The following is a 140,397-nucleotide window of genomic DNA, read 5'->3' on the forward strand; positions in this document are numbered from 1 at the left end:
AAATCGAATAGGTGTTTAAAAAAAATTGATAGTTTTGAAAGTCTATGGTAACATTTACTTTAATGTAAAGCAATTAACACAATAAAGGTAAAGTAACTTAACTGCCTTATTTTGAAGTGTAGCCCATGTCTTTCCACGTCTTTCCAAAAATGTTGTTCTTTCCAAATTTCCTGATTTATCTCTTGTAGAGGTCTATCTATTAGCTTACTCAAATACAAGAAAACTGTATGTATACACTGTTACTTTTGTTTTCTCTTTTAGATCTGACCTTATACTATAACATATAACGGCAACTAACCCACAACTAAGTTGCACTATGTTAACTAGGGATGAGAGCCAAAACAAAAGCAAGTGGTCGTGTAAGGAGCAGTGGTTTGGACGCAACTTGTGAATGTAAGTCATGTGACAATATGCCCTTCATCTAATCACCTCAGAATTCCTGTTGTGGAAGTTTCTGTTCTTCCATAAAAGTGAACATCACGGAGTTTGTACCATATAAACTGCTTTAAAGACTGAGTCCATTAATCCACGGTGTTAAATTGTAATATAACACAGGCCTCACAAATTCTAAGATAGATTTTCCAAATAAAAAGCTTAATTTGGTAGAAACTTTTCCAACCAAACAGCCGTTTGATAAGGAGTCTGAATCAATTAAAGTCATGAAAACTCCAACTAGATATTACTATAAACCCAGGCAAGAGGCAGCTGGGGAGAGAAATAAATATTTCCATTGGCTCTCCGGCAGCCATTCCTCTATCTGTTCATATGTAGGTCAGACTTCTCTACTTTTTTTCTTTGACTTATCACTTCTTTCTCAGTAAGTCAAAAAAAAAGGAAAGAGGGGGGAAAAAACATCTGAATCAAGACCGCCCACAGACCTTTTTCTAGACTAGTCAGACAGCTAGCTATGCATAAGTCATCTTGCCAAAATCACACAATTCAAAATTTCCACCTCGCAACACAGCTGCATTCTTGGACCAGTCACAGAGAATGTGAACAGGTTCACATCAGTGCACGATCAGTGGAAAGTATTCATAGTTGCATGTCTGAAATGGTAAATGCAAAACAAATGCATGACAAAGTGGTTTATAGACTACACTGAAATGCTACATGGCCGCAAATACCTCATCTTTACAATTACTGCAGCTGCACACATAAGTGAATGGCTTTAATGAGAGATTTGAGCAAAAAGGAAGATGAGAATAAATGTAGGCTATTGTTCATTTTTTCTAGGCCACACTCCAGCTGCTTCTTCTCCTCAGTCTCTTTGAATGCTGACCTCAAAATATGTTTACCACTCTAAGTTTTGTCTCCATTCATTCACACTGACAGTGCTGTGAGGAACTAATTACAGCCAGTAATTTTCATTTGAGAATCTAAGTGCCAGTGATTAAAGCATTGATAGATTTTTTATAATGTGTGCATTGTAAATATCATGGCAGGTTTAAGAAAAGTCATCTATAAAAATACTTTGAACAGCAAGTGAAAACCTCAAGGGTATAAAAAAAAAAAAAAAAAGAGAATGAAGCCAAAAGAGAGTCAGTGCTCATAGACTCACATTTTGTGCTCAGATTTACCACAGATATAAAAACATTTACACTTTGGTACAAATAATAGTTTTAGTCTTTTCTAGCTAACAGCTGTATTCAGGTTGCTTTATAAGTCACTTATTTAAATTCTGTTATGGAATAAAGTTATCATTCAGGTATCATTCAGGGCTAGCTTTAAGGGCTAGGCTAGGCTGATAGCCTGCTATTAGGCTATCAGCCTAGCCTAGCCTAGCCTTTTGTGTGTATATATATATATATATATATATATACATATATATATATATATACTTTTTTTGTATATTTTTTGTATATTACCATCCATCTTCTGTGTGTCCAATTCAAGGTCACAGGAGCATATCTCAGCTGTTATACAGCAAGAGGCACGGTACATCCTGGACAAGCTAGGCTAACACAGAGACAGACAAACATTCACACCTACAGCCAATTTATTGTCACATGATCTCATCTCGTTTATGTCTTTGGACTGTGGGAGGAAGCCAGAAGCCGGCGCAGGGAGAACAGAACTCCACTCAGAGAGGCCCCTTGCAGCACTAGTTAACAGGTATCCTGGGCAATGCACCCACAGAGTCCGTGGAAGCACCTTTGTGACTAAGCTTACTAGCTTGCTTAGAAGCCAGAGGCAGTTGACTAATATTCACCTTCCCTAAAAATTAAAGCAAGATGACTTTGGCTATGTCCACCTTTTTACAGTCTATTGTGAAAAGCGGACGTCTTTCACCAACCGAATGAAGACTGATATTGACATTATATATCTACAGAGTTGAGAAAAGAAAAACAAAGCATCAGTTACAACGGTAATGACTTTATTTTTGGAATAAATACACTAGTGTCAAAGACCATTACAAATGCCTGTGTAAAAAAAAAAAGATTTTTTTAAAAAAGAGTATTTACATTATTTTTTGCACAGAGCTGAATAAATGTATACATAGTATACAGTACAGCCTGTGTAAGTCATTGGTTTCTTTTGCTGTACAAAGTGCAAAAGCGGATTTAAAAACAAACAAAAAAACAGCCAACTAACATGAGACTTACCCTGTAGTCGGATGTTGGACTGGTGAATGTGACCCCTTCAAATAAAACAGAACATAATGGATTACAGGATTCCGAGTCTGTCGACAGAACAGCTTGGCTCAGGCTGTGAGGCCATAAGAAGATGGGGATCCAGGAAAACACATTCTGTCTGTGATTGTGTTATTGTTTTATTGATAATAAATTAGCTGTGCTAACTGTGCCAGACGAGCATGACTTAACAGGCTTCACGACTGGCTGAACACTATGAACTACGAATAATGTTGCTGAGGTCAAATGAAGGAAGTGATCACGAGAGAGAGGATCTCAATGCAGTCTGTGTGTATTTGCGTGTTTATAGTATCTGGCTAGGCCGCTATCTTAGGTCAGTGTTTCCTGGCCTGTGTTGTTTAGTCAGTGTGACTTCATATTCAACCTTAAATTGAAACACGATGTGTACAATGAAGGTGATCTCTGTTCATGTTTTGAAGAAATCCTGGCTACATGATAATCGTGTGTTTTGCATCTTTAACTCCTAAAACGTCGCAGTAATAGCAGTCTTGATCCACTGCAGGAGTTAACTACCAAACTGTAAATGAGTGGTGGTAGGAATAAACAGTGCCACATAAGTATTCACACAGCAATGAAAATGATATCAGTTTCATTTCAGAATCAGTTGGAAGATTTTAAAATTCCTTGTGATTCAAAAAAAAAAAAAAAAAAGATGGCCGATAAAACATGCGTGAGATATTTTGAAACTATGTTTTAGTCAAACTGTTATTCATATATGTCACTCTTGGTATAGTTGCTATTTGAAAAATGAATGGAGTCGTTTTGTAAACTACCCACAGCTTTCACTAATTTGCAGCCTGCACAGTTAAAGTATTATGACATGAAATGGGTTCCAGACTCAAAAGGTAAACTAGATTGATTTGCAAATGGACATTCTGTATCTGCTGACAGTACAAGGAATTCAACTAAATTTTATTTGACCTTCATTATCTTGTATTGCCATAAAATTTACTCCTGAATAATGCTTAAACAAAGTGGCAGTGAAAGATATCTTTCAGCATTCATCTTCCAGGTTTGAGTGTTGATATTCTTCCAAGCAGGTGTCCATCATCCTCTAACAGCCCAAGTGGAAAAATCCATGTCTGACAGATAGAAAAGATACTTGCAGATGGAATCAATTCACCCTTTTAAAACAGAAAAAAACACTTGTGTCGCTTATAGGTTTAAGTTACTAGCAAGGCGTCATGTTACAGAAGTCCAGCTCCTGTGGTTTACGAACGCCAGTGCAGTGATCTCTTGTGAGAAGATGCCCAGTTTGGCTTTGGCAGTGCAGTGGTCGTCTCTTGAAGCCCTTCCCGCAGGTTCTGGAGCACGGTGACCACTGGCCAATATACCACTCAGGACATGGCCCTTCACAAACCCTGGTGGCTGGAGGTCTGTGCGAAGAGTCACAGTTCCACCCTGGCTTCCCGTCTGGTTTCAAACACTGCACCATCCTCCTCTGGATCCCACGGCCGCAGGAAACGGAGCAATCATCCCAGCCTGTGGTAACCCACTTGTCCAGAACGGGCTCCTCCTTTTTGTAAGACATCTTTAGGGTATCTGTGTCTTTCTCCTTGACACTATCTTCATCCAGGACACTGTTTTGAGAGTTTACCCTCTCATTCTTCTTCAGAGTCTTGTCTTCCTTGACCTGACGGGCGAGGTAGAAGGAGTAGCGGATGCGAGGAGGTGTCAACTTGCCTGCACAAAGGACCTCCACCGTCAGGGCTTCTCCCAAGGGCTTCATGGCCTGTATGGTCTCGGAGAGGCCGACTGTGCCACTGTAGCGCAGCAAGCTTCCCTTTACAAAGATGTCCTTCTCGCCAGCTGACACTATGTAGTTCCCATTGAGCAGGTAATGGCCGTCACTGTTCTTCACGGCCAAGTAGTTATCATCACTGACCATTCCCTTGTAGCCTCGCTGGCGGATGTCTATATTGGCTGCACCCACTGGCAACATGACAACAAAGTTGTAGCCATGCCTGCAAGCCAAAACATTTTAGAGTCAGTGGGGGCTTGTAATAATGGAGCGAAAATGATAAAGTTATGTTGAAGTGAGTGGGGGAAAAAGAATGACCTAAGCAACGCTTTGTAGAGCCCGTCCCATGATGACATAGTGATACTCACACAGGCTTTGTGAAGAGTCCAGACACTTTCTTGCAGCCCTTGTTGTCACCTCCACAGATTCCACACTTATCAAACTTTTTAGTGGAGCCAATTTTGCTGTCACAGCCGGTCTTAATGCACTTCCCCTGGACACACACTCCCGTGGAATCTGGTGAACATGGAGTCCCATCAACAACCTTGGATGTAAAAACACACGAAGCGTTAGCTTCTGCATTCACATTGAAAAACTGTTACAAATGAGTTCACTTGTTCCTTTTATACTGGGACAATAAACTATTTGTTATATCAGGTAAACTACCTAAATGACTTCGTAAGCGTACACAGAATGTCATAGTATAGTGCATGTTTTGAGATCAGCCCTATTTCCAGTGTGTATGCAAATGTGATATAGAAAAAGTGTGCAAGGTTTTTTCATCCTTAACTATTAGCTTCAGCGCATTTTTTTAAACTAAATTCTACATAAAGCCTGCTGCCAGCAAACTTTTAAAGCTGTGAGTCAGTGGTTAAAACATCCAACTGACCTGTGCTGAGCTGATCTACGTGTCCCCTGAGTTCTCCCTATCTGCTCCTTCTCAGCTGATTTGATGGACTGAAGTGCGAACTCTGTCTCACTGCTGCAAAAGCTCACTCTACGCCCTGCTATCTGAAAAAGATAAACTGTCCTCCTCCTCCTCTTCTTCATTCTTTCCCCTGCTCTGTTCAGAGACCAGAGGCAGCTGGATGACATATATTCTCTTTGCTATCGCTGCCTCTAAAAATAAAAGGATTTTAAGTGCTAATGTATTTTGACTTTTGACTGATCGTCAATCAGATTTTCTGTCTCTCGAGTGCACCTTATTCTTACCTTTGATTCCAGGACGTTGAAGTAGCCCGTACCATTAGCCCTGCAGATGAGTTTGCACCTGTCACTGAGGGACACTCCAGAGTACTTGGGTATCCACACCACTGAGTGGCTGATACGGTTACTGCTGAATCTCTGGCCGCTACTCTCACACTGCTCTTCGCGGTATGTCTTACCTACACAGAGAAGGAAGGACGACATACAAGGTGAGAGGTGGGATTGCTCTAGCATAAATACGTAACTGGATATACTTGTCTGTGTTGAGAGATTTGTACCTGTGTCAGGGCAGCTGTTCAGGTTGCAAGAGCGGTATTTGACCCGAACTCCTTGGCAGTATTTACCCCCATTTGATGGAACTGGGTTGTTACACTCTCTTTTTGACAGCTGGACACCACCACCACATGTGCGTGAACAGGTACTGAACAGTCCCCACTTGCCCCAGCGGCCGTCCACCTGAAAATAAGAATGCATAAATAAAAATGCAAATAAATACTATTATTATTCATATCCTCATAAAGGTATGTCCTGACAGAAAGAACTGCTTGAATCTTACCTTCAAGTTGTGAAACTGCTTGTCAGTGCAGACCCCTCGGTCGCAGACCTGTCCGTCCCCACACTGAGTGCCATCTGCCCAGGGAAAGTGCCGAGTCATACACACTAAATGTCCGCTGGACTTTCCAGTGCACCACAAACGACTGCATGGCGGCTGCATGAAGGGACAAGGCTTAGAGCCTTCACCGAAGGCGAGCTCACACTGGCGTTCGAGCTTGTAGGATGATCCTGGCAGCGTGTCAGGTAGGACTAGCGGTTTCTGAGGCTGGTCGAGCAAACAATCACCTAAGAAGAGGGAGATTCAATAAGCCACACAACGACGCAGTATGACCTTCTTCTTCTGTGGAGACTTTATGACACACAGGTATAAAAGATGCAACCAAAATACACAAATGCACAAAAAACACAATGAAAAACAATGTGTTTATGCGTATTCTCAAATATTTATATGGTCCTCTTCATTAAATGTGTGCTTTTTCGGCATGTTGTGTTGTGGTGGGTGGGATTGTGGGTGGGCACAGGAAGCAGTCATTGGCCTTGTGATTTGGCCTTTGATGCAGTATATGCAATGTATGCCACACACACAGAAACATGCATGAGCACACCACACACAGTCATCCCCACCCCAGTCCCTTCCTCAAACTCCCCCTAAAAACCCACAAGCCTCTCCTCTTATTTTCCATCCCAGCCTTGTTGCATGACTTGCAGTTAGACTAGAATATTGATTAAAAGGATATGAAGCTAGATAGTGCTGCAAAAGTCAAAGGCATCAAAAGCTACAAATACATACCTTTCTGGGAACAGACTAATATTAGGAAGAGTTTGGCAAGTAGGTGCAAAATGGAATCACGAAAGGCCAACATGAGTGGATGAAAAAGGTTTCCAGGAGAAGTTTTTTTTATCCCTCAGAAACATGCAGAACTTCGCACTCTTATGGGGAATTTTCACATACAAACACATTAATCTGCGCTTGGAAAAACTGGGTTCCCCCACTTGAACTGTTTAGTATGCCATTCATGTTGTGGTGAATTCGCAGCACATTATAAGCGAACTGCAGTGCGGTGGTAACAGTCCCACAGATGTAGCAGAAAAACACACTGATTATCAGATAAGGCAATGCTGTACAAACAAATCACTCTACGCCAAATAAGCTCAACCTCATCTCTTCCTTCCTAGTCTCTCTCCATAGAGCAATCATGGAAACAATAGCTGGTGGTGTGTGTGTGTGTGTTTAAACAGGTTACAAATAGGTCTGGACACAGCGCTGAATGAAAATTACCACAAGCATGTGGCAACATGCTTTTTCCACCCCACTGCTTTTTGAAGTTTAGATTTATGACAGATGGCCAGGAGAAACCAGGTTACGATGCTGTCACAGAAATCACTCCCTGATATTCCTCTAAACTAGTACTTTTGTCCACAGATTATTTCCAAAATGAATAGAGAGAAGCAACAAACAAAAAATGTCTATTTGGAGTAAACCTGCATGGGAAACATTGTGCAGATACACTTAGTGGTCCAAACCGCTGTGGTGACTCTCCCCAGACAAAAAGGCCTGTAATTTGGGACAGATGTGGGGGCAGTTTTAAAATAAAAGTTTAGAATTGCTCCAAGGCCAAGTGCTGTGGTCTGTCCTGTTTGGCAAACAATCTGCATCCAAATGAATGAATTTCTTCTTGGCTATTGCAAGCCTGTTTTTTTAAGAGAGGTTTGGCAGATGTGAGAAATCAAGCATAGGTGGATATTGAAATGAATCCATTCTCTCGCTTGCATTTATCCAAAAAATGATTTCAGTAATGTTTGGAATCAGGGCTTGCTCTTCAAAAACAAAAGCATGGTTGTCATTTGAACAAAACACAGCTGTGAACAGACAGCACCGTGTGACCAACACAGTGAGGACAATGCCTTGCTATATGTTTGTAAGTCATTACTGCTTCAAGATTGTTTACAACTATCTATCCAACTCTGGCTTTCGACCTTTTCAAGCATGCTATGAGGCTGCTTTCAGGCTGGAAACACTGAGGTCAGAGGTCAAGAGTACTCACCATGCCCACCGTCCAGAAATTCAGTGATGATTGCGGCACTGCAGGGGGACCAGGGGCTGGTACGGTTGATCTGAATAAGTGTGGGTGACATCATGTGGTTCTCCTGCATTTTTCCGAACAGGTTCTCACAGGATCTCACATTGTCATGTGGCATGTTGAACACATGCCCTGTGGAGAGGGAGTGAGATCTCAGATGTCTTTCATGAGTGCACAGACTGTGATTATGCATATACACTTTCAGGGACACTGAGATATTAATGTGGACTGAGTGAAGGATGACGTCGACGGAGCATACCGAGCTCATGAGCAGTGGTGAAAGCTGAAGGAAGGCCGTCGTCTTCGATTACAGAGCAGCTCCTCTTGGGGTCGCACATGGTGCCAACATCTGCCATGCCAAGTGTGTCACAGGTGGAGGCGCCGCAGAGGTCCTGGATGAAAAAAGACATTAGCATGATTACATCTGAAACAATGACAGCTAAAGGCAAAGTCAAACATGGGCTTGTATCCATCCTTCCTCTTAACCAAAGTCTGAATCACAATGGTGCTCAAGGCTAGCCAAGCTAAGTTTGTCTCTCTATGACACAGAGACACAAAGAGAGTTACAATATTTGTCTTCATTTATCGTTTTAGTCACTTCTGGGTAGTGGGTACTATTTATAAATTTACCGCTGACATATTAACACCCTTTTCATTGAGTTAAAAACTCATTAACATACTTTAGCTGCCTATTTTACAAAACAAGGAGTAAGTGTTGTTTAAGGTCAACATATTTGTGTTTTTAGCTGCTTTTTTGGCAACTTTGTTCGGTACACTAGAAAAAAACATGATGCCCAAAATGCTGACCTTAACTAATTGAATTACATGTAGTTTTTCCATGTGATTTTGCTACATAAGTAAAATGTAAAACATTTAATTTAATGGACTCTGATCAAATGGAAGCACATTTTTCGTAATGATTAATTATTTCAATAGGTAAACTTTTTATTTTATATATTTCAGTTTCATTTTATTCAAAATTATTGCTTCATGATTGTAATTGTGTCACTTGTTATTGGTCTTTGATGTGTGATACTGAGAAACAAAATGGGCTGCAGCGGATTAACGGTAAATCAAAGTGGTAACAACTGTGTGCCAAACATTTAAACAGCACAGCGGCCTAAGACTCTCCACTTTGTTTTGATAATGGCATTTGATGTATTTTTAATAATAATGGATTGGATTTATATAGCGCTTTTCAAGGCACCCAAAGCGCTTTACAAGATAACATAAAATCCAGTTGTAGCTAAATTAGACAATGATTTCTGTCGATGATCACAGAATGGCTCCCACTGAGTTATTTGCAGTGTTATGGGAAAGTGTGACAAAGCTAAATAAAGGTTATTCACACAAGATGGCTCAAGAGTTGGCAGTTTGTCTTGTAATCGGAAGGTTGCCGGTTTGAGTCCCGGCTCCAATAGCCTTGGTCGTTGTGTCCTTGGGCAAGACACTTCACCTGTTGCCTACTGGTGGTGGTCAGAGGAGAGGGTCTGGTGGTGCCAGTGTCCGGCAGCCTCGCCTCTGTCAGTGCGCCCCAGGGCAGCTGTGGCTACAATGTAGCTTGCCATCACCAGTGTGTGAATGGGTGAATGACTGAAAGTAGTGTAAAGCGCTTTGGGGTCCATAGGGACTAAGTAAAGCGCTATACAAATACAGGCCATTTACCAAGACATTTATTTTCAAGTGATCAGCGTGACCTCAGACAGTTTGGGTTATGAATCTGTTATTGGTCTGCATTTTTCTTTCTCAGAGATTGGAGTTTGTTTGAAACTGGACTGCAGCTTATCCTCATTCTTGCCCTGTCTGGCTTTTTTGTGGTGATGTCACCTTGTTCCCAGACGTCGACAATTAATTTGTCTGAGTGCGATGCTATTAGGCCGGTTGAAATCATGTCCAGTTTATGAAAGTACAATTATTAAATTATCCTTTATGTTGTCTTGATGTCATCGCAGCAAGATCTTCGTTTAAGAAATTGGGAAATTATTCAGTCGTGTCAAGCACTGCTTTCCACCACCCAGTCTTTAAATCTTTTTAGTGGGAAACAGTGTTTAGAGCACACCTTCTCCTATGAGGTAATTTAAATAACCCCAACCATAACATTTCCATGCCAGAGCAGAGTTTCCAGATGACCTATTTCTCTACCACAGGTTTTAAAATCCAGTCTTAGCGAGTATGCATTTGGAGCTGAACCTCCTAATCACAGGACAACTTCGGCAGTAACCGCTGCAAAGAACCACCCATCTGCCTGTTCCCTAAACAGCACTGTCCCTACATACCCCAAAACACAGAAAACCAGTGGTGGTCAGCTATTACAGATAAAACACCAGCTGAGTCTCCTGCAGCCCCTGCAATCCTCAGCCGTGCTTAATGTAACCATTAAACACGGGGCCAAGTGAAGACCTCGAGTGCTATGACAAATCATTCCTAGAATAAACCACAAAACCACAATTGTACACCAGTGCAAATTTAATCCAGATGTCCTCATGTGCTTGGAGGACATCTGAAAGTTTGGGCCATTTCAGTAAAAAAAAATAGAAGAACTGCAAGATGAACAGGGGAGAAGAAACACCCAAGTCAATGAGTTTGTTGTTTGCTATGACCTACTTCCCACATCTGTCATCTGTCTTTGCAATTTTGGTGTTCCTGCGAATTAACAAAAAAGAATAGAAAAACAATACTTACCTCAGCGGACTAAAATTCCCATTTTGTTTTGTGTACAGATTTTATTGCTTTTAAATCCTGTCCAGCCTGTTACCTGTTTGTGCTTTGGAAACAATATTCAAAAAGCTTTGAAAAAGGTGCATCTCAGAGTTTTATAGGTCTGATGCAGTATCCTGGATCGAGTTTATGACATCTGGACATTCTTTGGTGAGCTCTTTTCTTTCTCAGCCCATTATCTATCATGTAAGAAAAGGCTGTGAGCTAAAGTACAGTCACCTCCTCTCTCCCCGGGGGAACTTGCATTCTAGCAGATTTATGGTCAGATTTTATCTTTTGGCTGCTCTCCTACAATAAACATTCTGTGCAACTTAGCGCACTTTGCGGCATTCTTTGCACAAAAATCACGCTGACTATACTGTTTCGGGACAACCGCAGTTGCCTCCGGACAACACAGAGTTGGTCTTCATAAAACCTACAAAATTACACAATGGGCTGGTGTTAAGTGGAGAATGAATGGGCTTTGAAATATCTGTTAAAAACTGTAGTAAACAAAAGAAAATACAACTCACTAATTGGACAGATTTAAAGTCATTGTGTCATGATGTAGCAGAATTGTTAGCAGACATGTCAGCAGAATCCTTGAGTTTAAGAGGGGAGACGGTTTAGGCCTAAACTGAGAAGAAAATAAAAAAGGAAAAAATATATGTCAATCTAATTGCAGTGAACAAAGCCTGACAGGTTTAACTGCAATCTCATGATCAGTAAAGGCCTCTCATGCAGTACACCGGACCTTGAAATATTTAGAGCTTGTTAGGCACATGTTTGCAAACCCCACTATTTTATTTATTGCTTCAGGAAACAGTGATTGTGCTAATAGATTCAATATGAAACTGACTGTAAAAGGTCAGTGAAGGCCTGTATCCTCTAGATTCCTGGTGTTGAGCATGAGTTTGATTGGGTGGTACTGTAAAGAAAGTTTTATGCACCACAAGCCACTGTTTAGACTTTTCATTTGTACACTATGTTAGCATTCGCTCATAAACTCCATGTTTTGTTTTGTGTACACTTTATATGTGATATTACACCAGGAATCTGTTGTTCAACACACAATGGTTAGAGGTGAGATTTCTTTGTTCAACCTGCTGTGTTAAAAGGAGGCTTTTTTCTGAATCCCTGCACTTGTTACACCTCACTAAACCTTTGATTGCTTGATGCCTGTCTTTTTGCTTTATATAGTAAATTACATCCTTGTGACTCTCCAAGCTGACTTGGGTCGTGTCAAGTGGCTGCAGAGTTTATAACATCAGCTTTAAACTGATGTTTAAAGCTGAATGTTACATTCTTGTAACATTCTTGTTTTTGGAACACTTTTATGGAAAATGCTGAACATCTTAAGCCGTCGATATCTATTCAGCTAGGACATACTGTAAAAACTTGTGCAGAACCACCGTGGCAAAAGAAATGGAGGAGGAAGCATGTGACAGACTTAAGAATTGCCAGGGAAAGATGCAGTCCAGCTGCTGATGTGGAGGAGTTTGTTTCAACATAAAGCGAACAGGTGAGTCAAAAACATGCAGGCATGTAACTCTGACATCCACAAAGGACCCCACCGCCACCACCCTCAGTCCCTCCATCCCATCCCTTCAGGGGCCTGTTTAATGAGGAGCAGGCAGCTGCAGCAGAATGGGAACAGCTGAGAAAAATAACACATCCACACAGTACATCCCCAAGGGCACTGACGCTCATTATATTCAGTAAATTTGCAGGTATAACAAGCAATAGTTCACTTATCATTATGTGCTACTAAGGCTGACAGAATAGTACTATGTTACCATTGGCTCTTTTAACTCTGATAGCACAGGTTTTAAGACGACTTTGTGACTGCAAGCTAAAAACTTTCACTGTAACTAAATCAGTCGGGCTGACTTGTCAGCTTTATTGCAAGTTTTCACAGTGGTAATGGAAGCGCATACATCACACTGACCAATGAATGTGAGCAATGACTTCATCTCTGACCTTGTGTCATCTTGCAAATATTTGGGAGTGCAGGGAGAAGTCAGAGGTGGTTTGCAAGTCTATAAAACTGCCCTCTAAGGATCTATGACGAGCAATCAAGTCTGGTGCTCTGTTCAGCTCTGTGTGACCCAGCCTTGGTGTCAAAGCTGTGATGCTATTGGTGGACTGCCTGCATGCTCCCTGAGTTCACGAGAGGCGGAGAGTGTTTTCAGAGCAAATCAAAAACGCGTCAACTGGAGTTTTACTTATCACAAAGTTATAAGAGTACATTGCACATTTTCCTTCTCAAGATCAGAGGTTGCTTTACAGTATGTCACTCATTAAGGTGACACAATGCATGTGCGAAAAACAAACATTTACGTTTTCTGTGCGTAATTGCGCTTACAGTACATATCCCGCTCTGGTTTTACCCCAAACATGTGTAACATGAACGATACTAAAAGTTTTCTTTACCTGTCTGGTGAAAAGAATAGCTGTGTCCCAGTACTCGGGATGCTTGTCGTTGTTTTTGTTCATCTTTTTTTGCCAAGTGCAAAAGTTCCGCAGCGTCATGGCTGCGTTCCCGGACACCTTGGGTCCTTTGTCCTCCTCGGATATAATCATGATCTTCACAACTGTAATGCTGATGGAGTTGAGGATGCTGGGATGCTTGTACAGCTTCGCTGCCACTGCCATCAGTGTCAAGAGGTAGTGCTTTAAGTCATCTCCGTGGAATTTCGCCATGGACTCGTCCGCCACAACAAGCGTCTCCACGTATCTGGGGATTGAGGCGAACCTTTTGGCTCTCCCCATCCTCTTCAGCATCGTTTCTGTCACATTGCTGTGGTCCGCCAGTCGCTTGTATTTCTCCAAGGACTGCGCAGCCTGGAGGCTTATGTCGCTGTCCACTGCGCACCTGGAGGTAGAGCTGGGCTTCAGGTTGTTGCTGGCTCTGCGCCGGACGATGTGAGCGCTCTCTGCGCTTCTGGTGTCATTTTGTACCGGGCTGATAAAATATTCCCAGCCGTGGAAGCCAAATGCACCTTGCACACCTTTGCAGAGACTGAGAGCGGCATAAGAATACTGATCAGCGTTCACATATCCAGAATAAAAACACCGGGTCAGGTCAGTGGTGACATCGGTATCGGAGAGCCACAGTGCGCCCTGGTTAGAGATGGAAGGGGCAATGAAATTAGAGTCTCGCTGTAAATCGATCACTAATTCCTGCTTGAAAGCTTTAATCTTTAGGACATATTTTCTATTAAGGAAATCCACGTCGTTATCAGAATCCGTCCTTTCATCACTATTCATTCTAATCGGGAAGCAAAGTTCACTCTCCATGCAACGAGCGAGCTTTAAGAGTGAGACCACAAAGTAAAGGAGAAAAGTTGATCTGATAAACATGACGATGTTTGCATTAATCAAAGATTGCAATGACCAACGGGGGGGGAAAAGAAAGAAAATCAGAATGATGAAGAATCTACAAGCTCAGTGGCGGCGGCGAGAGGATCGGGATGAAGAGCATAATCCAAAGCGCTAAAACAGTGCAGGTCGTACAAGTCCACTCAGAGAAAACTCCTCCTGGTCATTCTCCACGTGTGTACTCAGTCGACTGCTGCCTTGTGTGGAGCTTATGCATTTGGTCATGTGTAAAAATATGGAAACACAACCTTTCTTTGCTGGGGGGAAGTCTTTCGAGGCGCTCATTGGATGAGCTTCAGCCTTTTCTTCTTCTTCTTCTTCTTCTTCTTCTTTCTTTTCTTTGCCGCCTCTTAAAACTCATCAAACAAGCCAATCAATAAGTCACAACGTACAAAATATGATGAATTAGCAGATCTTGCACTTTACACTCAGACTACTGCACATAATCCACTACTCCATCAAATCTTTAGCTTTTGGTCACATGGAGTGAATAAGAATCTTTAATGCCACATGCATATTCAGCAGAAATCCCTGCACTTCATTTGTAGTTCATAACGCGAATAAGAGCTACAAGTACTGCATGTTTAACGGAACACCGGACAACGGGCAGCAGGAAAATAACAGGCATGATTAAATAAGGGGTGACACAAGCCACTATCATACTGCAGCTGAAGTTCCTCGGAGGAAGATTATAAGTTGTAAGGATTCAGCATCACTTTTTCTCCATGTTGTGATTAGGTCCGTTTCTGAGAGAATCACATACGACATCTTGTGGACAGAATAATAATAATTCTATAGCAGGGGTCCGAGGGTATTCTTTTAAGACTGCCAGAAAATGTTAGAAAGTAACTACTCTAATTATTTTTACTCAGCTACAGCCTAATTTGATCTAATTTTACTTCTATACAGGTGGATGGGGCTGTTGCTAAATGATACTTCTTTATTATTTCTTTACGGATTAAAATCTTATTTGCAAAAAGCATCAGCATTTGAATTAAAGTTGTTATGTGAGACATATTTTGTACTATTATACATTTTAAATGCATTATACATACCTTACGGAGCTCTAATATTAACAGTGCAGCTAAAGTTAATGTAATTCAGTTTTGTTAGTCAAACATAGATAAAAGAAATAAAGCTGAAATTAAAACACATATTTAACAGCTTAAATATCATTAATAGTTTTGTGTGTTGTCGTGTAAAAGTCTGTGGAAATCTTCATCTCATCCGTCTGTAGTAGTAAATATGATGATTGTGACTTTATGTGGTCTACTACTAGCTTTGCATCCACAGACAGACTTGGGCCACTTCCCTCAACCATAAGGATTTTTTAATATATTTATAATAATTTGTGGTATAAAATTTCTAATATGGCCCCAACGGGGTGAAAAATAGTAGTAATGTTCTAGGGAAGTTGACTCTGGGAGTTATATCATTTTATTTAACGTTTAGCTTTGTTTGCGACGTGGTTGCTATGAACGCAGCTGCCGTTGCTAGACTGAGGACCCCTGCTTTTAAGTTGTCCACACAGAAGCCGGTCTTGATTTTGGCATTCTATCGTTAAAAACAGTTGAAAACCACGTTTGCTGTCAAAATAAGCGGAAAAAAGTCGCATATTTGAATACTGAGTGTATGCAAACGACTTATCGCACTTTGTTATATGTTCTGCGTCACTTTTTTGAATTGGCAGCTAAACTGGCAAGCGTCTGTGCTATTCGTTGACACCCTGCACACCGAAAAAAATAACACTACTGAAGAGTAACCTCTGCTACCCGTCATAAGTTGTGAGTTTTAAAGTTAAAAAGTAAAACATTTTACATCCAAGCGTCTATTGTAACAAGAGCAATAATTTACCAATGGTCACAGTTTGAAAGTTACGGGGATTTTTTGGCTCTAACGGAACCAGCTGCCGCCGAAATGAACTCGTATCACGTTTTGTCGCTGGTGGGAGAGGGCTCATTTGGACGGGTTTACAAGGGAAGGAGAAAGGGTAGTGGCATGGTAAGCATCTACAGCAGCACAGTTTAGTTTCCTGTTTGTTTAACGACACTGCTTCACATCGTCTCTTCATCTTTGTCCCATGAGGTGGTGGCTCTTAAATTCATGCCAAAGCTGGGTCGCTCGGAAAACCAGCTACAAAGTCTCAAAAGGGAAATTGAAATTATGAGGGACCTTCGGCATCCCAATATTGTCCAGCTCTTTGACAGTTTTGAGACTGAAACTGAGGTATTCTCCCATTTTCTCAAAACTCTCAAATAAGTTGCTGTCAACTAATTATCTTTACATAATCCCATGATCATTATAACCCCCTATATATGTTAATGACAGGTTGTGATTGTCACTGAGTACGCAGAGGGCCAGCTGTTCCAGATCCTTGAGGATGATGGGAACTTACCAGAGAGCCAGGTTTTCACTGTTTTTACACAATTGAACCAGATGTGAAGCTTTATTTAATGTTACGTTATTAAACTAGTCTTCCCTTCTTTCAAGGTCCGTGCGATTGCCTGCCAGCTGGTCTCTGCTCTGTACTATTTACATTCCCATCGCATTCTTCACCGTGACATGAAACCCCAAAACATCCTGCTAGAAAAAAGCGGTGTGGTGAAGCTCTGCGACTTTGGGTATGTTGATAGTTGTAAAGAAAAACGTTTCAATCGTTTCTAAAAGAATAAATGACATGATGCAATCTTGCTGTAGGTTTGCCAGAGCAATGAGCGTCTCCACCTTAGTGCTGACTTCTATCAAGGGAACGCCGCTGTACATGTCCCCTGAGCTGGTGGAGGAGAAACCATATGACCACACTGCTGATCTGTGGTCTTTGGGATGCATCCTTTATGAACTCCACACGGGGGCGCCTCCGTTCTACACCAACTCCATCTTCAAGCTAGTGCAGCTCATTGTGAAAGACCAAGTGAAATGGCCAGACACCATGAGCAGCACTTGCACGGTACAGTAAAGCTACACTTTACTCACCTTGTGTTACATTTATGTTGAAGCCAACATCTTCAATATATTCTAACAATGCTAGCTTGAAAATTTTAAGCCTGTAAAAGATTATGTTGCAATTATAAGTCCCTTGAAGGGTTTATTGGAGACAAATCTTACACAAATTGTTTCCTAATGCAAAGTCTTCTATATTATTACTATCCAATGATTTCTTTGCAGAGCTTCCTGAAAGGCTTGTTGACCAAAGACCCCCAGAAACGGTTGTCATGGCCAGACCTCTTGTACCATCCCTTTGTTGCTGATGGTGTTCTAGGTGATTCTTAAAACTCCTGATTTTAGTAGAAAGCTTTCAAATGTTAATGACACATTCTCATGTCTGACATTCATGATTTTATTCCCATGTGATGTGTTTGCAGTTTTGCCAGCCACAAATGTGTCCAGGCCCTTGACAGTCACACCCAGCCCTGACATGCTGGCGTTGAAACTCCAGCAAGTGGCAGAGAAGACTGTACCAGCTTCTGCAGAAAGCAGATTGTTGCGAAAGGTCAGGGAACAAACAGAAAACTGTAGTAAGAGGAAACCACCAGGAAAGGACAGTGCCAAAGTAAGTAATCAGTAATTATGATTATTTTATTATTTGTAAACGTTTGTATGGTGAGATCAGCGGAGGGCCCTAAACCTGTTTTGTGTGCACTGACAGAAAAATAAGGATGAAAGGGAAAATGGTGCGATGGCAGCAGCAATGTCCCCTAGAGTGTGCAACCCCATGCCCTCTTGTGGCGATGTTTCTGTTACCTCAGGTCAGCTGGATATGATGGGTGCTAATCAAAGCCTCGGACCGAAGATTCAAGCTAGCTCAACATCAAAGCACAGGTGTTAATGAAGGTTCAAAGTAACGATGAGTTATGCTATCATAAACAAATGTGTTTATAGTTCCTTTCTCTACAGGGGTCAGATAAGCATAGACTACGAACGGGAATTTCCCTGTATAGATATCGGGCCGCGACTTGTGCGGAGATGCAGGGAGGAAAGCCACACCTCACAGCGATTGCAGGTCAGAGACAGCTGCCTTTTCCACTCATTAGAAATTATTTACATATTATCTGTCAGTAGAGGATCTGCTTTGATAACACGCACAAAAAAAACTTGCTTTCTTAAATTAATATATTAATATATACCTGACACTGAGTCATTTCTTGTTCTTTCAGAATGTAAACAACAAAGAATACTGGGAGAATCTGGCCCAGCTGTCCGATCCAAGCAGACAAACGAGAGAGATATTAGATTACAGCATAATTATATCTCAAATTAAATCAAAGATCCAGGCATTTAAAGCTCAGGTAATGTTTCAGCATTTCACTCGGCGTGAATTTTTTCTTCTTCAAAAGAGTTTTGCATCTACTCCTTTTTTTCTTTGTTTGGGCAGCTAAAAGGGGGCGTGGTAAAAGAAGTTCAGCAGATTCAGCAACCAATGAGGGTTCTACATAATCTGCTTGTGATTGCTGAGGTTGAGAAGTTGAACGACGTCGGTCGTGAACTTGGGCTACCCCGTGTCCTCTTTGGCCTGATCCATGAAGCTGTAGAAAGCTCAGATTTCATTAAGGTTGCTACCCTGGATTGAAACAGTGTTTCACAATGAACTGATCCTGCAACAATGTTTCTCACTTCTACTTTGGTACTTTGTCAGCATCAGCAGAGTATCCCCGTCCTTCAAGAAATGATCACAGTGGTCCTGGTCTACTGGGAGAAGAACTGTGCCTGGGTGGAACAGGAACAAAGGTTTGATGAGTCTTTTTTTCCCTCGCTGAAACTGACTTTGTTCATTTGTGAAATACTCAGTGCATACACACGAGATTCCAACTACAGCAGCTCACCATCTGCTTCTCACGCTTTAGCCTGGAAGAGTTCACAGAGTCCTTCAAAACAATTCTTAGTCAACCAAATCTCAGTCGTCTGGTCGTGAGTACCCACTGACATATTTCAACAGCATCAACCATGTTCAGCATGGTTTACATATAATATCCTGTGTCTGTACCTTTTTGATATGCATTCAGCTGGTCTGTTGTGTGAAACGCTCGATTATCTGTCTTTTAGCCTCTGGCTGCTTGTGTTTTGTCTCTCTTCACACAACACAATGTTGATGTCAAAGTTGATGTGGAGCATCTAGCATCCTTGCTGAAAACTCTGGTCTTGGACCCATGTGAGGTACTGAGCTCATGTAAACCTGGCAGTAATATGAAAGCTTGAAGGGATCTGAAAATGTGTGAACCATTTATTTTTCTACATTATCAGCCCCACATTTCTCCACCCTCCGGTTGGGGACTCTGTGATGGCCTGCTGTCTTTGTTCCTAGATGCACTTAATGAGGTCAGACTGCAGATGAAGTTTGGTTAAACATGTATTAGTACAGATATTAGCAACGTATCTGTACTAAATGTCTGTGCTTTCTTGTTTAAACAGCATGAGAATGGCCCTTTGCCCTCGGGTTTAAATGAAGTTTTCTTTCTGAATCTGTGGAAAAAGATCGGTGCTTCCCTAAGAAGTGCAACATCAGACTCTGACTTCTGTTCAGCAAATGGTAATTGTACTCATCCTGTGAAACCCACGATGTCTGAAAACACTTCTAATGAAAAAGCAAACCTTGCTTCTTTGTGTGTGTCTGTTACAGGACTGTATTTCTTTCTCTCTGCTTTACTGTTTGCCTTCTGCAAGGATGCATATTCGTGCATTCCTCTGTTTTGTGATGTTGGATCAGAATGTGTGTACGCTCTTGGCCGCCTGCTGGGCACCGAGTGGTTAGTGTTGAGATGTCTTAATTAAACGAAATAATTTGTATTACAAGTCAGCTACAATGCCTGGAGCTAACAATAGCATCTTTTATACCCTACAGTCTTCATTTGTTTGCCAAGGGCAATCCTGGGAGGCCCAGGGTGGATCTGAGTCACAACACTTTATCCACACTGAGCTGCCACTTGTTATGTTTTCCATTCGCCCTGGACCTGCCTCCACGCACCATGTCCACAGTTCTCCAGTTGTACGACAGCTGTGGTATTGTTACAAGCCTCCTGCAGGTTAGGGCCTTATTTTGCTCCAATAAAGACCTCGCCGACAAACATAATTCTCTGATGCAACACAGGATAACTCTTGCACTAGTTTTGTGTCTGGCATGCAGTACTGTACACCTGGATGTGTCTGTACTTTTTTAAGAGCACTGTGTTGTTGTTTGTTGTTGCCTGTTTGATGTATGACGAGTTGTCTGTGTGATTTTATTTTTTATTATTTTTTTTTTTGTGCTTTGGCAGGTAATTCAAACCCTTCCTCTTCATCTACTGGAGCTGCCTCTCTCCCTTCTGAGCCGCTTGCTCCTGTGTGATCCCCCCCACTCAATTGACCACCTCACAAAAGCAGCTTCTTGCTTTTTCTTGCCATCCTGGGACGATCAGCTCCCTGCCTCCAGCCGTCAGAGTCCTCCAACCAGAACTGCCTGCTCTCTGCTCCCCGAACTCCTGCAGCTGGAAATTCTGTGGGAAGCTGCTGTGGAGCTCCTCACTCTATTGTCTGGGATAGCCCGTTGTCCCTCCTGCCCACTGCAACTTTATGTAGAAACCTCAGTGCTGCAGCATGCACTGGCTCACTCGTATGAGCAGATCAGGGCTGCCACGTGTAGATTTTTAGGAAATTTGGATCCATTCAGGCCTCTCACACAACACACCCTAAAACCTGACATTTTCAAAGCCATGATAAACTGCCTTAATGATTCCTGCATGCCTGTCCGGCAGGTTGCTTGCCGGTCAGTTGGGAACTGGTTGGGCTATATTGCAGCTGGGCTGCATATGGACAGACCCAGTGAAAAGGGGATACGGTGCATAGAAAAGCAACAAAATAAACAGACGCACTCAGATATTGAGGCAGCAAGTGATTTGGAAACATTAAGAGAGCAGAGAATGGAGGAGGAAGAAAGAAGGTGGACACATGAAGCCAGGAGGACAGTGGCCATGCTGGTAACTCTAATCTATGATCCTGATGCCCTCACACGTCGTCACTGCTGCGCCGCCCTGGGAAACCTGCTAAATGTTGATGGAGCCATATCCTTGTTGCTGGAGGAAAATGTGCCCGGCTTACTTCTAAGAACTGCATGCACAGATTACCACAGTGCAGTGAGAGAAGCTGCCATAGGATCTTTATACCTGTACAGCCAGCAGGATGCCATGCGTCAGGTAACGAGCAGGTCACAGCATCGCACATGCTCACATTACAATAAAACAATCTCTGTTTGGAGAATTTGGTGCTTTTGAAATAGTTAATTTTTACTTTTTAATTAGAAAAGCAGAAAACAGTTCACACCTCCTGGTATTGAATATAAAGCTGTGCTCTTACGCCCAGAGCTTGTTCTGTCCTTTAGATAAATTTTGTTCACTGTTTAATCTCTCACAAGTCAGTAACACACTTTGAAACACACATTTATTGATTTATTTAGATTATTGCTCTTCTTTTGCATTCATTCAAAGGTCCTGATGTCTCTTGATGCCAGTAAGAAGCTTGTTCGGGCTTCACAACATGCTCCTCCACAGTGTGACTATCAGCGGCTCATTGGACAGCTGACTGCACCAGAAAAGTCAACAGCTTAAAAACCTGCTCCCTGTTTAACTTTACAGCAACATATTTGTCTGAAGCCATGTGTTAGTGAACGACCGAGTCCCCGTTTATGAATCAAAATAAAACTGTTTTACTGTTTAACGTCTCAGTTTGTGACAGCAAGCTGTTCTAATTTCACGAGAAAAAGGAAACGATGTAACTTCGTAAAAATCACGGTAGGTTTTCTTTTTCATCGATAAAATTGTCATAACAATAATTCAGTCTGTATAAAAGTGGCGAATGAGGAGTTTCATTCATTTCTGAGTTATGAGTATTTGTGCTGGCACCGCAGCGTGCTGTCGATTTTTGGAAAGCTTTTGTTTAGGTGTAGCGAATATTATTGATGGATTTTAAAGGCGACATTTTTCCATATGCAGATCAACATGTGAATTTAGAGGCATTCGCATTTCAAAGCCCTTCGAGGTCTTCTAGAAGTCTGTGAATTTGGGCTAAATAAAGTAGAAAACAACGAAGCCGAATTTCCGAGGATTGGACGTCGAAAGCGTTTTAATGTGGTTTTATGTTAAATGTTGTATCGACTAAACCAGAAGAGATCGATACCCATGAAAGTTTTCAGTCCTCTCTGTATAACCGTCTGTCAGCTGTCTGCTCAGCGGGGCAGGGTGAGAAAAGCGCTTGTCAGTGTCTGTCGGGCCCTGACCGGGCTTTACTTTGATTTCCCTTTAAAAAATAAAAATAAAATGAAAACCCCGCAGATTTATTAAATCCAAAAACCAAGGACTTATTTTCACGCTCAGGCCGCAGATTGTACTTCGGATAACGCAGACAAAAAATAAAAATAAATCCCAGTAAAAGCACCAAAAAGAAAAAGCACAGCGGGCCAAGTTGATGATACACTTTATTTTTTTTAAAAGCAAAAAGATTGACATCAGACGAAGTTAATTTGTATCTATGATAAAATTACGTTAAAAACACAACGCGCTAAATGTGCTGTTAGTACACACTTTTGGTTTAACCATCGGGATTGATAGTGCACCGCAGGGGGCTAAAAAAAAAAAAAGAAGCACCAATTAAACCCCATAAATAATTACGATAGTTTCGCTGTTATATTCAAGATTGTCTTAAAATAAATATGCATAGAAAAAAAAACTATCCTTGGTATAAGCATGGAGCAAATGACAGTAACAATGATTATTTGCTTATATGAAAAAAAGAATTGAGACCTCTTACACCAAAGCTAAAGCTGCGAAAGCTTTAAGAAACAACAAAATTAGGATTTTTTCCCCCAATAATTTTATAGAAAGAAAAGGTTAACACACTCCACTCCCTGAACATACAAAAGTTGTTACAAATTAGTGCAGATCAGCCAGAGGCCTATAAAACTTATTGCTTTAACAAGCAGTTTAGAGAGAGAATTATTTCTGAAACCCTAAATTTTCTATTCCAGAGAGTACATTTATGCAAAGGCATGCAGAGGAAGGCTGTTAGAATGATACTAGTTACAATATTTGTACACATTGGGAAATAAAGAAAAAAACAACAGTTTTATATGAGGAAAACCTGCAAGCTTCAAGTCTGTAATCTCCTCCCATGATTATCTACTGATGTTTGTAGAACTGGCGGATTAACGTGTATCCTGAGCTGCAAAACAGATTGTACATTTTGCAAAATGCGAGGGAAGAATATCTTACTGCCACCACATGATAAAATGTTACACATTTAAAAATAATATGAAAAAAAAAACGTTTTGGTCACAGAATGCATAATGCAGACATTATTTGAAGCCATTGCTAAAAGAAAGATAGCAAAGGTTATATTTGTTACATTTAAAGGGATGAAAATTAAACAAATGTAAATACAGAAGACAAAGTAATGTTTCCAACAAAGCTGGCTAAAATACTCTAAACATACAAATAAAATAATTCTGTTATTGACTGAAATAAACTGGAAGCAAATCAAATGTTTTACAGAAAAACAAACAACAAAATACACAATAAAGTTTCACGACTCTTTTGTACGTTAGCCGCTCTTTCTGCAATTGTAAAAGTCAAAGGATATTCAAGGTCAGTTCTAATAATTTTAGTATTAATGCCAATTACAGTTTTTGCTGTTGCATAAACGCAGTTGATTTGAAATATTTGTCCACACTGAAATGTCAACACCCAATAACGTGATCCAGCGACTGAGCATGAAAATAATTAAAAAAGAAAGAAAAAAAACCCTCAAACAAACATGAGTTTCTATTGCTGACATCAATTTTAATGTAAGGCTATTACAAATATAAAACCTGCATAATGAGTTACATTACTTCTGAAATTACCTTATTTCAATAGTAGATTCACGAAGTGCGAGAGCTATTGAAAATGATTGTCATCTTAAAGCATTGCTATGCCACAGTGCTGGCTCAAGTGATTCGAGTACGAAAGCGATGGAAGAATTGGATAGTGTTGATTTAAAATGTAAAAAATATTTCATATTAGCAAAGCATGCTTTTAACCCCTCGCTACAGAAAAAAAAAGAAAAAAATTAACATTTGATTCAGGACAAACTTAAAGACAGAAAGAGCTGCTGATTCTCCCTGTTACGCTCTCTCTAAGTGTACTCGCAGAAGCTTGGTGTTACGCTGTTGTGTCCTGCTTAAGCCTTTGGCTACGGGCCTTGTAAACTTCAATCAGCAGGTCTTTAACGTACTGGATTTCACGTTCTACGGACTCTGCTTTGTCCCGGAGCTCCCGGTTCCTCCCTTCAAGGCAGTGCAGTTGTTCCTCCAAAGAATCGAGCTCCGCCCTTTTTCGCTGGCGATACCTGCATCGACCAAAAACGAAGACTCTGTGAAAATGTAAACTCGTAAAATTTTGATAACATTGACATTTCATCGAGAAGAATCTCACCTGTGAGCGGCAGTTTTGTTCTGATCTCTTTTCTTTTGTTTGCGCTCCCCGCCTTCGCCTGGAATGATGTCCACTTCGTATTTCATTGCACAGTGGTCTTCCTTCAGCCGACATGCTTGTCTGTGCCCCGAAGATTCCAGGTTCAAACTATCCCTAGCCATTAAAAGACACTCTGGGCCCTGATCCTCAAGGAAATTACAGTGTAGATCATGCTGAGCTATCTGTAGACTCTCTGATTTCACCTGCTCGTTGATGTTGCCCAAGAAGCTATGGTAGGCCTCAGACTGTGCTGTTGTTGGAAGATAACAACCTTCACTGCTCTCGGCTTTCCAAGAAACGGTGGCTTTTGTCACCTCCACACTTGTTTTGATACTGTTCAGCACATCGCTGTTACCAGCACCTCCGCTGACTTCCCTCATGCTATACATCAACAGATCCTCTTTCTTATGGGGGACCTCCAGTGATCCACCAAAGCCAAATCCACCACCAACAATCTTCCCACCACCTATCACATCTTGAGTGAAACAGCAATTTTTCTCTTCTTTTGGTATAACGGCACATCGTCTGAGCTCAACCGCACTACCCAAGCAGTAGCTTTTCCCTACCACCTGGTCGTCCTCTACACAGCCATAATTACCTGTAAGGGTCACAGCTGAGTTACCTGAGTTACTTCCTTTGGAACTCAACAAACTGCTGTCATAGCCTTCGCTGAACCTCGAACCATCAGGAACTCTTTTCCTACCACACCCACTGGGTCGACTGCAGCTATATGGGGCGTGTCTTGGAATTTTGGAGCGCCCAATGGGCCCGCCACAGATGCTGAGCAGGTCCAGTTCTCCGGTTGCCAAGGTAACAAGAAGTGGGCTGGATTCCGATTGGTTGGATGTAGCGTATGATGCGTATGGCAGCTGAGTGAATGGCGGAGGACCCGCAGGCAGTGGACCCCTGTCGCATTTTCCCAGCCTCGGCCCTTTCTCGGGCAGTGGCTCAGACAGGAAGTAGTCCTCTAGTTGGGCGAGTTCCTCTTGCAGCAGAGAGGTCATGACCTCCAAGTCAGAGGGCACCTGGATATCATTCTGAAGGGGTGAAGGGGGAAGGGAGGCATTAGTAGAGGAGGGAGGGGAAGGAGGGTTTGGGAGGTACGAGGAGAAATCCACTTCTTCCGTCATCCAGTCAGTGTTACCATCACCTATTGAGGAGGGGGGAAAAATTGCATCGGTTACAAGATGTTTGTCGGAAGGAAATAATGCTGCTAAAAAAAATAAAATAAAAAAATAACGTTCATGCAAAAAAAAAAAAATCCATCAGTGCACGAAGCAGTTTCCCAAAATAACAATCAGATTTATAATAATAATAATAAAGGCAAATCAGATTTGGGGGGTTTTGCCAATAAAGTTGCAGCGTTTTAATATAACAGACGTAGCTAGTTTATTACTTACTGCTCAAGAAGGACGAATGTGCTGCAGTGCCGAGCCCACCTGAAATGAGGAAAAATATAAAAAAGCGTACACGCTGCAACTCACCAATTAAGTGCTGACTCTCCTCTGACACCTCCCCCCTGCACCCCTGTGATTGGCTGTGGTTAGCCTGTGGGTGAGAGAGAGCGAGGGGGTCTGCCGGGCAGACACGAAGAGTCTTCCAAACAGGCGCTGATGTTGCCATCATTTTGTCTGTTGGTGCTTTGATTCAGTCCAAGTCCAAGCATATGCTGAGAGCAAGCAGGGTCTGAGAGATGGGCCACAGTGAGCAGGTCTGGGTGAGCATAATGAAACCTAGAGGGTAAGCAGAAAGAAAAAAAGGGGGATCAGATATATCTGAGAAAGATACGGCGTACTCAGTCGACTAATGGGGATCATCAGATGGGAGTCTGTCTGTGCTGCCCTCTGCAAGTTTCTCTGTATGGTTTTAATGAGAGGCAACAAAGAAAAAATCACTTTCTGGTCCTCACTTAACTCATTTTCACACAAATACACTTTTTCATCTTTTAAACAGAAAGGCTTTACAGTAAATACCAAATACTGAAAAGCAGAAAAGTACATTATTCCCAAAACCAAGCCTCAGATGTGACACAGTGGGTGATAGAAAAGTGGGAGCAGTGTCCTGTGGGCTTTAATCTGGCTCAAAGCAAAATTAACCTGACGTCCTCAAAACACGTGGGACCCAGTGACGCTGTCAAGGGCCCAACTGTTGACAAGAAGCACCACAAGAGCTACCTCTACTCTGTAGGTGAGCTGCCCTGCTGGTCAAAGAGGATTAATGCTGATGAGCTGCTTCCAATCGCATGTTCCTTTTAAAATTAATTACCAATTCTTTTTTTAATCACTTAAACAGATTGGACTCGATTACAGCAATGAGAGCTAAATTAAACATTGAAAGATTAAACGCTGGAAGTGACAGACGTGATGTATCTCCAGTTAGTGCACAGACTGAAGGCAATACATTTAGAGTAGAGGAAAAATCAATAAAAATCAAACTAAAACTGACCACAAAGCAACCACAATCAGTCAAACTCCATGAGTGATCGTAGTTTAAAAAAAAAATAAAAAAGAAGAAAAAAGATGTTTGAATTTGTCAAAAAGGTTCATTTAAAGCGACGAAACCAAACAAGATGTAGCCACTTTACACCAAAATGATAACAACAACAGCAACAACAAAACAGCTCTATGTACAGCCAGTAGAGAGACTTTCACTTACTCCATTCTTGCAGAAAAAATTGTAGAGCACTTGGGGGTGCGTTGCTAAAGCAAAGCACGACGACTTTTCGGGTCCAACAACTTAGCAAAAGATTAAAGAGCCATATTTCAGCTCGGAATATCCTAGACAAGGCAAACAGAGAGAGGTGCTGCTTTGTTGTGGTCGACCTGTAAACTGAGGAGCCGCTTAATTGTGACAAAGCATCACTTCATTCACACCTAGCAACCGACTGCGTCACCGGGGTAAACCAGGCTCCTCCGCGCGTGCAGATCCCTCCGCCCCCTCCCTCCGCGGCTCACCCAAGGACGTCCCACACTCTCGCTGCCCACACTTTTATAAAAGTATTGAGCTACTTTTTTGTTGTTGTTTCTGTAAAAGTAACACAGCTGCTCATTCAGGTGAGTAATACTATTATTTATAGTAATAAATATATAGATAATAAATATACTAATAAAAAAGAAAATACTAAATTCAAACTGTGCAATTCAAGATACAAGTAACAACTGGTTTAGGGAATCTGAAAAGTAGCCTTTTAGCTAGACATTGTGCTAATTTTTAAGCTCTAAAGGGTATAACCTCGTCTTTAAATTAAATAACGAAGTGAGAGGATTTGGTTTACGCGAACGCGATCTTTCGAGAAAACTACAGCTCAGACACTGTACTTTACAATAAGGCGTGCCGCTGTTTTGTTTAAAGCGCTATATGGCTCATAACACACTTTGTTGTTTAGAAGAAGTCTGTTGCATCTCCGTTGCATCAGTGGTCCACGAACAGTACCATTGGCTGCACGGGCTCAGACTGTCGTTCTGTGATTGGCTCAAAACGGCTACTTCTGAAATATGATTGGTCGGTGGTAGGCAAGGCAAAGCACCACCGTGTTGTCATCTTTCTCTCTCCCTCTGTCTGCAGTGCAGACTGTGCACATGTTTCATGTCAACAAACCGGGCGTGGAGGTCGGTGCTGCAGTTTTTGAAAGCAGAGAATATCGTTGACACTTTGTGATACAGTTTAAACAAACTCAGACACTGATACAGCATTCAGCTTGTAATGACTGAATCTGGCCGATTATGTCGCGATAACTAATGAACATGCAGCATATATCATTTATTACATAATTTAAATTAGAAAGTACTTAGAATTACATAATTGCTAATCACCGTTGTGGATGTAATGTCTCTGTTTTATTCGTTTATTTTAATTTAGCTTGCAACTACTCTATTGTGATTATGTCTCATTTCACTTTTATTTTGTTGACTTGTTCATTTGTCTACCCAAAGCTTCCCAGGTGCAAAATTACACTAAGTCAGTGAATAATGGAAGATAAATTATTCATCCCTTGTGGTTGGCTGTCAGCCTAATGAACTTTGCGAATCCTTATTTTTGTGACTAATTTGGTGAGACACAGCTGGTGGAACTAAATGAAGTTACTGGTAATGACTGTCAATTACATTTATGTTAGGAATAAAGCTTTGTTTTCCTCCTTTCAGCAAATCCCGAAGCTGAGCAAGTGTGCTGTTCTCCTGTTGCTATAGTAATAGCGGACACTGCCCCCTATTTTAGACTTGTTGTCTGGTTGCTGTTGCCATGGGATTTGCATCTCTCTCTTTTTCCCTTTCTCTCTCTCTCTCTCTCCCCCTACTGTTTTCCTTTTACCTCACATTTGTTTTGGCACTCCTAACAACCCAGCCATTCTCCATCCTATTTGCTGAGTTGCATTTCTGTTACTCTATCATTTTACCAAAACCAACAGGTTTATTTCCAGCTTTGCTGAATTAATAAATTGATTTGGCACTATGATTTAGCCTCTAATAGATTTGTCCACAGAGAAGCATGTCTGTGCATTGAGTGAACATCTGAAAGTCGAATCGATCGCACAGAATCACATTATCCAGGATGGCTCCAGGGGAAGTTGTTTTCACACCAAGTTAAACATGTTCTTTGAAAAAGACCAGATGAAATTGAATTTGAGTGAAATGTCCCAAGTCTAATATACGCTGTCCGTCTGTGTCGATCTGATGCCTTTAAAAGGATGGCCCTGTTACAGCGGTGCTATTCAGCAAAACGCCCACCATGTGGTTGTTACCATAGGAGTGGAGCTCTGAGAGATTTGTAGAAAGGCAGCCTGATGCAATCGAGATAAATGTGGTCGTAATGGAGACCAGATTGAGATACTAGTAGCTGGTGAAGTTGGCAGGTCTCCCGGGAAAATCGCTGACTGCTCTCTCTGTCTGTATTAATTGGTCCACTGAGGGATTCCTGTTTGCGCATCATGAGAGAAATCTAAGGTGCTCCTTATGACAGCATGGCTGGATTTCCCTGCAGTCTCCACTATTAAGTACAGTTTCCTCTGTCACTATTTAGGAAGACATGTAAAATGTGTTATTTGCGCAGCAAAACACCTTCATGTCTCCCCCTCCTTCCTCTGGAAAATCTTAACAAGCTCAGTATCCATTTGCAAAAACTGGAATAGATAAACTTTCCGACTTGTTAAAACAACACAGGAAAACGAGCCAAAGTAAACAACTCTGGATCAAACTAGACTTCAGATACTCTTGAAATATTTATTGTCGGTTTTTCTATAGCGGGAGTTGGAAGTCCATCACTCGATACCCAAATTCATTGTCTGAATATTGTGGATGAGCAGAGAAGTCAGAAAAGTCAATGCTGCATGCCAAGTGCATGTATGGCATGTTAGTAAGGGTTACACCATCATTTCATCATCATCTCTCTCAGAATTTATTGTCCTCAACTTTTGCCCCTCTTTGAACATACGAAGAAAACATGGAATTCAGTTACGACTTGTGAATGGAAGCCTCTCAGAGGGGATTTGTGGACGTTTCTGTGTGTGTTCAGCCTGCTGATCACTTGAATTTGTTTTTCGGTTTGCCGTGAAAACATGTAATCAAGTCTCAGGAAAGTGACAAGCATAATATAATTTTTCATTCACGGATGTTTAAAGCAACTTCATTTGCATTCAGCTGTGACAGATAGGAACCAGTCAGTCATAGGGTTCTGTTTATTTGCTATTCCTCAAGGACTTCGTGGTATATTAGAGGTGTTTGATGTAAAGAACTCACTACAGCATCTGCTTTGTCTTCCTGTGGGATCTCACAGCTTTTAGTAGATCACTCATACCTAACTCCAACTCCTGAAAGTATGTTGAATGAAGCCATGCGTGGCATACAGTGTAAGGTCTGTAAAAGAAAACAGTGCTACAATAACAGCAGGACAACAAAGAAAGTAAACGAATTGTTGCATATCACAGCTTTTTATTCATACTTATTGTCCGTGCATCACTTGTGTTCTCCAGAATTTCAGCTCTTTAAGCAAATGGGTCCCAAGTGGTTCCTCTGTGTCATTTACAGCACTCAGGCTGTGTGATGCTGCGCTGCAGAAACATTCAAACCCCCTGAGGCTCAGCGTCTGTCACCTATGAGTTTTACACAGCCGATAACCATCCAGGCCATATGCTTCGTGCTCATGAAAAAACTTAAACTGTTCACTCATCAGAGCTTAAGTTAACTCGTGCTGAACTTTGAATTCTAATTGTTAGTTTGGTAAGGCATGTTAACACTAGTTTACAATGTTATCTTCCATTGTTTGACTGTTTGTCATGGGGTCTCTGCTTTCTGCGAAGTCACTTTATTTAACAGTATATTTGCAAGCAAACAGTCCTTTACTTTGATGTGGAGCATAAGACTAAGTGTTAAGTGTTAAGCAACATAAAGACAAAAGAAATGCATCCACTCACTGACCACTTTATTAGATGTACTTTACTAGTTGGAACCCCCATTTTTTAAAATTCTTTGTTTCGATTCAACAAGGTGCTGCAAACATATTGACATGACAGCATCACACAGTTTAGCAGTTTTAAGGCTGCACAACCACGATGTTATTCTTCACGTCCCAAAGACGCTCTACTGAACTGAGATCTGGTGGCTGTGAAGGCCATTTGCGTACAGTGAACTCATTTTCATGTCCAAGAAACCAGTTTGAGGTTATTTGAGATTTTTCATGGTGTTTTTTCCCATTCAAAGCATCCATCAGAAGATGCGTATGCTGTGGTCCCAAAAGAATGGCTATGGTCAGCAGCAATACTCTAGTAAGCTGTCGAGTTTAACTCATGCTTACTTGGTACTAAGTTGTCCAAAGTGTGCTTTTACCTCATTGCAACACTACAGGTAGCCTAAACTGTTGAAACAGGACATAATGGATCCATGCTAACACATTGTCTACACCAAATTATGACCCTACCCTCTAAATGTGGCAGCAGAAATGTCTGATTTTGTCAAAATCCAAATTGTAGCTTCAGTTTTCTGACTGACATCTGCTGCGGTCCCATTTGCTTCAAGGTTTGGCATGTTCATTCAGAGATATTCCTCTGCACATCTCAGTTGTAACAAGTGGTTATTTGAGTGATTCTTGTCTTTCTATTAGCTTGAAGCAGTCAGATTGTGCTCCTCTGCCTTCTTGCTTCAACCAGCCATTTTTACCCAGAGAACTGAGGCTCACTGCATGTTTTCTCATTTTCAGATGATTCTCTGTAAACCCTAGAGATGGTTAGAGAGATGTTGGAAAATTCCAGTAAATCAGCAGTTTCTGAAATGCTGATACCAGCCCATCAGGCATCAATAATCATACCACGGTCAAAGTCACCTAAATCACATTTTTTCCTCATTGTGATAGTCAGCTGGAACTTCAGCAGGTCGTCTCGGTCATGTCGACATGCCTAAATGCACTGATTTGCATGTAATTGGCTGGTTAAATATGTGGGTTAACATTTAGTTGAGCAAATGAACCTTTAAAGAAAAACAAGTGACCAGCGAGTTTAATTCTGCATCTAAAAATCGGAGCAGCAGCATATTTAATTTATGTCATGTTCCAGGTATGTGCTGATATTTTCCTGTTGATGAAGAGTGATGTAATAGCTTGACTTTCTAAAAAGAATTTTTTTCATACCTGCAATAGCACTAAAGAGCCTGTTTTAAGGTAGTGAAAATACTACTAGAGGTGCAGAACATTTCAAATTAAATTAAATTATTCTTGAAACACCGCTACATTGTATCCAACTTAAACCTGTCAGCTGACCTTAATACAGGAAGTTATGTCACGCAAAGTTTAACTTATTCAGTTTTTCTTACTCACTGCTTAATGGTCATTTTCATCAGTAATATTTCTAAACATTGTTAAAAGTGGTTAAGATGCTGATATTTTTTGGCATAATTTAACCGTAACTGTTACAACATGACCAGTTTTTATGGTTTCTTCATTCTGTTTCTACAGTTTCTTCAGTTTTTTCTATTTTTTTTCTGCTTTTCTTCATACGATTCTTTCACATCATTATATATCACTTCTTTCTCTTTTTTTTTTTTTTTACCTTATGCATGTCTTTATTCCTTTATTGTACTTTGTCACATTTGGCTTGTAACTCCTGATTTTTCCTCAGCATTTCTTGAAGTGCACGCTTTTTATGTGTTTCCATCATCACTTCTCTTTATGCATGTCACCATTTCTCAGAACCTAAACTGTATATCGGTCCATATTTTCTCCAGGTGTTCCTTCTCCTCCTCTGTTTCAGTGTTTTTGTCTTTTGCTTTGTTATAAAATACTCACAGTTCTGTATTTTTCCTCTCGTAGTCTTGGAGAATACTCTGCATTTCTCTCTGTGTTTCTTCCTGTTGTTCCCTCTCTTTCTTTTTTCTGCATTTCAGTGTTACTTTGTAGTGCTTCATCAAACATTACTTGCAACCCTTCTTCTTTTTTTCCCCATGTCTTGGAGCTTACACTGCAGTATTCGGTGTATTTCCTCCTGTTGTTCCTTCTCTTTGTGCATTTCTGTATTCTTTGCAGTGCATTTTTTCAAGCTCCCTCTCTCACCCGCTCCCTTTTTACTGTCTGAGTGTGTCGATTCACTTTTCCCGTTGAGCTTGGCTGGCACACCTGCTTTCAATCAGCAGTTACCTGTGCATAAAAGAACCAGCTCTTCATCAACTCATCACCAGCTTGTTACAGCCTTCAGTACAATAGCTAGTCTAGCTCTAGGAAGTCTTGTTGACTATTTTCTCCATCTGCTTTGGATCCCCTCTGGTATTCTCGTCTGCATTCCCTTGTTCAAGGGAACAAACAGTCTCTGTGAAAAGAAAACCTGTCTGCAAGAAAACTCATTTGTGGACACTCGCCTACCTGCCCACTCAAACCTCTTATGTAATAAAACTAGTGAGGCTGGTACCTCTCTGAATGCTTGCTTATGGGTCCAAAAACCTTACCAGTTATGACAGTTATGATAAACGGAACCAAAATCTATGTGTCCGTTATGGTGGGAGACGTGTAATGTCTGTTAAATAGGGAAATTCTGATTGAAAGTTGTGGCCACTGTTTTAAAGGAGGGAATGTGGATGAGACTAGATGACCTTCAGCAAATATTTCCTTTAGGGCCTCTGTGGTGTCTCCGAAGTGCAGACACATGACTCATCAGACTAAGCAAGTTTTTTTTGGTTTTTTTTTTACTTCTGTTGTCCAATTTTGATGAGCCTGTGTGAACTATAGCTTCACTTTCCAGTTCTTAGCTGACAGAAGTGGCACATAGCGTGGTCTTCTGCTGCTAAAACCCATCTGCCTAATTAGTGGTTATTTAAGATACCGTTGCCTAGGGCTGTTCGATATAACGATATATATCGGATGACGATATAAAGACATCTATTGTTTCATTTTACGCTATCGTTTGTTTCGTGGTGTCGCAAAATAAACTGTTTACGGCAATATTTTTTCATCATTCTGATGGTCACTGTAGTGGCTATATTAATTTCTTAAAGTTCTCTCTTTCTCTTATATTTAATATAACCACACTACGGACGGACAAGTGCCTGTTTTTATGCGTTGTCGTTAGCAACAAGACGGTAACACCATCGCGTGTCCGCTTGTTTATGTTCCACACAAACCTTTCACAATAAAGCTCAAGATCCTGTTGAGACTTTTCAAAATAACTTGAATCACGTGAAACAGCAGATTATTTACGGATGAGAAGTAAAAAAAGAGCCGCCAGATGCTAAAAAATAAACCTTAGACTTAAACGTTAGAACAGGCTTTTCCCCGCAGCACGCCGTGTAATAAATACTCACTCAATACTCAATACTCAAAATGTGTAGTTTCATGCATCTGTTAAAACACTCGACTCCAGCTACATGACGCGCAGCTGGAAACACTTCACGCAAGTCGAGCTGCCCGAGATTCACAGAATTTACAGAAAATGTTACATTTTTGTGATTTATATCGTTATCGGGACGATGGAATTCTTATAACGGGATATGAGATTTTGGTCATATCGCACAGCCCTACCGTTGCCTTCCTTTCAGATTGAAGCAACCTGGCTATTTTCCTCTGACATCACCTTTCTTCCTCATTCTGATGCTCACTTTAAACTTAAAGCTCTCATGACCATGTCTAAAAGTTTTAATGGATTTAGATGTTGCCATGTGATTGGTTCATCAGATATGTGGGTTAGCAAGCAATTGAAAAGGGTTACCTATGGGTGTATATACAGTTTCTTTTATATCTCAGATTATCAAAAAATCAATGCACATGTAAAGTGTGATTTTATTTAGTTATCAGAACACAAAGAATTATTACCCCACAGTGGGGGTGCCGTTGTAGTGTGTCTCTGTTTTTGTTGTCCTCATTAGGTCAACATTGGCGCGTTTCCCCTCTGGATATTTTTTACACATTGTGCTGTGTGTGCTGTGAAATCTGGAGAGAGAGAAAAAAACAACAACAATGTAATCGAATGCTTTGTATCTATTGTGTAGCCTGTTTTTGAATTAATAACTGTCGGTTTACATCCCCTTCAAAGAAAGCGAAGATGATTTGTTCAAAGCAGTAAACACTGTGAGTGCAACTTTCGCCAGTGTATCAGATGCATTTAGTGAAGGATGCTTTCATGTGTGATGTCTGAGCCTGCGTGTGTGCAGAGGGGGGAGTGTGTTAGGGGTTGGGCAGGAGATTTTTCACTTTAATCTCCTAAATTAATCCGAACTCACATGTGGATATGAAAACTTATAAATTACAAATGCCTGCGCTGAAGTGTTGTGAAGGATGTGAGAGTGGAGATCTTTGACAGGAGATGCTAAAAAACCTTCCCCCTGAGCTGACAGATGTTTTCATTTCGTCAGATATTTTCGGTTGTCTTGAGACGAGGCTAATATCTCCTATTAATATTGACAAAATCGTGTAAGACCTTTGCTAATTCACAGCGTCGACGCTCTCATTTGTGTGATAAAGGCCTTGGGAAAAAGACCAGTGTGAGCGGGAGAGTGTGGGGAAATCACCCCCTGGTTCATTAATATTTCACCAACAATAAGGCTGGGTGTCACTCTTGCTCGTCACCACGGTAATGAGCGAGCGCTGCCCTCTTAAAGATCTGTTTATTATTCAGCTGGGCACAGCAGAGACTCAGAAGTACTGAATGGCACGATGTGTGAAAATCTCTCCCAAGGTCAGCCAAATGCAAATGGTGTGAATGATATTAGTGAAGCAGCAGCAGTTATTAGTAGGAATCATTGGCTGCATTAAACTGAGGGTGCTCATTTCAGTCGACATCGCTGCACACAACATGTTTTTCACTTCAGACCAAGAAATTAAGAATTAACATTTCAAGTGCTGAATCGAATCAGTACCTGTCAGCAGCAAGGTGTGTTTCCCTGATTACCTGCACATCTGCTGGTCCCTGGAGTCAATTAATCATACCGCCCTGTCACAGGTTAATAGTAATCTGCACTTGCACCTTTAGAAAATTTGAACACGAGAAGATCCGCTGTGTGGATGTGAGGAATTTTTACTCTTAAGCGCCCACTTTGTGGGAACTTCATGAACATGGTTTTACAGTACGTGATTTGAAATTTCTTAATATTGAATCATGCATGTAAAGTCGCATGTAATTTCCCTTCATGTTTTTTTTCCTTTTTTCATTTCCATGTCTCCCACCTAGTGCAAAGTGAGCGATATAATTAATTACGCTGCCCCAAAAATACAAACACAAAAAATACGGCTTCAGTGTTTCTTTTGTACTTGATCAGAGTTAACGAGCCAATTTAACTCATTAAACCACCTGATTGTTCTCATGTAAATAGACCCGTTGTAACGTTTTAAAAATGAACACCTTTGTGAATGTAAGCAACAAATTGGGGCGTGCGGGTTTTATTTATAGAAAGCTGGTAATTAACTTGTGTGGGAGACACGCTAATTAAGGAAGAAGTGCTAACTGAATGCATCCAGTTTAGGCAATTTGTCAGCAGCGTAGTGCTTTATGAGGCAGAAAGCAACAAAAGATACATCATATAGTTTTGTTTATTACACGTAGTTTTACAATCCTGTTATATAATTTATGATTCTTATTAAAATCATATTATTAGAATTTAACTTGACATAGGGTATTTATGTAAAATACAGACATATTAAAGCTGTGTTATTAGCCTAAATGAGAAGCTCCTGGAACAATACATAAAGTGGTATTAACACTTGTGTAACAAAAAAAGAACAAATCTTGCACAGCATTACAAGTATTTGGCACCAGATAATATGCGTCTCAATAATATATTTCAGAGTAGCTGCTTGTAAGTTGTTTTTACTGTATAGTTGTTGTTTTTTAATACTGAGAGGCTATTTTGTAATATGAGAAAAGTTAACAAAGGGAAAAAGTACAAATGTATCAAAAAGGTTAGAGTGATAAAACTGCATGCATAGATCGGCTTCAAAGGTGTAAACAGGTTGAGCTTATATAAAGTAAGAATAAAGTATCGTATTGTAAATATTAACAGTACATTTGGTACTCGAATGTGATTGATGTTGCTGAGAAGTCCCTCGTGAATCTACTGGCAGGCTACTCAAAGTGTTTTTTTTCTTCTACTCACACAGCTAGGTGAAAGATAAATACAACTCTCATAATCACTGAAATGCACCCTTGTCATGAGTGAGCCCTCATCTGCTCAAAGGCATCTGGCCCAAGGTTATTCATCCCTTTAAAAGTCCATCCGTTACACGCTGTCAAGCTGTTTGATTCCAGTCCCGGCTGCGGCAGGGAGCAGCTCAGGTTGGCTCGCAGGTGTCTGGGTGCTCGCTCGGTTTCCGACATCAACCAGATCGCTCACCCAGTGGTCCCTCAGCTCATGAACTGCGTATAGCCCTCTGCACCCGTTACTATGACATCCATCCAGATCCTCATGGCCTCAGGGGACGGGGCCACCATATAGTAAAGCCGGTCGTGAGTTTTCACGCAGAAGGTCAAAGATGGAGTGGGGCTCTGTGAAATCAAAGAGGAGGGGGTTTTTATCGAGCAAAAACTGAAAGCTGCACCTGTTGCTTTTTCCAGACGTTTTTCAGAACAACAAAAAATATAAAAGTGAGTTAAAACAATTAAACCAAACTCTGGCTGTAGTCTGTTTCAAACAAAAAGTAAACTAAAAGAAAAACAACCTGAGCATGGTGAACTTTTTGTGGGAGAAGTTGAAATAATGACAGAATGACAAAAATATTCCAGTCTTATCTGAACCTTTAGATCCCCTGAAATTTTTAAAAGGCAGATATTTGTTATATCTGCCTTTTGAAAAGTAAGTTATACAGAAATGTTGCTTTATACTAAAGTTGCAGTCTCTTTTTTAAAGGCAGTATTGCTTGTTAAAATAATGTAACATAATGTAAAGTAATGTATCTAATTTAAAATCTGTACTTAAAAATGATGGCTGCGATTTTAAAAAACACGCCATATAAAGCGTTGTTCTGGAGTTTAGCGCATCACACACAAATCCACCTTTCATGAATTTATACTTGATTATCATGCATGCAAAATATTATAGAGTAGTCAATGAAATTCTGAATTGTAAGTAATGGACAAAGGAGTGTTTACCTTAGTGGCGCTGCGTAGGTGATCGTAATAAACCTCTTCAATCGCCTGAAAGTAAATGAGCCCTTTCAGCTTGGTCTCATGCTTGTCTGAGAGAGAGAAAAGGAAAATAAATATATTAAAAGACATTACATTACATCTTGTACTGATGCAAGACCTCTGCCAGCCCAAGCGCCTTACGGCAGAATCAGCCAAGGATACATCGGTGATAATATGAATGGACCGATTGCGTTTATTCTCACCTGAAGACGAGGGCAGACATTCAGTGACAAAATACATTTCACATTTTAATATGTGGTCTATTTTTCATGTTTTAGCCATTCAATCCTAATATAGGAAAGACTAAATATAAATAAAATGAATAAGTGGGGTGAGTGTGAGTCCCAGCAGAAACACGGATGGCTGAAGGATCAAGGAGCATAAAAGCTAAATGATATAGCAACTCATTCAAGCTAAGACTGAACTGTAAAAAAAAAAAAAACTACACTAGTGTGACTTTAAGACTGTCTTCGCTCTAAAACGCAGATATTAATCTGTTGGTAATTTATATTTAAGTTTAACATAGTTTCAGAATGGAGCCCGAAACTGAGAGTTTGTAGCTGTTGCTGATTTTATAAAATTACATAAAACCATAATACACCATAAATACAAAAGTATGGGAAATTCACAGTGTAGATGTACATGTTGATTCCTTGAGTCCTTGGGTTTTATGTGCATGTTTCTCCTTTTTGTTATTATGACGTTTTTGGTACATTTTTCCATCTTTCTTTTTAACAATCACTTGACTTAATAGAACTTAATTCAAAGGCTCAAAGCAATTTATTAGTAAAAGCCAGATATTTTTTAAAGTGTGGGGTTTGTTTGTTGCATTGGATCACCTTACACAGAAATGATGCCCTTTTCTCTTATCTTAGATCATCTCTACTTAGCTAATAACTTAAATCTAGATGGAGAAACCAGGCAAAAATGAGGAAAAAGGTGTTTAATTTTTTTTTCCCAGCAACACATAATCCATGAATAGGTATGAGCAGCGCCGTATCAGAGTAAAAGTTAATTAAAAGTGGGAGTCTGTTTCAAGCTATGCCTGAAGTCTTTACCATCCTATTAATTTGACTTGTTTTCTTCAGTTGTACTTTCTGGATTGTCTCTGTGTTTTCCTTTTTTTTCCCCTCCTGGCGAGGTTAAGAATTTTTATAAATCTTAAAAGGAAAGTCTCTTTTGAATACTACATTCGATCCTTCTGTTCAACATTTCCCTTGAAGCAGGTCAGACCTTCTGTCCAGTCCTTTGGATTTGTGTTCTGTACCCACAGGATGGCTTTAAGCGTTTTAAAATCACTAAGTGAAACCTGCATATGAAGCTCATCAGATACAGTCGGCACGTTGATGGTTTTTTCTAGTTTGGGGCTAAACTATTCGCCGTTGAGTGTGAAGGAGTTCTTCAAATAAAATCTGCTAAAAGAGTTTCTGGATTCCAGTCTTGTTCAAATAAACAGTGGTCTATTTCATTCAGTCTCTTTCATGCAAACTGGAGTGCCCAACTGAGAACCAAACATCCACCAACAATTAAAAGCAGTCTTTTGAAATGCGTCCGGCACTTCTTCTTGCTTTTCCTTTTCCATAAAGTCAAATCTGCTTAGTAATGAGATAAATGTTTTTGAAATGTGAGTTTCGTTTTATTAGTCACGAACAAGCCAGGAGCTAGCCTCCTCCCCAAGAAAAACACATCCAGAGAAAGTATTGCATCTTATTTCATCACCGTCATCACCATCATCTTCGTCAGGAGTGAGGGGGTGAAAAGGCTAGGCAAGTGAGTGGGGAGAGCGAGAGGAGCAAAGAGAACGGGGGTAATGAAAACACACTCGGGTTCTATTTTGAACTTGACTGTAAAATAATGGCTCAAAAACGCTTGTGAATTATTCAGAAAACGAACTGTTCTCAATTCGAATTCAGAGGGCAGTCTGATAGACGCCAATTACAAACTGGCTTCAGTTTCAACGCACAGGAACGAGGCGAAGAACTCCACTTAGGAGCGGCTTTAATTAGCAGTCGCTTGCAGGTGAATCAACACAGAAGTGTTTGGGACACTTTTACACTCATGTGTGCTTCTCAGAGGAGCCTCTGCACTGCTGTGGGGTGAATTGGATAAATCAGGTCAGGGTCTGGTGTACAGTAAGGAACCTTTCTACCAAATAAGGAACAGAGGGGTAGTTTGATCACTTAATGCTGAAAGTTTTTTCCGTGAATGAGGCTAGAGGCTAACTTGACACAATGTGATCCTTCTGCAGAGACATAGAGTCATCCTGTTAGTCCTTCATGCTGTGAAGTTTTGTTGGTGATGAAAGCACTGAGTAGTGTTTAACGGAGCTCAGCGGGAGCAAGAAGAAAGGGTGGATGAAAGTTTTTCACTTTAGTTGCTCTTGAAGTGCCATGTGAAGATACTGAAGTGGACTTTGAAAGACAAAGTGCGATTTGATTGGACAGATCCTACAAGCACGCTGTGTCTGCAATTTTAAAAGAAACTGAAAAACTGGAGTCAACAAAAATGTTTTTTAAAAAACAAAGTGATGAATAATGGTGCTGTGATCCACTCAGGAGTGACTCCATGCCGTTTTCAAACCTCTAAAACATCTTTTAAAACATCCTGCCAGTTGTAAAAAGAAGCTTAAAAAAGTCATGAATAAACATGTTAATTGTAACAGTGCATATCAGTGAGGACTGCCTCACGTGTCTCTGTTTCTGTTTTCCATCTTATATGGACAGCAAGACAACTGGAAGACAGTATGAGTGAACAAAAAATCTACCATTGCATGACCAGAAATCATCTTTAAGGGCAGGAATTTAATCAGAAAGTATAAAGCTTAAGAGGGTACGCAGTGACTAGACTGTATCATTGTACCATTATCATGCCAGTACAGCCATTATATATTTTTTAATGGTTTCATGAGTTTGATGGCATACTGAAAGCTGTGTTTTCTATCTCTGTCAGTCACTTTTTTATGTGATGCAATGTCTTGGTGTGTCCCTTTTTATTTCTGCTCTAATGAAGAGCTTGTAAGTTTTAAAATAGTCTTTAACTATACCTCCCCTTTGTGCACTTTTTTCAGTGTTTTTTTTTCTCTGAGCAGTTTTTTATCTTTAAAAGTACCTCGAGGGCGCCTGCGTTCACTGCGTGTGTGAAACTGAACGAGCGCACTTGAAGAAAAGCTTCATTATAAATTGGATAGCTGAATTCACACTTAATGGGGCACTAGATCACAGGACAGATGAGCTTCAAAAGTCCACTTTGCCAACTCTGAGCTGGAAATACCGGTGTACTTTAATGCTATAATATACTGCAACACAAAGAGATATTAGTTTTCAAACATTTCTGTGATTTTTAAAATCATATCTAGAGAGTGATGATGGTTTCGTCTGACTCTTTATCTTGAATACATGTGCTCTGTTCGCAGACCTCTCGTGCAAAAGACTTAAATAACTGAGGCTCGGCTTTCTTGTGATGTTATTCAATAATTAAATAAAATAAAATTAACCATTGTTTGAGGGAAAACCTCTCCTCGTTCAGTCCTCACCCACGTAATAACAGAAGTTCCTCTTGAGACGGTCAAAAACGAACCAGCGTTTCTTCCAGGATTTGATTTTGCCGCCCATCTTCACCAAGTGGCCCTTGCACATTTTTTCAGTGAGGATGACAAAGGGGCAGGTGTCTATGTTGTGGCCGCATGACTCCACATGGGCACGCAGGTCAAACTCCTCCTTGCGGTTCGGCAGGTAGCGCGTCATTGGACGGGCCTGTAAAGAAAACCCAGACACTGCGTCAGTGCTGCTTTTTAAAATTCTGGAAATAATCAGCAGAATTGCTTTCTGTGACCCAAGACTTCATGAGATAACTGGAAGATTTTCTTTCAAAGCTGTGAGGAAACAAGATCCTACTTTTTGAATACACGTGCTTACTGGTAATTTGCTTACTAATCAATATTTTAGTAACTTATTTTTACTCAATGATCACCTCTCATATGGACTATTGTTTGACGTCCTGGTCACTTGCTTGTCCAACAACACTTAAAACTATTGAAAACATTTATAAAAGAAGTTTAAAACTACTTGACAAAAAACCGACTTCCCACCACCACTGTCATGTGTTAAAAAAACATAAATTACTGAACTTCAATAACTTAGTGAAACTTAAAAGAGTGAGTTTAATATATAAAGTCTTACACTCCCTTGCTCCACCACCACTAAAGCAGTTCATTAGGCATAAAGAAAGCTCAGACAGGACCACTCGAGCTTCAATCCGAGGAGACTTGTTTATACCCCACAGACGGACAGCATTTGGGCAGAACGTCCTCTCTGTCAAGGGAGGCCATCTGTGGAACAGTCTTCCTCAACCCATTAGAGAATGCTCTACACTCAATTTGTTTAAGGCAAAGGTTAAAAACTGGTTATGGACAAATCAAGTGTGTGATCATGTATGAGTTGTATAGTTTTAATGCTTTATTTGGGAACAGAATGGTGTGTATGTGTAAGTTTGGTGATGGAGTTTTTATTATGAATGAATAATGACTTTTTATGAATTATTATGTCTATTTTTTATGCTTAAGGACAACAGCTGGAAATTAGTCCTTGGCTATAATCTGGTATGTTTACATTCATGTAATTTTTTTTTACATTTATGTTCATTAACATGCACTGTCTTAAATAAATAAATAAACTAGTAATATTAAGAGTGAAGCTATACTACATTTTTGTTGTTCCTGAATTCAGATCAAACTAAACGTCATTGTGAATTAAACCTGCAGCTTATCTGATTTTTATAACCACAATCCTAAAACAATACAGTGTGATATTAAATACTGTTATCATTAAAGGTCTTTTGGAAGGGAACTTGTTTAATTCCAAGTGAAGATTTGTGTGTGGAAATTTGTGATATTGGGTTTTATAAATAAATCAAACTTAAATGTGTTCAGACACATAGTTGGCTCTTTGCACATCCAGAAGACTCAAGGCAACATTAGCATTCATTTGGCACCATGATCGTCCGCCTGGCAAATCCACTACTTACTTTTTTTTTTTAGCTGTCTACCAACTCCTAAAGAAATATCTGGCTGCTTAGCTGCTAAATCGCCCACTGGATGGATGCTACCATTGTCTGACAGTAACATTTTGCACTGAGGAAGAAGTGTACAGTCTGAAACAGCTGTTTCATGCATGCAAATTTGATGCTGATAGGCAGGCTGGGTGATAACTGTTTGTAGTTTGGCTTTTAATCGGTTTTTCTTTTAAAAATAGTCATTACAGGAGCTAGATCAAAGCCTGCAGCTCACAACAGCCTGATCTTGATGTGTTTCTCATCGAGTCTGCTGTGACGGACGCCGATAAACACTGATAATCAGCCGGGATTAAAGCTTGAATTATGTGTATATCATTCTCACACCACCTCCAATAATAACTTTCCCTCTGTTCTTCCACTCTCTCTCTCTCCACCCTCCCCTCCATTGTTTCCCCTGTCTCTCCCTTCCTTGACAATCTTTGATCTTCATATATACCCAGCCTCTCTTTAGTGTCTCGTCTCTCATCCTTTCCCCCAAGTCTCCTAACCCCTCCTCTCCTCCCCTCTCGTCTCCTCTCCTCTCTTTTCTTCCCGCCGCCCGTCTCCTCCTTCTGTTCCACTGACCTGGGAGAACTGCTTCTCTCTCATCTTCACCTCCTCCTCCACCAGCCTCTGCCTGTGGGCCGTCTCGTCCTGAAGCCTCCTCTCGGCCTCCTCTCGCCTCCTCCGCTCCTCCTCTAACATCTGCCGCCGAGCCTGCACCTCCCTCTCCTGGGAGCGTCGGGGCAGGAGAAAGAGACGCAGATGGAGAGAAGAGAAGAAAAAATAATGGGGAAAAGGGAGACGGGGAGAATATGTTAATGGTAGGCAAATATTGCAATACAAAGAAAATGACTGTCAGAAGATGCTCGTGAGAATTCAAGTCCCAATCCAGGGTTTTGTAAAATATATCCCTTAAGTCTGTGTATGGAAAAGTAAGCTTTGCTGATGTAAAATGATCCTTTGCAGTTTTCAGAAACTTATATATGGGTCTACTTTGTTTCCACATGAGGAAATAATACAAAGGTAAACACAATAATTACAACTTCATTTCACCACATCTGAAGTTCACCGATCACTTTGATCACTTTGTACAGGCAGGTTTTTATCTGCTGAGCGAGAGCCACACGAGAGGTTTTGCAATAGCTCAAAGTTGGAATGTGTTGACTCTCAGTGGAACTGGAATATTTGGCGATTGCAGTCATTTATTTATTTTACAAAATCTGTGATCAGTGATATCATAAGAACTGTACTTTTTTTTTTTAAACTATTTTAATTTAGTGTAAGATGCGATTCTTTTTTTGATAAAATGTGTCAGAGCTGACTGTGTAATTATTTTGCATCAACGTCGTTTTGATTATTCAGGATTATATTGTGATATTCAGAATTTTGGTATGGCTTTAATGACTGATCGCAAAGGCTGCAGTTTACTATCCGCCTCCTCCAGCCTGCAGCTGGTAGGAAGTGACTCCAGAGAAAAATTTCTCCTGATATATTGTGTTTGTGTGTAATAGGCAAAGGGAACATGGCTTGTAGTGTAAACAGCATTAGAAAAATCTTCATATAAATGTAGTCATTTTATCCATACAGCACTGGACTGACTCCAGCTATAACCAGGAATTATTATGTTTCCCTGGCTGCAAAGTCATGTTTCAATAGTTGTCACAAACACTAATTACTGTTACTTTCATACTGCAGATAGATTACATGCTCATAGCTAAAAATAGCATAAATACACTTCACTTGTGCAGTGTTTATTATGCCAGAGAGGAGGTGATTGCTTCAGGTCTGTCAGCTGAAACAAGGGCTGCAAATACTGATACTGTTGTCATTAATTTCATCAGCTGCAAATTATTTTCTTATCAATTAATCATTTTGTTTACGCAGTAATTGAACATAATAACATTTTTTTTTAAACTGATGTAATTTCCAGCAGCTAAGAAGACAGACACTGATTTTTTTGTTTTTGTTTTTGAGCAACAGTGTAAGCAAGATTATTGGAGCTATAAAGACAACTAAACTAAAAAAAAACTGGGTGTATGGGAAAACTAACAATCTTGTTTAATAAAAAAAAAAAAACTAGACCGTTAGACAGTAAAAACAGTACAACTGAATTGAAAAAAAATTATCTGGAAACAAAAAATATATAAACAATATAAAAATGTAAAAACTATAATAACTCCCGCATATGTGATTTAAGGATTTTTAGTTTTAAAAAATGGCAAAAACAGCTGATTATTTAAACCAATATTACCTACGATTAATGGATGTGACTGTTTGTTCCAGCTTTTGAAATAAAGAGGATTCCGATGTTCAGCCATGTTAAAAATGGAGCCTTTTTTTTTATGTCAGAACTAAAAGTTGGGAACTCACTCTGTTCTCAATCAGTCTGGCTTTCTCCTGCTGCGCTTCCTTCAGCATCTTTTCCATCTCTTCTATCCTCTGGGCCTCTAAGCCACAGGCGCTACAAGACACAGAATAAAGGAGCATTTGATGACAAAAAGCAAAAAGCAAACAGACATGCGTGGAAACAAACACTGGAAACAGCAGGAGAGCCAGACACAGTCATTAACATCAGTAAACTTCACAAAATAACTGGAAACTAGAGCTGGCTGGTATAGCAACAGTCAGTGTACCTAGGAGACACGTGAGCAGGCGTGTAAGAAAACATGTTGTCACGGGAACAAAGCAGCAGTGACCCTTCTCCTGAGAGACAGGGCAGACTTGAGTGTTCCCATGGAAACAGAGCCAGCCTCTCACCTTTCTGGGGTACAGGCGGAGTTGCCGGTGGAGACGCTGGTCTCCATGCTGTCTGAGCTTTCCAGACTCAGGGTGTCATACGCCTGGTTGCCACTGGGTGGCAGCTGGTGATGCAAGATGGCGTGATGGACTGTGGGAGATGTATCTGTACAGGCAGAGAGGACACAGAGTAAAGTGTGACAGACTTACACCACCCTCTACTGCTGGTGACAGGTCATTGCTACTTTTAGATGAAAATCGCATCCAGACAGCAAGGACACAGAAAAACACAGCCCCACCATAAACTGTAGTCAAAGATGGACATAGCAACTGTGACATCACCTACTGGTTTGTGAAGAGCTGTTCTGAAGCAATTTAAACGTTATGGCCTTCATCAGTTTTCTCTAATTGTTTGTTTTATTTAGAGAAAAATCAAAATGCCTGTATGAGAAGGTGTAATTCTAGGTTATCAGTTAGCACATTAAGGCGCGTACAAACAATTTATGGGCGCCCGCAAAACAATAAGGGAGTTTTTACACCTTCATGGTTAATTGCTTTGCAACCTTTGGATGTACCTTGCTGCATCCCGGAATACAGCAAACGTGGCTACGGGATGTTTTGTAGCTCAGAATTGCAGTGCACACCTTGTAGTCTTTATCATGCCAGTGGACACACAAGCTGAGACTATGCATGGACTGATGGACTCTGTTACCTATGCTCGGCAAAGCCAACTGCCTCCTGGAGTCCATCTCCAGTGGGTTTGACATCTCTCTCAGCGCTAAGTGCAACCCCTAAGAAACACATAAAAAGGATCAGGTGGAGTAGACTTTACAGTTTACTGATTACAGTTCAGCTGTGTGAAACTGACCTTTGTGGAAGCATTTTTCTCCTGTGTAGCACCACTGGAGTGTGGCAACAACGTGGTGCTTCTGTTTGATGAAACCTGTCCAACTTCACCTTCTGATTTGGACTTTGACAGCTGAGAAAGGAAAAACCGCTTACTCGATAAGTTCATAAATATAGAATGCTTTGATTTCAGTTTAGCATTTTGTGACCTGCAGTTGAACAAGATGTTGATTTTCATGGTGTACTTTGTGTTTTGTGTTGTGACTCATTAAATTAAATATATAAATGTTTTGTTCTGTCCCATCCTAATTTAGCTCATATGTTGTCTGAAAGCATTGATTGTTACCTTAACCCTTTTCCCCACTAGAGGGCTTTCTAGTCTTAAATATATGAACAGTGGCGTAACTAATGACATCTGTATTGCTTTAGTGCCCTTTAGCAAGACTCTAAAAGGTGCCCGGAGAGCTTAAGTGAATTTACCTGCCCGTGTCTGCGTGTGGCAAAAGACTTTGCAGGCAGTGGTGGAGGGCATGGCTGAGGCTCTCCAGCTGCCATGATTTCCTGGTACCAGCGCTCAAGATTAAGAGGAGGCAATGCATTCCTGCTCAGCTCAGGTTGGCTCTGCGGTGATGTAAAGCGTTCAGGCAAAGGAAAAAGGGAGCAGCAGAGCAACAGCATCATTAACAGAAGCATCAGGCAGGTAGAAAAGACTACCGGCTAGTCCTTGTGATAATATCAAGCTAGGACAGAAACGAAGATCACAGCAATTCGGTGGATGGCTGCAAATGAACAAACCTGTGCAGAGAGAAAGGAGGAAGGACCACGTGCAGTTGTGTGGCATGAGAAGGTGGATTCAGAGGAGGCGAGTTGGAATGCTGGCATAGAGGAGGAGGAAGAGGAGGGATCGACTCGCTGCATCCCAAAGATCTGACTTAACTGACTGACTGTGATGTACTCCTTTACACAGACATAGAAGCATGACATAGACACAAAACAAATCGGAACATGAGCAGAGAGCAGAAGGTGAGGAAAGACATCTGGAGGTAATGTTAGTATACTTTGCTTGGTTTTAGTACTATGACATATCAGAGAAACATATCAGAGTGTTGCAAAGAGCAGAAAAGAGATCTACCTCAGTTGGCAAAGCTGGAGTTACAGTGAGGGAGAGGCAGTGGAGAGCAGCAGGAGAGGAAGAGTGAGGCTGCAGAGAAGCATTTCCATACATCCTATAGACATCAGACATCCTGAGGTACTCCTGCATCGACAGCCACAGCAGAAGAAGGCTGAAGGAGCGGCACTCGCTTAATTCAAAAGACTCACAAAGCAAACCCGACGATGTTTCAACACACTCCACTACCCCACTGTCTGTGAAATGAATGTCTAACATTCATACAGTTTAACCACCAAAGCTCGTCTTGCAAGCCTCAAACAATCACAGGGCAGATGTAGAGAAAGGCAGAAAGTTGACCTACTGACAAACACACTGCAAGCTCGCTGCTGTTTGTCAGTAAACGCTACCACACACCGTCATGCCCATTTTTTTAAATTGCAGAAACACAAGAGTTAGGATCTGTTAGGCTCTCTCGAGATTTACCTCTTGTAGCCTGACAGGATATAGCTCGGGGGAGGGGATGTGAGAGGATGAGGAGGAGAAGGAGGCAGAGGAGGGACAGGGACTATGAGGAGAACCATCCACATAAATAAGGTCGGGCTCGCTGATGTGAAGCAATTCCTGTTTAAAAAGTTGACCTGAGTAAAAAGAAGTTCCACTTTGCAGTAATTTTCCTCCAGCTCAGACACCACTGGTGGTTGTGACGTGATGCTTCGCATGTACCTGCTCACCTCTTTCATGCTGCCACCGGGCTTTGGAAAGTTTCTCCCTCCTGTCAGCGTGTGGTATTTCTTCTCCAGGGCGCACAGCATGTCTTGTTCCTGAAAGCCAGAACCAACATGGATATTCAGGTGTTGCGTAGCAAGTTATAATTGCATGTTTGAATCACCATATGATGTGTACGCAATGCACTTTAGAGTAGGTTATTGAACAGTGACAGGCTAACCTTTTGTAACAGATGCAAAGTCACTGTCCTGTCCTTTGCCAACCTTTCACAGTCTTGAGATGCCTGTAACCCCAGCTGCTTTACCTGAGCTTCCAGAGCAGCCATCTTTTCCTGCAAATCAACACAACTAGTTTCTTCTTCTGGAGGTCAGCTTCTACACAAAAACTGTGCATGTTTTCTGCCATGTATCCCCACCTTTCTCTTGGCCACGCTGCAGTGATACTCGGCTCGCTCTTGGAGCAGTTGTGAGCTCTGAGCTTCCTTCTTCTCCTCTAGACGGCTCTCCTCTTCCAGCTGGCAGAACTCCAGCTCCTCAAACTGCTTGGTCCCAGACTCCAGAGCTTCAGCTTTCTGTGCACAAACAGAGAACTTATTGAAATCTGTGAAATGCTATTAAAGGGTGAGGCTGGTCATATCCTATGTAGTTTTTTTGTTAATAAAATGACAATGAAAAGACCAAAAAAAAACAATAACTATGTATTCACAACTTGGCACATGTTACTCCCTTGAGTGACACATTTCTTTTTATTTTCAACATGTTTGTTTATTTGCCAATGCATTATCTGGCAGCAATCCAGTGCATGTAAAAGATGAATGTAGCTTCTGGTCTAAACCTGCAATATTTCCAAAAACCAGCAGGAGGTGACTTCTCTAACTGCAAAAACAAACAAACTTCATGTAAAGTATATCTATCGGAAACTACCCTTCTGCTCACATGATCCATAACCTCAGTAAACACTTCACTTAAGTATTTATGGTCTCAATCACCAGGTAAATACAAAATATAACAACACAGCCCCAATTAGATTAAGAAAGGACAATGTATGCTTTAGGTGAGCTGCTTTGTGGTAAACAATTCTCTAATGTATCAGCATGCAGTGTGTTTTTGTTTCACAGCGAGCTACCTCCTTTACGCCTGCTTTCAAAAATCTAAGATAGGACCACCTAAAACTCCTAAGCAGAGGTTTCAGAAACAGGAATTTATAAAGGAATCAGTGTTACCTGTAGATTAGGTGCATCTGTTAAATACAGTTTAAGGAATAAACTGCCGCAAATCAATCAGCAGCTGAAAATATTCACTGACCACCACTTGCTAAAGAAACATAGCACAGAAACGGTCTTTGCCCCTTTAACCTTTTCTATTTGCTTATTTAATACTGTACTTAATAAGGCCTACTTTTGTGTAAGTAATGGTTCTTTCTGTCGATGTTCCTGGAAAGTCATTTTCTAGTTGACCATACAGGAGAAAACATGTAGCATAGTTTTTATGGACATGGACTATTAAACCACATTCTTCAAAAACCTGACTGTATTTTAAATCCTGCTGATACTTCCACACATAACTTTGCACATACCCACACACAATGCCATATTGGTTAGCTAAATTAAGGCTAAAGTTAGCAATGTTAGTACTAGCAGCCTTCTTTTCTTGCAGGATAGCAACTAAACATTGTTGCTGTCCAATAGAAGGGGCTGCTGGCTCACTAAAGGTTGCCTGGGCTACTGAGGGCTCCCAGCATAACGTCTCAGATGTAAGTGAACAGTTTAAACAACTTACAACTCGTTAGCTGACTAGCATGTGTAGCAAGGTTGGGGAGTTTTCTTTGAGTATAACAACCTGCTTTTTTTTTAGTCTTTTCATTGAATTCAAAGTGGCACAGGCAAGGCGACACACTGGAGTTGAAATTGGGTTTGAGTGAAAATTACTCAAGGTTTTCGAACTCATTTTCTACTAGAAGGCAAGCACATTTTAGAGCAAAGCTGTTAATAATATTAATATTTATTACTAATTGAGACTGACATTGTCAAGCATCCAGAATGAGGGAATGGCAGCGAATAAGCAGCAGACTAAAACCTGCTGAATGAGATTCCTTTTGTGCACTGACGATTACAGGTAACATTAACATGATAAACCTGGTGTATTTGATGAAGCACAAGAGAAAATGAGGAAATGCACAGACTTATGAGTAGTTCTGAGTGCTTCAAGACAGAGTCAGTGTCGCTTCTGTGCAGTATTGCAGTATTCTGTATATTATAACTCACTATTGCCAGCCTGTGGGCTGCGTGAGAACACTGACCCTGCTGAGCTGCTCCTGTAACTGTTCCCTTAGAGACAAGGGGCACTTATCAAACTGCCTCTTCAGCTCATTGTACTCATTCCTCTGCTTTTCCAGGGCCTTCCGCTCAGCCGACACATTAGCCCTCCCCTAAAAACACACAGAAATACACACACACACACATACGTGCACACAGTTATGCCCACATTCAGACACACGTACAACACCAAGGAGAAAAATAAAATCACGGGTAACTCAAATTCATGCAGTCAGGCTTGGAGGCTAACTGGTAATCAAGGCAAGTTAGAGAAGATTTAGAGGAACCAGAGGTTAGGCCAAGCAGAGGTGTTATGCATTTAAGATGTTTAGAGCATTTGGTAAAATGTAATTATTAAATATAATTAAAAGAGCTTCTGCATATCTCATAAGCACTTTTGATCACATTCGGCAAGACTTCAAGTTGTTCTTTTACTCTGTGTTTTTTAAACAGATGTGTGCATGTGTCTCTTGTGTTTTCGACATAAGCAGTGCAAGTCAGTGTATCTAGAATATTTGCATATTCATGATGAATGAGTGAGATTCACGTGTTCAGATGCGGAGGTTCAAGAACATGTTATTCACGTGCAGTTTGTACATGTAAAATCAACGCCTACTGGATTTACGCCCACCTTGTCCTTCTCTTTCTGGGTGGCCTTGTCCAGCTGGTTGAGTTTGAGCTGTAGCTGAGAGATTATTTCATTTTCAGCCTCCACCTGCTCCTGCTCTGCCCGCCGCTCTGCCTGCAGCAGGGCTTGCTCCATCTCCACCTACAGACAAATATGGAGTCAGAGTCTGCAAGTTAAACAAATACTATAAAGAGCTTCTGCTCCTCTTGCTGCATTGGTGAGTTGATCTAAGAGCACGCAAGCTAAAAGGTGAAATATTTCATTAATGGTTATTAACGTCAGTGTACATGTGTGCCTGCTGACCTCATGTTTGGTCTCTTGCAGCTGCTGCTCCAGCTCACTGACTCTGTGTTTCAAATCATCAACCCTGGCCAGGATCCTGTTCCTCTCCTCCTCCAGGTAAATCTCCTCCTGTCCAGCTAACAGCTCTTCACACTGAGTGCAGATTTACATATTAATAAAAATAACACAATTCAGATCAGCCACATCATTTAACACTAGGATGTGTATTTTACCTCTTGGTGCGTGCTCTCTGTGCTGCTAGACTCCTCTCTCTGGATTTCCTCGTCATTCTCTCTCACCCTCTGGTTTCGGCCGTCTCCCGGGAGAGCCATCCCCCCTCCCGAGTCTGAACAAAGTCCTCTACCAGCACCCAGCAGACCACTCTTCACCAGCTCCACAGAGCCGTCCTCATGATTATACTCTGCGCACAAATTCAGGATGGTCTCCAGTCTCTGTCGCTCCTTTAGAAGACATGCAAAATGTAAGCACGGCTGATATTAGAGATCACTGTATAGATTCGTGTCCTTGAGTGACATTGTCCCATTTAGGCAGCTGTCCCTCTGCCGCTGGCATGGGACAACAGTAACCCGATAGCAGCAGGGCTGAAGCTGATGCAGACTGTCTCTCGGGAGGGGGCTTCTTGGTCAAACCTGTCTGAGCTGCTTGAGTTGTTTATGAAAACACAGTCTGCTGTAACTAAGAAATCCCAAAAATGCAAGATCTGTGTGTGCTGGATGAATGTATTGCGGTAGATGTTGCACTTTTTTACAAACTTATTTTTTGCCTACTGCATCATCTCACATGGTTTGAACTTGTGGCCCAGTGTTGTCTCTCATTACAGCAGACAATAGCATGTTTGCTTTAATACTAAAATGATGTGGAGTATGTAATCATCATTCCAGCGAGGAGTCTGGCAATACGAGGTACAATTGTACCCAATGTGCTTCTTCCTGTACTCTGCTTTTGTCTGCTACATAAAAAAAAATCAGCCAGTTAAAACCACCAGCTCTGTTGTTGCAAGATTTACCCCTCAGACTGTCTGAGGGGAAAAAGCCGTACTATGAAAACTATGAAATGACATTTTAGATTAGGAAAAGGGGCTAAATATATAGATATAAAGTCAACGTAAACCATAAAATGGTTTAATAGATTGTAACGCTAATTATTTAAAGCTATATGTTATTACATTTTTAATACAAGTGAGCATAGTAAAGCAGGTTTTAAGTTGATGATTCAACATTAATTCTTACTTAGTTTCACCCTTAGTTTGCACCAGTAGGCACAATACAAATTATTTTAATACCTCTGAGATGTTGTCTCATGGAGCACAGTTATTCTGAAAAATATGTATTTACATAAATATCTTAGATTTTCAGATCTCCAGATGCTGGAGAATCTAGATTTTCATTAACTTCATTAACAAGCGACCAGTTTCTCCACTTCACCACAGTGTCTGCTTCACCTAAAGGTTAATGCATTTCATTATAAAGAAAAAATGGGGAGTGCCCACATTTCATAAACCCGAAGAAAACTTAGCATATGCACTTTATAACAACATTTCCACACACATATTAGTAAATGAGGGCCACTGTCAGAAGCCATGCTTGTTGGTTGTTTTTTATAATTGTAATATTTTATAATATTTTGTCCAATAATTGTCCATGAGGTAATTTTTGCAATGATCTCCACTCCTGGGAGGATTGGCAAGTGTCTTGAATGTTTTTACACTAGTGAATAATCTTCCTCACTGTAGAACGATGGATTTAAGATTGAACGAGTGTGTACTTTTCTGTTCCACGTGACTGTATGAGTTGTTACTATAACCAACGAAGCAAATGCATGAATTTCATGTCTTATAAAGGAAACTTTCTCAATTAACTCCAGCTCTCTCTCAAAAATACCCTGTGGCCACTTCTCAGTGGAAGTGGTGCTAAAATTAAATTCTCTATTGCATTACTTCCTCTCTGACAATGCCCTTTGCTTTTCCTGAGAGATAACCTGCAGAATAGGGTTTTAAAGTGCAGGCAATATTATAACTATAGGTGGGTTCTGCATCTGTGCCAACTGTGCCAAGAGTGTGGCTTGCCAAATATAGGAATGTATTTTACTGAGAGGATATCCTCCTTTTGTCTGTCCCAGCAGGTCTGCAATTTGTGTGTTTGAGGGTTTAATACAAGATTATGATACTAAAAAACAAGAACGTATTAAAGGCCCTGAAAATGTTTCTCTACATGCCAGTGGGGTTTGTTAGCGCCATTCTACTAAAGAACCAAGGCTGTGTGGTAAAAACGAGAGGGCAGGAGAGAATCACTGCTCCAGCTGACACTGGGAGAGAGCTGGATTATCGCAGGGCTGACACACAAAGACAGACAACCATTCTTGCTTAAACAAGTTATAAATCTACCTAACAGACAATAAACCAGGGCACGTGGACAAAACCCATGCAGTTACAGATACTGAGGGAAACGAGAGAAAAATAACAGGCAGGTCTGAGCCCAGGACTGGCTTTGAAGCGAGATTGCTAAACACCACATGGCAACACAGATCAAAGCCCCCGGAAAATTAATGTAAAAAGAAAAAGAAAAAAACTTCTAGAAACTGCTAAAGCTCATAATTTAACTTTTCATTCTTAGTAGGACCCAGGTTTACACTTAAGGCACTTTTCCAGCCTTTCTGCCAAATTAAGTCAAAAAAATCTTTTTAACCTCTGATCAGAGTCCGGCTATCCCACACTGGCCTTCATGCAAATAAGCTAATGAGCCAAACCTCTACATAATTATTATCTGACTTTACAATAATTAGTTAATATTACAGTTGGCTATTAAAATGGTCACAAAGTGGTTGGTCGAGTCAGAACATATGATTTCTATATGTGTGCTATTACTCAGTAAAGTTTCATAAAGCTTCTGCATAGGAAGGTGTTTGACAAAACAGCAAATGATATTGCTTTTAGCTTGTGAAAAACTAAAGTCAAATACTGGAATTAAATTAAAATATATATACACATAGATATAGATTTTCCACTTATGTAAAGTCCTCTTATTTCTGTCTTTTCATCTGCTTTCTCGGCCCTTTTCTTACTCTTTCTTCATGCCTGTCAAGCCCGGCATTGCCATATTACACTTGCACTTAAGAACAATAACAAAAATGAACAAGAGGAGCCTAAAGAGAGTATATAGTGCTCATTTTGGAAAAGCAAATATATTTGACACAATAGTGAATTCAGATCCCGATTTTGATTCCAAGAGCTGCCAGACAAGACAGGCTTATAAAGAAATAAATTCAAATATAGATCACAAGGAAAAAAAACTAATCAGCACACGCTTAGTCCAAGAAATATCTGTTCTTTAACTTCTTGGGTAGTAGGCAACGTTGTCTACACATGACACTGCAGGTGACTCAACACAATTCTAGAGTCGCTCAAGTAGTAACTATTTTATTTGTTACCAGAAACCCTTTGGGTCCTTAAATAGAGTGCGGACATGAAGGCCAGGCAGCGACCAGCCGCTGAGGTGGGCGCTTCAGCTGTCACTAAGCCGGCAGGATGAGGTGGGGCTGATGTATGGGGGTTGGGTAGGGGGAGGTGTGTGTGAGGAGTAGACTGAAGATGGATTACAAGTATACGATCTGTGATCGAGTGTGGGTACAAATAGGAAAGAGCCTTGAGTCGAGCGCAGATAGCTTTGAAAGTAAAAGCAGCTCATTCTCTTGGTAAATAACCAGCCCGACCCTCCGCTCTGGACCCCAACACTTCTGGAAGAATGTTCACTCCGTGTCACTCGGGCCACATGGGCTGACCATTCCAGTAATGCTCAGAGGAGATGAGCTGCTGGAAGTATGCAACAGGATTTAGAGAAGACATGAAAGCAGACATGGAGTCTGCTATGCCAGCAGTGCCTCTTCTACTTAACTGTGTTTATGCCCTTTATAGTCATACACTTTGTTATCCCTGTAGTCTTAGTCTTCATTCATAGTCCTGTGTTGTTTTTATTGCTGTGTATGAAGCTAAAGATCTCTGTTCATAGTGTGGAAAATAAACCAAATACTTTTATTTCCTTTCTACAATCAAACAAGATTCAAACACTGCTAAAAAGAGATTGAACACTGCACTTATACTTGTTTCCACAACTGCAAACCAGTATTGATGTTCACTTACCAGTTTCTCCATTTCCTGCTCACGCAGCCTCTCCTCTCTCTGCCAGCGATGGTATTCAAGCAGCTCGTCCTCATTGTCGCTGATCTCAGAGATGCTGTTTTTACGTTCCCGAGTGTATGGTTTTGGAAGATTTGGGTCCTTGCCGGATGATCCCTTGGCAGTCGGAAAAGAAGTCTTTCTTACGCTATGAGGGCTAGCGACAGGAGACAAGCCAGATGCAGAGCCTAAGCTTGAGACCATGGCATTTCCTGGCGCAGGCCTTGACTGCCTGCTTCCCTGCTCCTTCTCCAGCCCAGGGAGTGGTGATGGACTCTGGGCATACAGTGCCCGCATGACTTCTGCTTTTGAAGGAGTCGTGAGTTTGCGGTTGCCCTGGGGGCTCTCTAGGATGGGGTTAGCAGTGAAGCCCTGTGAGGGAAGGGGCAGAGCCGAACCCTGCGATCCTGAGGTCCCTCTGCCGGGCACCCTCAGGGCGGTGGACCCAGACGAGTCTGGAGTAATGACCCTTTGAGATATGTCTACATGGGAAAGAGACTGAACCTGCTCTCGCAAGGGGCTCTGGGATCTCTTCTGTAGGGTGGAACCCCTTAATTGAGGGCTTGACGGAGTCTTTGGGTAAAACTTGATGGATGATGGTTTGTGGCTTTGGCTTAAGTTTTCTGCGCTCTGTCCTGACCCCCTGATATGTTGTGTGGGGCATGATGTTGCCTCTGCCCTTGCGTTCCTCAGAGGCTTTGGACTCTCCTGGGCCTTTTGACTTCCACTGGTACCACTTGCAGCCACAGAGAGTGAGGGCCGTGGATGCGGGACAGGGGTGTGATTGGTATGAGGTAACCGGGCAGGTGTTTTGCTGTCAAGGTTATGGCCCAGGAAGCTGCTGCTGTTCTCATAAATTGAGACATCTATTTTGGAGTTGCTAGTTCCATTGAGCATGTCCGGGGGAATGGGATGTTTACCAATCCCCGGTGATGATGAAGTCTTGAGCACCAAAGAGTCCTGCAAGGTTTTTGCCATACTGTTAATTTTGGAGTCATGGTTCCCATTCAGAGCCTTATGGGGGTCTGCAGGAGGAAGACAGAAACACTTGTGCATGAGCATTCCTGCTGAATAAAGGGAGAAGACAGTTGAGCAAACACATAAACACTCAGTGTGACATCTTTGTCCTTTTGACCTCCACCATGCCTCAGGACGGCTGCAGGACACAGAGGGTCAGTCCACACAAGGAAAAACACACCCCGCCTGCGCATGTTGTTGCACACGCACATTCATACATAGTGACTTAATAGTGATAAATGTCTTGGAGCCCATAGGTTCCTGTATGAACCAGTGGTCGGGATGCTCCTTCGCTGTGCTGCAATCCTAAAGGGATCCAAAGCAGCTAAATATACATCGACAGCCATGTACCTCATTCAGAGCAGATGAAATCAGGGTTTGGTCAGGAAAGAGTGAACACAGTGGGCAGGGTGTGGCGGCTCTTACTGTTCAGGCACTGACAGCCAGAGCAGTAAGGTCAGAGGAGAATAGATTCTAAATATCACCTAGAGCACAGGGCAGCAGTTACAGTAGGCGGTGGGCCAGAGTAGCATAACATAACACAAATGTAAGTGTAACAGCTGACATATTAAAAGCAAGAAAAGATTACAGCAATCTTTTTGTGCAACGAGGTCACACACTGAGCGAGAATCACAGATTTAAGTGGAGTAGATCACAATGTAGGCCACAGATAATTAGCTCTGAACAAGCTATTTCTGCATCCTGTCAAAGATAATAATATTTCAGTCAAACGTCAAGACTAGCAGGGCTGAAAATGTTTGACTTTTTCGCTTTTGCAACAAGTATCTCAGTCAGATTTTGTTTACTGCTTAAAATCTCACTAACAAGGATCTAAGCCTTGATCTGTGGGTATTTTAAAAAGGCAAGCACCTAAAGTTTGATGTCTGAATGTCATTCTACCCAGACATCCGGCCTCTTAATCACTTTAAACTAAACAGTGTCAAATTGTAAGGCACCTATTCAACATTAACAGGAACTGATTGACTTTTACAGCAGGAAATTATGACTCCAAAGTGGTTTGTGTGCCCAAAGCATTTGCTCTGCCCAGAATAGCTGCTGAGCAAACTGTGCAACCCTCGTACACACAGTTGTTGCAACAAGATTATATTAGGATCACAGGAAATGTTGGAATGGTGTTTGCATTTAATAATCATTAAAATGGGATCTTTACCAGATGGAGTTTTTGTGGCGCTCAGCCCGCGGGTCCCCTCTGGTAGCATGCTCTTCATCCTCTGAGCCTCTTCGGGATGGTTGAAACGGAAAAAGGCCGACTGACCGAAGCACAGCATGCACCCTGCCAGGAGAGGCGGCCATGGACATACAAAACTTTATTTGCTGTCCACTTAGAAGAGTCAACATCATTCATATCACAATAAATCTACAGCAATAAAACTGGACTGTTGTTAATCTATGTATTTTTTCCAAACATTATAATTTAATTTAGATCTTACAACTTTATACTTTTTACAGACTACTGCATGTGTCCTACAGTATGCAGACCAATTCATGCTTTCCTTTGTCAGTAATCGGTGCACTGGAAGGTGAGTGAGGTGTGATTGCAAACCACCAGATGAGGTGGTAAAATAAGGATTTCTTTGTTTTTTGATGATGAAATGCCGAGTTTGAACCTCCTAAACAAAGTTTTGACTTGTTAACTAACATGAGCTGACTAGTTCAACTTACATGTAATTAACCGGTAAGTGAAATCAGCTCCTCATCAGTAGCTTGCATTTCTGGAGTCTTTCAAGAATCCCTGTACTGATATTCCACACGAAGTTTAACATGTAGCTGATCCTTTAGAGTCCATAGACCCGCATCATTGTTCCTTATGATGTATAAACAAAGCCATTTCCTCCATTTACGAGTACTCGTCTTTTTCAGTTGTCCTTTGAATGAAGCAAAGCCTGAAGTATTCTTGTTCAGCAGCTGCTGCCTCCACACATACCGGCTTCAAATGACATTTTGGTATAGCTGCTGGCTTGGATCTTATAGAGAGGGGACTGAGGGGGGTGGGACTGTAATGTCTTTTTTTTTTATAGCAACTATGCATGTTACCGGAAGGGCTTGGAATTGTTTTGTCATCATGACGCCTGGCAGTGTTTTTATCAACGTAGCCTTAATTTAGACATTCGGATACTCAACATTTTATTTTCTATTGCGGCTCTGCAAAAGCAACTGTTTGCCCTACTCAATCTGTCACTATCAGGTTTATATTTTGTATTTTGGTAAAACTGGTAAACAGGGTAAAGAGCAGTTATTTTAGTTACTTAAGCCTGTGACGGTGCTACCTTGAGTAAGCCGATAAGGTTTGGTGAGGCGAACGCCATCTGCTGAGCACTGGTTTCCACATGGGTACAAGGTGATGTTGCCTGCCTGGTTTTCAATGTAGCAATGCTTAGCTGCGATGCCGGGGCCCTGCAGGGGGATATCTGTCCCCTCACTGCCCAGCGTGGTTTTCCCTGCAACAAGAAAGAAAAACATCTGTCAATAATTTTGGAGAGTCATGTGGTTCGAAATACATTAGTAAAACATTTTTAGACCTGCAGTTCAAAGCCAGTGATGATGTGAGTTGAGTCACAAATGGAACCAGCTTATGAACTCATGTTAAATAACAGGTGTAGGTCTCAGGAGGTGTGTTTAGCCTGACAGATAACAGGGATCTCATCAGTGGAAATTAATACACCCATCTGCTGACCCTGGTGTGTTGTTCTTAGGTTATCAGTTACATTTTGTCTGTAGGTACAGTAAATATAGCCTGACACAAACACATACTATATTTATATTTTAGCACAGAGGAAATGGAACACACACACACACACAAATCCCCTCTTTTCTCTGGGGTGCCACAGCCTCTCCTCTCTCTCCTGTGAAATGTTAAGGCTCGGGGGAAGACAGAGACAAATGGTGCAAGGAAATCACAGGCAGCATTTGTAAGTGTGCCTCAGTACAAGTAACAACAACACGCTCAGAAGTTAGTGTGTCATCAGTCACTGTCACTTCATTACTCTTGACATTCTGTGCTGCTTACTTATTAAAGAACAATTGCCTCACGTTTGGCAATTCCACTTAAGGAAGTGTCAGTAAAATACAGTAGACTCCACTTATGATTATAATTCTCCAGTTGAGACCCTAACTGTCAACCAAACACACAGATATATTCTCAAAACCACACACACACACACACACACACACACATAAGGGTTGTGACCTTCCAGCAGTGGTAGTAAAGTGATGGCTGTGCTCAGGCGTCCACTTCCCAGGCTGACCAGGTGGGGGCGCTCTGCCTGGACTTTGAGGGATTTGCCTGTTTCAATCAAGTCGAGCGGAGTGCTCTGTTAAAATAATAAAACATCATCAGAGTTATTTTTACACAGCATAAGGATCTGTTTAAGACAATAGTAGTGGGTAATATTTGGATCTGTATGCATGAAGTAAACAGCGTGTCACAACATAACATATAGCATGCAATTAAGCCTGAGTTGGATTGTACTACAGGCCTCACCCAGTAATGTGGCTTTTTTTTCTCTCCCATGAATAAGATTTACAGATGGACAAATTCTTATGTGTTGTACATGGCATTAGTTCAATAGTCAGCTACATTTTGTGATGCTGGAAATAAATCCGTGCACAACCCAGATGTCTGTCTGCAGCTGGGAGACACTGGGATCATTTTAATAGGATAATGACTGATTTTATTTGGCAAAGTCAGACGTATTTGTTAAAAAATAAAGAGTTAAAAATAAAGAGTTGTAGAAAGAAAGTCAGAAAAGTTAGAGCAAAAGCACACTTACATTACTACACTTATAGTCTTGTGCTATAAAACCAGATATGCTTGCTCTGAAAGCTTGCACTAATGGATGTGAAGCTGATATTACTGCTATGCTCCTGCTTTTAAACGCGTAAACCTCTCAGTAATGGTGAATAAAGCTGACTTACAACAGATGCTGCTAGTAAAAAGAGTTACAATTTAACTTAACATCCAACTATAAATAGTCAGTGGCACCACAGGAAGAAATGCCTCACCTGCAAGACCTGGTGCGTTTGTCGCCCATGCTCCACTTTATTCCTGCTCATGCGGTCCATGTCGGCTGGACTGGCAGAGTTATCCGACTCATGAAGGTCCTGAAGCGCAGAGACAGAGTGGCAGGGCATGAATGGGAGCGCTGGGAATACTGCTACTACAGTTGTACTACAATGAGAACAGTGCTTTCCATAGAAACCCTTCTGTCCCAGTTATAAGCCCATGTGACCAAACCGTTGTACAGAGTAATTGTTTCTTCAGAACTAAACACAGAGCAATCCATCAAGAAAGCTGCTATTGATTTATGCCTCAGCCTTTAAAAAAAAAAAACGTTCGAGAATGAGAGCAACAAACACAACAATAGCAACCACAGATTTTATGTGAGATGTGCTTTGGATACATAGCAGAAGGTTTGAGCTGGCTCTGCAGGTGCTTTACTCATCAGGGGTCAGATGACTGCTTCGTCTGGCTGTGGTGAGTCACCGTGATCTTACAAACAAACAGTCCAATCTGTCTGCAGAAACATGTTGCAGATTAGAGCCGGCTGTCTGCTCGTCTTCCTCCAGTCAGACAGGAGAGCTACAACAAGCCATGAGGACTAGACATGGCTCAAACAAACACGCACAAACACATAGGCAGCCCGGATGACTCACTCATATTTCCACTAAAAGCTCCCATCCGCATCTTTCACTATCACTTGTTTTGCATTCTGGGCATCTAAGCAAAGCTAGAGTAGACGCAACTACCTTACTATCTAATGTCTGTTGTGTCTACCCGAGGATGAAGAGCTGCTGTGTGTCGTGCTTGACTCTTGGTTTTACATTTCAAAGTAGAGCTCAACGCCGCCAGTGCCACTGTGCTTGAATGATTCGGTTTAAACTCTGTGACATGTCTTGCGGTGTTTGTTATAGTGCACAGAAGACACGTCATTCCCACAGACACTTTTTTAAGGGCCTGAGCTCTTTGTCGGCCTATGTTGTCATCACTGATTAATTAAAAAACATTTAAATATCCAGCGTGCTCCAAGTTTAGCTCACGGCGTTTTTACACAACAGGGCGTTCAGTCTGCGTCTGATGTCACTCCAGGCAAGGCTGCTGGGTGAAACCGCATACGTCTGACAATCGCGTCCAGTGTGCGAATCTCAGAGGACCCAGTGACACGAAGAACAGACCGTCCCCTCTATTCGTCACTGACACAGGACCCCTCGCGCCTCTGCTGTCAGCCCCACTGCCTGTCAACACTGGGCCTCTTTGAGCCACGCAGTCAGACACAAGACAGGAGAGTGGGCAGGCTAATGTGCCTCTGTCTGCCTCACTCACACACACACACACACACAAACACATATGCTCCTGCTCCGAAAAGCCTCAGTGATTTAACGTACACACCCAGGCAGAGGAACAGTTTTAATGCTTGCGAATGCAGGCCCTCGCATAGTAACCTGTCATTATGGAGGCAGTTATGCCCTTCAGAGCTGCCACAAGCTTCTGAAAATAGATACTTGCCTGCCACACAGACTGGGCTGCCACTTTTAAAGAGAAATGACTTTGGTTTAGAGTGAACAATGAAAAATCAGAGGAATACACAGAAAATCTAACAGCTGGAATGATCAATAAAAAACATGAAATAAAATAGAGTTATATTACAAAGAGAAGATATTAGCACAACAGTGCTGGTGAAAACAGCCAAGTGTTTACTTACTTCACTGACAGACAGGCAGCTTTTACCATCTCTTTACTCTTGCTAAGTCCAGACAAAAGCTGGGTCCATGGGTTTGCCTGACAGTTGCTAGCACATAGAGCAGTGTCCACATTATTGTGTATGTCTAGCTCCTTGCTTTTTTCATTCACTCACTGAGTTCCTCTGCTATTTCCCTCCTCCCAACCCCTTCTCCTGCCCATCCCGGTGCAGAATTACATCAGATTACAGTTACAAACAGTAGAGGGAGAACCAGGCACTGCCCTCCAAAACATACTCCCAATTCCTCCATATTGATTGCTTCTCCTTTTTTTGGCAATTATGAGTAAATAACTTCACCCGAACATGCAGTTTCAGAACACTCCAGAATTAGCTCTGCACAGAGTTCACATCCTGCTGAGAGAATGGTTGAAATGTTCAGGCTCTCAACAAGCTTTCCATTAAATGAAAGTTCAAATGGACCGCACCGCCCAATCACACAAGGCAGGGCTGTCTCCTTAAAAGTGTCTATGGGTTAAGCAGGTGTTAACAGTCTGACCCATGCAGGAAATAACATAAAGTGTAGGAGGCGGTGATGGAAAAGACCTTGTGTCCTCTGACTTCCTGCTCTGAGCTCTGGACCGCTGATGCAACGAACTCCAAAAGAAGTGTTTCCACTCTGGAAAACTGTCGAACAACACTTTATGATAACGCTAACTAAATGGACGACGGTGGATTACAATGCTTCCACTGTGTAATGATGGAGCAGAGCGATATGAAAGGTCCACAGGAAGTGAGTGAACACATGTGAGCATCTTTTCAGACGTCCCACAGGAACTATTTGGCTTACAGACAAACACAGAGAGAGTAGAAGAGAGTGGGAGAAAGCCTCCACTATTGATCTCTCAAGGCTTTTCCCATGGTCGGCGGCCAGAGAGTAGAGGGAGGAAGTGAGACGGATGATGACTCACTGAGGAGAATGAAAACAAACAAACAGAGGCAGCTTAGTAACCCGATGGACTGAAGACTGCAGAGGTCTGCAGATAAGGTTTGTGTTTTGAGTCCTCAGCGATCATGTGGAGGCTACAGCTGAGGGGGTAAAGTTTACTGAATGACCTTTAAATGGTGATTACAATGGAAATCCCCATATAGCTGTCCATCCATGTGAACAAGCAGATGGAAGTGATTTTTAAATACAATGCAGTCTTTATTATTTAACGAAATGGAACATCTGAAAGATAAATGGTGAATGCAGTTATCTAGTGGGCCAAGGAGTTTCCACATATCTTTCTTTAACAGAATAGATAGCTGCTTACTTACTTATATAGATAGGTACCCAAGTAGATATCAATATATTACTTTAATCAAGGAGCACTACCATGAAGATAATCTAAGGAGCTTGGAAAGAATAAACCTTTCACCTCTCATCTGAGAGGCTTCTTCAGTTCTGCAGTTGCCATGACGATAGCAATAATTATTAAAACATAGACTAAAGACCATCCATCCATTTGCTTCCAGTTATCCAATTCGGGATTGCAGGAGCCTATCCCAGCTGCCATGGTGCATCAGGTGGGGTTGACCCTGCACAGGTATGTCACATGGCTAAGAAAGAGAGACAATCAACCATTCACACCTATGGCCGATTGACAATGAGTAGTTAACCTAACCTTACTAACAGCATGTCACTGAACTATGTAAGGCAGGGGAAAAACATTGCTAACCACTGTGCCACCATGCTGCCCAGTACCACAGTGTAATTCTCATAGAGGAAAGTATATAAATGAAGTCAGACAAAGCAGGTAAAGTGGAGTTGGTGGGGAGGTGGGTTGCAAAGTAGCTTGCAGATGCACAAAAGTCCAGGCAGGCAAAGCAAGTTGAAGATGAACTTTTCAGTCTTTCTGAACTGTCTGCAGTGATATCTCAGCCTGGCTGTGAGCACTCTGGGATGATAATAATAAAAGTCCAAAACAAGCTATGCTGTGAGTGTGTGATTTCCCACAGATACTGAACTGCTTGTCTGGTAGGAGGTTTGGATCAGTCAGCTTGTGAACCCTGCAGTTACACACTGTGAAACAGATGTCTGCAGGTCTCTGCAGGATGACATTAGGCTGCAGGTGGAAACAGTGAAGATGGCAGCAATTATGCAAGTGGGGGCTCAGGCAGTCAACACTCATGCAGGCTGTGTAGGAAGCTTGATGAGAAGCAGCTTCCACATAACGCAGATTTCATTGCCTTAAATTGAGGGTCTCACTCTTTACTTCCTCTCAGACCAAGCATAAATCCTACCCCTTCCCTTAACACTGACAGGACAAAACAAAACATTTCCTTTTAGACAAACCTTAACCTAAATGTAACCTGTAATTATTCTGATGCCACATGTTGAGGGGTTGGCGAGGCTCAGCTCAGGACAGGAAATACTATCCAGAAGGAGGCGGTGATCGTGGAGCGATCACAGAACATCTGCAGCCCAAATTGTTTGTAGAGTTATGGGAAACACCGGGTCTCATTTTTGGAATAATATCAGAACATTGCTGCTGTACAGCAATAATGCACACACACAAGAATGCCATTCAAACCTCCTGATTGGCTAAATTGAAACAAATCCAGTCACACTGAGAAAAAACAGTACCAGCTCAAATCATGTGATTAGTCAAATGATGCTCAGAAAAGGCACAAAGCCAAACGAACTAGTGAACAACAGAAAATTAGAGACATTACCACAAAAGAGTTTGAGTTGCCCACAAAACCAATGGACTGTCTTCACGCGTGACATCTGTCCACTTGTCTTCTTCAGCTTTTTTAGTATGTCTGTATGGACTCATCAGATACTTATTTACATGTAAACAAGCAAAGTTCCCTCATAGCAAGAAAGCTATACTCACTCAGGCACAGTTGCACCTCACTGGCATGTCGGAGAAATACCTCACCATACTGTTATTTCACCAAAGACAGCCTGAGAACTCTCTCCCTCTCTCTCTCTCACACACACACACACTAAAGTGTCCATTCAGAGCCACCTGGGTTTGGCTCCTATTTTTCTCCCTGTCAGATGACTTTCACCTGCTCATGCCTCCCAGTTAAATCAAAAGCCTGCCTTTAAAGATAATGCAAAGATGCGTAACCTGCCGCAAAACCCTGGTGATGCCCTTCTGTCTTCCACACACACATACAAACACTCAAATAAATATTTTTGTTTTCCCATACCCAAGTTCGAAAGGAACATCTCCTCTTCTGCAGTATGATTCAGTCCAAAGATTAAAAACACAAGACGAGGCATCCTCCCAAGCTTTCATGTGAAAAGTCTTCCAGTTCTTTTCTCGAGCATCTTCGCTGCTGTTGAGTAACGTTCAAAGTGAATGTTTCGGTGCGTCTGAACATCATTGTAGCAGATCCAACCCCCCTCTTTCCAGCCCTCTTTTTTTTTTCTCTTCCCACTCATCATTCCTCTTTCCCTTCATTAAGCAGGTCCTTCTGTGTCCATGTATAACTTTGTTTCTCACAGATTTGTTGTTTATACCAAGATTTTCTCATGTTCAGACAAATATAGTTGTTTATTTCACAGCAGCTTGAGTACATCTAAACTCTATTACTTTTCAGATGCTGTATAAACAAAGATTACCCATGAACTTGGAAAAACCCTTCTTTTCAGTCTAGATATTTGCTTTTGTTCCAGTCACAGCTTCACCAAACTGTAATTAACATACGAGGTGTTTTGTGGATAATGAAAATCAAAACTTCAAAACTTGCAGAAGGAAAGCCAACAAATTCCATGAAACGACCAAAATGACTGTTTTACCAGAGATCTTTTTTTTTTTTGCCACAAACAGCTGAAAAGAGCATCACCAGTAAATTTAGAGACTGTGAAAATGTCAACTCAGAAAATTATAGTTATAACAGCCAGTGGACACCGGGGTTTTTCCTTCTGAGCTGGAATTTTTAGCCTGGATGTTGGTGTTGGACACGTTGTCAAGCCCGAGTAATTGGTTCAGCCTGTCCTGGGCTCGGCTCAAACTTGGTGCGTCATGCTGCTTTTGCCGCTATAAAGCACTCAAAGCAGACTGAAATATGTCCTGTGGAAAGGTTACGGGTGAGTTTAGCTGCACACGACTGAGGTTTAATGAGAAAATACGTAATCCATCCCCACCTCTGATATAAAACAACCAATCATTTTATCAGTTATGGATCCCACAAAAGGATTAATTATGTATTATAGCTGGGCGTATACTAATGACACTTTAAAATAGTGCTTTGCTGTGTTTTTTCAGATGTCGTACTATTTTATGTAACAGTTGAAATCCTTTCTTTCCTCCGTGTTATGAAATGGCTTATGGTGCACATCTGTCAGCACAGACAGTGATCTGTCTTCAATAGTTGTTAAATAAAAACACATATGGGCAACAATCACAGTTTATGCCACAAGTCATTTTGTGAACTTTTTCAAACATCACATGGTGACCCCTGGTGGCAGCATTTGGGAATTACACTCCAGATGTCATGTTTCCACTGACTCCTTTAAAGTTTGGCGTAATTTCTGCCAAATGCTTTTTTTCATTGATGGGGAATTAAAGGTATTTTGAGCACTTTGAAAAGCAGAATGAACAACTGTCTGTTAGCAGGTGTCTTGTTGTGATGCACTATTTGAGACATCTTCAATCAATGCTCATAAAGGCTTATGATCTATGGCAAAGATGTCAAACTCATTCTGCAAGCCAACTTTTGTTCCAAAGAAATTTTTGAGTTTAACTACACATTTAATCCCTAAGATATCTTTATATGAGGGGGAAACTGGCTGATTTCAATAGTATGACTTGGTTTTTCTACATGATAAAGAAATGCTGCTGTAGCAACTTAATGAATTCTTGTACTTAAATTGTTAGAAATGTTAGAAAAAAAAAAAAAAACGTGTAAAACTGCAGGAAAAGTCCCCGACTGTCCTGTAAATACAAAACAAAAAAGTGTTGTTAATTCACAGAAAATGTCTCTTTTTTTGTTTTGTTTTTTAAACTGTGGATTGTAAAACTGAAATTTCTATAGTAGATAGTGTAAAACGTATGAAAACACAGTTAAAAGTACTAAATTTTCACCCTTCTTCACATTTTCCAAAGCTGTCCAGTGAGTCGGACTGGAGTCTGCTGGGTCAGTTCTGGCCCCGGGCCTCATGTCTGTCACCCCTGATCTATGTGGAGATAATTTACTGCCTAACATCTAATTATTCTGTGCTTCGGAATAATGAAATATATCACTCAAATTATTTCTCAGTGGTACGGCTGCTGCACAGGAGCTGTGCATACTGGGTCAGACGTCACTGTGCTGGTAAACTGCAGCTGCCGGTTTCTTCACATGTAACGAGGAAACACCTGGAGCTTTAAGGAGAATGAGCCGTTGGCATGTTTTTCAAGCTTTAACCACACTTTGAACAAACAAACATATTATTCAGGTCGCTCATACGCAAAGATAAAGGTGGAAGCAAATACAAAACAAATGGTAAAACACCCCACCTTAACTCTAGAAATGGGTTACTAGAGCTCCAATTTCTCAGGCATATACCCAAGGAACACTAATGCAGGATAAAAAGAGCATGTATGCAAATAATCTTCCCCTCCTGATGGGTCCGTTTCACTTTACAGTGATATTACTTATTACTCCAAAAATATGGTCATTGATTGAGGCTGTTAGGTCTGTTGGTCATTGTGGTGCAGGAAACCCTTCAAAATGGATACAAATTTAAAACTGCTCTGTGCATATGAACACTTTTGAGAGCTGAAACTCAGATTAGGGTGAGTTATTTGTAGCATGTTATGCTTTAGATGGAAATACGCAATACATATAATACAATATGCCTACACAGATCATTATTTCAGCCACAAATGCATACTAAAGAGCCCTTTCTGCCAAACCAAAAGTAATTTGTAATCAGTCACCACAAAAGCTGCTCAGTCATGCTACTAATAAGGTGAAATGCAACCGGTGTTTCAGGCTCTGGCCCATGTACCTGCAGTAAATGTTGATAAGTGGAGGCCATTTTTGTTTTCCTTTTTTGTTGTTAACCGCCGGTCATGAAACAAAGCCCTGGTAAATGAATAGTGTTATATTACAACTCTCGAGCTCACGGTATAATCAGTGGGGTTAGAGACCACCAGTCTGATAAATTCAGCTCAACCGGCCAGGCTAGCAGCTCTCCAAAACTAGCAAGTAGCATCGATTAGCCTGAAATCAGCAGAATACATCAGTGCTTACAAAACAGACTTTTTATTAAATAAAAATCATGCGAAAGGGGATGCAAGACAGCAATAATCAGGAAAAGTTGCTCTTTCAATTAGGAGTGGGTGGCCCTTAAAAGGACCGTTGGATGTTAAGAGTTATTAGCTAGCAAGCTAATACTCCTGTGACTGAGAGGAGGCCTTCTTTCCCGCTTTGCCGGAGCTCGGTGCAGACTGGCCGGTCTTCTTGGGCAGCAGGACGGCCTGGATGTTGGGCAGGACGCCTCCCTGTGCGATGGTCACGCCACCGAGGAGTTTGTTCAGCTCCTCGTCGTTGCGTACAGCTAGCTGGAGGTGGCGAGGGATGATACGAGTCTTCTTGTTGTCTCTGGCAGCATTGCCGGCCAACTCCAGGATCTCAGCGGTGAGGTACTCCAGGACGGCGGCCAGGTAAACTGGGGCCCCGGCGCCAACTCTCTCTGCGTAGTTTCCCTTGCGGAGAAGACGGTGGACACGGCCGACGGGGAACTGCAGACCGGCGCGAGAGCTGCGGGTCTTAGCCTTGGCACGTGCCTTTGCTCCAGTTTTACCTCTTCCAGACATCGTTGGTTATTTAAATAGTTCTTCGGAATCGAACCACAGCAGTCGTTGGTTTGCTAGTGATGAAGAAGAAATCGCAGCCTCTATATAAACCTCACGCTTTGTCCCGCCCTAACCTGCCATTGGGTTTTGGAATAAAAGTGCTGTTATCTGATTGGCCCTGAGAGAAACGTCGTGAGAGAAAATTAATTACTATTGGTGGATCTCTCCTGGTTTGTAAACAATCACGATGGAGCCTAAAAGGAAGACGCACGGTCGATTGGCTGTTACTGTTACTGCTTTCTGTCAGTGGGTCAAAAGTAAAAAAGGAGGAGCCAGAAAGCCAATCGACTATCTTCCCTCCAACTTTAAATTTTTTGGCGCGCAGACCAGCTCTGCGGTAAAAGTTAAATGGAACATTTAACCCCCTGATGTGTGTGTATTGGAAGCCAAGCTTCGTACGCGCTGACCAGTGCAAAAACCTGGACGAAGTATGACCACGTGGCAAATAACATCGAAGATCTGTGTGCCAAAATGATTAAACTTTACACCAAAATATAAAGCTGTTTTTAACTAATAATTTAACTGAAGTTAAAAAATACAACATTATTGTGTACCAACAGGAAATGTTTCTAGATTTACTCATTGGTCAAATGTTCCCACCCGTCCATGCATGTAATAGTTATACATACACATTTATTTCGACTAGTGTGTCTACATAAGTGAGTTTCAAGTAGACCTTTTTGTATTCCAATTGTAATACCTATTCAGAATTCCTTAAATATTTCCCCTAACAAGAATCTTATTAATAAATAAATACATCTAATACTAAACAAAAGCCAAATATTTTTAACAAGAAAAACTAAACTGAAAACCAAACCGCTTCAAAAAGAATCTACCCTTGAAAGAATAAAATGCTGTAAAGGGGCTCTCATCTTATGACCATTGGTATGGAGAGGCCTGCAAGACTTTGGAAAACTACAGGACACCATCCCCCACTGCATCCAAACAAAGACCTATTGACCTGAGTGCCTTCTACTGCAGGTCTGAGAGGAAATGTGCTCTTCTCAAACTTAACAACAGCAGTCCCCATCTTTATCATCCTCAGATATTTAAACTAAGAACAGGTTTAATAGCCATACAGTATGTGAGTGCCTTACTCTGCACTATGTGTCCCGTGTATAGTTTGGTTTATATGCCATGCACGTATCTGGTCAGACCTTTTTTTAGCTAATCATAGCTGGAACCACATTTCTTTTGTGCACTTTTTCAAGTAAATTTGATTTTGATGAAAACATATAACTGAGAGCCAGCAAGCAGCATTAGCAGACTAAGCAATTACTTGGGGCCCCCACGCTAGCAGGCAACCCCCCCACCCACCAAGACTGCATGAAATGTCACACAAGACAGGCTAATCGATGTATATTTTGTGTGTGTGAAATATCAATAGTAATTGTAGAAGTGAAAGTTACATATTGTTACTAATATATTAGAAGATTGGTGCCTTAATGCCATTGGTTTAATCATTTTCACTGTAAGAGCTGGGTAAGATACTAAAACCCAAGTTGTTCTCCGATGTATTCACATGTGTCTCCAAAAGTTTAAATTCTGTTCATCTGGACGTAGCGTTTTCAGTGGGAGAAACATGGCAGGGGTGTCAAACTCAAATACACAGTGGGCCAAAATTCAAAACTGGAACAAAGTCGCGGGCTAACATTAATATTTATTGAAAAAAAAATCTTCCTCCAGATTTAAGAGTGAATCTTTTCTTATGGACTCAAATAAGTTTTGCTGGAAAACTGAATATGGAACAAGCAAAGCTTAATACTAAACAATATATATATTAGCTGTATAATACCAGTAGGCCAGCTCTAATAGTAATTTGGTATGGCTTCGCGGGCCAAATTTGGCAGAGTTTGACACCTATGTTATAAACAGTACATCTGCATAATGACTGAAACCAGGACACTGAGGGAACAATGGGCTGTGAGGTCAGTTCCTTCATCATTATTATGCAAATTCTCATGACCATTGATCAACAACCACTGATTAAAGCCCACTGATCAATGGCCATGGTTACCATTCACAAAGAGTTGGGGATAACACAGGTATGTCTACTAGGAGGCTGAAGGGTAGCACTATATATTTATAAACAATCAAAAACAACAATTTATTTCCAATTTGTATGGAATTTATTTCTGTAAACATGGTGTTTTAGGTCGGATTAAAGGACTGATGTGATGGTAAGGTGTCCGCTGCTCTGCTTTGAATATTGGTAGGCTTTTTTTTTTTTTTTTTTTTTAATTTTCACAAGAATTGCTACTTCCCCTAGAGTTTTGGCCACCCCAGCAATCAGAAGATTCCCTATGAGCAAGCATTTAGCGACAGTGGGAAGGAAAAACTCCCTTTAAAAAGGAAGAAACCTTCGACAGAACCAGGCTCAGGAAGGGACAGTCATCTGCCGCGACTGGTTGGGGCAGGGGGAGTGAAAATTTTAAAAAAAAAAAAGCCAAAGTGATAATTATTGGAGCAGCTTAATTAATATTTCCAGTGTAATTTGCTGTTAATATCCTTTTCCAACCCCAGTTTGTGTTTTTATCACTTTTGTCCAGGGTGGAAGATGCCGTGCTGGAGATTGACTCTGTATGGTTTTTCAGTGTTGATACTTGGGAACCTGATGGAGAGGCCAGGGTTGAAAAAGGGATGCCGGAGAACCTGAGAGAGTGTTATCTGCTGGTGTGCATCCAAGGCCAACATCTCTTTAATTAGGCTGACAAATAAGCGTTGGCCATCTTCTGGTCCTCATCTAAACAGCATTATTTGTTCGAGGTCATCCAGACGTGTCAGTTTTATGTATCTTGTCTCCAAAGATTCATATCCTGTCTCGTATTTAAATTGTTGGGCGGTCTTAAATGTCCAGCGTTGTTGGTTGTAGTTGTCTTTTGTGAAATAGTCTTCTGTGTACACGCCAGGATCGAGAACATGATCTGGCGGCTGACCCTGAGTCTCTATGATGAATTTCAAAACATCATAATATTTTTTTCCAGGGTAGAGTGGCACCCCTGTAACAAGCTCAACAGCCACCAGCCCCAGAGACCACATGTCACTTGCTTCGTTATAAGGAAGGCCAAGCATAACTTCAGGTGCACTACAACCAACTGTCCGGTCACCAGGCATCACTGCAGACGCAGGACATGCGAGGCCAAAGTCTATAAGTCTGACTTTGACTGGAGACTCATGGCGGTTTACAACCATGATGTTTCCAGGTTTGAGGTCAGCGTGCACTATTCCCACAGAACCCAGGTGGGACAGAGCATTTGTGAGCTGACCTAAAATTGGCCTGACTTCGCTTATGGGGAGACGCCGATTATTCGGGTCCCGTATGTAGTCCCACAGGCATTGGTCTAGGAGTTCAAATTTCAGGCAAACACGCTCTCTGTCAAGGAAAAAGCCGTTCCATTGAACAATGTTGGCGGCATCTGGATCCAACCTTCTCAGCTGCTCCAGGATGAAAATTTCCAGTTTTGCCTGTTGCAGAATATCAGGGTCGTTCTTGTTCACCTTAATAGCCACAGCTCGGTTGGTTTTGGTATCACGGCATTTGGCTACAATACCAAAGCCCCCTTCTCCGAGGAAAGCCTCTACCTTGTAGTGGTTTCCCAAAATGCTCCCTTCAACTATTTCAAGCTCATCTGAGCTGAAGGATGGGCTGGCTGACGTGTGGACGAATACTTGCTGAGAAAATTCAACCGAGTTTTGAAAACTGCAGTTGATTTTCTCTGATTTCTTGCATTTCAAGTTTGAAGGGTGCTGAAAGACCACAGGGTTTTGTGGTCTTTCAGCACTCATGTCAATGCAAGGGGAACTCTTAGGGTTGAAAAAGGGATGCCAGAGAACCTCCAACGGTGTTATGCGCTGGTTTGCATCCAAGGCCAACATCTGTTTAATTAAGCTTACAAACAAACGTTGGCCATTTTCAGGTCCTCTTCTAAACATCATTTTAGAAGACAAAATCAACAATGACTTATGGCAGGGGTGTCAAACTCAAATACACAGTGGGCCAAAATTCAAAACTGGAACAAAGTCGCGGGCTAACATTAATATTTATTGGAAAAAAAAATCTTCCTCCAGATATAAGAATGAATCTTTTCTTATGGACTCAAATAAGTTTTGCTGGAAAACTGAATATGGAACAAGCAAAGCTTAATACTAAACAATATATATATTAGCTGTATAATACCAGTAGGCCAGCTCTAGTAGTAATTTGGTATGGCTTCGCGGGCCAAACGTAATTAGGCTGCGGGCCAGAGTTTGACACCTATGTTATAAACAGTACATCTGCATAATGACTGAAACCAGCCCACTGAAGGAACAATGGGCTGTGAGGTCAGTTCCTTCATCATTATTATGCAAATTCTCATGACCATTGATCAACAACCACTGATTAAAGCCCACTGATCAATGGCCATGGTTACCATTCACAGAGAGTTGGGGAATGGCTGCAATTATAGCATTATACGGTGGTGAAAGATGTACCATTAGGCCCCTCAATTCAGAGATGGTCTTTCTCTGTTCACGTAAATGGCCTCCTTGACTCCCCGCTCAAACCAGCGCTCCTTCCTGTCCAGGATGGTTACGTCCTCATCATTGAAAGAGGGTCCACTGGCCTGTAGGTGTAAATAGACTGCAGAGTCCTGGCCTGACCAGGTAGCTCTTCCGTGTTGTGCCATCCACTTCGCCAGAGGTTGTTTGGCAATCTTCCTGGCACTTAACAGCGTACACTATGTTACTCTCTACACTATGTCGGGGAACCCGATCCTTGGGGTGGACCAATTTTTGCGCCTTCACAGACCTGCAAGTGCATCATAAAAAGGAACCTTTTATGGGTTATTGAAAATACAATGAACGGACGGACTCAGGTACAAAGATGATGCTTAAAAAATAATTTATTTGCAATAAATTAAATATTTAAAATATAACAGAAGTCATCAATTTTGCAGCCACTTTTTGTTTCACAATACAGCCACAAATCTTTATTCATAACGTTTGCTTTATGTGCCTTTAGACGGTGAAGAGGCTTTGTTCTCTTCTTCAGCATTTCAAAATCCTTTTATTAAAAAAAATTATAATTTCAAAAAACAACCATTTATTAAGTTTGGTTTTTCTGAAGTCTCATAGTTAATGCAGTCAGTTAAAAGATTATTTTCATGTTTTCAGACAAGACTCAATTGGCCCTAAAACCTATGTACAACTTCACATACTGGATGTATTTGCCTTCAAAGTATGCAAATGCTTTCTTAAAACCTGTGGCTGCTAGTAGATTTCATTAAAACCCTGAGTACCGTATTTCAACTCTAACCCACACCGAGTCCTCTTGCTTTGCCTGAGCGCAGCATTAGTGAACACTGAGACACACCAATCTCCTTTTTTAAATATAAACTGCAGAAATATTTTAGCGTGACGTACATATATCTAAAAAATATTACATTATCATAACAATCCCAAATGTTCACACAGGAAATGCTTTGCTATATTAGTTCATTATTAGGAACTAATCACATGGCAGCATTCTCTGCAAACGATTTCACCCGCAACCCTTTTGAGGCATTTAACACAACATGTCCTGCACAGTAATGACAGCTGTTACAACAATGAATTCTGTAGAAGCACGAGAAGAGGCGAGCACGCCTGATCGCGTTGCTGTTTTCCCCCGACAGAAGACTGCGAGACTTTCAAAAGTCTAAAAATCACCTTCTGGCTTGATAAATAAGGTGGCTGGTTAGATTTTCAAAAGCAAAGTGAAGATATGATACTCCAGAGAAAGCACCTTTGTCAAAGTAAAAGTACAATATGATCTTTTCAGGTTTTTATATAAGATACAACATTTAACATTATTCTAAAACCAATGTCGAAGCAATCATGGATGGACATTATAGCTAGATCAAGACATTTTTTTTAAACTTACTTAAACTATGTGTTGAAAATTACATTTGTATGGAAAACACACCTTAATGTCTCTATATTATAGTGTAATGCAGCTATGATGATTAGTTGTAGGGGGTTCAAATAAATAGCACTTGTTTAATGAGTCCAACATATTAATAAATTACACTTTAACAACCAGCACATTTTTACATCTGCTGTTAAAAACAATAAAAAGTCAAAAGTGCAACCAAGAGCATAGTGGCATTTTACATCATCAAAATGTTTTGGAGCGTTTTCACCACCAGTGCCAGTCCAACAATCCCAGAAGCGTGGAACATTTCTTTGTAGCTATTCCCGTCTCCTCCACCGAGCAGCAGATTTCTCCTCAAATTTAACAACAATTCAGAGTCAGCGATGTGATTAAATGAGACTTCTGTCCTGAAAGTGCAATCATTTCTATCCAGAGGGGAGCCCTCCCAGAGGTATCCTCCTTTAAAGCTGTGCAGTTGACAACCCACCTGGGGCGCTCAGCCTGTCAAAGACCGTGCTGAAGTGTAGCGATAACAGAGAACGCTCTCAGGATGACTCGTGTCCATGTCTGCTGGCCTCGAGAATTAGTTATCCAGTGCGCTTGCTCCTCCGTTGGCGGCCTTGCCTTTTGATTTGCCAGAAGAGCGGAAGGAGAAACGTTTGATGAGGCGCCGGGAGAAGCTGCCAGACTTTTTACGGCTGATGTTTGGTGCGGCGGTGAAGTTATTGCCCAAGTTGGAGATGTCTTCGTGAGACTGGCTGAGGCAGGACTCTTTCTCTCGATGTCTTCTGCGGAAAAGCAGCTTCGTCCCGCTCTGCAAAAAGCCCACTGCAGGAAACACATCGTGGAGTTACTTCTAGTTTCACAAATGATTTCAATTATTTCACAACATACATGACAAACAATCCATGCATTTTTGCGACAGGCTGCTGATAACAAAGTGCCTGAAGACATCATCTAAAACTGGCTCTCTAAGTTCTCTGTCATGTGTAGACACAGCACTGACAAGAGTTTGGAGCCTTTTTTTGCTTGAGCAAAACATAGGTCAGTGTAACGTAGCTTACCAAACTAAAAGAAAAAAAACATTCCTCTGAAAACAGTCAAGAACTGGACTGAAAATGAGTGAAGAAGCAGAAAACGTCCAAAGAAAACTTTGAAAGACCTTCAGAAAGGTCGCATAACTATTGTTAAAAAGCACTTTGAAAATAAAGTCTGGCTCCTTGGAAGCAAAATATAAAGAAATGAGGGGTGGCTTAGTTTACTTATTACTGCTTCTCCCACTCCTCTGCCTCACCATTCAAATTTAATTATATTGCATGAAAAAAATAAATTAAATTACAAACAAACACATGTTAGTTTGGCTTTGTAGATGCTGAAGTATGGCCTCTAGGGGGCAGCAGAGGAACTGACTGTGGTAAATCTGTGAATTGAACCTCAAGTCCTGATGTTACCTAAGGCTATGAAATATTTGTTTGCATATAAAATACACTGTGCCGTTATTAATATAAAAAAAACAGTTAGACATGAAAATTAAATCTAAAAGCAAAACGTCTTTGAGACTGAAAAAAAATGTAAACCTGCTCATGAAATTCTGCTCTAATGACAAAACAAGAAACATATTTGAATAATTTACAGAATATTTCAATAGCTGAATAATGTTTTTACAGTTACGCTTTTCTGCGAGACGTTACTGAGAACTGGACCTCTGATTCTTTACAGCACAGACGGCCTGCGTTACCTTTATGGTCCTTGAGACTGCGGGTTTCCAAGGCACCAGTGGAGCCAGTATCTGATTCCACATCGTCCACAGAAGGACGCTCTGATACGTCAGAGGGCGTGGTTTCATCTGGGTCATGGTGACGCCCTGACCCGTAATGGTTGCCGTGCATGGCTGCGTCCATGGCTGCAGCGTAGCCACTTGATAATGCACAGTTATCTTCAGAGAGTGGAACCTGAAGCAGAGAAATAGATGTCACTACTGAAATTACACGCTATTACCCCGTATATGACGATTAAATTCAAATATACACGATTATCAGCACACTTTCTTTTAGTGAGGTTGTCGAGCGCTCCTGACACGTTTTCAAAGATTCTCGGGCAAAAATCAGGTCAGAAGATTCTCATTCTTCTGTAAAGTGGTCCAGTGGGGGGGCTGTGGACTAAATTTAGATCACACTCATTCTGCCTGGCTCCTGGTTGTATTTTACAGTAGATTCCCAGTAGCAGTCGCAGCAGTTATTAAGGCTTACAGCTAATTTAATATAAAGACTGAAGGTTGGACTATTTCCTATCAATCATTATACAGGTAACTGATAACCACAAAATAGCCAAAGTTTTCAAATCAAACTCAAAGCACGTGTCTAGAAAGACGCCGTTTTCACTCTCTGACCTTTGACACGCCCGAGATGATTAGCGTGCTCCTTTTCGTCGGTGTCTTCCGTGCTGCTCTGGACGCAGACTCTGTCAGCTGCCGTATGGCGGTTTCTGCAACAGGATCCAGGCCATTAGAGAGGCGGCTGCTCTCTGAGCAACAAAAAACACAAATATGTAAATCAGCACTATACTAGCAGACCACCATGTACTATTTTTATTAAAATATATTGCTGAATTAACTGCTGTTGCACTACATATAAGTTTGTGCTTATCTTTTATCTGTTTTGTGTCAGCGATTAGCTTCCCGCTGCACCAAAAACAGCACGTAACTCCAGCCCGTGTGCGAGTTATGTGATGCTTTTGAAAAGGATTACCTGCACGGAGCGCACGATGCGTACTCAGAGTGCATTCCTCTCGACTCGTGTTACTCTGCTGCGTATTGCTTATCCTACTTTGCATCTGTTATGTAAAACAAATCTGGTTTTCAGGGTAGAACTCACTGCTCGCGTTGGGGCTGCTGCTGCTTCTGCTATCAGGCAGGACGGTGGGTTTCTTCTCATTCACCTCCACTTTAGACGGAGAACGCAACGGGGAGTCACCTGAAAGGGAACGCTGCTATTTCATTTCTTATTATTGACACTACTAAAAAAAAAACTCATCAGGCACCTGCCCTGCCTGGTTTGGTGACATGCTTTGCTTTGTCAAACGCACCTGGACTGCGATCGAGTTTAAGTCGGGACTGGACCGTCGTGACGGTGGTGACAATGGTTCCGTCTGGCATGATGGTTCGGTCCACGTCAACTTTCTTGGTGGGGGTGAGAGAGGAGCGAAGTAGCAGAGCTTTGTGGGCACTGCTAGGCTCCTCTGTTTCTTGGTACAACAGCTGGAAGAGGAAAAAAAACAAAAACAAAAAGTGTACAAGCTGGAGGTTTCTTCCTGTTAAAAGGGAGTTCTTCCTTCCCACTGTCACATAGTGCTTGCTCAAAAACGACTGCCTGATTGTTGGTCTTACATAAAGCACCTTAGTCCGACTGTTGTTGTGCTTTGGCTCTATATATAAATTGGAAATTAAGTTATTAAGAAATGACAGAATTTGCCAAATGAAATGTTACTCCACAGAGACAAAGCACGTTTATTCTCATTTTCTCTCTCTTTAAAGACAATGTGGACTAGAAGAAAGCCAAAAAAAGAGCAACAAGTTGGCTGCTGGAAAGTCTACAAGAGATCTGACACAGCGATTATAAGAATGACAATGGATTTTGTATCAGCTGTTACACAACACTGCCTCTTTTGTTGGGAATCTTTGATAAAGTCCAGATCTAGATAATAAACCGTAACGCAACCTTCGTTCTGCGTCAAAGCACAAGTAAGAATTTCAAACACTCCCTACACTCTTACAGAAATCTAACTCGTCTGGTCACTCACCTCAGCGGTGATGACAGCGTTTGGCGTTGAGTCTTGGCCGGACCTCATGGACAATACGTGCTGCCCAGTGGGAACTTTACCCTGGATGTCCAAAGCAATGGAGGCGTGACCCGGCAGGAATTCTAATCATATTTAAACACAAAAAGAATATAAACAAATTGTACAAAAAGCAAAAAGGTCTTTCCTTTTACTGTAGTTCTGAGGCCAAAAAAAACGAGCCTCTCCAGACATCACAAAATGCTAACAAAGACAGTGAGTCTGCCAATACTGCATTTTCAGCACTGATGACTCTGCTTAAGCTGTAATATGTTCCTGCTGATCAGCTTTCTGAGCAGCAGCCAGTAGTAAATTGCTATTGAACTATGCCTTACGTTCCCGTTTGCCACTCCGCTCCAGAAGTCTCACTCTCAGCTCTTTGGTTTCTGGGCCCAGCTCCCTTCAAACACAGGAAACAAATGAGTTAGCATTACAGTGAAACTCCATTATCCAAGTATTATTATTTCAATTAAATACGTTTCTTTCTACAGCCATTACTTCTCTGGAACATTAATATTAATACAAATATTTTAACTACTTGATTGTGACTGTGACATTATGGGCTCAAGAAATTCTGATGTTGCTAAATCTGAATTGGAGAATTAAAATAAAAGATCCCCAAAACTGTTGCAACTTTAGGGAGTTTAGAAGAAAGTATTGTGGTCTTGTAGGACTCACAGCTAGAAGCTTTAATGTTGACCTGTTATGCTTTACCTTGTTTTCTGTGCTATGGAGTGAGTCCCCTCGTCCTCAAGACCTGTGCCCCCCAGCTGAGTGGAGTCTTTCATAAACTGTTTATGCTGAGTCTGAGTCTGCAGAGGGTCCCAGTGATGTGGAAGACATCATGCCTCGTCCCTGTACCAAAGACGCCACGTCCCAGTGGCCCCCAGGATTACAGGCCCGTGGCACTGACCTCCCACATCATGAAGACCCTGGAAAGGCTCATCCTGGACCAGCTGCGACCCATTGTAAGACCACATCTGGATCCCCTTCAGTTCGCTTATCAGCCTCGTCTCGGAACTGAGGACGCCATCATCTACCTGCTCAATCGTGTCTACACCCATCTGGACCAGCCGGCGAGCACTGTGAGGGTCATGTTTTTTGACTTTTCCAGTGCTTTCAACACCATCAGGCCGACCCTCCTGGGTGATAAGTTAGCAGCGATGCAGGTGGATGCTTCTCTGGTGTCCTGGATTGTTGATTACCTGACAGGAAGACCACAATATGTACGTCTCCCACAGTGTGTGTCTGACAAGGTGATCAGCAACACAGGGGCACCACAGGGGACTGTCCTCTCCCCCTTCCTCTTCACCCTCTACACCACAGACTTCAGCCACTGCACAGAGACCTGCCATCTTCAGAAGTTTTCTGATGACTCTGCGGTGGTTGGATGCATCAGCAGGGATGATGAGACAGAGTACCGGGCTGTGGTCGACTCCTTTGTCACGTGGTGTGAGCAGAATCATCTGCAGCGCAACGTGGCAAAGACCAAGGAACTGATCGTGGACTTCAGGAAGACCAGGAAACACTTGACCCCTGTTTCAATCCAGGGGGTCAGTGTTGACATCGTGGAGGACTATAAATACCTTGGAGTTCACATTGACAATAAACTGGACTGGGCTAAAAACACCACAGCACTTTACAGGAAGGGCCAGAGTCGTCTCTATTTTTTGAGGCGACTGAGGTCCTTCAACATCTGCCAGAAAATGCTGAGGATTTTCTATGAGTCTGTTGTGGCCAGTGCGATCCTCTATGCTGTTGCATGCTGGGGGAGCAGGCTGAGGGTCGCAGATGCCAACAGACTTAATAAACTAATCCGTAAGGCCAGTAATGTTGTGGGGATGGAGCTTGACACCCTCAAGGTGGTGTCGGAGAGGCGGATGCTGTCCAAGATAAAGACAATGTTGGATAACACCTCCCACCCACTCCATGACATGCTGGTCAGTCACAGGAGCACGTTCAGTGAGAGACTGAGATTACCGAAAAGCACCACTGAACGACACAGGTGTCACAGAGGTGGAGGCTCATGTTAAACCTGACCAAAAGTTTCATAATGAGGTCTAGTCTTCAGACCAGGCTTAACACCCAGTTTCAGACATTTCTTTCTACTCTTGGATTTGTGAGAAAGAGCTCTGGCTGTGAGCACAGCAGCTCCACCACCTGCTGTTCAGACCTTCTGGTTGTAAGGGGCAGCCAATCAGAAGAGAGGAGGATTATTTTAAACTGTGAATCATGCAAAGCTGCTCTAGCAAAGCGCAGGAATAAAATGAGGGCTGCAATTGAGGCCAATAGGTGACCTGCAAATGCATCACAATCATTACACCCTGAATCTAACATGAATCTGCTTTCTAACACGGCAGCTTACAGAGTAATATCTTCACTCCATTCCAGTGCAGCATTGGCACTGCTGGGCACAGGCAGGAAGCGGGTTGTTCTCTCTGTAGACGGTTGGTCCAGGCTCACGACACAGCACAGCTCCCCTGATTTAGACCACTGACCTGCAAAACACACAATGACGCAGTGAGACTTCGGTAATCAGCAGGAAGCTGTGCGGAAATGATCTGACGCTGGGGGAAAATATCTGACCTTTACTTAAGGTCGCCCTGAGCTGCCGGAGGAGTAGTCGTCTCACCAAGACACTCTGGGATACAGAGTTCAATCCCACTGAGAGACTGTCCATGGGGGCCTGGGAGTGTGCAGAAAGGGGGGGGTGGAGAGCTCAACAGTGAAACAGCTTTAAGCACTTCATCTATTTTATTATATAATCTATACACCTTTTAGTTAATTTGTCTCATTAAAGGCAGTAAATTTCTCACCAAAGGACTGGACGTCCTGAGATTGAGGACCATGGCTGGCTGAGTGCTGAACAGAGTATCTTCTATCAGACCCTTAATTGTGTCTATGTCTGCTTCACCTTCAGTGCACTGTGAAGAAAAAAGTACACTTATTACTCAGTGATGGTTAACCAACACCCGCTGAACCGAACTAACTACAGCCACAAATTGAGGGTTTATTTATTTCATCTCAATTCTTACAGGATCCCAAAGGAAAAAAATTACTGCAGCTTTAATCTGAGAGCATTTTCACCTCTGGGGGGCTGAACCAGCCTTGATATTTCACCCACGCTGGGCTTGCTACGCCATATAAAGCAGGCTTTTTATATCCCCGTATGGTGGATGTCATTAGTCAACACAATGTCTTGTGCTAAGTATTTGTTTCCTTTTTATTTTATTAACGTTGTTACTTCCTCAGACAAATGGCATTTAATGGCATGCCCATTTATATAACAATATTAAAGGACGGCACTTCCTTCGTGACTAATCTTGGGTTTAATGGGATGGAAAGTCACTTGCATGCAAAACAGCGCATGCTGATTTACGAAGAAGACAAATTAGCTACGGGAAATTTTTTAATGTGCGTTTCCTTTTTTAATAACACACGCATGCTTTTAATTTGAAAAATGTGACGGTCACTGACAGCAGTGACATCAAATTAGTGCCATTAGCGGTAAGCGTTCCCACCCGTCTCTGCAGCTTGCATGGAGACACGGTCAGAGAAAACGACGGCTTCTTGGAAAGACTCCAGGATATCAGCAGCCCCTCATCCTCCACCTCCTCCAGGCACGCCACAACCTGATGGAGGTAGACGGAGCAGGGGGGGGGGCAGGGACGGTAAGAAAATAGTAACAGGCAGTTATAACAATAGATATTCTCTGTGCAGCAAATTGTCATTAATAAATAATTGTCTTACATTAAAATGCATCAGGTAACAGAAAAACATTTCACATTTAATGACCACTGCAATGAGGGCACAGATGACATGCGACTGTCTGTGTAAATTTTCACATTTGAATAACAATGCAAATCACGCTCTGACATTTGTTTTTTTAGAGGTCTGGTCTCCTGTGTACAAATTGCTAAAATCCAGGTGCAGTGCTTCAGGTACCTTTGCCACCACAGGTGCTATAGTGATCTGATAGGTGTCCATGGAAATGGCAACTGGCGACTGCTGGGTGACCGTCACGGGTAACGTGACCCTGTCTACTGAACAATTACAGTGCAAAATCTGCAAAAGAAAAAGAGAGGAGGACAAATACTCATGCATACATACACTCAAAATGCACTGCTCCTGATGTCACAGGTATAAGCAAAGATTACTAACCATTCGGTTTGCTGACTGGTCAGTGCAGCTCACGCTTTCTATTGCAGAGGCAGCACTTATCTGGAGGCTGCTGTCAAAAGTGATCTGAATGGAGCTCTGGCAGAGACAGAGGAAGAGAAAAATGTCCCAAACATTACACACGAGAAAGAGAAAAGAGACTTGGAGATGACAAAAGATGTAACAGTGCAGGGATACAGCCTTTAATGCAGCTGACTAGCAGCTGGGTATGTGGAACTTGCTTTATGGATCTTTGATCATATCATAAAGTAAAACGCTAATTAATCCTGGTATTTAATGCATTTAAACAGTATCTGCTCGCATAGCTCTTCCTAGATACACTCACATAAGACAGTGACTGTGTCGTTCACATGTTGCTCATCCAATGCAGTCTTTAAAAAGTAAGAACTACTGTTTGTTCCTGTTTGTACACTTCCCTGTTAAAGCAACCGCACTGTCTTTGCAGAAGCCCAAATGTTCCTTATAGCTGTAGTAACCACGACGATTACTATGCGATCGTTTTCTTGTGTTTAAATTCCAAAGTGCAAGTGAAAAGACTGATAGTAGAATTCACATGTATCTATAGTTACTCTCCTAAGTGCTATATGGCTAAAAAAAGGCAGTGCTGAACAAATGCATGCAAATGCATTATTGAATTTACAGTTCATGGCAGACCACAATTGTGATTTAAGCCCAGGCAGCTCCGTGGATTAGTGGGCTCAGATGAAAAATGTCCGAAAATACTGACAAAAAAACCAACACATGTAGTGGTAATTGTGTTAATAATACATTTATATAATCCTTTTTTGTAATCCTTCAGAAGTTGGGAGATTTCATGCTCCTGGCTGCTGAGAAAACCCCATGTCTCAGACCTCGTAGCAGCATCTATTTATCAAGTCGGTGCTTACTCGAGCTTACAGCCGGGCACGTTTTCCTGTGTGGAGGACAGCCCTAACAAGAGGAAGAAGTAACTCGGTTTTAAGAAAAGATTCAGCAGAATCACACGGGCACGGCGGTGACCTACTATCACTATGTGTGCGTGTGTGCCAGAAGATCTGTTTTACTGGACAGCTTTAACTGAGAAGCGCGAGAAAACAAAATCCCCTATTGTCACAGCATATGTTCCACTAGGTCCAAGTCCAATCTGTATCAAACACAACAGCGGAGGCGGGGCAGAGGTGGGAGGATGATATAACAAAGTTTGTGGTGTGCGTGCGAGTGTGTGTCTGTGTGTGTGTCACTTATTGCAGCCAGAAGGGCAGGAAGCCAAGTGCTATGCCGCAAGCTTACGTAGGTTCCCCTGGACTAACACTGCAGTCACATGACTGCAGCGTACAACCGGCTGTGTTTACTTCAGTTGGCTGGAGCCTCTAAAACTGCTCAGTCACCCAACTGTTCATTTGGATTAAAGTGCAGAGCAAATGTGATATATCAGATTGAGAAATACAGCTTAAACCCTGTCTGTGTTGCTGCAGGCGGACACATTAGCATCTTTGCCGTGGAACTAAACGGAGTCATCCAGCAGAAATTATTACGAGGAAGGCACAGCAAAGTCCATTTTTGTAGACTGCTTTTACAACATTTTGCTTGTATTAGATGGCTTCTGGTGTAATTATAGAGTAAATATAAGAAGACAGGCAACAAAGCCGCCTGGAGTGAAATGAGGACATCACACTTTGATCGCCACCAGAAAACAAAAAAGACACCCTTGAATCCAGAGTCAGATTTCTGGCGAGTCAAACTGCACTTACAGCACAGATTTGTGTTTGTGTGCATCAAACTTGCTAATCCGTGTTGAAAGGAAACTGACAAATTTCTTTTTTTTTTCTTTTCCAAATGACTCCAGTAAACATGGCAGCAAAATATTGCCAGCATGTGTCAATCACTCATCATTCATAGGGAAAAGAAGGCTGGCTCGCTCCAGCTTTGTTCATGATTTCGGTTAAAAATCATTTTCTACTCTTATCTTTTTTCCAGCACTATCCTTTTTTGGGTTTGTTGTAAGATGCACCTGAAAAATTATTATGGGAAAATATTCAGCCATTATCGTTTACTGTATTTTAGCAAGTTAATAGAATATCTAATTAGCAGTAGGTTTATGGTTTCTCTTCCTTCCAGGGAGTTTACACCCATTGGCTTTATAAGGAGCCATCTGCTGCACTGTGGTGTTTTGTATCCTCCTTGGCAGAGGCTACAGACCTCATTTTGTCATGGAGAGAGCAGTGCTAGTAGCATGGCCGCTGATTTGTCCTTGTGATCCACCGCTGCTCAACAGAGTGTATGTGAGGGGTATTTCTGGGTAGAGACAGTTCCTGAGGACATCCATAGTGTCACTTCAGGTTTGTCAGCGTCCCCCCCTTTGGGTCTAACTGGCTGAACGCCTCTGAAAAGCATGTGGGTCAACCAGAAATACACTCCCCCATGGCTTCTGATGACCCTCATTTTCCTTCCCTATATTTTATGTTATCTGAGCTTCCTGCTATAACAAGGTGCACGATTGGAAAATTACAATGTTCATGCACAGGAAAAAACATACATGAAAATTATTATTGATGTAATTACTCAAAATGGCAAAATAACAGACAGGGTCTGTGTGAGGGCAATGTCAACAAACTGAATGCGTACATGCTGCCATACTAAAAACAGCCAGAGGGCTACACCTTGGACAGCTCTCCGTCCAGCCCTATGATGGACCATGATGGACACGGAGAGACAGACAACCGTTAGCTCTACAAATGGAACTATATCTACTGTCTCTACTTCTTCTATCAATAATGCAGCTAAAATTAGCATTTTTTGTATAGACAGTATAAAAGATGGATGGAGCCACTGTGACTTTACCCACTGCTTGCTATGAAGCCTCGATCTGAGTAGTTTCTTCTATTGCCACCTTAGTGATGTGAAATTGGATGTGACAGGTTATGGGTGTATCTGACTGAGAAACAAAGGAAACTGTAAGTCCATTAGCTAATTAGCTGAAGCTGATCCTAGATAATTGTTCTTTCTAAATGTTAGAATTGAACTGAATTTACAAAATGGACTTCATGTTCTATTTAACATACCTGAAACGAGCCACTAAGCTGAGGTTTTTACTGACATAATAGAGCAAGCAGGCACACCTAGAAGTCTTAGCAACCAGAGGAGTCGCTCCCTGTTGGCCATTAAAAAGACCATCGTTTTTTTTATATTGTCTACTATTTTTTTCTACAGATTTATTGCTTCATTATCCCACAAGCTATAAATCTGGAAGTGGGAGTACAAAGAGAGGGAGTTCTTGAAGTTTCTCCTAAAACCAAATGGCTAGCATGTGAGATTAACAATGCAATGCTCAGACCGTACAAATCCAAGAACTACACCTCAGACTCTACAGGCATCAGGTAGCATGTTAAATGTTAAAAGTTCATGACAGTACAGCTAGAAAAAGTCTGAACCAGTGTGTTTGGAACTTGTTTGGAAGGGTTACCAGGAGAATGTCTCTCCTATTTAAAAAGAACATGGCAGCTTAGCTTTGCAAAGCCGCATTTGAACAAACCACAAGATTTCGTGAACTTTGGATGAGACGTTTGCTCAAAATGCACCGCCACATTTGGAAAACGCCTAATGCAGCATATCAGCACAAACTCCTCATACCAACTGCCGAGCACGGTGATGGAGGGGTAATGATATGGGAAAAAAGAAAATTACCAAGTCGAAGTCCAGACCTCAAATCGATTCAATCTAAAGAAAGCTGTGCATAAACAAATGCCTGGAAACCTTGATGGACTGAAGCAGTTGTACAAAGTCGGCCAAAATTCCTCAAGAGTGATGTGAGAGAGTGATAATGATTAAAAAAAACGAGTGCTGCAAGTTATTCCTGCTATAGACTCTTTTAGAAACTACTGAATCAGGGAGTGTTCTTAGCTTTTTACATGACTGCACCGAGTCCCATTAAAGGTTTTTTTTCTAAAGTATACCTAAGAATTGTAAAAAGTTACAGTGAATCTGGAAAGACAGTAGTGCCTTAAGTATCCAGTAATCCATCTTCACTTCAGAATTTGTTCAGGTACTATTAAATTTACATGTTGGATATTAGCTGAGCCTATTTAAATGCTGAGTCATAGCCTCAGAAAGAAGTTGGCGTAATAGTAGAGTTTGGCTGTTCAAATAAAACTGGCTGGTGAAGATGGAGCTCATCATTAGCTCTGACTAAAGGATGAAAAGGTTGGTTTCCTGCACTATGGTATCAAATCAGCGCTGAGTGTTTAATGTCCCCTGTTGTTAAGAAGGAACCTACTTGAGAATAATCACAGGGCATTAATCATCTACCAGCAGCTCTCAGAGGGAGAAGAAGTGAACTGTGTCCTCAAGCTATTCACCAGACTCTTTATAATTGCAGATTGTGAATATACAGGGAGCTTCCTTCCCTGCAGATGTACGCTCGTTTTGTCCTCCCCTACCACTCAGTAATGATGGCTTGACAGCATGTGTCAGCTGCACACACAGGCTGCTGATGCCTTATGATCTGCACGTCTGGGGCGGCCGACCAGTCCAGTCCTTCAAGACTCCTCTACAAACTAATTCAGCCAGAGAGACATCTGAGTAGCTCCATATCGAGTCATTTCTTCTGAGGCAAGATTATATCCAGAGGCTCACGCTGTAAATACTTCAACAGACAGGACATTTTTGCTGGGTAAACAACTGAGAACTGAGTCTGCATAATGGGAATACGCCCCAAAGCTACAGGAAGAGACCAAAAACACAGACATGCTGCTGCCGATGTTTAAATTAAACCATGCTACGCAATTCATGTCAGATCAGACGTAGTTATAGTCGGTGTTAGAAGTAAGCATTCGAGATTATTGTGCAGAATGTAAAAATCACTAGAATCTGACATCAGAGATGACGTACTTCTGTTAACATCGCAGCAATGAGCTGTAATGAAGCCTTGGGGCCCTCGCTGGACTACAAGGACAGACGAAGCGTGAGAAGGGGGTGGGGTGGAGCTGGTGGTAACAAGTATTAGTTACTGAGACAAGAGGTAGACTCTGTGTATCTTCGAAACCGTGAAGAAGAATGAAGCACGGCTGGTGCTCCACCTGTTTACCCTGGGTTTGCAATCGTCTTCTCTAATCTATATCAGATACTGTGTAGGACACAGAAAATCAAACCTCATGGCTTTAAGTATCTGCAAAAGAAAAATGCCTAGCTTCTTTCTCTCCTCACACAACGGTCTATTTGGGTAGTATAAGCATTCTGAGCTGTGCCGTTCTGCAGCACAAATGTACTTTCAAGTCATATTACATTTAAATAAGTCCTCATTAGCTGCCTCAATATCCTGCAATCTCACTACAAAGGGATGAGGCATTTGTTGCAGTTTATGTAACAAGCCCAAACCCCGGTGTCAGTACTCAGCCCTCTGAATCTTTTTGTGTGTGTGTGTCTCATCATGCTGTTTCAAATGCTGGACATCAGGGTCAGGGTTGGGTCTGCCCTCTGGAATGTTTTGCTACAAGGACAGAGCACTGTGACAACACTGAAAATGAGCGAAACAGCAAAAGGATTCCTGGCCTTACATCACTCCCCGCTGTAGTCAACAATATATCGACAAGCACGCCCGAGTCAGCCGTCCGGGATGAGGGATGTTCAAAACTGCACAGTCGCATCGCTGACACGTAGGAAGCTATCAGGGGAAAAAAGACCCTAAGACACTTTTTGTTTCAGTGATCTCTTTTCAATGTGGCATCAAACCAAAAACCTGCATCTAAAATATCAACTTTCGCAATCGAGAGCAGCAAAGTCTTAAAAACTTTATGTGGTAAGGTCACAATAGAAGGCTAGATCACACTGCCTGTCATTTCAACTATTTTACTTCATAATTTGAGTATAAAACCAGTTTTTCCTGTATTAAGCTGAGGCACATTCTCAAACTTGTTGTTTCCTGACTTCAAGTGAGGTACACAACAGAGCCACCAGCTCATAGCTGTGTGTGTGAGTGGCAAACAGGGGTTTAGTCCTGGTTAGGTAATGTAAATAAAATTCATACACTGTATGAAAAAAATTAATGTAACCACCAGGTCTGAAAATAAAGCTACGGAAATGACTTAAGCTTTGATTCTTTGACTCTCAAAAAGACGTTCAGCTGTATAGAAGCTATAAGACAGTGACCTTATTCCTCACTCATTTAACTTTGTGAGGTTGTTTGTTAACTTCGAGTCTTCAAAGTCTATAATCAGGCTCCAAAGAAACAACAGGATGACATCCAAATGCCAGTTTATGTATGATGGTCCACCTCTTTTATACACTTCGTGATAAAATACAACAGGAAGGAAGTTTTATGATAAATGAAAGAAATATTGTTAATCTGGTCATTTTTAACAGATGAAATGGGACCATCAGTGCTAACTGGGGCTTATCTCCACAGGAATTTTTGGGGACTGTTAGTACATATATATTAAAATAATTATTGGGAAAGAATAAATCATAAAAATACAACTTGCAGACTGGCAGGAGGTTTGATGAACCCTTTCTGTTGCTCCAACTTGACCTTGCATGCTCAGTCAGCTTGCCTTTATTTGGATAAATTTCAGCATAGTAATTATTTAAAGACCTCTGTCACCATCAATCTTAAGTGCCGGAAAAGTACTTAGGTTAATGCTATAAAGGATTTGCGTACTAATCCCCACGATGACACTGAAGCACCACTTCCCTGGTGCTGTGTTCCTCCGGGGAAGCTCATGTTTTGCCCGATGTAGAAACACAATCATGCACGTCCGAGGAGAATATGAGTCTTTGGGACTGTAATATATGTTCACGTGTCTGTTTTCAGAGCGGCCACAGAAACCTGCCTGGCAGGTGGCAGAGCCTCGCTGTATGCGAGAAGCAAAGAATGCGAGGCGACAAGTTTCTTGCCACTTAATGCTTGCCGTATCGCCGCGGCTCCTTACAGCAGGTTTTTCCAGTCTGGTTTTTACGTGGGAGGTGAACATAATACAGCTAAGACGCACTTAACTGGCTAATAGAACACGATACTACTTAATAATGAACAATTGAATAGTGTCACATCCAACGCACCTGTTGTTGATGGTAAAAAGGACACTATGGAGACCGAAGCATGTGCCCTTTAAGCTTCAAGACAAAGACTGCTTCTTAGATTACATCCTGTGGGTTTATCTTTGAAACAAGGCACACTGGTGATTTGGTACTTAAGAGTAATGTTCAAAGGTTCATTAAGAAACTAACATTGATTTGCATATGGCCCAGACACATTTAGAGCAACAGCTTGCTGTGTTTGCAGACAGCATGACTAGCAGATATTTTATTGTGATGAATGAACTCGGGAAGCTCTGGTTCACACACTCGGCTCACAAACTAAACACCCCATGGACAAACACACACAGCCAGCTCGTCTCTGTGTCCTCCAACATTGACTTGCTTGCCCAGTGTTATAAAATCACCTCCCAGTGAACTTCAGACACTTTATTCACCCTTTTTCTGCACCTTTCTAGTCTAACTCAAAGTCCCTTCACTGTGGTCTGAAAGCATTTCATAAGTTGGTACAGGGGTCACAGACCGCACACACACAGTTCATGTGACTATAAATGAGCTATGAGCAATTACAGCCAGGTGACGGTGCTTTTTATCTTTGAATTATTGTAAAATCATAAAACTTTTTATGAAGGTAAATACAGCACGCTCAGCACCTGGAAACTGCCACTAAAGGCTCACCCAAGGTTCACTTCAGCGTTTGAGTGTCTTAGTAAATGAGAGTGTCAAAGGTCAAAGCAGATCAGCAGATCATAGTGAGATAACTCGGCTGACAGCAATATAGTGAAGAAAAACGATCCACTACAGCACAGGGACCTCTGACTATCAGCACAAAACGGGTTTATATGAAAGCAGGTATCGAAAGCTCAACAGACTTACTCCTGCATACAAAACATGTACAAAGTGCAGAGAAGATACACTTTTCTGCCACTTTATTAGATACACATTTTGCCTTTAGAGCTGCCCAAATTCTGTGTAGCATGGATTCCACAAGTGGCTGGAAACATTCCTCAGAGATTTTGGTCCATGTTGACATGATAGCAGTTGATGCAGATTTATCCGCTGCTCATCCATGATGTGACTCTCCCACTGCATCTCAAGAGCGCTCTGTTGGCTTGAGATCTGGTGACCGTGGAGGTCATTCGAGTACTTTCGAGTTTATTGTCGTGTTCAAGAGATCCGATTGAGATGTTCTGAGCTTTGTGACATAGTGCATTATCCTGGAAGCAACCATCATCAACAATACTTAAATGGGCTGTGGCATTAAAATGATTTTCAGTTGGTACTAAGGGGCTCAAAGGGTGCTAAGACAATATCCCATTCATACAGTGGAGGATGGATTTTCATGTTGCGACCCTACCATCCAAATTTTGTAGCTGAAATTGAGACTCATCAGACCAGAGCCTATATAATCTGTAGCCTCAGATTCCTGTTCTTAGCTGACAGGAGTGGCCTGGTGTGGTCTTCTGCTGCTGTAACCCAGAGATGCTCTTCTGCACACCTTGGTTGTTACAAGTTGCTATTTGCATTATTGCTACTCCTCTATCAGCTTGAAGCAGTCTGACCATTTTCCTCTGACCTCAGGCATCAAAAAGGCATTTTTACCTTCAGCAACCACTCAGATTGCTCAGGTTGAACTTCAACAGGCTGTCTTCATCATATCTGCATGCCGAAATGCTGCCATTTAATTGGCTAACAAGATAATAAGATATAGCTGAGCAGGTGTACCTAATAAAGTGACTGTGAGTGTACCTCCAATTCAAAGAAACGCAAGGCAAGCAGTCTTCAAAGCTCTGTGCTCTCATTTAGATGTTTAGATTCTTATCTGTCACATAATGCCATTAATGACCTGAAACAGATGGTGAGGCCCTGATCCCAACTCATGGGGTCAGTCTGGGGTCACAAGAAAAGGTGCCTGAAATACTCGGTTATGAAAACAGGTCATCTTTTAAAGAAAACCAAATACTTGCATTGTAATAATTTTAATGGTATTATTTCTGAATAAATGCTCTCCTATGGAAGATGTTTACTCTGGACATCTGCAGATGAGCTCTCAATCAACAAAGGTTAGGTGACCCTCACGAATCAGAAAACAAGTGCTGTTTGTTGCAGATGTGCAATGCATGTGATTGATCTTGTCTGACCCCTTTAAACTCCCCGCCAACTCATCTCTCGATAAACACACACGGTTTTAAAAGTGGGGGGTGTAGAGGAGCCACCTCCATCTGACTTTGATTCACACAGATGAAAGAACGACTTAAAGGGAGAAAGACCTTTAGGGACACTGGACACAAAGTGGCAGGCTGTCTCCAGTGCTGAACCCACTGAATCAAACATTGATGCGTTACGCTGCGTTCTAACTGATGGCCAAGGTTACGAGCTGAAGGGAGGGTGACACAGCCATTCTTTTCATTCTGCCTCTTTCCCGATTTGATCAAACACACATCTACTTCTTCCCATGAGGGTATAAGACTATTTTTATGAGGTGTGGGTGTTACTGTGGCTGTGCTGACTGCTCTTGCGTCTCCACTCTTTTGTGCATTAAATCAGAGCTGTTACGCAAGGCTCTGCCCCCCATCCTCTTACCGATTAGACACTCCAACTCCCACACCTCCACCTCCTCTGCCTACACACACACTTCCAGCTGCACATGAGCACACCGACTGTATCAGCTCCTGCTTAACTATTTATGCCTCCACTTAATGGAGTAACCTCTTGTGCACACACACTGGCATCATGTTTAATCAGCTCTCTTGTTAAATATGATGTATTAAAAGCTTAAAGATTTCAACTCACCCCATGCCTGCAAGCTTGCTCGTTCAGAGCCTTGACCCAGGTCCTCTGAAACAGCTCCCTGAAGGACTTGAAGGAGAACAGAGAGGTCAACAAGCCTTTAACCCCGGCCTCAGATGTGGGTCGTCCATCCCGGCCGGAGCGGAGTTTCAGCAGGAAGCCCCACAAAGCTCCGGCCAAGCTCTTATTGGCGTGCTGCCTCCAGGCTGGGTCTCGGCTGTGTCGCTTTGCTGCCTTCCTGGCTCTCCACAACCGCAACACAGTCAGCGAGTACTGGAACAACCATCCCAGCACGATGACCAAAGAGGCGAGGAAGAGACCCACCAGGCACAGCCAGCTCAACTCCCGGAGCTCCATCACCGCCTCCAGCAGCCTCTCATATCATCAGCTCCAGATGGAAATAACAGGACTGTGAGTGGTGAGCAGATCAGCTGCTTTCAGCCTGCGAGTGGCAGCAAACAGACGATCGCGTTGATTAATGGAGAATTTACGCGTTATAACTGGGGTATTTCCCCAGAACGCGAGGACACCGTGGTTATAACGACAAGAACCAATTTTCTTTTTTTTTTTAGGTCAAAATAAAAATTTGTATTAAATTAAATTAAAGATTAGGCTGTATATTAAAAAAAAAAAACCTACTGCGTTTGCGCCATGCATGTATATAAAACATGTATATGATATCCAATAATAATATACAGAAAAGTCACATAACGTAGCTTCATACCAAGCTGAAGTTTAAGCGGTCCGAGCTGCAGGCTGCAGGTAATCGAAAACAAATGAAGCCGTGTTCATGGCGATATGGAGCGCTTCCAACAACAACTGTGTCTGTCCCATCTTCGAGCGCTTAGCGATGCTTCAGTGTGTTTGTTGTCATCTGTCGATCCCAACACAAGCCTCCAGCTCTCCGCCTGTGCGATACGGGCTCCGGCGCATTTAAAATCTCCGCTGGTCTCAGCTCCTTCCTCCGCAACCCCTCCACGGCGACGATTTAACAAACAACAGCATCGGCAGACAGGTGGCGCTGCAGGGGACCGACTCATCAAAAAAACGGAAGCTGGTCGGACCTTTCAAAATAAAAGGAGGACACAAAACGGCGTTTGTGTGTGGAGGTTTTTTTTTTTTTTTTAATAAATGTTTAATGTTTCAAGCACGAATACAAATATGGCAATTACTGTCAAAAGACGCAATCAATTGCCAGAGAGAACAGTGATTACTATAACAATGTAAACATGCAAAATAAAAGACTGCTACACAGATGCAAGCACACCAACAGTATGTGATATTAAATTAAATATCACACTGGGAAGAGAGAAAAAAACAAGGGGAGATACATTTTATCTCAGATATCCAAATCAGTGGGAAGGTGCTTTAAAATATCACACGGTTTTGTGGTTTATTACCTTAAAGTAATTTTAAAGGTTTAATATATCATTTCAGTTCATGTAAGAAAATAACAATTTTGGCAATTTTGTAATCCTACTTTTATGTATGAAAACTTTGGCTATGTACAAAATAACATTACAACACAGTTTGTCATTCTTACCTTGTCAAATCAAACCAGATGCTGTACTGTGGGGATTGAGGAAATCTTTGGTTTCATCCATTTCTCAACATTAAGCAAGAATTTCTGTTTGCGCAAAATGAGCACATGTTCTCATTAATACTGAATCATACTCTAAGTAATTCTTTATAAGGATAGATGTCATTCATTATCTAAAAATATGTTGTCAATTGAATGTAGAACTGTGCCATACTTATTTACTTGGCATCGATCTGCTACCAAGTAAACACAGGGCCAGTCTCGCTGATACCAATACTAATACTTCTAACCTATAAAGGCAGATTAGGGAGAGTAGTGTGTCATGACTTATGGGGCGAATCAGCATTAATTTGCAAATTCTGAACCCATTGTAATTAGCACTAAATCACAATTAGTTAATACAACAAAACACACCTTTCAAATTCTTATATAGTGTTTGTTTTTGGAGACCAGGAATATAAATGTGCCTGTCGCTTTAAAAGACAGCCTTTGTTCTTTATATGTGCTATAGGCAATAAATAAAATAGATGTGACAGTCAACACAAAAAATGCTCAGGCATTTTTCATAGTGCATGTTTGCTTTTTGTGACTTTCATCAGCTAAATACAAAATCAGGTTCTGTGTTTCTAAATAATCAGTTACCAAGTCATTGAAGGGCAAAATGTCTTTGTGTTTACTGTATGCTGTTCTCACATGGCGAAGACTCATATGCACCATATGTCAGTCTACGTCCCTACCCTTACCTATGGCCTCTGGTGAACCTTGTCCACTCCAGTGGCCTTGCCACAGGAAGTTGTTTAACTGCCTCAGTTGCCTTGCCCCGTTGATGGACGAGTCGTCCCGCTCGTACCTGGACTCTGCTTCCACTGAAGAAGTGTCAGTGGGATTAAGGAGCTCCTCAAGTATTTCTTCCACCACCAAATAATAGAGTCGCCTGACAGTTTGCTAGAATCTCTTCGAGGCAGTCTGAAAGTCTTTTTCCATGACCTCTCTAAACTCCCCCCAAACCCGGGTTTTTGCTTCAGCCACTGCCCAATTCGCATTCTGCCTGGCCTGTCGGTACTTATCAGCTGCCTCTGAAGTCCCACAGGCTAACCAAGCCAGTTAGCCTGTGGGACTTCAGAGGCCTGATGGTTCCCTTCACCTCCAGTGTCCACCATCTGGTTCAGGGGTTACCACCACGACAAGCACCAACCACCTTGCGGCCAGAGCTCAGTGCACAACTTTCACCAATGGAGGTGCTGAACATGATCCATTCAGACTCAATGTCCCCAGTCTCCCTCGGAACGTTGTCAAAGCTCTCCTGGGACCTCTGCCGGGTGTTGGCAGCGCACCCACACTATATGTTTTGGCGCCCCAGGTCTGTCCAGCATCTTCCCCCGCCACCTGATCCAACTCATAACCAGGTGGTGATCAGTTACCAACTCACACCTCCCTTCACCTGAGTGTCCAGAACATATGACTGCAGATCTGATGATACAATTACAAAATTCATCATTGACCTGCAGTTTAGGGTGTCCTGGTGCCATGTGCACTTATGGACATGGTGTTTGTTAAGTCCAGTAACAGAACAGGGCTTCAGATCTGGCAGGCTGTTACATCCAATTATGCCCCGCCAGGTCTCACTGTCATTGCTCACATGAGCATTGTCTCCCACTAAGAGGATGGCGTGCCCAGGTGGAGCATTCTCAAGCGCCTCACCCATGTACTCCAAGAAAGCTGGGTACTCTAAACTGTCATTCGGCACAAAAGCGCAGATGACAGTCAGGACCTGTTCCCTGATCTGAAGGTGCAGTGAACAAACACTCTCATCCACCAGGGTAAAGCTCCAATATACAGGCAGCAAGCCAAGTGGATACTAGTAATGACTATGTGTTGTTTCTATATATACTTCACTACTAAAGACATTTTGTATTGTGTCGAATCTCATCTGAATCTCACAGTTCGTCAGAACAGTTTTTAGCTCATTTGTCATTCAGAGCTACAGATCTCTCACTTCCCTTAATGCTACTTTATCTCAATGGCTTTGGTGCAGTTCTCATATCAGGAAAGTCATTCTCACACCTCACCTTTTTACTGTAATCAGATCACTTAAAACATTTTTCAAATTGTAACACTAATTAACCCTTCAGAACTGCTTTAAGTCTTCATGATGCAGGTTTAACAAGGTGCTGGAAACATTTCTCTGAGATTTTGCTTCATATTGAAATAATAGCACCACACAGTTGCTGCAGGTTTGTCATTCGCTCATCCAGATTTCCCTTAAAATGTCCTTTACTGGACTGAAATCCAGACTGTGAAGACCAGCCCATCTGGTACCAACAACCAGTTTCAGTCACCTTTCTTCCACTATTCTAATGCTCAGTTTGAACTTCAATAGGCTGTCTTCGTGATGTCTACATCGGGGACTCTTCACCATCTTCAAGCAACTTAAAGAAGTCCAGACACTTTTATTTTCAAGCTCCTTAGACTACAATGACCTGGATGGCTGAGAACCTTCACAGACATCTACATGTTTAAATGCTTTGAGCTGCTGACATGTGATTGGATAATTAGATGTTTGGATTAGCAAGCACTTGAACATGCATACATAAAAAGTGGCTGCTGAAGGTGTGTAGCATGACTTTACTGGAGTATACAGCAGTTGGTTCTATGTTCTCAGATTTTCTTTGTCTCTTTTCTGATAGGAAAGAGACAGTACCAATTCACTTTTCTCAATTAAGGCCATTTAAAGTTTCAAATTAATTCTTCACTTTATATATATATATATATATATATATATATATGAAATCAATTTTCAGTATTGATTAAAGATATGATATGATGAGATAAGTCCCTCACTTGGGAAGGTTTTACTATTATAATATCAAAATGAATAGAGAAGAAATAAATATATGCAACATAACCTATAGCCTACAACAATATTACTAAACAGCAACAGAAGAAAAATATACATTATACAAAAGAGAGAAAGCATTTGTTTTGTCAACAGGTGGCAGAATTTTATCATAAAAATGACGTATGTGCGAAAAATTATGTACCGAAGAAGAAGATTTCACTTCCGCGTCAATACAGATGTCGGAAGTCAAAGTTGGTATTTTCTGTATACTTTATACAATAAGAGTATACAGAAATCTCTCAAAAACTTATCAAAATTTCAGATATTCTGTAAATAATGCAAACATTGAAACTTACACACAATAGGTATTTTATTCTATTGAAAGCTCATTTTAGAGTTAAAAACGGGTTCGAGAGAGAGACGTTATGGGCCAATAACGTTTTATTTTGAAAACCTCAATCGGAAGTCCCATCTCGTTGTATGTCGTTTGACTTAACGGTTGAACTAATGTCAGACGTGGAGTTTAGACAGCCAGGCAATGCAGAGCTAATAAAATTTACAAGTCGTAATGACAGATGGTATGGATTACCACTGTGACTCGAGGACTTATAGACTTGTGGATTTTTTTTGACCGTGGAATTACAGAGACGCCTTTTGTTCTGAAATGATGGCTTGATATGTTTCTCGTACCTCGGTGATCACAGTCAGAGCCAATCCGTCGCCCGCCCGCAGGGAAGCGGCGTCACAATAGCTACAAACGTGATTTCGATCTGGCAGAAACCAATTCGCCAAAAAGCCCGAAATAATGTCACCCATACCCGTCCTTCCGCTGGTCATCAACTGCTTCATGTCTGTGCTCGGCTGCTTGGCCACACTGAAACTCATTCCGGCTTTCAAAGATCATTTCATATCAGCCAGATTATACGGAGTGGATCTAAACAAAACATCCAAAAAGGAAGTGTGAGTCGTTTCCCTGTCTGTCCTTTTAGCTACACGGCTTTCAGCTTAAATGACATATTCAGTAAAATATGATAATAAATTGTTTTCCTTTTCACTCCCCTTTCTTTACAGTCCAGAGTCTCAAGGAGTCATCAGTGGGACTGTCTTCCTCATCATCCTTTTCTGTTTCATCCCAGTGCCTTTCCTCAGCTGCTTCGTTGGAGATCAGTGCATGGGCTTCCCACATGATGAGGTGAGTACACTGATGTGCAATGACCCCGTGTTTCTTTCCAGTCTGAACCTCACGTCTGACCTTTGTGTGCGTTGTTTTTGCCAGTTTGTACAGCTCATCGGTGCACTTCTGGCCATCTGTTGCATGATCTTCCTTGGTTTTGCCGATGATGTGCTCAACCTCCGGTGGAGACACAAGCTCTTGCTTCCCACCATGGCTTCCTTGCCACTGCTCATGGTCTATTTTACCAACTTTGGCAACACTGTCATAGTGGTCCCCAAGCCCTTCAGAGCACTGCTCGGACTACACTTGGATTTGGGTGAGTTGTGTGGTTGTCCGCTGTTCTTTGTCTGGATTCACTGCTTTGAAGTCTTCCTTTAAATGGTGTTTCGTCATTTCTTCTGCAGGCATCCTGTACTATGTCTACATGGGAATGCTTGCTGTATTCTGCACAAACGCCATCAACATCCTAGCAGGCATCAACGGGATCGAATCAGGCCAAGCTCTGTTTATCTCGGGCTCCATCATCATATTTAACCTTCTGGAGCTCAGCGGTATGCGTTTTCATTTCCCGTCACACGTGTGCAGAAGCTGGACATATTTTGTGTAACATGTGGTTCTTTGCGCTTTCTTCTTATTATTAGGAGATTACCGCGATGACCACGTTTTCTCCCTCTACTTCATGATACCGTTCTTCTTCACCACATTAGCGCTTATGTACCACAACTGGTAAGATAAGTCTACCGAACTCGGGAAAGTTAACATATATTTTCTGCAATCAAAAACAAAGAGCTATATGTGCAAGTCCCCCTCTAGCATGGTGATTGTAATCTGTTTTGTCACAGGTACCCTTCATCTGTGTTTGTGGGAGATACTTTCTGCTACTTTGCTGGGATGACCTTTGCTGTAGTCGGCATCCTGGGACACTTCAGCAAAACAATGCTGCTGTTCTTCATTCCTCAAGTGGTTAACTTTGTCTACTCCGTACCACAGCTGTTTCACATAATCCCCTGTCCCAGGCACCGGCTCCCGAGGTGACTGCCTGATTATGAACATCATTTATATACGATTATACCCTGTTGATATGTGTATTGCTCAACTTTTTCTTTCTTCCAATGCTCCTTCTAACTAAAGGTTGAACCCAGAAAATGGCAAGCTGGGGATGAGCTACTCTAAATTCAAAACAAAGGACCTCTCTAAGTTAGGCCACCTCATTTTGACGGTAAAGCTTTTCTTTTGCGTATTCTCTGTTTGAGTATTCCCATGCTTTAATAGAAATTCTCCTAAACTAAGCTGTAAATCATGTCAGCTGCTGGTCTTGTCCCATCACAACTCAAAGAGGAAAGCACCAAATCCAGACTTTTGATAAGATGAAATGAGGAAATCTTTATGAATATAATTATCTAATTGCTTTGGGCAATGAAGCTGATTGTTTCTGCTCCAATTGCCTCGCGCTGTCAGCGTCCGTTATTAAAACCCAGACGCATTATTTGGTTGTGACGCAGAACACATTTTCTCATACACTGTATGACAGAGTCCCGTAAAATACTCACTGCACTGACTGCTTCCATAAAAAAAATAACAGGGTAAATAGCAGCCAGGTGCTGCTGATCAAATGCGCTTGATTAATTGTTCATCATCAAGTGTGAGCGCCTCTATAAAAGCAGACGTGTTGGCAGTTTGCTGGTGTGAAGCATTCAGATGCTTGTTAACAAAACGCCAATGAGAGAAAGATATAAGCATTAATGGCAGAGAAGCAATTGTTGCTGCCCGTCAGTCTGAGATGGGCTATAAAGTCTGTCTGTTCTGTTGCATGACCCAAATGATCCCAAGAACAGCAGCAAATCTAACCTAGAAAAAAAAAGATAAAGCAACAAGCAATAAGAGTGGGCCAGAATTCTTCTACATTAATGTGACTGACTGATAAAGCCATACAGAAAACAATTAAAAGTAGTTCTACGATGTAATGAATCACAGGGAGTATTTAGTTTTTCACAGCACTGCATACAGGTTGTACCGCACATCGCAGCACACCTAGATTTGGCACATAATAATTATGCCCATGGGACAGGTTACATGCAACATAAAAAAATGACAATGAACCATATGTATCAACCTGAAAATCAGATTAATTAATCCAATACATTAATTTGCTTAATTAAAAAAATTGGAGAAGTTGATAATAACTCACAAGTTTGGATATCATGTATAAACGCGCACACACACACACAGCTGAGGCAGACCACTAGCATGCGTCGGGCTGTGTTTACTGGCTGATAACAATAAAACCTTTAATCCTCAACAGGTGGCAGAGTTATTAAAGCTGCTCGAGGTGCGCAGAGGCCATGAGGGGGATGGTGATTTTATTGAGTGCAACAACATGACCTTAATAAACCTGGTGCTGAAAGTACTCGGACCCGTCCACGAGAGAACTCTCACAGTCATCATGCTTGTCATACAGGTATAACAGAGCACCTGCAGTATCCACATATGCCTGAATATTGTCAGCCATAAAATGTTTGACTCGCCTCTCATTTCTGCGTCTCACTCAGGTGATGGGCAGCGCAGTGGCTTTTGGGATCCGTTATCATCTCGTCCGTCTCTTCTATGACGTCTAGATTACCGGGACTGAGGACGGAGTGCTGACTGAGGAAAATATGATACTGCTGTGGAACTATTTTACAGGCTCACTGTTCATTTGCCTTTTAATAGTTTCCACTACCTCACTGACATTTTTCATGTTCAGACTCTTTCTGCAGTAAAGACCCAGAGCAAGAGTTAAAGCTTTATTTAACTTCACCACAACATTTTCATATATATGTACAAGCAGAACGGCTAATGGTTTGATGCCAACAGTAGCGCTCTCCTGGGATTCAGTCATTACAGTCAGGGAAATGTAACTGGGTCTTAATCACCCCACGTGTTCACCCTGAAAGTATATTTTTATACTTGGTTTTTAAAAAGAAAGTCTGTCAAGTTTTGATCTTCGGTGTAGCAGACATCGCTGACTTGCAAACGTAGAAATCCTCTAAAAACTGGTCAAATATTCACATGTTCACATACTGCTTTAACCTGCTGTTGAGAGAAAATGTGCCTACTTACACTTTAATGCAGTTATGGTAGGAATATTAAACTCATTTAGTGCTTCTTGGTTGTTTCTTTTCCCTCTCAACAAAAGTCGCAACAACAAAATGATTGTTGTGAAGAACAGCAGTAAAATATCAAAGGAGTGTAGTCATCAATAAAGTGTGAGGAGATGATTAAATAGAGGTCATGAAGTCACATGACCACGTCCTGATTGTGGAAAAAGCACATCCCGATTAAAGATAACTGATCGTCTTTGCTTTTCTTTCATCAAATGTATAGCCGTGTTGTTTAGGACTGAGCATCATCCCAACGGTTTCAGAAAGAGCATCAACGTGAAGTCAACTGGCACTGGACTTTTTTATTTAGGAATGTAATTACAAGTGCAAAACTGTTTACTGAGATTGAAGGCACAGATTATCAAATAAAAACGGGAAAAATGATGATGTAAGATTGTGTTGTATTAATACTTGGGAGAAAGTGTGCTAAATTATAGTGCTTAAAGTGCTTCCGTTATAGTTCAGAAATGGGACAAAGTCACAGTTTGTGTGGTTTTACCTCTCTCATGCTGAATTGTAACACAAGCAATCAATATACAATTGAAGTGCAGACATTTTACCAAAAATTTAGCATTACCTGTTTACCCATTGTATACAAATAGCTGAAAGGGAGGACATGCAGAAGGTTGGTGAGACAGAGAAGAGTGTTAGGGTTAGATTGAGGCAGGTGATCCGCTGTGGCGACGCCTAACGGGAACAGGTTGTGGGTTGTTTGACATGGAAGACCCAAAGAGTCACTCACCTCAAAACAGAACATTTTGTGCTTTGTTAATGAATTGTGCAATGAAATGTGCTCTAGTAAAATCTTTTACCAAATACTTTTTCATAATCTTTAGTTAGACATCACTAAACTTATGATTAAAGCACAAAATACTTTGATTTTGATGTGTGGAATTCTTGTTTTCCATAATTGTAAGCGTGTAGTAAGGTGATATTTTTGCCTTTAAAATGTACACAGTGTCCAGTAGTATAAAATAAAATGATAGGAGCATAAATGACTAATAAATGTCAATAAAAATGAAGATTTATTGTAAATATCTTCCCAAGACCGTTTCAATTGTTAACTGTAAATACAAAAAGGGATTTTGAGTAGGAACTATTTAACTAAACTTTGTTTCAAGGGGAACGTCGGTGTTGTTGCACAGCCCGCGTTTGTGGACGGAAAAAGAACAGGTCCGATGAATACGAGCTCTCTTTTAACGCTGTCGTGAAGCTTATAACAATTTATTCTTTTAGCTTATTAAACAGTTCTCTGCTGGTGTTTCAGCAACACTGTGGAGACTGTTTAATGTAAGCTAGCAGCTTAGTTGCTGGGCGGTCAGGTGATGGTCAAACAGCGTTTGCGACTTCGGTCCTGGAGCGAAACGTTTGACATTTAGTCCAGTTGTGACTCGGAGAGATGCCTCCTAACAAGCGAATGCAGAAGAAAGCACTCAAGCTGGAGTGTGAGTGGGGTTCATGCCAGGAATCATTTAATCGGATGGAAAACTTTTGCAAGCATGTGGAGGGTCATCTAAGTGCTTTGGAAGAGGAGGAGGAGGAAGAAGAAACAGAGGGTGAGGTGAAACGCAGCTTCGTGTACGTGTGGCACCTCCATAGCTGAGGTGTTTGTTTTGGAGATGTAGCGTGAGGAGCTGGACAGGAACGTGTTTTAATGATTTGGTTCAATAGGCCTTAACCAGTGTGGCCTCACTTACTGCACGTCTAGACCACCACTAGAAATGACGAGAGCTTTTACCCATCAGCTGCTTATTCATAACATTTGGCCACTAGATATTGAATTGGATTAATTTACTTAACTTTGCTGACATCCAAAGTCCTGATGATAAACAAGGCATTCAGATAGATAAGTCATACTGATCCTTTGCCCAAAGTGATGATTCCTCCTAATCTAGTCTCTTTTACTTTTTGTGCAAAGGGGAGAGAAGCTGTCTGTGGAGAGACTGTGGTTTTTGCTCCGTGGAGGGATCTGAAGAGTTGCGGCGACACGTGTTCTTTCACTGTTATCACACTAAACTAAAGCAGCTGGGTCAGCAGGTTCTCAGTGCCCATCCAAAAATCGGCAACTGCTCCATCGCCTACCACAATCGCAACATCATCCCTGAAATCCCAGATAATTTTGTCTGCCTTTGGGAGGAATGTGAAGTAAGTTTGCTGTATCTGCTGCTGGTGAAAGACGAGAGTAGCAGATACATTGAGCATTGATGGAGCTTTCCCAAATCTTATGCTGCCAGTTCTATAGACACTAATGCTACTTCATAACGTGAGAGGTCTAGGGTTTTGAACCGAAGCCTGAAAACAAGCTGGCTAGTCTCTCCACTGTTCACTCCAGAGAACATGACATCCATGTTTTCCAAAAAGAATTGCAAATGTTAATTCGTCTGACATCAGAAAAGGTCTCCGCTTTGCTTCACTTGATTATAAATGAGGTTTGGCCCAGAGAAGACGGCAGTGTTTTGGATTATGTTCATAAATGGCTTTTTCTTTGCATGACAAAGCTTTAACCTGCTTTTGTGGATAGCACTGTGAACTGTGTTCAGATCTCTGTTAGTGTTCCTGAACCCAGTATTTCTGAGTTTGTAAATGATCTGTGTAGTAGAGTCAAACTAATAATACATGTGGCTCTGTAACTCTCTTAATGCACATCTGTTAAAGCAACCACCGTATGAAAACCCTGAGTGGTTTTATCGCCATGTGGAAATGCACAGCCTGTGCATAGAGATACCTACAGGAGACTGTGAAATCCCGATACGCTGTGGATGGAAAGGTACGCTTACAGTGTTTGTTGTTGTTTTTTTCAACTGTAAATGTTAAGTGAAGATTGTACAGCTGTACATTTTCAGTGTCGAGCTGAGGATTTCAGACTTTTGAATCCAGGTTTTGTGCCTGTCATTTTCAGACTGTGAAGCGACTGCTAAAGGCCGTCCTAAGCTGCGAGAGCACCTGCGCAGCCACACTCAGGAAAAGGTGGTGGCATGTCCCGGCTGTGGGGGGATGTATGCCAACAATACAAAGCTGTTTGACCACATCATACGACAGAGCGCCATGGAAGGTAGATTCTGTCAGATTTATGAAATTAAGCTTAGTAATGTTAAAAAAACCTTTAATAATCGAACAATCTGTGTCGTGTCACATAGGTCAGAGGTTCCAGTGCTCACACTGCTCCAAACGTTTTGCAACAGAAAGACTTCTGAGGGACCACATGAGGACCCACGGTCAGTTATGCTTCATTGTGCTTTTTTTTTTTTTTACACATGAGCTTATGCCATGATGAGGTGTCCATCCATACACAATTCACAAAAAATGATACTCCTGGAGTATGAAGCAAATCTGTTCCATACTCTTGGAGGTGAAACTTTCACACATTGTTCATCTACCAGGTCTTCACTCAGATTGTGTTTAAGACTAAGACTTTATTTCTGCATGTCACACATTACAATAACCCGGGAATTGTGATGGACTGTGAGCCAGATGAGTTAATCAGCATCTTTCTGGATCTTTTCTGCTTCATAGTGAGAGCATCCAGTTTTAAAATGAAGCATTTCACAACTATTTCTTGGCTTGACGCAACCAAAAATAAAAATAGTCCTTCACAGTGTCTATTTTTGATCTGCTGAGCATGTGATGCACTTTGTTGTGAGTGAGTGAAGAAATCCTGTTGCCAACAAACAACTCTGTAGTCTTAATATAGACAAATTTAATTTCCCCACTGCTTTATTGGGACAGTGAGCCACTACAAATGCCCATTATGTGACATGACGTGCCCGTCGCCCTCTTCACTGCGCAACCATATCAAGTTCCGCCACAGCAACGAGAAGCCATACAGCTGTGACTACTGCGAGTACAGGTACCCTAACCCCTGAAACTTCACCAATTTAAGGATTAAGTTATTAAACAGACAATGACATTTGCTCCCACCGTTTTTTTTTTTTAAAAACCTCACAGCTGTAAGAATCTGGTCGACTTGCGCAAACATCTGGACACCCACAGCAGCGAGTCAGCCTTCCACTGTGACGTCCCTGGCTGTGGCTTTACATCTCGAGCCGCTTGCACCATGAAGATTCACCACAAAAGAGAGCACGAGGTGATGTTTGGAGTGTTTGTTTAAACTTGCGTTCAAGTAGGGATTTTTGATGTTTTCATTGATGATTGTGTTTTATTTCCATAACCAGGGGAGTTTTGTAGCTCGCTACAAGTGCCATGTGTGCGGCCAGTGTTTCACTAGGGGCAACAACCTAACTGTCCATCTGCACAAAAAGCACCAATTTAAGTGGCCGTCCGGACACCCCAGGTTCAGGTGAGTGTTGCAGTGAAGCAGCTGCAGTAATAGCTATTGCAACGCTTGAAGTCTTTATTCGCTCTTGACAGGTACAAGGAGCACGAGGATGGTTTCTTGCGTCTGCAGCTGATTCGCTACGAGAGCGTGGAGCTGACCGAGCAGTTGATGCGAGAAAGACAAAACAGGCAAGCGGAGGAGGACGGCGGCAGCGAGCCGACGGAAGGTCAGGAGTTGCAGGAAGGAGCAGCTCCTGCAGAGGTGCAGGTGGAATTGAAAGGGGTGCTGCTGGAAGAGCAGAGGATCGACGAGCCAGGCTCGACTGTCGGCGCTGAGGAAGGCGGACAGGAAGAGGGCATGCTGTATGTCCTCACTGGAGGACTGTCACAGGCAGGAGAGGAGTCTGTAATGCTGCAGCTCCAGGATGCTGCTCAGCAACAGGAGATGGAGGTGCTGTGACTTGATGCACATCCTGAGCAGGCACAAAGTACCCAGTCACACTCTTCTTGGAATTCATGAACTTCTACAAAAACCTGGCTTGGATTTGAACAGAAAGCGAACTGCTTTACTTAAATTATAACATCTGAATTAAGGAACACGTACTGTTATGATTCATGTTGAATATAAGCCTATATTAGGCAAGTAAACTGTATTTTATGTGTTTATTTGCTAATGTGTAGCATCTTAATTTTAAACTGTTTTCAGTTAGATGTTCGTGTCTCATGCTGTAAAATCTGTCGAGACAGTTGAAGGCTAATGTTGCACTGCCTGCTGGGTTCTCAATCAATCAAATTCAGAGATACATCAGCTGAAACCTTTAAAGGTTAAGAACATGAGTCACGGGACGTCGTGTTGTCATTAATATTCAACAAAATCTGGATTAAAGCTAAGAGGGCTCACTTTATCATCTCGCAGAGTGTGTACCTTTCCCAGTTAAACTTGAATAAACACGTGAAACCTTTTTGTCTATTTTTTTTTTATGTTTTGTAATATTTTTTTAAGAGTGAACTTTTTTCTTTATGTATTACATACATTCATCATCTGTTTTGGCTCCACCTGCTAAATCTAATTGCACTCCTGCAGCTCTGTTACTGATCTACACGGCTGTATAATTGACATCTCAATCATCTAAAATGTCTTGACTGAACTCAACTGAGCTGTAAATCTAAACGTTGTCTCTGTAGTATTGTTAACGTCCACATTCACCACCCACATCATTAGTTACACCTTGTTGGTACCAGTTTGGACCCCCTTCTGCCTGCACAGCTGCCTTAATTATTTGTCGCTTAGATTCCACAAGGTGCTCGAAACATCTCTCTGAGAGTTTGACATGATAGCATCACACAGGCATCGCACATCCGTGATGTGAATCTCCCGTCCTGCCACATCTCAAAAGAGTTCTATTGGATTGAGATCTGGTGACTTAAGGGCATGTTCAAGAAACCAGTTTGAGATGACTTAAGCTTTGTGACATGATGCGTTACAATGGAAATCCAGGCTCATCAGACCAGGCGTTGCTTTTTCAGTCTTTTGTTATTCAATTTTGGTGAGCCTGTGAAATTTTAGCTTGCTTTTCTTGTTTTTAGGAGACAGGAGTGGCGCTCAGAGTGCGGTCTTCTGCTGCTGCAGCCCATCTGCTTCATGGATGGTCAAGTTGTACATTCAGAGATACTCTTTTGCATACCTTGGTTATAATAAAGTTACATTTTCAGCCAGAGAAATACTGTTCTCTGGATATTTTCTCTTTCAAACCATTTTCTGTAAACTCTAAAAAGGGTTGAACTCATACCAGCCCGTCTGGCACCAACAACCATGCTATGTTCAAAGTCGCTTAAATCATCTTTCTTTCCTTTGTTTGAACTTCAGCAGGTTGTTTTCAAGCAACAAGGCCAACATTAGGTTTGTTTTCTGCTTTTCTCATACAAGAAAGACAAAAAACCCCAGAAAACAATTACAATTTTTCATGCTGACCAAAACAAAGTTCTATATTTCTCTCAATATATTCTATATAATTATATATATTTCATATATTTTAGTTAATCCACCTAATGTGAATGATGCGCATTGGATAAAGCGTCTGTGTTTAAGGTACAAGTACCTCTGTTATCCATCACTCGTCTCATCAATTTGGAGACGGTCGTTCTTTCATCCCTCTTCTGCTTTAAACCTATAAAAACCTTTGATCAGGTGTCAAAATCGTGACACAGCTTTGCCCAAGTGGAGTCCCAGGATGATAAACAGTGCACAGCATTAGCTGTTTGTAGAAGATTAGGCAGCACACAGAGCTTAGTTGAAGCGTTACTTAAACTCTCTCTCGCTGCTTCCTCTTCCTCCAGTGAGTGAACTCTGTTCTCCTGGGACTGATTCTAATGGCTTCATAGTCTAGTGATGGCGTAGTATAATGCTTCTACTTGGTTCCTGGGTGCACCTAAAACATTTTTTTTAGAAAAACTACTTCATCAGGAGATGGGAACTGTGAGATTTTACATACTGCTGCTCCTGTTGTTGTTTGGGTCCATCCACAGAGGGATATCTCAGTTTCCTGAGTGGAATGGAGAGCTGGAAGGTAGTGGTAAGATCTCCTTTTCTGACACCGTAATGCTATTCTTCACTAACTTTCTGGTTACTAAGTCATGGCATACATGAATGTTTGTCCAATCCTTGCGTATTAAGAAGCCAATGATTTAGTATTTTTCTTCTTCAGGTGAGATAGAATGGATTTCCCAGCCGAATTTCATAGATGACACATACTGGTCTGGGTCAGCCCCGCTTTGTTTAGGAGGTTGTAAAGCGCGGCACCGGGAGCTGAGGAGAGATCGCTGTGGAGACTCTAGCTGCTGCTGGCTCGGCTACAAATCCTTGTGCAGAGGTAAGACACAGAATCAGAGCGAAGAAACAAAAGGTCACTTGTTAAAAATACCTTCGTCTTGTGCTTTGTATTTCCTGCATTTCCTTTTCTCTGTGTGTCAGTGAACTGTGGAAGGCCAGATGTGGACTACAATGGAGCAGTGTATGGTAATGACTGGTGGGTGGGATCTGTGGTGAGGTACACCTGCCGCTCAGGATTCAGGCTTATTGGAAACTCTACCAGATCATGTCAGCCTAATGGCCTCTGGACTCCAAAACCTATCTGCCTACGTGAGTCCACACAAACCGCAACAAAACAACAACAACAATAGGTTTTCTGACCCAGTATCAACATTTACGCTCTTTGACCTGCCTTTTAGGAATGTGTAAGCAGGGGCAGATTGAAATCAGCGAGCATGAACTGAGTGGGACATGCAACTCCACCTGCGTGGGTAAGAGCTACTTCGGCCCCCCCAAACGAGGCTGCACTCAGATAGACAACTGCAGGAAGAAGGAGACCGGCTGGAAACGGTTCTTTGCACAATGTGTCCCTTGCATTTGTGACTGCGCTTTCTCGTGTGGTGAGTTGCTTCCACCTCCACATTGTCAGGACAAATGCAAAGCAGAATGAGCATGCTGCGGTGCTGTCTGTGTACAAATACATTTGAATATTGCTCTACACATGAATTTGCCATCCTTCTTTCAGGAATGATATCTGCTTTGTTTTTTTTTGTTTTGTTTTTTTCAAGTGTCTGCAGGCTAAAACACAGAGATGCTTACAGTGTAACAAGGCTGCAGACAAAGAGGCGACACAGACCGCTGTAGACCAAAGAGTCACGCTGCATTTCTGCTGCTTCATCCAATTTTAAGAACAAATCTGGGTGTTTAAGGACAATAATTTAATCTCTCCGGCACACACTCCAAGCCTGCCTGCCTGCTTTCTGTATGTAAAGGATTACATGGCAAGAACAAATCCTTCTGGCACGCCAGTGTTAAGTCACTCTTTAGGATGCAAAGTGGCGAGAGGGTCAGAAAACAAAAGGGAGGACAAATTTAGTGAAAGGCGCCTGAGAGGTTTAGATTAGATTCAAGTTCAGCAATTATTTGAAATAGAAAGCGACTTTGGCTGATTTTAAACCCCATTTTTGGGCTTTTCAACATTATTTCCTGTCCAGATATATATATATATATATATATCACATACTATATTTAGCTTGGATGTCTGCAAACACATGCACATGTTTACTTTCCTCAGATAAGGACGGGAATCAGAGAAACAAGGAAAGAGGGAAGTGAAGTCAAAGAGATTGGCATCTTGCGTCTCCTCTCAGCCCATCTGTCGTGGAAGGAGCTGAGACCTTAATCTTGTTATAAGATGTTTGTTCAGGGGTCAGAGTTAACAGAGAGAGTGGTGTAGAACTGTTAACAGCATTTATACTTTAGGTGTCATGCTGTGTGTACTTTTATTTTCAAGTTATTTATTGAGAAATGTATATCACAAGCCAATTGTATGAATGTGAAATGAATTAAAAACTACTCATGTCTTTGAAATCAAAGGTTTAACATTTAAAGCGATGATTTCTGAGCCATGCAGACCTGAAGCAGAGCTTTACAGATGGCACTAATATTATTCTGATTGGATTATATTATCAGTCATCCCCCGTGTCCATCATCCCATCGCTCCTCACAAAACAACTACTGAGCATTAGGCTTCCAGGCAGGCCTGTGACACTTGATATAGTTCCAAATTAAAAAATGGTAAGAAGTAGTGTGGAGAAAGCAAGTCACTAATCAAAGATTTTCAAAAGATATATGACAAAATATTTAATAAGTTTTGACCTCTGCTCCCATTTAATGGCTTATATGTTTTATATATTTTAAAATCACATTAAAAGACTTCAGAATTTTTTTCCTCTGTCTTTTTTTTTACTCAACTAAAATCGATTTCATTTTGAAACCGAAAAACAGACTCAAAATGTGTTTTTTTTTTCTCCTTTCACTGCCTTTAATAAGCGACATTACAGGTTAAACCACTAGATGTCGCTGTTTTGTCACAAAGTGCATCACAAGTGTGAGATTTAGGACTGATTCCCTTCCACATGTGATCCTGAGGAGTTACTGCTCAGCATGCATCACTGTTGAGGACTCCAGGTGGTGTACCTCAAGACGATGTGCTCATCCGCTTTGGGCATGTAGCAGCCGATCCCTGTACGGCGTTTAGATGACAAACACTGATATTTACACACATACAGCCTGACAGAGCATTATAACAGAAACAGCAGCTAATAGAAATAACAATGGGGCGTAGCATCCTTTCTCTAAAAGACAAAAAAACATGCTTTAATAGATAAATCACTATTAATGTGTAGTACCACCACCTTCTCCTTCTATAAAAGATAAACACGCACAAATGTTGTCAGAGCAGATAATTTTACAATAGCTGTAGGAGGCAGTAATTGAAAAAGACAACCCAATCTCCTGTCTCATTATGGCTCATTAAGTCGTCCTCAGATATGCTGAAGTGAAGCTCTGGGGATGACACTCACCCACATCCAGTCTGTTGAATTCTCCAGAGCTTTCAGACAGGATCTCCCAGTATGTCTTCTCATCCTTATTTCCAGCCACTCCATTCACACTCTCCAAGAACAGGCCAAAGTTTGGGTCCTCCTTCACTGTGAACCTGGCAACACAAACAGTCAGGGCTTTAAGAGCAGAAATGGGTCACCCTCAGCTTAAATATGTAAGAGAATCCTTTTTAGCAAAAAGCATGATAGACAGTTATATTAAAGGGGATGTCATGGGTGGACTTACTTAAAGTCGTGCTGTGCATCGTGCAGTCTCCTCAGAGCTCCCAGCAGCACACCTCCCTTTACTACACTGCTGGAGTAGGACTTGAGAGGCTCGTTAGACTGCTCGTTCTCCACAGACAGTTTGATAGAGAGGGATCCTGATCGTGCACGCAAAGCAATTCACATGTGATACAATTTATGATGCACTTCTACAAAAGATCAAAGCTTCTGTAAAATTTACCTTCATCTTTGTCTGTAAGAGCGCCACGTGTCAGCAGGAGGAAAAAGCCCACAGAGAGCAGAGCTGATGTCCTTAGTGCCATGTCGAGCGATCTTCTATCTCAGATGTGTGTCTAACACCACATCACCTCACTACTTATAGCATGCCTAACCCACATTTGTAAGCAAACTCCAGTCCCAGAAAGTCACGAGGCACTCTCACATACCTTTGTTGAGGTTAAACATTCACATTCACATCCTGAAACTTAAAACTAACACAGAAGTGCTTTTATGTGACAATCAATGATGGTTAATGTGTGCTTTATAAATACAGAAACACTGTTATCTCGGAGGTTACACTAGATGATTCATGATCTGTCCTGTGGCTGTGGGTTTTTCTTTCAGATGGGTGGGAGAATATCTCTTTCCCTAAAGACAAATATTATGTTACGCAAACAAATTTGTCTTTTTTCTTTTTTTTAATCTTGACAATAGAATAATAAATGTAAGTGAACTAAATGTGACCCAAGTCTTATCAGACGAACCTGGTTATGGGGACACAAAACATCAATATAGAACTAAAAACGGCAGGTTCACCTTTATTTTGTGAACTGACTTATCCCCCATCACACCAAGGATGATCTACAGAGAATTCAATTAAAAGAACCAAAGTTTAAACCTGCTGATTTAGGTCTAAACCTTACCGTCTGAAAAAATCAATCTGGTCCCTCCTCTTAGCAAAATGAGTCTGGCTGAGAAAGAGGCTGGTTTGCTGAAATTGCTCGTCTGGCCACCAGAGAGTGAGAGCTCGTTTTAAGTTAGTCTGATTAAGAGGCAGGTGCGATTGGCTAAAAATGGTTTTGATTTCCTCTCAGGGGTGATGTAAGGCATGTAGGGCCCGCTTGAACGCGAGTAACCCCGTCTGTTTTACCGAAAATAACCCGGGCACTGCAGCATCAGCACCAGGCAGCTGCGCAGGTGCGGCCTTTAAAGAGACAGAGGGGCCTCATGTTTACAGCGATGGAGCCAGACTTTATCATATGTATCAGCATTGGATGTATACACTTAGCACATCTATGCATATACAGGCTGTATATTGTACGTTACCCCAGCAAGAGACAGCCCCAAATAACCACAGAACAGAAATCAGCACAAAAACATGTTTAAATTGCGGTCACAGAGGCCAATTTAATCAAGAAGGCTCTAGCAGTCACAGCGATATGAATATATTCAATTAACTGTTTATGAGTTCCCAGTTTAAGTTCAGTGTCCCAGCTTTAAATCCCCCCAGTATTCTTAAAATGTTTCGGAAATGTGCTTATTATCGATCAGCCCTGCTGTCGATTATTGTTCACAGGTTTTATTTCCAATTCATTAAAAAAACACCAGGTCGGGATGACGATTTGATCTGTCAAAAAAAACAAAACACTGTTTCCTCCACTAGCATCTTGCCAGCAACGCCCTGCATCCCAGACCGGCATGCGCACCACACAGACGCACTAACCGGCGAGAGGATAACGGCGGCTGCTCTGTCGGGCTGCAGCTGATGCTGCTGAAGCATCTGCAGCGCTGTTTGCTTGGTTTAGTGTGTGTGTCTGTGTGTGTGATTCCAGATGTCACCGACTGAGGATTGGCGTCCACACCGCTGCAGGGGATGTGTGTGAGTACAGGCCGTTTGGATGCGAGTTCGGGACGGACGGATTTCATGAAAGGAACAATCTCAGCGAGGGAAAACATGACAGTCTTCCCGCTCCCCTGACGATTCTCCGGGATGCAGTCATAGTCTGAGGCCGGACATGATCTTAATCTCAGGGATTGCTGTAGTTGATGCGGGATGATGTGCGCCGCACCCCGAGTGATATTGATAAGGGGAACACAGCTCGGTCCTTCACTGCCCCGCTGATTTTTGCTTGACTGTGGCTTGTAGTGATCATCTTCATTTATTTATTTTTATTATTTATTATTTATTTTTTGATTTTTTTTGCTGGGCTGGGACTATTTGGGAGACCTTCTGATGTGGAAGGACTGGGCTGTTTTGCCTGAAGGGATCAACTGAGCACTGTTGCTCTCACCCGGAGGGAAACCAGGGCTGAGCTGCTCACCTGGTCATTTCAACACAAGTATGTGAAATGTTTTGCGTGTATGCGCGTGCATGTGCAATGAAACACACTGCATATTTAGAAATGACCGGTGAAGCCACTTTTACTGCAAGGATGTCCTCAGATCATACTAATGTATGACTCATCTACTTAAAAAAGTCACTTCTGCTAAATACTGTATCTGGCTTTCACCCTTTTACTGTTAACAGGTGCTTTTTTGGAGAGATGTGAGCATCCCTCACCACCAATGGCAAGTCTCTGCAGGGCGCAGAATCAGTGCATATTGCACTGCTATACATTATAGTGATAACCATATTTCATCCCCCTGTATAGGAGACTTCTTCTATGGCTGTCTGAGCTCATGTGTCCTGTCTTTAGGGCCGCACATGGTGAAACACTGAGGCCTTCCTCTGACTGAGAGGCCATTAAAGTCTGTCAGGGTTTTACAACGCTTATATGCAGGCTTGTAATGGAAAGTCACTAATGGGAGGATGATCAATAGAAGCCTTGGTCAATCTTCATCACTGGCCCTCCTTTATCTGAGGATATTTTATTACACATACAGTAGGTCATCAGTGGCAGACACTGACTCAGAGTACTACTGCAAGCACTGCAAGGCTTGCATGACAGCAGCAGACGTTTGTAGCCTTTACAGTTTGGATTTGCAAATACGCATCCCACAAATGTTTTCTGATATACTTTTACATCCATCCCAAATTTCAGTAGTATATGTGATCTGATTGGTGTCGTGTAATAATCGTCAGTGGTACCTGCAATGATCACACTTGGACATGGCTAAGTGGATGATCTGGCGTGGTTTGTGTATGTGTATATTGCATGCATTGCAATATCCTGTTTATTTGTATCTGTCCACAATGGCTAAAACTGTCCTAAAGACATAATCATATTATTATTATTATTATTATTATTATTACTGTTATTATATTATTATTATGGTCATTTCAGACTTGCATAACTAGGTTTTTCTTTTTCAAAATTATTTGGATGTAATTTTGTAATTTTATGCATTAGTTTTGTTCTCTTAAAATTAGACACATACAAGACTTTTATATTATAAGAAAGATGATTATAAATAGTATAAATAGTATGTAAATAGTATGAGCTTGTTAAATATACATACCGACCCACTAAGTCAGAGCAATCTGTGAACATACAGATAGTAGTCTCCACATTACTATGAAGGACATGCCAGTAAGCAAGTTCCACAATTTTGGACAATATCACACAAAATTTGATATAAGCCTGCTGCTTAAACACAGACATTATTGATCAAATGCATCTATACCATTTTTTCACCAATGCACCAATATGTTTGGTGTAACATGAATCAAGTAAATTTCATTTGCCCAGATTCCAATTTAAGTTTTTGTACTTATGTAATAACATTACATGTGATCAAGTTACTTAGAGTCAGGACTTTGGGCATACATCATTCACTCACACAATAGTACTTTAATATGTTTATGTTGATGTGTAACATCCACGTAGTTCATTTAAAGGTTCTTAATAAAAAACTCATACTGGTCAAAACCAGGCCACTCAATTAATTCCTTAAGCTGTCTGAATTAGGCCCGTTATCCCCCGAGTTAATTAAACTTAGTTCTAATAGTAATTTATGTGTGTCAAAACCTATTGACTTTCATTAATGATTAATGAAATAACTGTGTTATAATTTTGTTTACACTTCCAACAGGCTGCTTTGACTCGGGGTGAATTTGTGTGAATCAGCAGAACTGCAAGTGTGCTGCAGGACTGAAACCAGATCCCAGCTCCTCACGCTCTGAATCTCATTCCCTTAAAACAGCCAGTCCATAGAATAAACTGTAATCAGATCATGTCCGGCACCTAGTTTTAGGATGATGTCTCCAGTTAAACTAAAACCATTCCTGGAACACACCCTTACGCACTCACCTCTGCTGAGGCTACAAAAGTCTATCAGTTTGTTCACTATGTAGAAATACTTCAAATGAATTAGAGCTGCTGCGTGCATAGTGCCGTTTACCGGCTAAAGTTTGAATTAATCTGGTTTATTATGGTGTCTTTTATTTCTAACTACATCTAGCACGTGACACAAAAACTATCTCTGTCAGCTATACTTTGTGATTAACGAACCTTGCTTTGGTTCATTTATCAGGGGAGCTACACTTCATAACCTGTATAAAACCAGAGATACGAGACGCCATTGCTTTTGAAGCAGAGACTGACACGTCTCCCTCTCTCCCTCCCCTGCAGCCTTTCAGCATGGCTGAGAAGACGATCGAGCAGGGCTCGGTCAGCATCCCCATGGAGGAGACCAAACTTCATGGCGGAGCGCCTCAGGAGGCGCCGCTGCTCACCCACCTGAAGAAAGTGGAGAACCACATCACTGAGGCCCAGCGCTTCTCCCACCTCCCACGCCGCTCCGCTGTGGACCTGGAGTTCAATGAGCTTTCGTACACCATCCGGGAGGGTCCGTGGTGGAGGAGGAGAGGTACGGGCAACGCTTAATTCACACAGTAACCATGATGGATGAGCAAGCAAACATTACCAATGGCGATCAATACGAGGAGGCCTTTAAAAGCCTTTGTGACATTTAAGAAAAACAATTTTTTCTTGTTGTTGTTATTTTCTGTTACCTTTCTCCATTATTCTGCCACATATATCCCAGCCCACTACACACACACACACTCACACTCACAGACCTCCACCATGTTGTAGCAGCCAGTGTGCCTGCAAGCTTTGCTGCGCTCAGCACAGTTTAGACATAGTAAATAATTTACACTTGCAGGTTGGCACGCTGCTTGCGTCTCTTTTGTGGCGATGGCGAGTCAAGCCCATGATTGAGCTGTTGAGCTTGAGCTTGTGAAATACAAACAGCGCTTAAACTCAACGCCCTCGTTGCTGATGAGCCTCCGGCCTTCAGTCGACTCGTCAAATAAACCACCCTCCGCAAACTGTTCGGTTTAGCTACTTTTTTTAATGCTCTATATGCTCAAAAGGATGGGGGAATGTGAGGATAAAGGGTGCTTCAGAGGAATCCTTTATTTACACTAGGCACATGTTACCCTAGGAAAGCCTCTACATGATGCATTGCAGGTTGTGCTATTTTCAGTCTTGTGTAATATTGATGCGCATTATGAAAGCCTGGCAGAAGAGTATTGTGAAACCTGAATTCGTGGAGAGTATCAACAAGGAGCGAAGAGGAACAGCGAGGGTACCTCTAGCTTGGATCAATAATCCAGCGTTGCTTTGTCCATTGAAGCCCATGTTTTTTGGAGGCTAGTTTATTAAAATCAGCCCCTGGTTTGCTTCTGTTTTCTCATCGGGGTGCCTGCCTCAGCTCATCAGCCTGATGATGTGTGAACAGAAAGTGTTTCTCCATCAGCTTTTGCAAATTAAGTGGCTCCATTCATAAAGAGGTTCTCCTTGTCATTTTACCCTCTGTCCAAACTCGCTGAACCTCCGATCACGCCTCATACTGGGCCCATCCTGCCCATTTTTTTAACCAGCAAGCCACACCTAACTTTCTAATCTTTTAATATTTCACCTGTGCTGGAGTTTATTCTGAGGGGCTTGTCTGTGTTTGTGCCTCATTTACCCAGCTAAGCTCAGAGCTGCTCCTCTCTGATCAAAGCTGCAAAGACAGTGTAACAGCACAGAGCTTAGAACTGCTGATCTGCTGTGTGCGTTTATATCAAGTAAAAAAACACACGTTTTTATATAATTCCCACTGAATTACACATTGTAGGACAGCAAAGAGGACGAGCCGTGAGCAAGTGACGTCATTTGTATTTAATGTGTTTAAGTCTTTTGGTTAGTGACACACTGCTTGTGAGTCACCTCTGAAAATCTCTGTGATGAGCAGGAAGCAGAAGAACTTGTAATGCAGTGAACGTAGTTTCTGTTTACTGTAAGTCAGTGGAGGAAGGTAATGCATGAGCCGTCCTCTGTCTGTGTTATTGTTATTGTGGGCCCTTTTGTCGTGAGGCCAGTTATTTATCGCTGCTAGGATGAAGCTACTGTGACCCGCTTTCATGTTGAGGATATTTTCCTCCCGAGGGAGATAACTGGTGAAACACTAGCTCATACTTAAAAGGGGAGGGAGGGAGGAAGGGAGAGTGGGAAATGTTTACATGCCCCCAGGCGATTTACTGTGAGTTGCTCATTGCACCTGCACTGATCATCTGGTTAGTAGACAAAGGAGGGTTGCTTTTATTTATTTTTTTGTTATATTTGCAGCTTATTCATTGAATGCTGCACTTCCCGTACCATTATCCTTTTAGGGCTAATCTCAAATCTGTAAAAGGAGTGGTTCATGCTCAAAATGGAGCATAGATGCTCAGTTCTGAGACTGTGTGATGGAAATCATGCATCCTGCTTCATCACTGACATTGTCTTGCAGAAAGATTATGGATATTTTTCATTAGCATTGATCAAATATGAAAGTAAAATCTCTACATGACATCTGCATGATCAAATGAAGGTAAACTGGGAGCCACTCTGTTTGTTTGCCATACGAAGGCTGGATATTATCTATTAAATATTCTGATCCCTTCAGTTTAACAGAGCTGTTTCTTCCGTTAAACAGCCAGGCTGAAAATGAGGCTGTGAAGTGAGAAAGAACTTACACTTCTATCACTTGCTCTTCATCTCTTATTGAGGCCCGTGGCTCCATGATGCATTGGCTCTCACCAGTAGCCTATAGCACACCCACGTCTCTGACTGAAGTGTCAGCTGTGTGGTGGACAGCCTAGACATCGGGTTTTGACAGAGAAGAGGAATGCATGCAAAAAAAGGGTTGTGTCTCTGGTTTTGCTTCTTTTTTAAAGAAATCATTTTTGTGCATCAAATGTATAAAAATGTTGTAGACGTGCAAAGCGGTGAAGTATTCTTTCTTTTTTCAGTCTGTTGTGATGGATTGTGTTTTTTCCCCCCAACCAGGTAGTATTTTAGCAGACACTTCCTTTAAGGATAGAATGAAATTAGATAAAATAGATACCAGTGAACAAACAGGTAAACTCCAAGTGTGAAGGGAAAAAAGAAGAAGGTTTGTTGGGAAAGATCTAATAATTTTCTTTCACTTTAGACATGTGATGACCACACCTGATGCTATTCCCCTTCTTTGACTTTGTCCATGAGATCAGGCTTTAGTCACTCACTGAATAGAGCAGGGAACAGTGAGGTGAGCCACATAATCTATGGCTCTCATGGCACTGGGTTATGTCCCTGAAGACCCACACAGATAAGGCCATTATCTTCCACGGCTTGTAGCATCAGGTTAGATCATCAGTATGCACCACATGCCATGGCATCACTGCTTCTCTGGCAGCAAGCAGCTCTGCTGTCTGAGTGGAGGCTGTCTGATGTTATAGCACTGAAAGGAGGAGGGGGCACTACTTTTAGGCTATTTAACTCAGAAGGCTGGCAGCTGTGCTGCTGAGACCCTAATTACACAGCTCAAGACAGGAAAATGTGTCCATACGGACACTGGAGAAATGGGTAAGGCGAGGGAGACATGCGTCAAAAGCCAGGGTACTTAAAGCTCCTTTTGACATTCGATTTCAAAAAGATTTCAGGTTTTCTGTCAGCTCTTAAGCTGGTTGTTTTTGCTGTTCCCATTGTGCCTGGAGAACTGCAAAGGTTAGAGAAGTTCATCATTAAAACCGGGGTCATCTTCATTTGCAAGCCACACCAAAGCAACCGTTTGTTAAAACCGCTGCATGGGAGTAATGACTGTGGTTCATCTGTTGGTGCTAGTGAGGGCATCATCATCTTAGATTACTGCTTTAATATGCACACTCTAAACCCCCTGCAGGTCTCAGAGACTCTGAGAACCTGGATATGTCTGAACTATAGTGTTTTTTTAAAACTAAGCTAAATTTCTTTTTTCTTTCCCGCTTATAAGTAATATTTATGAGTTTTCAGTTTTTGGTATTTTTTAATTTTGTACTTAATCTTTTGGAACATTTTGTTTTCATATCTTTTGCATTTAAAGGTTTTCTTTTCTTGAATTAGCCTTTTATTGTTCATCTTTCTTTTAAGCATTTTAACGCATTACACAGAGCAGTTGAAACTGTCTTTGTGCTAAACAAATAAACTTGGCTTCCTTTGTCTCGCGCCCGAACCCTAGCCCCCTCTAACTGCAGTTCAAGCTTCATTCTGTATGCCAACTTCACTTAAGAAGTCACTTCTAACAGCAAGTGCATCTCTAATTTACAATAAGACTCCCTTTGCTGGGTGGTGGGGATGCCATGGCCAATACCTCTGCGCTGTGACTGACAGGACTCTTAGTTCTGCTTAAAAGTGGTATTTATCGTCTGGGACTTTAAGTGGTGGAGTGAAAATAGGCTTTCTACCTGCATAACCGTCTGTTGAAGCTCTTCTAAAATCAGTGAACTGAGTCCGTTCCAACATGAGACACAAAACTGCCTGTTTCACTGTTACACTGTCGGGAGGCTGAAAAGTTTTTTTTTAACAAGTAGTTTAAAAATGACCAAGCGGATGGGTCGTAGCACTTTACATTCCAACACAGGATATAAGAGTTCATTTCATGCTTTTGTCTCTTGTAAAGCCTGAGGGTGGTAACACATACATTCAACAAGAGGAGCGCAGACCTCCACAAAGCCAGCTATAGGGGAACAATGTTACATTGTTATATTTCATAAATATTCTTTTTGTTTTGTGTAGTGCATTAAACTAAATGGAAAGTGTCCTGTTGAAACTACTTGACATAGTTATTTTTATTTTTGTGGATACGGTAAATGTGAACATGCATTCCAAGTGAATTACTACTAAATAAAGTAAGTTATTTGTCAATAACTGGACATGAATAACTTGAGCTGATTATATTTTATATCGCAGTGTATTTCTAATGAACTAAGCAGCTCATCCTCTGTCTCTTAACACTTTCTTTAAAGATATAATGTATTTGGGGTCAGTTTGAAAGAAAGGCAGATGTGACACGTAAACGTGAGGTCAGAGGTCAAATGTGACATGGTATTTGGATGCAAACTATAATGCGATATTTAGTGTCATTTCCTAAATATTGCCAATACAAATAAAGGCAGCAGAAATGTAAGCGTAGTTTTAAAGATGAAGACATTTTATGAAAGTTTGACCTTATTTGACTTTGAAGAGGTCAGAGGTCGAAAGTAACATGATAGCTAGAATCCCAATGTGTTATTCCTTATATGCCTATATGTTGTCAGTACAAATAATGTCAGGAAGAAACATATAAAGCTATATATAACTATGTAGCATTATTATCACTTTGACCTTCAGATCAATCTATTGAGGTCAGAGGTCAAATGTGGCATATTTAATACTTTTTAGGCTACTTTTAAAAGGTTTTTTTTTTTTTTTTACCAATAAATCTTTAAGTTGACCTTGAAGACTTGGTGGATGTAAGCCAGTTTTTAATGGGCTGTTAACATCACCCTACTCTGCACTCCTACAAAGTTTTATCAGAATTTAATCAAAACTTTGTTTACAGACAAACTGACACGTGAACGCTGTGAAAAACACAACCTCGTTGGCAAAGGTAATAAAGTGCAGTACTCCTGCTCTAAACACTTTGAACGAGCTGTTTATCAGATCAGGAGCATTCAGTTTTATTTTTCCATCGTTACTCTTTTTTTTTTTCACACAGTTCTTGTACTTCTCGTCCTCATCGTCTTTCCGTATCATTTCAGGGCCACATTAAAAAAATGAATAAATAAAAGATTAAATGAATAAGTGAAAGAGTTCAATTTGAATCCAAAGGAAGAAACGCTCACATTAGACCTTATAACATTTGGCCTAAAACCATGAGTGTTAACTTTGAAGTAATGCTTATAAGATTAACTGGTGAAATTAATCACATGATTATAAATAACTCAGCTTTTTTTGTTGTTGTCAGGTTATAAAGCCCTCCTGAAGTGTCTGTCAGGAAGATTTAACAGCAGAGAGCTGATTGGTATCATGGGGCCTTCTGGAGCCGGAAAGTCCACACTGATGAATATTTTGGCGGGGTACAGGTGAGCCCTGCACTTGGAGTTATTGCAGATGTGGAAATGGAAGATTGAATGATATGCACATGAAGAGGTCTCTCTCATGCTCAGAAGCTGGTACTGTGTTTAAAAACAGGGAGACCGGCATGAAAGGTACAATCCTGGTGAACGGCCGACCGAGGGATTTGAGGACTTTCAGGAAAATGTCCTGCTACATCATGCAAGATGATATGCTGCTGCCACACCTCACTGCGAGGGAGGCCATGATGGTGAGGTCATTAAAAAAGTAAAATCTTAACTTCTCATTGAATCCTAGTTCAGCAATGACAGCTGAGTTCTGTCTGTCTTTCAGGTTTCCGCCAATCTGAAACTGAATGAGAGCATGCAGGTCAAAAAGGAGCTTGTAAGTCTGAACTTACTGATGGTATTTCTGCATTACGTGCAGAAGCGGTTGCTGATGTTAGGGGTGTGGAAATGAATAGAAATGTGTCTAGCTGCAGAGAGTTTTGCTTGCCATTAATACAAATGTTTCTGAGGTAATTTGGGGTAAAACTGCAAAAAAATGAGGACTTTAACCTGAATCAGTTCTCTAATAAGAATTTATATTATGCTATTTAGAGAAGCAGGGCACAGACAAGACAGAGGAGGTCAACCTAATAGTTGCCTGATATAATGGAAATCAATGACCTATAGCAGGGGTGCCAAAGGTAAGGTCCAGGGGCCAGAATCGTCCAAACAAAAACTCCTGTCCGGCCCGCTGGACTGCTTTGGAAAATGTTAAGGAAGGCATAAATTTTGGACTTTTAATTGTATTTCATAAGTTTGACAGCTTTTCTTACAAATAATGACTTCCCACCCTTGTTCAAATTACAAATAATTAAGTAATTAAGTAATAGATAAACAGTTACCTACTACTTTTTATTTTCAGTAAAATATTTAAAAAAAGAAATTTTCTGCTAATCAACTAAAACATTCCATTTGTAAAAACTACAGGACAAGCTACCGGACATTTTTGTAATTTTACAAATTTATTACTCACAATTTAAGACGAAGACTCATGCTGACACATTTCTTTAATTTACCACAACAGCATTTCTCTATCAACATATTGCTGTAATTGCACTTCATTTTCTTATATTAAGATATCTCTGGGATTAAATATGTGATTAAACTTCTGTACAGTGACAGAAAGGTGGGTTTAACTGGTCTGGCCAAAGTAACATTAAAATGGGCTGTGGCCCGTGATGCAAAATAGGTTTGGCATCCCTGCCTTATATTATCACAGCTAACCCAAGCCACATTATCACATTGGAGCCAGAATACTTGTCTGATCCACATCAAACAACACTGAAGGCAGCAAAACGCTGTATGCTGATGTGCAGCTGCGTTTGATGACCACTGTCTTGTCTGCAGTGAAATCCTTCTGCTGCACATCACAGCATACATCCATATTTGGCTTTGAAGTTAAATCTCTTTCATATTGCACACCTCTATTTTTAGCTTTGAGTAAGCGCGCCGTGGCGTTCCAACACTTCTCTTTGTTTGGGTTGAAGGTGGACGAGATCCTGACCGCTCTGGGCCTTCAGGAGTGTGCTCAGACACGTACCATCTCTCTCTCTGGGGGCCAGTGTAAAAGACTGGCCATTGCCCTGGAACTGGTTAACAATCCACCTGTCATGTTCTTTGATGAGCCCACCAGGTAGGACAACACTCATCTGGATTAACTCTGTGTGATTTCAGCTGAAATGCAGTCTAAATAGTGCATCTTTCTTTGCGTGTCCCATCCAAGTGGTCTGGACAGCGCGTCCTGCTTCCAGGTCGTTTCCCTCATGAAGTCCTTGGCTCAGGGAGGACGGACAATCATCTGTACCATTCATCAGCCCAGTGCCAAGCTCTTTGAGATGTTTGACAAGGTAACTTGAGTGCTCTTTCTCCTGGGCATGCCTCACCACCCATTAGCTGCAGCTCAGACCTAGGCACTACATGCTTGTAGGGTTTGTTTCATGCAGCTGAAGCTGTGCGGCAGTCGATACCCGGCCCTGTTGTTTTGTCAGTTGTCGATGCATTATTCACGGAGCCATTGTGTTCAAAACTATGTTGATTACTCTGTACATGTGTTCTTATTCACCAGCTGTACATCCTCAGTCAGGGTCAGTGCATATACAAGGGCACAGTCCCTTACCTCATCCCTTATCTGAAGAACCTGGGTCTCCACTGCCCGACATATCATAATCCAGCTGATTTCAGTGAGTTGATTACAAGTGTATATCCATGCATAACTTTTTATATGTTATGCATCGTTCTCATTAGCTTGTCCTCTCTATTCCCAGTCATTGAGGTGGCATCGGGGGAGTACGGAGACCTGAACCCAGTGCTGTTTGATGCAGTCCAGGGCGGACTGTGCTCAGAGGAGGGCAAGAAGAACTCGAGGGACAAAACTGACTCCTCTTGTCCCTCACAGTGTCACAGTGTAAGTGATATCAGCGCTTTAACACATCACACACACCCTGTGTGTCTGGTATTTAACATTATTAAACCCCTGAAAGTACCAGACTTTACTCATTTTAAAGAATTGTTCATTTATTAGGAAAATTGATCAAATCTTGCTTTTTGTTGTCTCTGGTTTTCCTGGAATTTACCACGTTCGTTATTGTTGTCTACTTCTATTAACAATTAGATGCAGGCAACATATTTCTAAACTACAAAGCCACCATATAATAGAAATGATAAACGATACCTTTATAAAAAGTAGTAGTGCTGTACTTACTGGGGTTGTATTTCACCACAGATACTCAAATTGCTCACAGCTGAATGGGAACCTTAAAAATGCTGCTATGACAGCCAAGAAAAAATATAATCAGTAGCTAAAAATTGAGGCAAAAAAATAAATAAAAAATAGACCTTTCCTATTTCCTATTCACAGTAATACCTTTTAAATGGTACAAATTTTTCATCCCTACTCCACTGATCCGTCTCATTAGTCTCTATAAGCTTTCTTCTCACTTTGTCTTTCTCAGCCCTATAATATAATAACTTAATAAGAGCATCAGCAAAAATGCTAGAACCGTGACTGTAAACCACCCACAGCTGTCTGCTTTACGGTTACTCCTGTTTAATGCATACTGCAGTTTTGCCCTGCTGCTTCCTTTAAGCGCAGTGAGGTCATTGATTTTCTCTGTTATTCTTTGTTATGCACTTATTACCCTTCTGATTCTGATTGAGCCAGAAGACAAACACCACTTTTGTATCTGTCCTTTAAATAAAACTACAGCTAGTGTGGATTTAGCTTAGATCTGCACAGGAAGTGGAGTTTTGAGTTTGAACCTGGTCCGTATGGAGTTTGCGACCACTCCTCACGCTTCGAGCTTACTTTGGTTTCTTCATGAAAACACACTGGGTTAATTCTGCTGTCACTGTGCCCTTGACCAAAGCAGTGGCTTACATGAAGAGCTGGCCCCTGGGTGCTGCTGCATCCTGATACTGCTCCTCCTAGTAATAATAATTAGAGAGAGTTGAATAGAGATATCCTTATCGTCATAGTTTTCAATTTCATTTTTGTAAAACAAAACAAGTTATAGACAGTAAGTAAGCTGCAAGTGTCTCTGCCACTAGACAGAAACACTCTTGTTTAAAATACACCAAGAAATAATGCTACATGTTATCATTTTAACTGATATGAGTACTCTATTATTTCTAATTTTGCACAGGACACAGGAACACTTGAGAAGCATAGCTTCGCCACCAGTACATTCACACAGTTTTGCATCCTCTTCAAAAGAACCTTCATTACGATATGCAGAGATACGGTATAGTATTTACTCTATAAATATCTCCAGATTTTATCAATTAAAATTCACTTAAACTTTGTTTTTATTCTTGTCATGAGTTACAGACTTTTGAGTTTTATTTCTTTTTTTTCTCAAGGTGCTGACCCACCTTAGGGTGATGTCCCATCTGTCCATTGGAGTACTCATTGGCCTGCTCTATCTCAAAATTGGAAATGATGCCAGCAAGGTTTTCAACAACACTGGCTTCCTCTTCTTCTCTATGCTTTTCCTCATGTTTGCTGCCCTGATGCCCACAGTGCTAACCTGTAAGACTTGTCTTCTATGCAGAGAGTGGAAGTTGTTTGTCTGTTACAAGTGGAAAGTCTTTAAATGCCGCTGTTGTTCCACAGTTCCTCTAGAGATGTCTGTGTTTGTGAGAGAACATCTTAACTACTGGTACAGCCTGAAGGCCTATTACTTGGCCAAAACCATGGCTGACATACCGTTCCAGGTAGTGTTTTGCTTTTTGAACTCTTCGTATTTTGTGCATGCGTGGAGTACAGTTTAAACTAATTGCATTAAAAATCTGCTTCACAGGTGATTTGTCCAATTATGTACTGTAGTATAGTGTACTGGATGACAGAACAACCTGCAGAGGTGGGTCGCTACCTGCTCTTTATGGCCTTGTCTACATCCACAGCGCTGGTGGCGCAGTCGCTGGGTCTGCTTATAGGAGCTGCATCAACATCTCTGCAGGTAAGTAATGGAGTGTTCTCTCCCAACAACGTACAAGAAAAAATAAATGCACCCATGTGGTTTTATAATGATAGAGGCAAAGTTAAGCTACTTCATAATAAGTAGCTTGGTGCACCCCAAAAAGTACATAAGCAAAAGTACACAAGTACATGTACTATTTAAGATGGGGAAATATTGCTTCTTTTTTTTTTTTTTGCAAAATTACCAAGAAATTAAACAATATTTAAAGTTGCTTACAGTGTAAGTTGTGTCTTCTTTTCTGTAAAATAACCCAAACTTATGCACAACTTAAAATTACTTAAAATGTAATTATTTGTTCTTTCCTGTATGGTACCTGAAGTTGTGCAGTACTTAAACCTACTGATACACAATCTAAAATTACTTACACATTACTTAAAATTACTTAAAATGTAATTATTTCTTTGTTTCCTGTAAAAACCTGAGTTGTTACCTCCTTATTCTAGTGTCCCTGCCAAAGTATTTGTAGGTAAATATAATACATTGAAATTTCAAATAAAATACAATGAGATTTCATTTAATTACAGGGGAATTATACCCTTAGTTATGGGCTATATTATAAATGCTTGAACATGTAAAAAATGGACCTGTAGTGCACTGACTGATTTTCAGTAAAGAAAAAGATGTTTGTGTGTCAGATTTTGCTTTTATCGCTGCTGGACTGTCTCTACTGTTTGAAATAAATCGAACGGGCTCACACAGCAGAGTTGTTACTACAGTGGGTGGTTTTAGTCATACATTTACTCTGAACAATGCTGCGAACATCTTGGCATTAAATTGCATTTTTTCACATGTAGTACACAACAAGAGATTGTGTGTGTCAGATGAGGTGTTGTAATCATTTATTGTTTAACGTAGGTGGAGGTGGTCACCCTTTATCAAAATTAAAAAAAAAAAAAAAAGTATCCCTGCAATCCAAAATTTTTATTAACGAAATTTTCTGTGTTTTTGGTAAACTGGCTTTGTTTATTCTGGCAAGTCTGCATTTAGGAATGATAGCTTTGTTTAAAAGTGGAAGGTGTGAGGGTGGGTTTTTTAGAATAGAATAGAATAGAATAGAATAGAATAGAATAGAATAGAATAGCCCTTTATTGTCATTGTACATGTACAATGAAATTGTAGGTGCTCCACTCCACTCACTAAATAGTAGACAGTAGGAATAAACTGCAAACAGGAGAAAACAGAAAGTCAAGATAGATATATACAAGATAAGATAAAAGGCACACAATGGAGAACAAAATAGTTGCAAAGTGCTCAGAGGTAGTGCAAAGTAAAGAAGCTGTTAATGAGTCTGGAGGTGTAGGACCTAATTGACCTGAGGTGCCAACCAGAGGGCAGCGGGTCAAACAGGTGGTGGGCGGGGTGCAAGGGGTCACCTGTGATGGCTCAGGTTCCTGAGACAGGAGGATCTGGCAATGGTCTCCAGGAGTGGCAAAGTGCAGCCAATGATTTTTTGGGCAGTGTTAATTACCCTCTGCACAGCCTTTCTATTCTCAGTTGTGGCTCCTAAGGACCAAACACCCAGGCACTATGAGAGCACGCTCTCCACTGAGGAGCGGTAAAAGGCCAGCAGCAGCTTCTGGTCCACGTTATTCTTCCTCAGAATTTCCCAGGGGAGGGGTGGTTTCAAGCTGAGCAAAGAAGGTGTTGTGCTCCCCTGTGAGTTTGAGGCTGCTGTCGGGGGTTGTGGGGCTCTGTCCTTTGTAGTTACTGAAAGTTTGGATACCTCTCCACAACTGCTGGGTGTTGGTGGTGGTGAAGAAGCCCTCTATCCACCTCCTGCAGGCCTCCTTGGCCCATTTAATGCCATTCCTCAGGTTGGCGCTGGCAGTGCAGAACAGGGAAATGTCCCTCAGCCTGAAGGCTGAGTTATGAGTCATGAACAGAGCCTGTACTTCACTCGTTATCTAAGGTTTTCAGTTAGGAAAAACCTGGATGTCACATTCTCTACACAGCATTTAATGTAGAAAAGGACAGACTGAGTGGAGGTTTCCAGGTCCTTCTGTTCAAATATTGACCAGTCTTTCAGATCAAAACAGAGCATCATCTGGCCATGTTTTAATGACATGGGTGCTTCGCGGGGTTTATTTCCTGAGGGGAATGCAGGCAGGGATGAGGAGCAGATAGAGGTGGTCAGATTGTCCTAGGTGGGGGAGGGGTGTTGCTCTGTAGGCATGCTTGATGTTACTGTGACCTTCTGTGAAGGCTTCTGTTGTTGGTGAGGCAAAGTTACACTGGATGCATTGTTAATACATTTCTGCAGATAGTTGGTTAATAAACCACACTGTTTCAGTTTTTATTTTGGCATTTGTTCAATAAAAAACATAATATGTATCCAACATGTAAATAAAGAGAATGGTAAAAGGACTGGATCTTATATAACACTTATCTACTCTGCCTGAGACACTCAGTGCTTTATACAACTCACCTAATTCACTTTTTAAAAATGCTTTTTCTACATAAGTGCTTTCTGTCAAACATTCACAGTCCAATGGATGCATCAGAGAGCAACTTGTGATTAGTATCTTGCCGAACAGCCATCCCAGAATGGTGGATACTGTGTGTATTTATATAAAGGTTTCTTGACAGAGTTTGATAAGGTGTCTAGCTGATGTTTTAAAGTTATGCAATTACTTGGTTATTATATTTTTTTAAATAACTTGTTATCCAGCACTGACATGGATGCTGACAAGTATCCCAGACTTCGCAGTGGCATAGTGTCTTCTTACCACTTGTAGTTTGCCACAATGAATGATAAGGTCCTCAAAAATCTGTAATGCAATGCAATGGGGAAAAAAGCAGCACTTATAATGACAGTTCCACAATGTAACAGAACAAATTTTATATTGCAGAAAGTTGATTCAGTTTATCTGGACGTTGTGTTATCTTCAGTCTCAGCTGACTGCAGATCTCCCAGCCTTACAAACAAGGCAGCTGCACAACAATCACAACGAGCAGCATCGCCTAACAATGAGCCATGAGCTCAGTTTGTGGTCATTAATATGCACATTACATTCAGAGAGCGTTGTGGCATGGTGGTTTGCAGCAACAAGGTCCTGGGTTTGAATCTCCTTTCTGTGTGGTCTTTGTATGTTCTCCCCAAGTCTGCACGGCTTCTCTCCGGGTACTCCAGCTTCCTCCCACAGTCCAAAGACATGTAGTTGGTGAGGTTAGGTTAACTTGCAATTTTAAATTGACTATAGGTTTAAATGTGAGTGTGAATGATCTGTGTGTCAGCCTTGCAACAGACTGGCAGCTTCTTCAGGGTGTGGCCCACCTCTTGGCTTCAGACGCTCCCTTCTTCTCAAGAAAAAAGGAAAAAGAACATGGATGGATAATATGCATATTAAAATGACAGTTAATCAGCAATGTGAAGATACTCTTAGGTACCCTCCTTGATATAGACATGGTTGCTCTCCTTTTATACATATGGCCGTTTGCTCAAACCAGCTCTCCTCCATGTCTAGGCTGATCCTCATCCTCATCACTGAAAGAGTGCCCCCTACTCCGTAGATATAACTAAACTGCAACATCCCACCTTTGATGTGGCTTCCCAGCCGTTCCCCAAGTCTCTGTAAACAGCACATATGGCCACTGAGCAAGGGTTATGATAATTTGCATATTAACAATCATGAAGCTGATCTTGTATTAGGCAATGGTGCTGGTTCTGATTGTTGTGCAGCTGTACTGTTAATATGGAGAATGTGCAGTCAGCTGAGATGGAAGAAATCACTTAGATGAGTTATAAAAGTTCTTCTAACTGAAAAATGCTGTCTCCAGATGAACTGAATCAAGGTTCCTTAGCTGCATCATCGAGGATGCACCAAGCGTGCATTTTATAGAAAAAGTGACCAGTGTGAGCAAACAGCGGATAATGATGATGCAACCTTTTTATTATAACTAAGTCTTTGAAACAGAATTTTCTGTTAATAAATGAGTGAAAAAGGCAGTTCTGATCTTATTTTCTTAAATATAAAATGCTATACTACAGTACTTTCTTTTGTCTGCTTACAAGGTAAGAAATTAACTTTTTCATATGATTTTTGCTGCTAATTTATTCCACAGGTGGCAACATTTGTGGGCCCAGTCACAGCCATACCTGTCCTCCTTTTCTCTGGCTTCTTTGTCAATTTTGACACCATTCCCAAATACCTACAGTGGAGCTCTTATGTTTCCTATGTCAGGTATGTCAGCTACCAATGAATTTCTAAGGCTGTTGAATAGAAAAATCAAGCTTTTTCTAAACTCATTTTAGTAATTGGTTTCTGTGGTTTGACTGTCTACACTGACTCTCTTTAATCACCCACTTTTAGGTATGGCTTTGAGGGGGTGATACTCTCTATTTATGGGATGAACCGGTCTGAGCTTGAATGTCCAGACCCTGTGTGTAAGTTTCAAAAGCCAGAGGAGGTCTTGCAGCTGTTGGATGTGGAGGATGCAAAGCTTTACGTGGACTTCATGGTGCTGGGGGTTTTCTTCCTGATCCTCAGACTCGCCACTTACCTGGTTCTGCGCTACAAAGTCAAGTCAGAGCGTTAAGATGTCCAGAGGCACAGTGCTGATGGATATGGATGCTCATGAATATCCCAGAAGTGTGAGATAGTAAGAAAACCTATCCTCTCTCTTTTTCAGTTTCAACATTTCAAAATCAATCGAGTATGTGCTGCACCATTACTCAAACTGTACAGTATGGTACAGATTGAAAAGGTTTACTGATAAGAAAATGAAAAGTTTCAACTGTGAATTGTTGTTCCCTGCACACCGTTACTGTATGCCAGGTAATGGTCACCATCACCTTTCATAAATACAATAAAAATATTGTTCAGTGGCACCATGAGTGGACAGAACACCCCCCAAAAAAGCAGATCGCATGTTTCATTAAACTGAGAATTTTGAAAATGTACTTTTTTCGGTGACTCCAAGAAAGTGTTTGTAACTTGGAGCTTCTTAATCCAGTGCCTAAAAGGTATTTCAAGGCCCACAACAGAATCTGCTTAATTGACACAAAGAACAGCAGCCATCAAGATGACCCTGAAACGTGATTTCAAGTCAGATCCTCTGTTATTGCCAACAGAAAAGTGGAAGCCTTTTTTGGGGCTCATCTCTCTCTCCTGTAGGATAATCTTGTCAGGTATCCTTACCAAAATGCACGACGTGGCGACTTGTCTTTATGGAACAGAAATCGACTGCCAGTGGATGACTCTCCTCGCTAGAGACCATTTTCGCAGGCCTTCTGCCCCAGCGCTCACAGTGATGGGACACTTTGCCTCGGATGAAGAGCTTGTGAATATGTTAAGCAATGTGTCTTATACAAAGACTGACATGGATTCGCCCCGCATCCGGCCCTAACGACTCCTTACTTGCTCCTGCACGTGTTTGCTTCTGCCACAACTCGGGAAGCATTGAGTGAATTGGGAGCGACACGTGAAAGCGAGTAAGCTGTTTGCAGCCTGATGCAGTGGGCCGTCTTCATCGCAGACAGAATAGCATTTTAGGTGAAGTGCAATAGAATATATTATGGCTAAAAAATAGCAAAAAAAAAGAGAAGAAGAAGAAGAAGAAAAAGTGTTGTTTGTCTAATCAGTGTCGCTCTTTTGACACAGTTCTTTGAAATGCTTGTTTCCACTCGTATGACTCTTTAGCTGCCTCCTCCCTGAGCTGAAAAAGGAAGTCCCCTCCTCCTTTCCTCCTCTTTCTCTCTGCTTTGCTGATGTCTGACAGATGCGTGTTGTTCAAAACAATGTTAGATACTTGAAATGCTGGCTGGGCGGTTTTTGTGCCTCTGAACTAGAATGATTTGAGTTTTCTCTGCTTCCTTGTTTGCACATACACTACACCTTATATCTACATACTGGCTCTCTATTTCTCTCTCTTACACACACACACACACAGAGGTACATTACAGACATACACACACACACACACATCACCATGGCAATGTTTAGAAGAGCCTCTCCTAGTCACACGGCAATGCAAATATTTTCCAATAGACTTGCTATGAAATATTTCTTACTCCAACTATGCTACTTAGTAATCCTTATTATAATACTTCAAATAATGTGAGTATATAACCAATGATTGTACAGTGAGTATGTCATGCTGTAAACAAATGTACATTTGCACTTTTCAGTGTATCTTTATTGTTTTTTCTTATTTATTTGTATTTAGTTTTATTTTTTTAAACCTACAAGACGAGTGCTGCTTGAAAGTGCAATGGGGGAAAGAAACCGGCACATGGATGTTGCATGATCATCTTAGGAGTGAAATTTATGAGATATTAAATTTTAGAGTATGGGACAGTGGTTTTATTTCCTCATCCAAACATATCTGTCCCGCCACGTTTGAGGAGATGCGAATCCTCCGCTCTGCACTGAGCATTTCTTTTAGAACATCTGGAGCCACGTGTGCGTCACTAGTGCGGATTAAAGATGACACGATCAGGAGTGAAAAGAGGCGAATGTACGAGACGTCTTGGATGGAAGAAGGCAGGGATACAGAACAGAGAGCCAAATATGTCATTATGTAGCTAAAGAGGTTCGCAGTCTCTTTGGGAAGCAGCTGGATTGGAGAGCAGATCACTAATCACTAATCTGCTTCGCTGTTCAGCACAGAGATGGCTGTGATTAATAGCAATAGTTCACATCGTGATGTTTATGAAACCTCCTGCAGTTTATAAGGTTTATGTTCTTCTTACCGGTTCTATTATGTGCAATAACCACACAAAGGCAACTCTGTGAGACCAATTACATGAAATGTGACGCTGAAATTTTTTCGTTGTAGTGCTTTCGTTGCTTGTGTTCAGTGACAAAAGCTAATGTAGGGAAATGGATTGTCAGAAAGATTGTCACCTGAAAGACCAAAGCGGGATCATAACATTTATTCTAATATCAGGATAATTATAGAAAAAATGCATGGAATGAAATAAAAGGTGTTTAAACTCAATTTTCCTACAAAATCAGATGATATGTGTTTTAAGTTTCTCTAAATTGGAAGCAGAAACTTAACTGCAACTCCAACGCCAACCAATAAACAGTCATCAAGTAACTGGACAGTCTGGGGGAGTTTGGGGCTTAGATGTTAAGGCCCGTGGTACCAAAGACGAAAACAAGTCTCCCTTCTTCTCCCCCATAATGTGCATGCAGTGTCCAATATTACCATTAATTTTCTGACCAAAATAAGTGCTCTGAGGACACATTAACAAAGTCTGTAGTACAGTCAGTTTGTCTGGTAGAATCCCTGATTAGCTGATTATAAATGAGGTGTGGGAAGATGTGAGATATGTGTAAGCGTTATGAAGTAGCTATGGAAGTGAAATTGCAGGATGCAATATCACTTGAACGCATGGTGACGTCACACTGTTTGCGCAGTCTCTTTATCACTTTGCAAAATCATTTCACAGCTTCATCCGTTTGCTCATAAGAAGCCACCGGGCTTATTGTGCACTCGCATGGTAAAGAGTAATATGCAGGCTATCCCTACAGAAAGCTTGGACTCTTATTAAAAATGTGTGATGGGATTAGAGGTAGTTGTTTTATCTAATTTTCCGCTTAGAGTTTAATTTCTGATTTAAAAAAAAATGCAAGTTCTGTATACTGAACGCTGTTCCGAGGATTATATTAAAGATCATTTATAACCTTTACCCTTTCTTTGTGAGATGATTTGATCGGACACTGATCGCTGATACTTTTTCCATAACCATATTTATACACTGAAGAGTAGCAAACACTTAATTATTTGTGATTCTTTCCAGAGCTCAGGAGTACACTCATCATGAGCATTTTCACAAGACTCGTTCAGCTTTAAATTTACATTAGAGGCATTTAGGTAACCCAGTAGTAGCTCGGCTGCTGTTTCGTGAAATGTATTGATGCGAAAACCTCTTGAAACAGCTTTTTCAAATACGGGTGTGCTTTAAAACATAAATCATAAAGCTGAGGGGCGTGCAGGAAACATCAGGAAGAACCAGAAAATGATTTCCACATTTTATTGCACATTTTATAGCTCCGAAGCTCCCCAGTCCTGTTGACTTGGAGGGCAGTAATTGCAGAGAGGCACAATGTAGCAGGATGAGAGGGGCTGAAGTGTTTCCACGGATGTACATAATGGGTTTATCCAGAGTGGTGAAGCAGTTCAGTCATAAATTACGTTCCTCATCTCAGCAGAAGGTGACAAAAGAAAAGCAGCTTCAACGTAAACGCTCTTTTTCTACATTCACTGGGAAAATATTTAGTTGGGTCTGAATAGGAAGCTAGATTTCAAACTTAATCTACGGTACTCTCATTTTTTAAAATAGAGAGAAAATACATGAAAAAGCATGAAGAGAGAGGATATTCCTTCACTTTCTTTTGCTTATCCAGTTCAGACTTGTAGTGGGACTGGATTCTGTCCCAGCTTTGATGGGGTGAGAGGGAGGTTACACTGAAAACATAAAGAGTGTTTTTAACTGTCCAAGTTCTTTGAGAGTTTTGCACAGCCTCAGAACGGACTTTAATAACTTGAAGATGATAAGGCTCTGCACTAGCATCTTGAGACAAATCAGCACGCTCGCTGGCCAATAAGGCAGCATTATAGCTAGTAAAGGAGCTGCCTGCCTGCCACTTTGCTCACCTAAAATCTAGGAAACTGAAAAGGCAAGGCAAGTTAGACTTCACGATTGTACTCAGAATAATGGGGTCATTGAAGGTAACTGCTAGTGTGAAATTCTAATGTGTTTCACTGTTGGATAAACTGGTCAGAGATGAAACTCATTAGGTAGGCTTGGCGATCCCAGCAGGCCCGATATCCCATGAACTCTTACCTGCATTGAAATATAAATAAAACACATAAAAGTGGTAGAGGCACAGCATTAATATTCTTCAACTCCCACTGAAGCTTTATTTAATGAACTACACGGCCTTGAAAGATAAAGACAGAGAATGATAACACGGCTCTCTGCTGTTACAGCTCTGTAAAGTGCAGCTGGTGTTTCAATGCTTGGAGGGCTCTCTGAGTATTCCCTATCACCACACAGTGAAGATGATGTTCAAAAACACCTCATAATAAACTCTTACACAGCCAGCTGCAGATCTGTAGGTCCTGATCAAGGATGCAGTCAATTGTAGCATTTAATGACAGTGAAATGCAAATGTGGCTCAAGAGGTTCATTAGAAAAGAATGGTGGAGGTTGCAATAACTTCACTGGACAGATGCTTCTCAGGTTGCTAATGTGGACCTCAACAGAGCTGACCCCATAACTAAGCATGTGACGCAAGGTTACTTTATGATGATGGTAAAACATCTAATTAAAGGGACAAGATATTAGTAATCAAAACAAAGGGGTCACTTCTTCTCAAACAAAGTAATGCTATATAATCAAATCATACCTGGTTAATGAATTTAAAACAGTGCAAAAAGCAATTGAATAAACTAAGTAAAAATAACAATTAAATGAAATAATTCAAGGTAGTTGAACACGTTATTGTTTTCAGCTCAGTTTAGTTTCAGTTAGTTTCCACAGTGTCATTGCTACTGTTTTAATCTTTTAATTAGTACCTGTGTGATTATTTAAGATCAGTACAATGTTCTGATACAGACATGTGGCTTTCAGTCATAATGATAGCCCCTTATCAGTAGACATACTGGTTAATGCCAGTTATGTTGACAAATGTAACCAAATTGACAAAAACTAACTATTAAAAAAATATTATGTTATTTTGGTTAGCTTTTTGGTAGATGTTATGATCCTATAGTAGCTTTCTTTTTCCACCAATAAATAAATAAATAGCAGTCCATTAGTCCAAATTATAGGTTATCGTCTCAAAACTTTGACTCACAAACTTCTGAGAAAATAACTCAAAACTGAGGGGGGGACTTCCCGTTATTAAGTCGAAATTTTGAGATAAATAAACTTTTGACTAGCTTTGACTAGTTTTTTAGAGGTGGAAACAATCCTCCATTGGTTTCAGTTACTTAACAAAAAATAAAGTTTAAAAAAATGTATTTTACCTTTAGTTTTCACACTTTTATGCCAAGTGAATCGTTTCAGAAACACCCCCTCGCTTAGCTTCCGGGTTGGTTTTCCGCGGCTCCTTCAGGAAGTTTCATCTTGCCGTATATTTCATCTTTGCTGTGGACCGGCATTTTCCCACAACACCCCGCTCCTCCTCGCACAGATGACGAAAATGGCGGACAACTCATCTTCGGTAGGCTTAAGAAAGATATAATGTTAATATAGGCACATTGACCGGTTTCAGAGTATAAATAAATGTGTTGTTATTTACAGGTCGAGATTGTGGAGGGCTGTCGCCTCCCGGTTCTTCGTAAAAACCAAGAACACGAAGACGAATGGCGTAAGTATTGTCCGTTTTTTTTTATATGCTAAGCTAATGCTAAGGAGCTCAGCTCAGCTGTTGTTACCAGAAGCCCCGGCCTCCAGTTAAAGCGCTGTAAACACCATGGCCACGGATGGTGCATGCTGCTGTAAAGTGTGAATGAATTAAATTGGAAGACTTAAGAAAACTGCTGCCACTCCCTCGGAAATTAAATTGCCAGTTCTTAATTTTACTTAGTTTCACATTTTATAGAAAAAAAGTACTAAATGCAGGTGGCATCAGTGATGTTTACAAATTTGAGAGCGAATTTATCAGGTTTTCTCTCTTACTCTCTTGGCACTCAGTTTGGTCCATAGTAATCTTTTTTAACACATTCCTTTTTAACAACAACAACAAAAAAAAAAAAATTAAAGCACAAATGGTATTTAAACCAAACTTAATTGGGCATTGCACTTAGACTTTATAATCCTGATACCTCAGCATAAATAATTACATTATAGGACATTTAAAATCTCACATTAAAGTAGATTTTGTGCACCTTTGGTTTATTTTTAGCATTGGAATGTAAACAGTAACTTTTATCACATGCCTGTGTATTTAATGTTAAGTGTGTTAAAGCTACAGTGTTTCATAGAAAAGCATCACAACGATTGTCTCTGCTTTGTACAGCACTGGCTGAAATCCTGAGTGTGAAGGAAGTTTCTGGCAGAAAGCTCTACTATGTTCACTACATTGACTGTGAGTATATTTTGTGTCAGTCGTCTTGGTTTTTCTCAAGATTTCACAGCCCCAGTTTAGTCAACATACACCAAGGTTAATTACACCTTTTAAGGTTTGTTTATTAAGTTATTATCAAAGATTGCAAAGCAGATTTGCATTTATTTAGTAATTCATTTTTTTTGTCTTATTTGGATCAATTCAGAATTATAGCTTTGTACACATAGCTCTTGATTTCCCCCCACCCCTTTTCCTGTCATGTTATGAGCTAAATATCTTCACACATCAAATCACCACTCTGTCTCTCTTTGTCTGTGTGTTTAAGTCAACAAACGTCTGGATGAGTGGGTCACAACAGAAAGGCTGGACATGAAGAAGCTTCAGTTCCCCAAGAAAGATGCTAAAACACCAACCAAGAACGGTCTTTCAGGTTCCCGTCCTAGTTCTCCGGAGAGAGAGAGAGAAAGAGAGAGAGAAAGAGAGCGAGAGAGAGAGAGAGAGAGAGAAGTGGTAAGGAGTCCACGTGTCATTTAAAGCAATGTAATTATAATTCTCACAGTATTAAGAAATGATGTCAGTCTTAATTTCTGTGTTGTGTGGTTTTTATTCATTTTATAGAAAAACCTGCATGATGGTAAATTTCATGTTTGTTGCTGTTCACTTCCATTGATGCATGGTATAAGCTTTCCATGGTCACTTTAATAAGCTGCAGTGTGCTTTATGCTGCTTGAGCACTGATTTGTAACAGTCTACCCACAGGAAATGCAGCCATAATTACAATAAAAATATAGATAAATAAAAGGGCATCATGTTATAGAGGACCCTGTTTTTAACAAAATATCAATATCCTCTTTTTTCAGTCTTACATTTCTGTGTTAATACTTCTTTATCAAACACATGCCACTCAAACGGTGAAACTCTCGTTTTATGATTAAACCTTTAGTCGGATTTTGTGTGAATTGAATTCCTCAGTATTAACCTGAGGGTTAACATGAATTATCCCAGTGTTAACCCGCTTCCTTCTCTTCCTTTCCGTTCAATTCAGAGGAAGAGTCTAGATCTCAACGTACAAACTGCCACAGCTCCTTCCAGAGGCAAAACCCTCCCCACACCGGTACAAGTAGAATTCACCCACTCCACAAATTACTGAGACCTTTTTAAACCTGGTGTCAATGTGATTCTTGTGTGATGATCCCACTGTTAATGTAGAGCTATAAGGTAAAGTAACGTTTAATATAGAGTGTATCCAAATGAAGATTTGTAATAGGAAGTGAAGCCCATCTGCTGCCATCACATTTAATACCAGGTTTAATGGGGTGTATTTACATTGGTTAACCTGCAAATTATCTGAGATTTGGAGAAATAAATTGATTTGCTGTGGCTATTAAAGATGCACAGTCTTAGTTCTGTCTGAAAAAGCATCTTGATATCAAGATGTCACTCTTCATTGAATACAAATGGAGTCCCCGGCTTTTAATCAAGCCTCTGATCACGTTGACATGGAAAAAAAAATCCCATCAAATTCACCTTTGTTTGGTTTGTTTGTATTCAATCTTAAAGCTGAATCTCTAACACCGTTTGTTTGCTGCAGAAGAGGAAAGTAGAGCCTGCCCCCGTGGCTCCTCAGGTACCCCCGGTCATCCCTGTGCCCTCCCTGCCAAGTTCAGCTGAAGCCACTCAGGCAGCTGTTTTTCCTGCCGTGAGAGAGACGCCCACCTTTAAGTCCCGTGAAGACCATGAGCTCACAACGGTAAAGAAAATCCTCTTAAATTCTCTCTCTTTTGTTTTTTTTCCTTTCTCCTATTTGCTAATGAATATCTTTTAATGTCCTACTCACAACAGAATGGCAACGCCCGACGACTCATCCCCGCTCCACCTGGGAGGAAAAGAAAAGCTAATTGTGGGGGAACTGACGAGGTGCGTTACCTTGATTTACTGCATGTTTGTGGTCGTGTTATTCGCTTCGTTTTTTGAATTTGTTAAGAGTCTGTCTGTGTTGGGTTTTGTGGAGTTGTATTAGAATGCATTTTGCAAAGCGTCACAGTCCGCTCACTGGAGCATTCTCCGGTGCAGCTGGTGACATTCATTCAGACTGGTGCACGGTTCTTGCACAAGGTCTATACTGTTGTAATAGGACATATTTGTTTTATTATGGGGACCTATTGTGCTTATTTCCAGCACCATATTTTAATTCTTGGACTTTTTTAAAGTAGCTTTGCATGATTCACAGTTCAAAATAATGCTTACTTATCCTGTATGGGGCCCTGGTGCAGCCCCTGAGTTCATCCTCTGTCTGGAATGAGAATTATTAGCCTCGTTTCTCCCCCGTTTAAGTCCGCTTTCTTTTGATTGGCTGCTCCTTTCAAAAAAAAATGTTTGAGCAGCAGGTGGACGAGGTCTCCATGA

The 140,397-nt window shown here is 41.4% G+C and overlaps 10 protein-coding genes and 2 long non-coding RNA genes across 25 annotated transcripts in view; 6 read left to right on the top strand and 6 right to left on the bottom strand.

Moving 5' to 3' along the window:
• Positions 1–2,357: 2,357 nt before the first annotated feature.
• On the bottom strand, positions 2,358–14,510 carry adamts15a (ADAM metallopeptidase with thrombospondin type 1 motif, 15a). The gene is made up of 8 exons (XM_040032871.1): positions 13,365–14,510; positions 8,494–8,626; positions 8,199–8,366; positions 6,155–6,438; positions 5,877–6,054; positions 5,605–5,777; positions 4,761–4,936; positions 2,358–4,615 (listed from the first exon to the last, which is right to left on the bottom strand). The coding sequence occupies exons 1-8, from the start codon at positions 14,292–14,294 to the stop codon at positions 3,823–3,825; spliced, it is 2,835 nt and encodes a 944-aa protein (XP_039888805.1). The 5' UTR covers positions 14,295–14,510; the 3' UTR covers positions 2,358–3,822.
• A 291-nt stretch (positions 14,511–14,801) lies between these two features.
• On the top strand, positions 14,802–21,992 carry stk36 (serine/threonine kinase 36 (fused homolog, Drosophila)). Of its 2 annotated transcripts, XM_040032870.1 has the most exons (20): positions 14,802–16,313; positions 16,398–16,538; positions 16,641–16,718; positions 16,803–16,933; positions 17,010–17,259; positions 17,478–17,571; positions 17,675–17,862; positions 17,959–18,131; positions 18,207–18,312; positions 18,467–18,598; positions 18,685–18,861; positions 18,946–19,037; positions 19,154–19,217; positions 19,353–19,463; positions 19,551–19,625; positions 19,719–19,836; positions 19,927–20,053; positions 20,149–20,329; positions 20,561–21,475; positions 21,767–21,992. In XM_040032870.1, the coding sequence occupies exons 1-20, from the start codon at positions 16,230–16,232 to the stop codon at positions 21,884–21,886; spliced, it is 3,357 nt and encodes a 1,118-aa protein (XP_039888804.1). In that variant the 5' UTR covers positions 14,802–16,229; the 3' UTR covers positions 21,887–21,992. The 2 variants fall into 2 exon arrangements, with proteins under 2 accessions (XP_039888804.1, XP_039888803.1); XM_040032869.1 differs by having other exon boundaries at positions 19,719–20,053.
• A 290-nt stretch (positions 21,993–22,282) lies between these two features.
• atf5a (activating transcription factor 5a) lies at positions 22,283–28,163 on the bottom strand. Its single transcript, XM_040032872.1, has 4 exons — positions 27,440–28,163; positions 26,269–26,517; positions 24,746–25,934; positions 22,283–24,659 (listed from the first exon to the last, which is right to left on the bottom strand). Exons 2-4 carry the CDS (start codon positions 26,408–26,410, stop codon positions 24,473–24,475), a joined length of 1,518 nt encoding a protein of 505 aa, XP_039888806.1. The 5' UTR covers positions 26,411–26,517; positions 27,440–28,163; the 3' UTR covers positions 22,283–24,472.
• Positions 27,731–47,623, top strand: LOC120734217. The gene is made up of 2 exons (XR_005695985.1): positions 27,731–27,837; positions 43,880–47,623. It is a non-coding gene; the product is annotated as an uncharacterized LOC120734217 (long non-coding RNA).
• On the bottom strand, positions 36,391–66,385 carry phldb1a (pleckstrin homology-like domain, family B, member 1a). Of its 9 annotated transcripts, none has more exons than XM_040032859.1 (25): positions 66,174–66,385; positions 61,297–61,395; positions 60,482–60,605; positions 59,562–59,732; positions 58,445–58,567; positions 56,221–57,281; positions 52,298–52,525; positions 52,086–52,217; positions 51,786–51,923; positions 51,139–51,267; positions 49,256–49,411; positions 49,061–49,171; positions 48,846–48,935; positions 48,598–48,735; positions 48,136–48,258; positions 47,799–47,960; positions 47,484–47,624; positions 47,026–47,136; positions 46,870–46,948; positions 46,179–46,323; positions 45,792–45,882; positions 44,004–44,150; positions 41,902–42,121; positions 38,334–38,419; positions 36,391–37,730 (listed from the first exon to the last, which is right to left on the bottom strand). In XM_040032859.1, exons 2-25 carry the CDS (start codon positions 61,354–61,356, stop codon positions 37,590–37,592), a joined length of 4,107 nt encoding a protein of 1,368 aa, XP_039888793.1. In that variant the 5' UTR covers positions 61,357–61,395; positions 66,174–66,385; the 3' UTR covers positions 36,391–37,589. The 9 variants fall into 9 exon arrangements, with proteins under 9 accessions (XP_039888793.1, XP_039888795.1, XP_039888794.1 ...); XM_040032861.1 differs by lacking the exon at positions 66,174–66,385 and adding an exon at positions 65,852–66,135; XM_040032860.1 differs by lacking the exon at positions 66,174–66,385 and adding an exon at positions 62,994–64,153.
• Positions 66,386–69,198: 2,813 nt separating this feature from the next.
• LOC120734216 (histone H2AX) lies at positions 69,199–69,843 on the bottom strand. The gene has a single exon (XM_040032873.1). It carries the CDS (start codon positions 69,770–69,772, stop codon positions 69,344–69,346), a length of 429 nt encoding a protein of 142 aa, XP_039888807.1. The 5' UTR covers positions 69,773–69,843; the 3' UTR covers positions 69,199–69,343.
• Positions 69,844–72,016: 2,173 nt separating this feature from the next.
• LOC120734219 lies at positions 72,017–73,131 on the bottom strand. The gene is made up of 2 exons (XR_005695986.1): positions 72,919–73,131; positions 72,017–72,885 (listed from the first exon to the last, which is right to left on the bottom strand). It is a non-coding gene; the product is annotated as an uncharacterized LOC120734219 (long non-coding RNA).
• Positions 73,132–74,676: 1,545 nt separating this feature from the next.
• Positions 74,677–94,613, bottom strand: c2cd2l (c2cd2 like). Of its 2 annotated transcripts, none has more exons than XM_040032875.1 (15): positions 94,237–94,613; positions 93,516–93,954; positions 83,700–83,795; positions 83,484–83,603; positions 83,060–83,170; positions 82,355–82,462; positions 82,125–82,224; positions 81,904–82,036; positions 79,874–79,938; positions 79,503–79,624; positions 78,789–78,960; positions 78,578–78,676; positions 78,094–78,188; positions 77,443–77,656; positions 74,677–76,532 (listed from the first exon to the last, which is right to left on the bottom strand). In XM_040032875.1, the coding sequence occupies exons 2-15, from the start codon at positions 93,867–93,869 to the stop codon at positions 76,288–76,290; spliced, it is 2,034 nt and encodes a 677-aa protein (XP_039888809.1). In that variant the 5' UTR covers positions 93,870–93,954; positions 94,237–94,613; the 3' UTR covers positions 74,677–76,287. The 2 variants fall into 2 exon arrangements, with proteins under 2 accessions (XP_039888809.1, XP_039888808.1); XM_040032874.1 differs by having other exon boundaries at positions 78,094–78,227; positions 94,237–94,612.
• Positions 94,614–98,369: 3,756 nt separating this feature from the next.
• Positions 98,370–102,592, top strand: dpagt1 (dolichyl-phosphate (UDP-N-acetylglucosamine) N-acetylglucosaminephosphotransferase 1 (GlcNAc-1-P transferase)). The gene is made up of 9 exons (XM_040032885.1): positions 98,370–98,851; positions 98,963–99,083; positions 99,168–99,381; positions 99,470–99,616; positions 99,707–99,791; positions 99,908–100,096; positions 100,197–100,284; positions 101,368–101,523; positions 101,615–102,592. The coding sequence occupies exons 1-9, from the start codon at positions 98,697–98,699 to the stop codon at positions 101,678–101,680; spliced, it is 1,221 nt and encodes a 406-aa protein (XP_039888819.1). The 5' UTR covers positions 98,370–98,696; the 3' UTR covers positions 101,681–102,592.
• Positions 102,593–103,341: 749 nt separating this feature from the next.
• LOC120734223 (histone H4 transcription factor) lies at positions 103,342–107,442 on the top strand. Its single transcript, XM_040032883.1, has 9 exons — positions 103,342–103,761; positions 104,124–104,350; positions 104,861–104,972; positions 105,105–105,257; positions 105,343–105,420; positions 105,932–106,052; positions 106,151–106,289; positions 106,378–106,502; positions 106,574–107,442. Exons 1-9 carry the CDS (start codon positions 103,605–103,607, stop codon positions 106,938–106,940), a joined length of 1,479 nt encoding a protein of 492 aa, XP_039888817.1. The 5' UTR covers positions 103,342–103,604; the 3' UTR covers positions 106,941–107,442.
• Positions 107,443–113,798: 6,356 nt separating this feature from the next.
• abcg4a (ATP-binding cassette, sub-family G (WHITE), member 4a) lies at positions 113,799–134,532 on the top strand. Of its 2 annotated transcripts, XM_040032878.1 has the most exons (16): positions 113,799–114,456; positions 116,689–116,926; positions 121,928–121,975; positions 122,333–122,450; positions 122,560–122,692; positions 122,776–122,826; positions 123,977–124,122; positions 124,213–124,336; positions 124,555–124,669; positions 124,754–124,893; positions 126,131–126,229; positions 126,348–126,516; positions 126,601–126,701; positions 126,788–126,946; positions 131,030–131,148; positions 131,278–134,532. In XM_040032878.1, exons 2-16 carry the CDS (start codon positions 116,698–116,700, stop codon positions 131,501–131,503), a joined length of 1,977 nt encoding a protein of 658 aa, XP_039888812.1. In that variant the 5' UTR covers positions 113,799–114,456; positions 116,689–116,697; the 3' UTR covers positions 131,504–134,532. The 2 variants fall into 2 exon arrangements, with proteins under 2 accessions (XP_039888812.1, XP_039888813.1); XM_040032879.1 differs by lacking the exon at positions 121,928–121,975 and having other exon boundaries at positions 113,805–114,456.
• Positions 134,533–137,028: 2,496 nt separating this feature from the next.
• LOC120734222 (histone acetyltransferase KAT5-like) overlaps positions 137,029–140,397 on the top strand; it is a 10,431-nt gene continuing 7,062 nt past the window's right edge. Inside the window, exons 1-7 of one of the 3 annotated variants that reach the window (XM_040032880.1) lie at positions 137,029–137,145; positions 137,226–137,292; positions 137,944–138,012; positions 138,317–138,501; positions 139,037–139,111; positions 139,583–139,741; positions 139,834–139,908. In XM_040032880.1, the coding sequence (XP_039888814.1) occupies positions 137,116–137,145; positions 137,226–137,292; positions 137,944–138,012; positions 138,317–138,501; positions 139,037–139,111; positions 139,583–139,741; positions 139,834–139,908 (660 nt within the window). In that variant the 5' untranslated portion in view covers positions 137,029–137,115. The remainder of the gene's footprint in view (positions 137,146–137,225; positions 137,293–137,943; positions 138,013–138,316; positions 138,502–139,036; positions 139,112–139,582; positions 139,742–139,833; positions 139,909–140,397) is intronic. The other 2 variants (XM_040032881.1, XM_040032882.1) reach the window with 2 other exon arrangements.

Source organism: Simochromis diagramma, unplaced genomic scaffold (assembly GCF_900408965.1).
Source record: "Simochromis diagramma unplaced genomic scaffold, fSimDia1.1 OVJJ01000216.1, whole genome shotgun sequence".
Classification (NCBI taxonomy): domain Eukaryota; kingdom Metazoa; phylum Chordata; class Actinopteri; order Cichliformes; family Cichlidae; genus Simochromis; species Simochromis diagramma.

Excerpts from the sequence above, each read along its gene's own strand:
- atf5a (XM_040032872.1), bottom strand. The coding sequence starts at position 26,410 with ATGATGGCAACATCAGCGCCTGTTTGGAAGACTCTTCGTGTCTGCCCG. Across the intron at positions 25,935-26,268 it reads GGAGAGTCAGCACTTAATTG|GTGATGGTAACACTGACTGG; the intron begins GTGAGTTGCAGC and ends CCTCCTCAATAG. Across the intron at positions 24,660-24,745 it reads AACAAAACTGCCGCTCACAG|GTATCGCCAGCGAAAAAGGG; the intron begins GTGAGATTCTTC and ends TGGTCGATGCAG.
- stk36 (XM_040032869.1), top strand. The coding sequence starts at position 16,230 with ATGAACTCGTATCACGTTTTGTCGCTGGTGGGAGAGGGCTCATTTGGA. Across the intron at positions 16,314-16,397 it reads GGAGAAAGGGTAGTGGCATG|GTGGTGGCTCTTAAATTCAT; the intron begins GTAAGCATCTAC and ends TTGTCCCATGAG. Across the intron at positions 18,862-18,945 it reads AAAGCTCAGATTTCATTAAG|CATCAGCAGAGTATCCCCGT; the intron begins GTTGCTACCCTG and ends GTACTTTGTCAG.
- phldb1a (XM_040032859.1), bottom strand. The coding sequence starts at position 61,356 with ATGGACCGCATGAGCAGGAATAAAGTGGAGCATGGGCGACAAACGCAC. Across the intron at positions 48,736-48,845 it reads CCGGTGGCAGCATGAAAGAG|GAATTGCTTCACATCAGCGA; the intron begins GTGAGCAGGTAC and ends CTTTTTAAACAG. Across the intron at positions 37,731-38,333 it reads ACCTACGCAGCGCCACTAAG|AGCCCCACTCCATCTTTGAC; the intron begins GTAAACACTCCT and ends TTGATTTCACAG.
- adamts15a (XM_040032871.1), bottom strand. The coding sequence starts at position 14,294 with ATGTTTATCAGATCAACTTTTCTCCTTTACTTTGTGGTCTCACTCTTA. Across the intron at positions 6,439-8,198 it reads ATTTCTGGACGGTGGGCATG|GTGATTGTTTGCTCGACCAG; the intron begins GTGAGTACTCTT and ends CCCTCTTCTTAG. Across the intron at positions 6,055-6,154 it reads AGCAGTTTCACAACTTGAAG|GTGGACGGCCGCTGGGGCAA; the intron begins GTAAGATTCAAG and ends TCTTATTTTCAG.
- c2cd2l (XM_040032874.1), bottom strand. The coding sequence starts at position 93,869 with ATGGAGCTCCGGGAGTTGAGCTGGCTGTGCCTGGTGGGTCTCTTCCTC. Across the intron at positions 83,171-83,483 it reads TAGCACCTGTGGTGGCAAAG|GTTGTGGCGTGCCTGGAGGA; the intron begins GTACCTGAAGCA and ends TACCTCCATCAG. Across the intron at positions 82,463-83,059 it reads CATGCAAGCTGCAGAGACGG|TGCACTGAAGGTGAAGCAGA; the intron begins GTGGGAACGCTT and ends TTTTCTTCACAG.
- dpagt1 (XM_040032885.1), top strand. The coding sequence starts at position 98,697 with ATGTCACCCATACCCGTCCTTCCGCTGGTCATCAACTGCTTCATGTCT. Across the intron at positions 98,852-98,962 it reads AAAACATCCAAAAAGGAAGT|TCCAGAGTCTCAAGGAGTCA; the intron begins GTGAGTCGTTTC and ends CTTTCTTTACAG. Across the intron at positions 99,617-99,706 it reads TAACCTTCTGGAGCTCAGCG|GAGATTACCGCGATGACCAC; the intron begins GTATGCGTTTTC and ends TCTTATTATTAG.
- LOC120734216 (XM_040032873.1), bottom strand. The coding sequence starts at position 69,772 with ATGTCTGGAAGAGGTAAAACTGGAGCAAAGGCACGTGCCAAGGCTAAG.
- abcg4a (XM_040032878.1), top strand. The coding sequence starts at position 116,698 with ATGGCTGAGAAGACGATCGAGCAGGGCTCGGTCAGCATCCCCATGGAG. Across the intron at positions 124,123-124,212 it reads TTCTTTGATGAGCCCACCAG|TGGTCTGGACAGCGCGTCCT; the intron begins GTAGGACAACAC and ends GTCCCATCCAAG. Across the intron at positions 126,947-131,029 it reads CTGCATCAACATCTCTGCAG|GTGGCAACATTTGTGGGCCC; the intron begins GTAAGTAATGGA and ends TTTATTCCACAG.
- LOC120734223 (XM_040032883.1), top strand. The coding sequence starts at position 103,605 with ATGCCTCCTAACAAGCGAATGCAGAAGAAAGCACTCAAGCTGGAGTGT. Across the intron at positions 104,973-105,104 it reads GATACGCTGTGGATGGAAAG|ACTGTGAAGCGACTGCTAAA; the intron begins GTACGCTTACAG and ends TGTCATTTTCAG. Across the intron at positions 106,053-106,150 it reads TGTGACTACTGCGAGTACAG|CTGTAAGAATCTGGTCGACT; the intron begins GTACCCTAACCC and ends AAAACCTCACAG.